Raw genomic sequence first — 144,179 nt, 5'->3', positions numbered from 1 at the left:
GGAAAGCTCTCGACAGTTTGTACAACACGATTCAAACCAGAGCATACCAGACCTATTTTCTCTCCATATCCCCGGATTCCTACCGCAAGCTCTGAACCTTTTCACCTGGACCATCGCAGCTAGCTAGCTGCTATCTGAGTGACTACTCCTGGCTAACGTCTGTCCCGAAGCAAGCACCAATAAGCCTGCAGCTAGCCCATGCTAGGCCCATTCTCCCGACTAGCTGAAGATGCCCATCAGCCACTCCTGGGCTACAATACCCAGACCCCTTCTACTGCCGGTACGGGGCACGGAACCCCGCCGATCCTTCACTACTGGACCACGGAGTAATCTGTTCGAGGGGGTACTCAACTGGCCCCTACATCGCGACGTCCCCTGAATGCCCATCTGCTAGCCTGCTAGCTGTGGCCCGCTAGCTGCTAGAAGGGGCCCGCTAGCTGTCTAGAGCATATTGCACTGTTAGCTGAATAGATCCATGTACCCAAACAATTTGAGCTTCTACTTTTAAAAATCCACCTTTCCAGAAACAAGTCTCTCACAGTTGCCACTTGCTATAGGCCTCCCTCTGCCCCCAACTGTGCCCTGGACACCATATGTGAATTGATTGCCCCCCATCTATCTTCAGAGCTCGTGCAGCTAGGTGACCTAAACTCGGATAATCTAAGCTTGATGCCCTCAATCTCACACAAATTATCAGTAAACCCACCAGGTACAACCCCAACTCCGTAAACACGGGCAACCTCATAGATATCATCCTAACCAACTTGCCCTCCAAATACACCTCTGCTGTTTTCAACAAAGATCTCAGTGATCACTGCCTCATTGCCTGCATCCGTAATGGGTCTGCGGTCAAACGACCACCCCTCATCACTGTCAAACGCTTCCTAAAACACTTCAGCGAGCAGACCTTTCTAATCGACCTGGTCCGGGTATCCTGGAAGGATATTGACCTCATCCCATCAGTAGAGGATACCTGGTTATTCTTTAAAAGTTACTTCCTCACCTTAAATAAGCATGCCCCATTCAAAAAATGTAGAACCAGGAACAGATATAGCCCTTGGTTCTCTCCAGACCTGACTGCCCTTGGCCAGCACAAAAACATCCTGTGGCGTTCTGCATTAGCATCAAATAGCCCCTGTGATATGCAGCTTTTCATGGAAGTTAGGAAGCAATATACACAGGCAGTTAGGAAAGCTAAGGCTAGTGTTTTCAAGCAGAAATTTGCATCCTGTAGCACAAACTCAAAAAACTTCTAGGACACTGTAAAGTCTGTGGAGAATAAGAGCACCTCCTCCCAGCTGCCCACTGCACTGAGGCTAGGAAACACTGTCCCCACCGATAAATCCACTATAATTGAGAATTTCAATAAGCATTTTTCTACAGCTGGCCATGCTTTACACCTGGCTTCCCCTACCCCGATCAACAGCCCTCTACCCCAACAGCAACTCGCCCAAACCTCCCCATTTCTCCTTCACCCAAATCCAGATAGCTGATGTTCTGAAAGAGCTGCAAAATCTAGACCCCTACAAATCAGCCGGGCTAGACAATCTGGACCTTCTCTTTCTAAAATGATCTGCCGAAATTGTTGCAACCCCTATTACTAGCCTGTTCAACCTCTCTTTCGTATCGTCTGAGATTCCCAAAAATTGGAAAGCTGCCGCAGTCCTCCCCCTCTTTAACGGGGGAGACACTCTAGACCCAAACTGCTACAGACCTATATCTATCCTACCCTGCCTTTCTAAGGTTTTCGAAAGCCAAGTTAACAGATTACCGACCATTTCGAATCCCACCGTACCTTCTCCGCTATGCAATCTGGTTTCAAAGCTGGTCATGGGTGCACCTCAGCCACGCTCAAGGTCCTAAACAATATCATAACCGCCATCGATAAGAGACATTACTGTGCAGCCGTATTCATCGACCTGGCCAAGACTTTCGACTCTGTCAATCACCACATTCTTATCGGCAGACTCAACAGCCTTGGTTTCGCAAATGATTGCCTCGCTTGGTTCACCAACTACTTCTCTGATAGAGTTCAGTGTGTCAAATTGGAGGGCCTGTTGTCCGGACCTATGGCAGTCTCTATGGGGGTGCCACAGGGTTCAGTTCTCGGGCCGACTCTCTTCTCTGTATACATCAATGATGTCGCTCTTGCTGCTGGTGATTCTCTGATCCACCTCTATGCAGACGACACCATTCTGTATACCTCTGGCCCTTCTTTGGACACTGTGTTAACTAACCTCCAGACAAGCTTCAATGCCATACAACTTTCCTCCCGTGATCTCCAACTGCTCTTAAATGCAAGTAAAACTAAATGCATGCTTTTCAACTGATCGCTGCCCGCACCTGCCTGCCCGTCCAGCATCACTACTCTGGACGGTTCTGACTTCTGAATATGTGGACAACTACAAATACCTAGGTGTCTGATTAGACTGTAAACTTTCCTTCCAGACTCACATTAAGCATCTCCAATCCAAAATTAAATCTAGAATCGGCTTCACAACAAAGCATCCTTCTCTCATGCTGCCAAACATACCCTTGTAAAACTGACCATCCTACCGATCCTCGCCTTCGGCGATGTCATCTACAGGTTAGCCTCCAACACTCTACTCAACTATTTGGATGCAGTCTATCACAGTGCCATCCGTTTTTGTCACCAAAGTCCCATATACTACCCTTCACTGCGACCTGTACGCTCTCGTTGGCTGGCCCTCGCTTCATACTCGTCGCCAAACCCACTGGCTCCAGGTCATCTACAAGTCTCTGCTAGGTAAAGCGCCGCCTTATCTCAGCTCACTGGTCACAGCAGCACCCACCCGTAGCACGGGCTCCAGCAGGTATATCTCACTGGTCACCCCCAAAGCCAATTCTTCCTTTGGCCGCCTTTCCTTCCAGTTCTCTGCTGCCAATGAATGGAACGAACTGCAAAATTCACTGAACCTGGAAACTCATATTTCCCTCACTAGCTTTAAGCACCAGCTGTCAGAGCAGCTCACAGATCACTGCACCTGTACATAGCCCATCTGTAAATAGGCCATCCAACTACCTCATCCCCATACTGTAGTTATTTATTTATCTTGCTCCTTTGCACCCCGGTATCTCTACTTGCACATTCATCTTCTGCACATCTACCATTCCCGTGTTTAATTCTATATTGTAATTACTTTGCCACCATGGCCTATTTATTGCCTTACCTCTCTTATCCTACCTCATTTGCACTCACTGTATATATATACCTTTTCTACTGTATTATTGACTGTATGTTTGTTTATTCCATGTGTAACTCTGTGTTGTTGTATGTGTCAAACTGCTTTGCTTTATCTTGGCCAGGTCGCAGTTGCAAATGAGAACTTGTTCTCAACTAGCCTTCCTGGTTAAATAAAGGTAAAATAAAAATAGATAAAATGTAAAAATAAAAAATTCAGCGCGTTTGTCTTTGTTTTGTCGAGGGAAGTTGGATTTACTTGACAGTCACAGTGCTCTCCTAGCTACAGCCTACAGAGCCTCTTCAACCACGCCTCTTTACAACTACGTTTGGTTACACCAGCACCTCGTTTGACTCTGCACTTGGTTTCTTTCTTCGCTCACGCTAAAGATTATGGATATGCTGACAAGATACACGTATCTCCGCCCTTACAATGGGAGTCGTTGTCCACAAAGCGGCATGGTGGTCTGTCTAGCTCCCGCCTACTATTTCCTTGGATTAGTGAATACATCTCATTATTTTAATATTTTTTTAAATATTCGATGAGGGTTGTTGTCGTCAAATGCCGGTATTCAATGGAGAAATATGCTATGCCAAGAGCCTCATGCCATGAATATGTATCGCCATCTCGAGACAACGCCGACATAAAGTGTCCTACTTATCAGTACACTCATAAAAACGTAAGTATTATAAAACTTCTATTTCATCAAATTAAACTTACGTAGCAAATAAGTCTTTCTTTTTTTGACACTAATTGTCCTCCATACAAAAAGTCCTTGCTTGGTGGGTGAAACAACGAAAAATGCCACCTGCTAGAGGGAGACAGATTTCCGCCGGGTTGAGTCTCCTCTCTACTCACGCTCCTCTCCGTCAAATCTGACTTTGTATCTGTGTTACCTAGGGATTCCCTCCTCTCCTGCCTGCCTGGTTGCCTGACTGGTTGCCTGCCTGGTTGCCTACCTGGTTGCCTGCCTGAACACACATTTTCAAAAAATGTTTGTGTTAATAAAAGCAGTTAAATAAAGCTGTTTGGTCATCCTTAAAAACTATCTGGAATTATCCAATCTATAGCTAGCTAACAAAACTACTACTAGTCTCGCTAGATAGCTAGCTAACCTATTTAAAGTTAGGTTTATGCAATCATGCAGCCAGCAGCTAACATTAATTTAGACTGTCTGAATAAATGTGTTTGGCACAGGATAAAGAAGATGAAACGATCTGCTACTGCTACCCAAGCCCGAATGATACTGAAGTTCCTGAAAATGTTAGTCAGACAGTTTGTTAGTCAATTAATGTTACTTGGCATATTCTTTTATTTCCACTACTGATTATTCACAAACGTTTGTAGCGCAAATTTCACTGTCTTAAAGCGTTTTTAAAAAAAAAACTACAAATTCCGCCACAGAGCAGTCTACACAGACAATATGAACACATTTGTCCAACCATAACAGATGGATGTCTAATTCAGAAAGAGAGAATTTATGGATTCTAGCACCGCCATAACTTTCACAAATACAGAGACGAGCAGCCACCATGGCTTCAGTCATTTTTGACTAACTCGTGCATAGTGACAGCTACAGATATGAACTGGTAATGCAGGTTCGGTTAGAATAGATTGCAATAAAATGGGGGATATTCAATCATCGACTTCATGAAAATGGGGATGTTATTTTCAATTAAAATGTTGAAAGTAGTTGATTTAATGATTATATATGGATTTGACTATCAATCAGTTCCTACAGTGGGAGCGAGGGAACCAACCTCAGGTGGGCCAGATGGAGACCAGGACGACAGCAAAAGGTTAGTGCTTTTATGACATACACATAATTTTAAAAAACGAGGGCATCGGGCCCGGTACAGGAGATATATGGCTAGAACAGGGAGAGAGTGCTGGCTAGTTGGAGGCTCTCCTACAGTGGTGGATCTTGGGCTGGTGCTGGGTCCGGCAGTGTCATGAGTGCAGGATTCAGCATCAGGCCAGGTGCTGGTTGTGGGTCTGGCTGTGCGGTGTCCTAGGGGGCTAGTAAAGGCAACGGAACCAGGACTGATGCTGGGTCAGCTGATGAGCCAAGGACAGGTACAGGCATCAGGGCACTGAATGTAGTGTCGGCTCAGGCATCAACTGGGGTACTGGCTTTGCCACCGGCGGCTGCAGGTCTGGCCAGGAGTTTGCAGGCTGGGGTTGAACATGCTGGAGCTCTGTCGCTTGCTGGGCTGGCTGCAACTCTGGCTAGCTGGTCTGGCTGTCCCCTTGCCTAGCTGGAGCGCTGGGGAGAGCATGACTGGCTGCAGCACTGGCAATGGCTCATCTTGCTGTACCACTGCTTGCTGTGGCACTGGCTGAGGTGCGGAGTGGAGCTCGGCCGACTGTTTGGGCCTCTCTGACTGTTGCTGGTCTGACTGCACCACTTTCATCGGGTTGGCTGACTGGAACGTTTTGGACGGCAAGACTGGGTGCAGTTCTGGCAACTACTCGGCTGACTCGAGGTCTGGCGACTGGAGCTGTGAAGGCTGGGTTGGTTCCAGCTACGGGGACTGGCTCTGCATGTCTTCTTAGCCTGTGTAGTGCCATGTTCACCCTGAATTGTGCTTTTGAGAGGTAGAATGGATGGAATAGTAAAGGCTACCTATCTAGCCCATTACACTCCTCTCCCAGGAACACAGAATAAATAGCTGAAGCACCAGAACTCAGCTTCTATTTTAGCAGCCATCCCTGTTCTCACCACACAACAAGGTTCTCCCACTATAGCACATTTACTTAAAGTAGAATGTAAACAGCGACATACTGTAATGGTGAATTATTGAATCTACCATTTATTTATTTGACATGGCTGCAGTGGTGCAATGTTGACTTTCCAGCTTGTCTCGCGGAGTCATATATAACTATTATGTATATTAATGGTTCTGGTCTCATAAACATCTCTTTTAACATCTTTTGGGGGGAAGGGGGGGAATTTATGTAAGGATTCTTGGTCAAACTGAAGTCCAAGGCTTTCATGATGGTGATGCTAATGTCACATCTGCTCCTGCTATGATCTCTGGTGTTCATCAGAAGACTTCTTGACCTGCAGTTACTCCCCCTGTACACTCCCTCTCTCCCTCTCCCCTCTCTGTGTGATTGTGTGGTTGAAGACAGGTGTGCTGGAGTCAGAGCAAATCCCTACCAGCTGCAACTCGTTCCATAATCAAGACCTCTACAAATACTCAGTCCTGCCACTTCCACTCTGCCAGATCGTAATCTCTGCTCAGTCAGTTCATTCTTCTAACCATTTATGATTATTCAAGATCGCGTTTCCCTGCCTGACACCGTTTATCCTCTCATTGCAGTTTACCGCTCTGTCTCTGGCTCCTGTCTCCCATTCCACATCTCACCACCTTGCTCTGGACTTTACTCACCACCACTACTTTGGATTCCCTTCAGGACCTGTTTAGCCTGTTCTACTCAGCTAACTCCAACCTCAGTCTCCACATCGTGTTTTTCTGCAACTCATCCGAGCTTCCCCGGATCTGCACTCCATATCTCCCTGTGTAACAAATATTTTGGTTCATTCATCCCTGTTTCCTCATCTGAGTCTGCTCCTGGGTTCCCTGTGTGGCTCCCTTTAACAGCTAATTTGCATAAGAACAGACAAATTAGTTAATATTCATGGCCATTTGTTCCATGTGACGTAACTGCTTATCCGGTATACACACTGAGCATGCTGTCCATTCAGAATAACACTTGGACAGTGAAACAAGAGGTGCAGGCTACAAGGGACAATATGATCTTTATAATTAAACACAGCAGAAAAGTATGCAGGTAATTAAAACATCACAGAGAGAGGGATAGAGTTATGAAACCAATAACCAGTTGGCTAATTAGCATCGCCATTACGAAATCCTTGGACTTTAGTTTTTACCAAGAATCCTTACAAAGAACCCCCCCCCCCCCCCAAAAAAAACCTATCCTTACATCTGATGTTAAAAGAGATGTTTCCAACAGACCCATTAATATGCATAATAGTTATGACTCTCTACAAGACAAAGTCAACATTGCACCACTGCAGCCATGTCAAATAAAGAAATGGATTCAATAATTCACCATTAAAGTATGTTGCTGTTTACATTCTTTAAGTAAATGTGCTGTAGCGGCAGAACCGTGTGTGGTGAGTACAGGGGTGGATGCTGAAAAAAGATGCTGAGTTCTGGTGCTTCAGCTATTTATTGTGTTTCTGGGCGAAGTATAATGGCTAGATAGGTAGCCTTTACTGTTCCATCCATTCTACCTGTGAATACAGAACAGCCTCCAATGACCTCAAAAGCATTCAGCGAGGAATAGACTGCTGTTCAGCACCTGTACGTACACAAGTTATTCAAGTTACACTGCTCTCAGAAAAGAGTTACTAGGGGAATCCCCTTACTAGAGGATTCTCCACACATTGAGAACTGTCCCCACATGTAACGGTAATCATTTGCTTTTCATAGGTTGTCTGTACAGCAATTTCCCCCAAAAAGAAGAGAGTTTTGGGTCTAAGTAAGGCACCCCTGTATTCTCTTTCACCATCACTTCAATTCAAAACACTTTCTTGGCAGGCTCAATTGCCGTTTGCGTTGCCAGAGCATTCATTAATTAATTCTCTCTCAATCTCGCTCTCCCTCCCTCTTCACCCCCACCTCACTCCTTTCTTCTTGTCTCTTTTTATTTATTTCGACCCCCCCCTCTCTGTTTCTCTTCCCCTTTCTGTCTTCTCTCCAGAGGACTATTCTAGCCTCATGAATACATCTGCGTCATTCCATCCACAACTGCGTCACCCCCACTTTTTTGGATCGTCCTCCAAGAGCCAGGAAAACTAGAGCACCCGGGGCATTATTCAGGAAGGAGAGCTGAAGCAGAGAAAAAAAGAAAAGGGGGGTGGGGTGGATGGCAAGAAGGATACTGAGGTTGGGGGGGAGTTAAGAGAGGGAGAAGGTAGGAAGATAGGTTGGGGTAAAAAGAGAAAAAGGGAGAAATGCAAGGGGGAGAAGAGAAATGGGAGTTGGAGAGAGAGAAAGAGAGAGAGAGAATGATAGTGAGAAAAATGGGAGTTGGAGAAGGAGAAAGGGAGAGGTGGAAAAGAGGAAAGCACAAAGGGGATAGGATTGGAGGGGAGAAGGACTGCAGTATTTTGCTTCTCGCTGGAGGACCGCTTCCCCCTGAAGGCCCACCAGCCTGGAGGAAGATGAGGCTGGAGCTGTAGCATTATCAAAGCAGTTCCACTCTTCTTAGCCAGCATTAACCTCCTAAATCTAAGTACAAAATGCAGTTGCAATGACACATTGAGCAGTCACACCGATGCTGGACACACACACATGCTACATATAATAGTGCTACGAATACCTCATCTACAGTAGCTACAATTTTTTGTACTAACTGAACTATTTTCCTTGAGAAGTTGCCTTTCCTTGTGCACCAGCTGGAAGACCTGCCAACCCTGAATTTTTAAAATGTTAAATGTAACCTTGATTTAACTAGGCAAGTCAGTTAAGAACAAATTCTTATTTACAATGACGGCCTACACCGGCCAAACCCGGACAACGCTGGACCAATTGTATGCCGCCCTATCGGACTCCCAATCACGGCCGGTTGTGATACAGCCTGGATTTGTACCAGGGTGTCTGTAGTGGCTCCTCTAGCACTGAGATGCAGTGCCTTAGACCGCTGCGCCACTCAGGAGCCCAAAAGGCCAGCGCTTCACGCTTCTTGGAACTGTAAATGTGTCTAAATGTCCATGTGACTGTATTAATTACAGATTAACCATATCTTGTTCTGACAGAGCTATTGTATCTATAGTGTATCTGAGTGGTGTACTATTCTGAATGTGCCTGCACCTTACACACACACAGAGGAAATTTCCTTACCTGAAAAATGTTACACTCCAACCCTCCCTATTCATCTCCATTTATCCACAGCCTAATGGCATCTCACCATCACCAAGCCTTCGGATACAGATACACCCATTGTGGACCTTTACTCAATGAGCTGCCAAAATGTAATGCAGACAGTACAAATCTTAGCAGAGAATGTGGCCATTAGCAGTCCATCTGGGTTAATAAGCTGCATTTTAGAAGATAGCAGGAGGAAGCCTGGGTTTGTCCCAGATGGCACCCCTTTCCCTATATAGTGCACTACTTTTAGTGTGCACTATATAAATGTAGTGCATTAATATAGGGAATAGGGTGCCATTTGGGATGCAGGCCATCTCTCATTTCAACTGACGGTCGACTGGCCTGTTATTATTATGGCCCCAAGTCTTATCTCTCATTAAATGTTCTCTTATCTTCAAAGGCCATGAGCTCCTAAATATGAATGTGAGGAAAAAGCCTGATAAACTCTGGCCGCTTAGTAGGCAGGCTATTAACCCTTCTGTGGAAAAACGAGAGACTAGCACTTCACTTATGGCTGTTATGATGTGTATAGAGTTGACATACTGTAATGAGGTCATAGGGAGCAGTTGTAACATTGTATGACTGTTCATGAAACTGTTATATTTCAGTTGCCATGATGGGACAATGTTCCAACAAACTGAAAGAGTCAAGATGCGAACATCAAGGAAGCTAAATACAAACCCAAAATATTCTCCTGCCTGTTTTTGCCAGCCAACAAAACAGTGGATATGGGAACTCTCCCAGATGGCAGCGGGGAGGTTTTTCTGAGGTGAATCTGTCTACAAATGTGACCCACAAACAATCTTTTTTTTTTTTACCACTGACAGGAAAATACTATGCTGTGATTTGTGTACTGTATCCTCTCTTCCTCATTCTGTCACTCCATCACACCTTCTCTCTCATTTTGTCTTCATATTATGCTGCTCTTTATTATAAAGCTTTGGCTTTTATGTAGAAAATGCCATCTGTCCCTGGCACAGTGAGTCAGTGTGCTTTTGACAAGCTTCTAAAAATAAAAGCAGGGCATAGTGACTGCAGCATATTAAAATGTGGAGACCCTTATTGGAAAATCACATGAATCACATGTGAAGTGTTCCAAAAAACACTTTTTCGCATGACCTTATGTGAAGTTAATGTGAAAACGTGTTTACATATGAAGTGTTCGTTTTCACATGATTTCACATAAAATGTTACATTTGTAATAGGTTAAGGTTAACTAAACAATGACATTGCACTGTAAGTCAGGTTGACGGTATAATAGAATTGCTCTGTTTAAGTGGGAACATAAATGTTGTTATTATTATTGTTAAGAAGAACAAGATGGATGACGATGATAGTGTAAAAACTACATTGATCAAAAATGTTTTATTATCTTGATGTTACAATCTAAAACCACGCTCCAGTTTGATGAAGAACAACATCCCCAGATGTACCAGGGCATGATCTCTATAACACAAAAAAATGTGTCATTCTTCCATTCCAAGGCTCTCCCTTAGCAAACGTAGCACGGCAGATACAAGCATGAAATTTTGTATCAAACATTCCTCAGGTGATATGAAAACATCCTGGAAGGGGTGCCCATTTCGAACTTAACCAGGAAGCAAGTCATTTTGAAAATTCAAAATGGCTGCCATAATATCTGGCATTTGACCATTAAAAACGTATGTAACTGATAATATCATGACATTTGGTACAAGCATTGCTCAGATGATATGTAAACATCCTAGATGGGATGCCCATTTCGAACTCAACCATTAAGCTGCCTGTCACACCCTGACCATAGTTTGCTTTGTATGTTTCTATGTTTTGTTTGGTCAGGGTGTGATCTGAGTGGGCATTCTATGTTACATGTCTAGTTTGTCTATTTCTATGTTTGGCCTGATATGGTTCTCAATCAGAGGCAGGTGTTAGTCATTGTCTCTGATTGGGAACCATATTTAGGTAGCCTGTTATGTTGGGTTTTGTGGGTGATTGTTCCTGTCTCTGTGTTTGCACCAAGATAGGGCTGTTTTGGTTTTTCCACATTTCTTAGTTTTGTTAGTCTATTCATGTATAGTTTTTTTATTAAAGAACCATGAATAATAACCACGCTGCGTTTTGGTCCGCCTCTCCTTCGACACAAGAAAACCGTTACACTGCCACTGTAGATGGGATAGACATAGGGCCCTTCTTGACATGTGCTAGCTAGCACAATGTCACAATGCAATCAGTTCATGATAATCCATTCTCGCAATGACGCATCCGCGAACAACACTTCCAATGACACGTCCGTGAACAACATCCACACCTCAGAATTTTTCTGCAAGCTTTCGCAGATAAAAGAGTCCAGGAATCAACTGTTTTAGCCAATCCAAATCTGGATGGTTTTCAGACTTGTTGACCAAATGCTTGTTCGGTACTCTCTTCTTTTTGAATGTCGCAACAGTGCAACCTTTGTTGGGGGGATGGTTTCTGTTGAAAATGGTCTCTTGGCAGCTTACTCTGAACATCGTGGAGTTTTTGTGTCTGTTCGGGCAGCAGATTCAGGACAGCTGTGCTCATCCAGGTCTCTCTCGCTCTCTCCCCACTGTCTGTGTATCCCTGTCTGACGAACTTTCCTGAGCCCACTGAGTCCACTTGGACAGTCAGACCCCAGGGGGAGGGAGCTCACATCTACTCTGCTTGTGTGGAGAGTGTCCCTTGTAGTCATGGTGGCACCTTGACTGGGATATTACACACACACACACACACACACACACACACACAGGCGGACGCGCACACACGTATACAGACACATACACACAACTGCAATCTATGTCTGTTAAGAGTAGGTTGTTTAATAAAACATTGCAGGAAGAGTGGAGGGGCGATTCAGCAAGCAAACTGGGTCAAGCATTCAAATGAATAAACTATTCAATACCGTCTAGCACTGCGATTACTGTAATTATAGCAATTTCAGTCCAAATGGATTTGCCTTGGTACATTTTGTAGACAGTAAGAAAACTATGCAACATATACTGAACAAGAATATAAACGCAACATGCAACAATTTCAATGGTTTTACTGAGTTACAGTTCATATAAGGAAATCTAAATTAGGCCCTAATCTATGGATTTCACATGACTAGGCAGGGGTACAGCTATGGGTGAGCCTGGACTGGCCAATCCGAATGAGTTTTCACCCAACCCACAAACAGGCTTTATTACAGACAGAAATACTCCTCCGTTTCATCAGCTGTCCGGGTGGCTGGTCTCAGACGATCCCACAGGTGAAGAAGCCGCATGTGGAGGTTCTGGGCTGACGTGGTTACACGTGGTCTGTGGTTGTGAGGCCGATTGGACATACTGCCAAATTCTCTACAACGACTCCATCAACTTAAAACATCTGTGGTATTGTGTTGCGTGACAAAAATGCACATTTTAGAGTGGCCTTTTATTGTCTCCATCACAAGGTGCACCTGTGTAAGGATCATGCTGTTTAATCAGCTTCTTGATATGCCACACCTGTCAGGTGGATGGATTATCTTGGCAAAGGAGAAATGCTCACTAGCAGGGATGTAAACAAATTTGGGCACAAAATTTGAGAGAAATACACTTTTTGTGCGTACGGAAGATCTTTGGGATCTTTTATTTCAGCCCATGAAACATGGGACCAACACTTTACATGTTGTGTTTTATATTTTTGTTCAGTGTATGTTATCAAATATAACCCCTATAGATTACTTCAAGATGTTTCCATTCTAACATAGGCTGAAAAGATAAATGGTGCTTTAAATAGTCAAACCAATACTGAGAAGTAGGGGAGGAAGTGGCGAGGAGCTGAAAAATGCTTTGAAACCATGTCACACAGGTTGGAACCCAAATGATTTTCCAATTGTTTAGTTCTGAACAGAACCATTTTTAAAATGTTCTATCCCGTTTCACTGTTCCGACCAGCAAAAGAAAGTTATTAACTGATTCGAACAACAACAACAAAAAGTACCGGTTTGTAATGGTTCCTTTTGGTTCATTTTTAAATATAGATTTTTTTTTACATTTAGTTCTACATTAAATTACTTAACCAATCAGTTCAGATACAGCAGCTTGCTGTGGAGCGGATAAGCGATTTAATCTGTGTAGGAAAGTTGTTAAGAGCAAATTTGATCTTGCCGTAACAGCATCATAATGGAAGACAAACACACTGTGCTGCAAGTCAGTGTGGGGCGCGAGATGCAACTGAAATTTTGAGGGTGAAGAGGGAGAGAGAGGATGGAGGAAGCTTGCCTTGAAGCACTGGGCATCTTGTTATGACATGCATTGGGTTGCACATTTTGGGGAATATTCAGAGGTGGAAACTTTCCATGGGAATAAACAGGAATATATGGGAATTAACGGAAATATATGCAAATTAATATTAATACCATTTAAATGTAGATTTTTTTTGCATTGGATATATTTACCAAATCATATGGAGACATAATTGCAAATAATTAAATCCTTAAATCCAATAGAAATAAAAATATATATTTAGCTATGAATTGAACTTTAATTAAATGAGTTGACTCTTCACATGGGATGATTTCACTGAACAACAAAAGAAAGGGAATATTGAATGACCCCCTATGATCCATCGCATCTCCGAAAAATGTTTTCAAAATATTTCTGTAAAATTATAGTCTAGAAACTAAAGATTTGGTTGTCTTCCTCTCAGGCTTCCATGTCTTCTCCCTGGACCTCATCAATATCCATGTCACACCCTGACCATAGTTTGCTTTGTATTTTTTCTATATTTTGTTTGGTCAGGGTGTGATCTGAGTGGGCATTCTATGTTGGATGTCTAGTTTGTCTGTTTCTGTGTTTGAGCCTGATATGGTTCTCAATCAGAGGTAGGTGTTAGTCATTGTCTCTGATTGGGAACCATATTTAGGTAGCCTGTTTTGTGTTGGGTTTTGTGGGTGATTGTCTATGTTAGTTGCTTGTGTCAGCACAGGTCTCAATTATAGCTTCACGGTTGTTATTTGTTTATTGTATAGTTTGTATTCAGTGTTCAGTGCTTTATTTTATTAAATATTCATCATGAACACATACCACGCCGCATTTTGGTCCTCCGATCCTTCTCACCTCTCCTCTTCAGATGAAGAGGAGGACGCCCGTGACAATCCACCTCTTGAACATCAGACTCTGAGGCCTCACCTTCACTGTCACTTTCCAACCTTGTTGAGGATGGCTCGTTGTCAGGCTCAAAAAGTCTCAAATTTGCCCGGATGGCCACCAATTTTTCAACCCTTTAATTGGTCAGCCTGTTGTGTACTTTGGTGTGTGTGTTCCCCAAACAAGGACCAGTTGTGCTCTGAGGCGGCTGATGTTGGTGTGATTTAGAAGATGATGGAGGCAACAGGGGAAAGAGCCTCATATCCACAAAGTCAGGAAGAAGTCTTCACGCTTTTTGATGTATTTCAGAGCTGCATTTTCCTCTGCTTGGAGCAACAGTGAAGTGGGCAGGGCAGTATGGATTTCTTCTCTTACATCTGCAAGCAGAGTCTGAACATCAGACAGCATGGCGTTGTCTCCCTCAATCCATGCAATGACTACTGCTATAGGTTTCAGGAGTGTCAAGATGCTTACCACTCTCTCCCAAAATACATCATCCGGGAGGATCCTCTTGATGGGGCTGTTCATATCAGCAGACTGTGATATGGCCGTTTCTTGGAGAGACTCCTTCTCCTCCAGGAGACTGTCAAACATGATGACAACACCTTGGCTCTCTAGTAGGGTGTATCCATTGTTTTCAATGCCATGATATTCTTGAGGAGCAGATTCAATGCATGAGCAGCACAGCCAAGGGAAGGACTTCTCCACTTTAGACCAAGCAGCCTTCATGTTTGCAACATTGTCTGTCACCAATGCAAATACCTTCTGTGGTCCAAGGTAATTTTTGACTACCTTCAGCTCATCTGCAATGTAGAGACCGGTGTGTCTGTTGTCCCTTGTGTCTGTGCTCTTGTAGAATACTGATTGAGGGGTGGAGATGATGTAGTTCATTATTCCTTGCCCACAAACACTCGACCACCCATCAGAGATGATTGCAATACAGTCTGCTTTCTCTATGATTTGCTTGACCTTTCACTTGAACTCTGTTGAACTCTATGCTGGGCGAAGAACATTCAGAAATCTCTTCCAATACACATTGCCTGTGAGCATCAGAGGTGAACCAGTAAACACAGCTCGAGCAAGACATTAATCAGCATTTCTCTGACTACGTTCCTCCATTTGGTCAAAAAAACGTCTGATTCCTGGAGGACCATGAGCTGTTGCTAACGATAAGGTGTCTGATTAATAATTTTCACCTCGAATATAAGTAGAGGGACTTTTGTCAGAGGTTGCTTGTTGTGAGCGCTGAGGGAACTTTATGCAATTTGCCAGATGATTCTGCATCTTTGTTGCATTCTTCATATATGATTTGGCACAGTATTTGCAAACGTAAACCGCTTTTCCTTCTACATTAGCTGCAGGTAAACGTCTCCACACATCAGATAGTGCCCGTGGCATTTTCCTGTAAAGATTAGAAAGAAATGAGTAAAAAAAACAAATACAATTCCATGTACAGATAAATAGTTAAGCAGTTAGATTAAACAACTCCTTTGCAAGACAAATGTTTTAAAATGAAACATGTATGGAAACAGATGAATTAACACTCCTCAGTTAGCAGGCTCAAGCAAGCTAAAACCCACATGGTAGTAAAAACGAATTAGCAGACATGATTTAAACACAATTTGCTGTAGGCTACTATTTACTAGTTAACAAAAAATCATGTATGTTATATAAAATATATTCACCCCACCCACCAAACTTAACAGAACGCATGTAGTCCTTGGCTCAGACAGTGTAGTAGTGTGTAAAAAAATAACTGGAACGTTATTAACTGCTTCCCATGGTTTTAAAATAACTTTTGTTCTCAAACAGTATAGATCACATTCATTTTTGATTTTGGTTCTGTTCATCAAATCATTTCGTTCTCATCCGGTTTTCGGTTCTGTTCCCCTTGAACACATACTATCTCCCTTCTTCTCGTACAGTCTGTCTTGCTGTCACTCTACATGTGTATGTAAAGATTTATTGAAGACTCCCATCAATCAATAAAGCCTATAGGGAACATCGCCCATGCCTCTATCTGTATTGTTGCCACATGAGACAAATGAGCCAATTTCCTCCAAGATAATCTAGCTGCACATCTGAGTGCTCATAACCCCCTTACACTTGTGGGAACTGGCCTATATGGATAGGGCTAAATTTAAATGTTTGTTACAGAAGAAATATGAAAAGCATAAGCATCACCATGGTAGCAATTGAAATGAAACAGTTTGGAGATTATAGGACAATTATTAGACCAAAGTTGAGGACACAACAGTTCACCCGACACAAGACTGAATCCAAACATTACACTGTTGATTATTACTCTCGATACATTCAGTAACACGTGGGGTAGGTGCAACATAAGACACACAAATGACAAGGGATTGGTCTCCAAGTGGCCACACACCTATCCAAAGTGTGCACAGCTCCTAACCAGTGGCGATTTAGCATGTCTATCTCAGCAGGGAAAACTCAACAACAACAACAAATTTGATGCATGGCAGCAAAGCCACTTCACAACACTAAACAATAAATGTAATACTTTAATTGCACTATAATGGTGACAAATGGTGCCCACAAACTGTAAGGGCCTACATAAAGCTGTCCCAACAGCAGTCCCAACATCTTACCACTGCTACACCTGGCTATCATCAGAGCCTTGCGTGGCAGAGAAACAGTTTATTCAGCCTCATCATTTACTGCCTTTTTAAAAAACATAGCTGATATGGCTGACTTGCTTAAACAAATGTGGTTTCTACTTACAATTGAGATGTACAAACTATAGCATAAGGGGATGATTAGCGGATAAGAAGCAATCCATAATTTCTATTATTAAGACATTAATGAGTGAGCTAGGACGGACGTAGTCAATTGAACTATTTGTTCAGAGCTTTTGAAATGTACAGCGACAGAATTCAGAACATGGCCCATTCTTACAGTATTCTCCCTGTACACCAAGTCAGAACCGTAGGATAAATAAAGGGAGCATATAAGCAGACAATGAAAGCTCTTACAGTATTCAATGATGACATTTCTCGAAAACAGGCTATAGGCTACAAGTGCACCACCAATTCAGAACAGTAGGCTAAGTTATGAGGGTGAAAGGAACCTAATTATTAGGGTGAGGCACATGGGCTACTAACAGATTACTACACAACATACACTTAGTATTACTTTCTTAGCTACAGTATACATATCTCCCTGGTATATTTCATAATTTATGCAGCAGTGTACACTCAGTTGTGCTGTGTTCACTTGAACAGGTAAGTGGCGCAGTGGTCCTTCGTGGGCAAATTTTGTCATAAAACTTTGTCATCAAAGTCTGGCATTCTCTGGATTTATGGTGCTTTCAAGACAACTGGGAACTCTGTAAAAAACAAGGTAAAATCATGACGTCAGTGATCTTCAGGTTGGAGCTTTAGAAAGTGACCCGAGTTCCTGACAATTCTGAGTTGGATGACCGTTTTAAACTGTATTTTCCCAGTCAAAGCTTGTTTTCCGAGTTCCCAGTTGTCTTGAATTCACTGAAGTCTGAGATTTCCCAGTTCCGAGTTTCCAGTTGTTTTGAGCGTGGCATTAGTCGTGCTGGATTGACAGCATGGCCATTGTTGAATGTTTATCCTTTTAAGCTTGGAAAAGAGACCCTTAATCCTAGACATGGACCACACACCCACTCCACTGAATAGCAGGCTAGTGATTGCTTTGCAATGTTTGCAGTTGGCCACTGATTCATTCAAAACCAATCCAGCCCCAAAGCATGATGTTTCCACCCCCATGCTTCACAGTAGGTATGGTGTTCTTTGGATGCAACTCAGCATTCTTTGTCCTCCAAACACGACGAGTTGAGTTTTTACCAAAAAGTTGTATTTTGGGAGAATGTCATATGATCAGATGGAACCAATCTTCTTCTGGATCATCCAAATGCTCTCTAGCAAACTTCAGACAGACCTGGGCATGTACTGGCTTAAGCAGGGGGACACGTCTGGCACTGCTGGATTTGAGTCCCTGGCGGCATAGTGTGTTACTGATGGTAGGCTTTGTTACTTTGGTCCCAGCTCTCTGCAGGTCATTCACTAGGTCCCCCCGTGTGGTTCTGGGATTTTTGCTCACCTTTCATGTGATCATTTTGAACCCACAGGGTGAGATCTTGCGTGGAGCCCCACATCGAGGGAGATTATCAGTGGTCTTGTATGTCTTCCATTTCCTAATAATTGCTCCCACAGTTGATTTCTTCAAACCAAGCTACTTACCTATTGCAGATTCAGTCTTCCCAGCCTGGTGCAGATCTACAATTTTGTTTCTGGTGTCCTTTGACAGCTCTTTGGTCTTGGCCATAGTGGAGTGTGACTGTTTGAGGTTGTGGACAGGTGTCTTTTATACGGATAACAAGTTCAAACAGGTGCCATTAATTACAGGTAACGAGTGGAGGACAGAGGAGCCTCTTAAAGAAGAAGTTACAGGTCTGTGAGAGCCAGAAATCTTGCTTGTTTGTAGGTGACCAAATACTTATTTTCCACCATAATTTGCAAATTAATTAATAAAAATCCTACAATGTGATTTTCTGGATTTTTTTCTTCTAAATTTGTCTGTCATAGTTGAAGTGTACCTATGATGAAAATACAGGCCTCTCTCATCTTTTTAAGTGGGAGAACTTAAACAATTGGTGGCTGACTAAATACCTTTTTGCCCCCCTGTATCTATTATGCGTAGATAGTAAACAGAGAGTAGCAGCAGAGTAAAAGAAGGGGTCTGGGGTAGCTCTTTGATTAGCTGTTTAAGAGTCTTATGACTTGGGGGACATTTTGGACCTAGACTTGGCGCTCTGGTACCACTTGCGGTGCGGTAGCAGAGAGGACAGTCTATGACTAGGGTGGCTGGAGTCTTTGAGAATTGTTAGTGCCTTCCTCAAACACCTCCATATACAGAGGTCTGGGCCATACGCACTACCCTCTGTAATGCCTTGCTGTCAGAGGCCGAGCAGTTGCCATACCAGACAGTGATGCAACCAGCCATGTTGCAGCGGTAGAACCTTTTGCCAAGTCTTTTCAGTCTCCTGAGTGGGAATATGCTTTGACGTGCCTTCTTCACGACTGTTTATGTGTGTTTGGAAGCACAATTGGTTACGGGACCGTAAAACGGCAGCCATCTCCTTCGGCGCCGTTCTCTCTCATTTATAGCATGTTACTTATCAGTGCCGAAATCTGTCATGATTTGTGGCGTACAGCAGGACACCCACCAGGGGGAGACTCGTCGAGGAGTCTACATCACGAGGCGATGGCTCCCTCTGCTGGACGTGCCAGGTCTCGACGGGCTCTCCGGCCAGGACTAATTGGGGATGATTGTGGTTGGGTTGATTGCTCACCAGCTGTACGAGTCCCATAAAGTTGCCAGAAGGGCAGCACACACGGAGAGGGACTGGGGGAAGAAAGGTGACTTCTGTATAGTTGAAGACGGTGCCCAAGCTAAAAGGAGGGAGTTGAGTTTATGTGCCCGACAGGATACAGCAAGATCAGAGGTGAGGTGGGTCAAACCGTGAACTATGTTACCTCCTGTTGGATGCACCACGAATCAACTGCACCCATGGTCCCGGTGAAGGTTGAGACACCCGCTGGGGGCCAACTGAGAGGACAATTCGGGACCTTCCAGTGGGACGATCCGAACTTGAACTCCGCCGCAGCCCAATTGATAGTGGTTGATGGACAGCTACTTCTGGGGTTGAGTGACTGGCAATACCCCCATTTCCAAATCAAGAATAACCTTTTGTATCAGGTGTCACACCAACAGGAGGAACTTCGAGAGGTATTGTTGCTGCCCTGATGGGACATGGGAACCGTTCTTCAGCTGGGCCACACCCACCTGATGAGGGTGCACCTGGGAATGGAGAAGACCTGGGAACGGATCGCCGCCCGGTTCCACTGGCCCGGGATGAGGAGGGCCGTGGAAGACTACTGTCGCAGCTGCCCGGAGTCTCAACTCACTGCCCCAAAAGCACACTTCCGAGACTCACTGGTCCCCCTACCGGGGTGCCCTTTGAACGCATCATTATGGACATAGTGGGACCCCTGGTAAAAACAGCACGAGGACACCGGTACTTTCTGGTGATAGTAGATTATGCCACCGGGTATCCCGAGGCCATTCCCCTACGGGCGGCGGTATCCAAGGGAATCGCCCGGGAGCTGTTCCACCTTTTTAGCTGGGTGGGCATCCCGAATGAGATCCTGACAGACCAAGGTACTGAGTTTATGTCCCGCCTAATGAAAGATTTGTGTGCTCTCCTGCAGATCCGGACCTCCGTCTTTCACCCGCAGATGAGCGCTTCACCCGCAGACGAGCGGCTCGTCGAGCGGTTCAATAAAATGCTCAAACAAATGCTGCGGAAGGTCATCGAACACCTCTACGGGAGGAGGCCGCGCAGTCTACTGGACCTCACCAAGGAGGTGTGGGAAGCCCTACCAACCCCCTTACGCAGCGTGGTAGAGCACGTGGAGATGATGAGGGAGCGGATGTCAGCCATATGGCCAGTGGTAAGGGAACATATGGAGAAGGCCCAACGCGCCTAAGCCCAGGTCTACAATTGAGGAACCCAGCCCCGAGAATTCCAGGTGGGAGACAGGGTGTTGGTATTAATCCCCACGGCCGAAAGTAAGTTCCTGGCAACATGGCACAGACCATATAAGGTGATAGAGAAGCTAGGACCCGTCAATTACCTCATACGGCAGCCGGGGAGACGGAAACCCCAACAGATTTACCACGTGAACCTGTTGAAGAAGTGGCATGAGAGGACAGCCTTGGTCGTGTTATGGTCGGGACCCAGGATGCCAATGGTACCAGTGGTGGTCCCGAGCAATGAGGATCTCAACCCGGCCCAGAAGCAAGAAGCTCGTCCATCGGAACACGGTGGTGTTCTCTGAGAAGCCGGGCTGCCCGGGGAAACAGTACGAAAACAGCCATATCAGATTCCGGAGGCCCGAAGGAAGGCCGTGAATCAGGAAGTGGAGGCTATGCTGAGGATGGGGGTCGTTGAAGAGTCCCACAGTGCATTGTGCAGCCCCATCGTGTTGGTGCCCAAACCGGATGGTAGCCTGCGCTTCTGTAATGATTTCCGGGGTGTGGACGACATCAGCTTGTTCGACGCCTACCCCATGCCGAGGGTGAACGAACTCATCGACCGATTGGGAAAGGCCCGGTACATCAGCACCCTTGACCTGACCAAAGAATATTGACAGGTAGCGTTGACAGCCTTTTCCCGGGAGAAGATGGCATTTTCGACACCAGATGAACTATATCAGTACCGGATGCTCCCATTTGGTCTCCACAGAGCCCCACCCACATTCCAGCGCCTGATGGACAAAGTACTTTGACCCCACCAGCAGAACGCAGCGGTCTATTTGGATGATATCATCATCCACAGCCAAGGTTGGAAAGAGCACCTGACACGCCTCCAGGCGGTGCTGGACGCGCTCAGGCAAGCCGGGTTGACAGTGAACCCCAAGAAATGCAAACTAGCGTTCGAGGAGGTGGACTACCTTGGGTGTTTGATCGGACAGGGGAACGTCAAGCCCCAGGGGAGGAAGGTTCACGCGGTACGTGACTGGCCCGTTCCACGCACCAAGACACAGATCAAGTCCTTCCTGGGACTGGCAAGATACTGTAGCCGGTTTATCCCCAACTTTGCGGCTATAGCTTCCCCCCTCACCGATCTAACCAGGGCCCGCCTCCCAGAAAGAGAGAAATGGATGGACGAGTCAGAAGCGGTGTTCAGGTGCCTGAAGGAAGCACTGTGCTCCCATCCGATTCTCGTAACTCCCGATTTCCAGGTGCCGATGTTGGTCCAGACGAATTGATCCTTTTCTTTTGATTTATTATTTAAATAAACACCCTTGAACCGAGCTAATCCTACTCTGTCCGTGTCTGATCTGTGTAAACGTCTTGACCAAACCCCCTGGTCTGCCACATATTACATTTGTATAACTCATTAAGTATCGCTGATTGAATATGGAGACATGGGGAAAAGGGTCATGTTTATGAGTATGTGACCTTCCAGCTGGACTTTCTCTGTTCTTAGATTGCATCCTAAACGGCACCCTATTCCCTATATAGTGCACTACTTTTGACCAGGGCCCATAGGGCTATTCCGTAGGGAATAGAGTGCCATTTGGGACGTTACCTTAGACTCTGGTCTCAGAACGTTAAAGATTTAAGAACACGGTTAGTTAGAGGTGCAGCCCAGGGTGGCCATTATAATAGTCAGTGAGCTTCGCTCCCGGTCCCAAGGCACTGACCAATCATGGGGCCTGTCGACCGAGCACTGGGCGAGGGATTACTATCGACCCTCTCTCTATCTTTCTGCGGCAGCCTCTGGTAGGTGTTGAGGCGGGAGATCTCGGGGCTTAGTTCCCAAATGATGAATGTAAACAGTCCTCTAAGAATTCAATAGAGGGCTACATTGACATTAGATTAATGAAGTATCCACATCGTTAGTCATTTCATTATCATCTCAATCAGACTTGAGTGGAATGGAAATATATTAACACATGAATGCTAGGTTTCTCAGTTTGATGAATACTAACAAAATACCCAGAATGTACTGTATGTCTGGTAGGTAGTAGCAAATAGGTCAAGATCTGTACACCTGGAAATGTCATGAATTGCACACATCAACTTTTAAATGTGCTTGGTGAAGAAGGAATGTGTCTTACAATGTGTTAGAAGGGTTGAAGCTGTAGATTGTAAGAGATTTGGGCAGGATGTTGTGTAACGGGATTCCTGCTTATCCTCACACATTAATTATTGCACGAGATGCTCGCGTTGATGTAAGACGCATCCAAAAGGATTTTTCCATAAACGGTGACTCAGAATGTGGTGTAAAATCTGTCAGGGAATAATAACTGTATCTTCTCCCTTTGTGTGTGTGTGTGTGTGTGTGTGTACTGTATGTGTGTGCATGCTACAAATCTGCTTACCAATCCTCTCATTAAGCATGTGAAATGCATTCCACGCTATGAATCAAAATATACTTCCAAGGGAACTTGGCATATCTCCTCAGCTGTCAAAACATCTTAGGTTAGAAACAGAGAGGAACAGGGGAGGGGGACATTTTGAAAGAAAGACATTGTGACGATTGATCTGGGTATAGAGTCAACCAGCTGCACTGTTGTTCAATGGGGAAAACTGATGGCTTTCATTGTACTACACAAAGCAGGTTTCTTGTCCTCTTTTTTTGGTGAACTCCTCGCCACTGAGGAAGACAAAAATAGCTCTCTTCTGCTGTAAATGGAAAGAGTGAGAGAGCGAGAGGGAGAGAGATGGGGATGAAAGAGGGAAAAGACAGTTTGGGTAACAGAAGCTTTCCAGGCTAATTGTACAGGGTCCTCATGCATACTGTAGTGTATCAGCACACTGCTCTGCGTCTGTAGATTTTTGTGCCAGCGGAAAGCATCTCCCTTGGGCGGCATAGGGGAAATGATGGGTGGCCAAAACAAGAACTTGAGAGCATTTGATTGTTTCTCTATCACACTTTTTCAAGTTACAGGAAACTGGCTTCAAATGCTTTCTCTACAGTGAGGTGGTTAGCATAGGACAAGAAAATGATCTATTTAGCATAGGGAAGCAAGTGTTTTTGTTTTTAGACCTTGAAGCGTCAGGGTACAGAGGCATCCGAGCAAACGAAACAGCGCCCCTCTTTTAATTTAAATAAATAAATGAGGCCCTAATTTATGGATTTCACATGACTGGGAACGGTCACAGCCACAGTCAATGCGTTCTCAGGCCCACCCACAGGGGAGCCAGGCCCAGCCAATCGGACTGAGCTTTGTCCCACAAAAGGGCTTTATTACAGACAGAAATACTCCGTTTCATCAGCTGTCCGGGTGGCTGGTCTCAGACGATCCTGCAGGTGAAGAAGCTGAATGTGGAAGTCCTGGGCTGGCATGGTTACACGTGGTCGGTCTGTGGTTGTGAGGCCAGTTGGACGTACTGCCAAATTCTCTAAAATGAATTCTCCGCTTCGGCTTATGGTAGAGAAATTAACATTACATTCACTGGCAACGACTCTGGTGGACATTCCAGCAGTCAGCATACTAATTGCACGCTCCCTCAAAACTTGAGCCATCTGTGGCACTGCACATTTTAAAGTGGCCTTTTATTTTCCCCAGCACAAGGTGCACCTGTGTAATGATCATGCTATTTAATCAGCTTCGTGATATGCCACACCTATGCACAACTGTCAGGTGGATGGATTATCCTGGCAAAGGAGAAATGCTCACTAACAGGGATATAAACAAATATGTTCCTAAAATGAGAGAAACAAGCTTTTTTTGTACGTATGGAACATCTTTTATTCCACCTCATGAAACATGGGACCAACATGCTACATGTTGCGTGTATATTTTTGTTCAGTATAGTATGCTAATATTAACTAGCTGGCGTGGCACATCGTTGCCCATGAAAGGAAAATAAGTTAGGCTAGCGAGCAAGCATTTTAGCCAGGTAGCCTAGGACAACAAAAACTAAAAGCCTGTACTGTATGACAGAGTCATAGACAATTTAGGCAACATGAAAGAGGAGGATGGCATTGGTGTTTCTCTACAAGTAGAGTGAGTCAACATGTTTGTCTACTTGCATGCACACACACACACACCACAGACACACACATACACACAAATCAGTACCATGGACAGCCACGTCATAGTTAGCTTACGTTGATTGGACTAAGTCGTTTTTGGTATCTTTTAGTTTTCACTGTATTAGACTAAGCATAGGTGATTAGATGATGTTGAAATGTTGAAGTTGAAATGGTGCTGAAATAGTGGAGGCAGCTCCGGTTTTCTTTGCGACTTGTGGTAACTCTCCATGGTTCTGAATCAATAGTAGTTTAATAGTCCGAAAATGTCAAACATGAACTTGCTTGACCATGCAATATGTTTTGTGGACTTCACTGGACAGATGTTGCTCTCTGGTTTTGTAATGAAACAAATGTGTGGTTGAATTTCTTCTGCCACTGTGTCTTTTCGTCTTGGCCTTTAGGCCTACATATTCACGGTGCCAAGGCATATGAACTAACAGGTTATAGAGCAAACAACTCAATTTTCACAACACATAGGTTGTAATATGACGTCTGGAGGGTGGGGGGGCTTGGCTTCCCTGGTGATTTTACCCATGCATCCCTACTGATGGTAGATCTGTTTGTCTGCATGACCTTAAAATAAAGATTTACCCATTTTGAATATGGTATTGTTTTTCTATATGATGCAAAACTCGTCATACCGGCTGAATTTCTGAACGGTGACAAGCTCAGATAAACATGAAATGACCACGGGAATCAATAGAACATCGCTCAGAGATGCACAAAAAGTACATAACATTCAAAATGGGTGAATTTTTGCTTAAAGCATGTCTGCAGTAATTGGGAGTGTGTTCCCCCTAGATATAACTTCCACAGTATAAGACACATTGAAAAAAAAATATCTTTAATTGGTGGACAGTTTGACGTCATGCCTATCTTTAGTGCTGTCTCATCTGTCAACTGCCACGCTCTCCCCCTACCAGCAACAGCACCTCAACACATGAGCTTGGATATTTGGCAGGTTTGTGTGGTCCTGTATGGCTGTTGGTAGAGCATGGCACTTGTACCGCCAGGATTGTGGGTTTGATTCCCGGGGCACCCAAATGTCAAATGTATGCATGCATGACTGTTAGTTGCTTAAGATAAAAGTGTCTGCTAAACGGCATATATTTTCTCCTTCCCTCTCTCCATATCCTTCGCATAATTCATGCCTTGTTTAAAGTGGGCTAGGCCTCTGTGGACAGAAAAGAGGATTCTGAAGCAGGAATGTAAAGAGTGGACACAGACTATCTTATAGTTTGTGCGTCTGCTGTGCTACAATGTGTGCGTGGTGGATTTAGCCTGTTTGTTTTGGACAATTTGTTTGTCGCTAAAACCTTTTGGGACAAAATTGCCTCCAACCAAGCCAATTTGGATTGGTGCCTCCCCCAGTATGCTCCATCATCACTCTCAACATTATGATCAAAAACACATTTGTCTTCACATGAGATGTAATGTTATTGTGTTATAGACCAATAGACTTGAAAATGTCAGAAATATTGTGTTCATTAAATCTGCACACCCACTGGGTGGTAAATGGTGAGAGGTAAAGGGAAGGGACCACTTTGCATGTTGTGCAAAGGAACTGCTGTGACAAACGTGTCGTAGTCGTACGCTTGGCGGTTTTCCAAAGGTCTCACTGACCATAGACTGCAGGGACTCAAGATAGGATCTGCAACATGACCGTACATGGTCAATACACTCCTGACCCATTTCTTCAGCACACCAGCAGCAATAAATAGACGCTGGGCTAGGGACCTTTAAATGACATTTTCACATCTTCTGTCACCAGAGACATTGTTGGCTTCCTCATTCCCACTTCCTGATGATTTATGCAAATGGAATGGGAGCAAGCGGAATTCTCAAACGGATGTTCTGAAAGAACGCCATGTGACTTAACAGAATGAGTTACAGAATTGGTGTTTCATAATGCATTTGAAATAATTGCGAAAAGGAAGATAACGAGTCAGCCTCAAATTCACCAAGAGCAGCATACTGACATTTCGGGTTCTATCTTTTTATGGTCAATGTGCTCTACTGAATGACAGGCTCCAATTATAAGTTGAATGTACTGTAGGTGAGTTCATGTAATGCATTATATTAAGTTCAGGCTCATCCTCGGTGTTGACATTTTGGCTAAATGTGTCCTTTCTTGGAGTCAAATTCTGCAAAACTAGAGTTAAGCACCTGCAGAAACATCATTAGATGGTTCCATTCAGACTTCACACAGTCAAATGCTAGGCCATTCACAGTGATGGCACAGACTGGATATTCACCTAATTCACTCACAGGTCAGGAAGAGGAGCTCTCTAAAGAATATTTTCATGGATTCATGGATGCCAAGGCTTCCCCAAAATGTTTCCCTATGAAAATGTTTACATTGTAAAGTCATTTCTCTTTCGTCTCGCTCTGTCTGTGTTTTCATAATTGGCCTTCAATTCGTAAGTGGCTGAATCTCACCAGAGAAAGCAACCGAGTGAGGGAAACAGTTAGATCCAAATCGCTGTCTCAGTATCTGTAGCCCATGTATCTGATGCTGTCTGGACAAAAAGAGTATAAGACGTTGCCAGTGTAGCATTTGATTGATTGATGCCAGCAAGCATTTGGCCTCCCTTGAGAAAAAATAATAATAACAATCAGCTCAACTCTGGGTTGCCCTGGTGCAGCAAAAGTCCACCCAAGGGAGGCCAGTTTGGATATGGCTTCACACCAATCAAATGACTTCCTAAGCAAAACGTAATTTTCAGAAAAATGTGTCTGTTTCTGTTGATGTCCTGCAGTAGCTAGCTTGCTAAATCGGCCCTTTCCTAAGCCATGGATGGAGATGGGCATTTGGACGTAATTCTCTGTACAGGCCAATGATTATGACGGCGATTTGGATCTAACCATAAAAGAATATGTTGTGCCACCGGCCTAAGACGATTGAAGTTCAATATGTAGCCTAGTAGGCTCACATTAATGATCTAACTAGCTAACTAGCTAACTTAGCTGGTTCATTGTTGCCATGCAAGGATGCTTTCTAGCCTATGGCAACAAAACTAAAAGTGTACTGTATGACAGAGCCATAGGCCATTTTGCCAACATGAAAGAGAGGATGGCATTGGCGTTCAACTAGTCTACAAGTAGGGTGACTCAAATTTGTTGTTTTACTTGTGCACGCACGCACACACAGACATAAATCAATACCATGGACAGCCACATGATTTTAAGAAACATTGATTGGACTAAATTGTTTTTGATATCTTTTAAGTTTATTTTCAGTGTATTAAACTAAGCATACAGTGCATTCAGAAAGTATTCAGACCCCTTGACTTTTTCCACATTTTGTTACCTTACAACCTTATTATAAAATGTATTAAATATGTGTTTTCCCTCATCAATCTACACACAATATCCCATATTGACAAAGAGAAAACCGTTTTTATTTTTTATTTTGTGGAAATACACAATTTACATAAATATTCAGACTCTGCTATGAGACTCGATATTGAGTTCAGGTGCATCCTGTTTCCCACTGATCATCCTTGAGATGTTTCTACAATTTGATTGGAGTCCACCTGTGTTAAATTGAATTGAGTGGACATGATTTGGAAAGGCACACACCTGTCTATATAAGGTCCAACGGTTGACAGTGCATGTCAGAGCAAAAACTAAGCTATGAGGTCGAAGGAATTGTCTGTAGCGCTACGAGACAGGATTGTGTCGAGGCACAGATCTGGGGAAGGGTACCAAAACATTTCTGCAGCATTGAAGAATGGCACACCTATATAGAGGAAGACACAAATCAATTAGTTGGCCCGGCTGTGTACTAAATGTCTTTACACTGAGTAACTAACCTCTGAGGAGGGTGCTGTCATGGTGTCTTCCTCCGGATGGTCACTGAACTCTCACTTGCCTCCCACCCCAAGATCTCCCCCTTCGGGGCGTGCGCGGGATAGCATGTCTGCATTGCCGTGTGCTCTCCCCGATCAGTGAACCCCCTGGAAATTGAAGGGTTGGAGCAACAGGAACCATCTTGTTATTTGGCTGTTTGTGTCTTGCTTACCCACCATCCACTGGAGGGGGCGCATGATCCGTGACCAGCCGATATCTCCTCCCCAGGAGATAGTACCTCAGGTATTCCAGGGCCCACTTAAATTGCCAGTGCCTGCCTCCCTCTCTATCGTTGCCCACTTCCGCTCCCTGTCGGACAGCTTGTGGCTTCTGCCCTCTGCCCCGTCCACTTGGGACAGAACAACCCCCAAGCCGGTGCTGGATGCGTCGGTGTGTACAGTGAAGGGATGCTGGAAATCTGGTACTCTCAACACTGGCTCCAAGCACAGCGTGTCTTTGAGGTGGAGGAATGCCCCCTCGGCTTTCGATGTCCATACCACCCTCACTGGGTTCCTCTTCTTTGTCATGTTGGTCAGTGGGGTGGCGATGGTGGCATAGCCTGGGATGAACTGCCTGTAGTAACCCATTAGGCTCAGGAACGAGCGGACCCCCTTCTTGTCCCTGTGTCATGGCCACTCCCGTATGACCCGGGTCTTCTCCACCTGAGCTTTGATCAGACCGCTGTCGGTGGTGTAGCTGAGGTATTCAGCCTCGTTCAGTCCCAGGCGGCACTTCTTCGGGTTGGTTGTCAGGCCGGCCACCTCCAGGCTGGCCAGCAAAGAGCGCAGCTGGTGGTCCTCAGTGTATTACCACATCATCAATATAGGCAACGGCAAAGGCCTGGTGAGGACGTAACAGCATGTCCATAAGCCTCTGGAAGGTGGCGGCCGCTCCGTGCAAGCCGAAGGGGAGGCGAACGTACTGAAATAGCTCATCCGGGGTGGCAAAGGCGGTTTTGTGGCGGTCTTCAGGGGCCAGAGGCACCTGCATGTACCCCTTTGTGAGGTTGAGGGTTGATATATAGTGGGCTTTCCCAAGCCACTCAATCAGCTCATCAAGCCTCGGCATGGGGTAGGTGTTTAAGCTGGAGATGGCGTTGAGGGCTCTGAAATCATTGCAGAAGCAAATAGACCCATCGGGTTTTGGTACCAGCATGATAGGGCTAAACCATTTGCTGGTGGACGGCTTAATGACCCCCATCCCCTCTTTCCGTACCATCTGGTACCCTGTAGGGTTGGAGATGGACCTTCTTCCCCGGATCAGTGGCTATGTGATGATGGATCAAGGAAGTCTGTCCCGGGAAGGGAGGAGAAGATCCATTGGTTCTGGCAGATAACCTTTTCACGGTCTCGCATCTGCTGAGCCGTTAGAGTGGTGCCAAAAGGCACCTTTTCTGGAAGACCTTCCTCTCCGTCTGCCTTAAGTCCCATCAGCACCTGTGCCTCTCGTTCCACATATACCACATGAACCTGTTGAAAGCCTATCTCCTGAGGGTGCCGTCATCCAGACTGACTCACCCTGTGTTTGACTGGGGCGACTTGCTCGGTCACCATATATGGGCCCTGCCACTGAGCCAGGAGCCTGTGTTCCAGCGTAGGGATGAGAAACAGTAGCTTATCTCCTGGGCGGAACTGTTCTAGCTGTGCCATTCTATTGTACGCCCGGGCTTGGGTTTCCTGCGATTTGGCCATGTGTTCCCACACCACCGGCCATATCGCTGCCATTTGGTTCTTCGTTAAGGTGACGTGTTCAATGAAGGAACAGTGCTGGCAGGGTTGGTTCCCCCAGGCCAAGTCAAGGTTGCTGCGGCAGGGCCTCCCATAGAGCAGCTCAAAAGGAGCGAAGCCAATGGATGCCTGAGGGACCTCCAATCCCGGTCCACCACCCGGCGTAGCATACTTTTGATGGTTTAATTCAGCCGTTCACACAGCCCATCCGTCTGGGGATGGTACACACTGGTCCTTATTGGTTTGACCCGGTATAACTGACAGAGTTCCTTCATCAGTCTGCACATGACAGGCATGCCCTGGTCGGTCAGGATGGTGTTCGGGAGGCCCACTCGGGTTCCTTTGCCATGGCTTTCGTTGCCATTGACCTCATGGGAATAGCTTCTGGGTACTTCGTTGCATAGTCCACCACCACCAAGATGTACTCATGTCTGTGCACCGAACAAGGAAGGGGTCCCACCAGGTTTATGGCTATGGACTCCAATGGCCCTCTATAATTGGGAGAGGGATAAGAGGGTTACGGTATGTTCGCTTGGGAGCAGTGCGTTAGCAGGTGTCACAAGATTTGAATGCTTAGCAACATCTTGGGTAATCCACGTCCAATAGAAACACCCCAGCAACCATTCTGTTGTCTTCTCCCTGGTGAGGTGGCCCCCTAGTACATGTTTATGGGCCATGTGTAACACCACATCTCTGTATGAACAGGGCACCATTAGCAGTTCCTGTTCTACCCCTCTATTTTTGGCCACCCAGTACAAGAGACCCCACTTGATGGTTAACTCACCTTCCAAGTCGATACTCCTCCAATCTATCCTCTTCGACCGTCCACATCGCCTGGCGAAGGTCGAGGTCCCGGTGTTGGGCAGTTCCGAATTGGGCCATTAGCACTTCTGACAGGGTTAAGTTGTGCGTGTTGGAGCGAGGGAAGGGGCGCTCCTGGTTGGGGTGCTCTCCCTCGATGACTCCTGAAACACCTGGCATATCTGCTCCCTCTGGAGCTCGTTGACTTGACTCAGGATGGGGGTCTGATTAGATCTGGCTACCATGGGTCGCTCTCTAACCCCCTCCAGGTGTTTTCCTCCGTGGTGTCCTGGAACAAGTGCCTCAGACGGTCATCGGGGAGTCTTCTGTCTCTCCCTGGTCTGACAAGGAATCCTGGTTGCCCTGCCACGCCTCCTTAGCTTCATCTTGTTCCTTCCCCTGCAGTGTGCGCCATCGAGTGCGTCTCCGGGTGGGCTCTGAGTGTGCCAGTGCTTGGCAATTAGAGTTGTTCGGACTCCGTGCTCTATCGGGGCCACTCCCTCGCCCCCGACGATCAGGGTGGTCTTCACGACAGGGGTAGGGAATCGAGGCAGGGCGCGTTGACCAGGACCTCCTCCCGTACCAGAGACACCATGCTTCCCGAATCCAGGAAGGCTTCCAAGTCCATCACTCTTACGTGCACTGGCATACTCCGAGCCAGGGCCAGCTCCACATGCCAACATACCTGTGGCGCGGGACATTCCACCTGGTCACGGGGGGTGGCTGATGATTCAGTGGGCATAGGGACGTCTACACTGGGCCAGTGTCTAGCCATATGACCATATGTGTTGCACTTGAAACACTGCATAGGGCTCTGAGCCGTGGCCTTACTTAAAGTCTTGAATATGGGGATAGGTGCTGGCCTTGTCTACCCTCCTGCTAGCCATGGGGCGTACCACTGGAGTTGTCTTCTCGCCCCTACTAATGGCAGCAAGGCTTTTAGTAGACAAGTATAACTCAATGCTCTGGACTTGGTGGTCAACTGTAACTGGATTTGCCTGACTGACTGTCCTCTGCATGGTGATGGGTAATTCCCTCAAACACTTGTCTATGGGACCAGGGTTTCTAACATTTCGGCCATGGTTTTTGTGAGTCATAGCCACCCCTTACCAGACGGATAAGTTGGTAGAGTTGGCCCGTCTGTGACTCCTCTTCGGCGTACTTCTAGTCATGAAACCTTTGAAACCTTAAGGAAATACATCACAGCCACCGGAAAGGTTGTGGTTTTCCCTCAAAGTGCTAGCATTCTCCACCAGTTGAGGACGGCTCAGCTTTTCCGAAGCACCTTAACACAGGTGGGAGGCATAAAATGAACAAATCAGAGGCAGTGGTTGTGGTTCCTTTTCTTTTTTTGTTGTTAACTAAAACGGGTCTTCTTTTGCCTGACAAAATAACTCCAGCACAGGGAACGTCCAATGCTGAAAAACCAGCGTAACCAAACAAATCAACACAAACTAAGCCATTGACCAAAAGGCTGTGGCCAAAAAGGGAAAGCAAACGGCTACTTCCCATCCTCCCCTAGCTCCTTTCCTGGCACACCTTTATAGAGGAAGGCACAAAGCAATTAGTGGGCACAGCTGTGTACTAATTGGCATTACACTGCGTAACTATTCCTTGAAGAGGGTGCTGTCGTGTCGTCTTCCTCCGGCTGGTCACTGAACTCTCACAATATTTACAAACATTTCTAAAAACCTGTTTTTGCTTTGTCCTTATGGGGTATTGTGTGTAGATTGAGGGAGGGGGGGGGGGTTCATCCATTTTTAGAATAAGGCTGTATTGTAACAAAATGTGGAAAAAGTCAAGGGATCTGTAATACTTTCCGAATGCACTGTATGTAGACTTGATTTAATGATGTTTAAATGTTTAAATTGAAATGGTGCTGGATTATCTGAGACAGTGCTCCTGTTGTCTTTGTGCTGACTCTGTGGTTCTAAATCAGTAGTTTAGTAAACTGTAAAAACAATAACTTGCTTGGTCATGCAGTGGGTGATATAGCTGTTTTTTGCATGCAATATTTGCTTTGTGGACTTCACCGGATGAAACATCCAGTGGCAAGAAAAAGTATGTGAACCCTTTGGAATGACCTGGATTTCTGCATAAATTGGTCATAAAATGTGAACAGATCTTCATCTTAGTCACGCCAATAGACTAACAGTCTGCTTAAACTAATAACACACAAACAATTATACTTTTTCATGTCTTTATTGAACACACAGTATAAACATTCACAGTGCAGGGTGGAAAAGTATGTGAACCCTTGGATTTAATAACTGGTTGACCCTCATTTGGCAGCAATAACCTCAATCAAACATTTTCTGTAGTTACGGATCAGACCTGCACAACGGTCAGGTGGAATTTTGGATCATTCATCTTTACAAAACTGTTTCAGTTCAGCCACATTCTTGGGATGTCTGGTGTGAATCATTCTCTTGAGGTCATGCCACAGCATCTCAATCGGGTTGAGGTCAGGACTCTGACTGGGCCACTCCAGAAGGCACATTTTCTTCTGTTGAAGCCATTCTGTTGTTGATTTACTTCTGTGTTTTGGGTCGTTGTCCTGTTGCATCACCCAACTTCTATTGAGCTTCAATTGGCAGACAGATAGCCTTAGATTCTCCTGCAAAATGTCTTGATAATCTTGGGAATTCATTTTTCTGTCGATGATAGCAAGCTGTCCAGGCCCTGAGGCAGCAAAGCAGTACCAAACCATGATGCTCCCTCCACCATACTTTACAGTTGGGATAAAGTTTTGATGTTTGTCTGCTGTGCCTTATTTGCCTCCACACATTGTGTTGTGTGTTCCTTCCAAACAACTCAACTATAGTTAAATCTGTCCACCGAATATTTTGCCAGTATCACTCTGGAACATCCAGGTGCTCTTTTGTGAACTTCAGACGTGCAGCAATGTTTTTTTTTGGACTGCAATGGGTTCTTCCGTGGTGTCCTTCCATGAACATCATTCTTGTTTAGTGTTTTACATATTGTAGACTTGTCATGTTCCAGAAATTTCTGAAGAAAAGTCTTTAGCTGACACTCTAGGATTCTTCTTAACCTCATTGAGCATTCTGCTCTGTGCTCTTGCAGTCATCCTTGCAGGACGGCCACTCCTAGGGAGAGTAGCAACAGTGCTGAACTTTCTCCATTTACAGACAATTTGTCTTACCGTAGACTGATGAACATCAAGGCTTTTAGAGATATTTTTGTCAACCTTTCCAGCTTTATGCAAGTCAACAATTCTTAATCTTCTTAGTCTTCTGGGATCTCTTTTGTTCGAGGCATGGTTCACATCAGGCAATGCTCCTTGTGAATAGCAAACTCACATTTTGTGTGTGTTTTTTATAGGGCAGGGCATCTAACCAACAACTCCAATCTTGTCTCATTGATTGGACTCCAGGTTAGCTGACTCCTGACTCCAATGAACTTTTGGAGAAGTCATTAGACTAGGGGTTCACATACTTTTTCCAGTCTACACTGTGAATGTTTAAATTATGTTTTCAATATAGACAAGAAAAATACAATAAGTTATTAGTTTAAGCACACTGTGTTTGTCCATTGTTGTGACTTAGATCAAGATCAGATCACATTTTATGACAAATGTATGAAGAAATCCAGGTAATTCTAAGGGGTTCACATAATTTTTCTTGCCCCTGTATGTTTAGTTGAATTCATTCCGCCACTGTGTGACTGTTGTCTTTTTGTTATTCCAGCCTTATTGTGTATCACTGTGGCGTACGAACGAATGGGTTATAGAGCAAACATCGCAATTATCACAACACAGGTTGTCATGTGGCTTTTTCACTGGCTTTGGCTTCCTCAGTGATTTTACCCACGCACCTAACGTACTGGTTATGTTAGGGGTGGGCAAACGTCTTGACATCGAGCCAAAAGTATTTTGTTCGACAAGAGATCCAAGCACTCACTTGAGAGCTTTACAACAATGTGCAGATCATCTTTTCTGCTGCTTTTCCCATGCGAGTGACGCTGCGAACTCTAACAGCTGATTGCTTTTACAAGAAGCAAACTTCACACATCCCTTAAGGACGCATAATCCTCTGTATCTGTCAGCCAAATGACAACAACAATGTTTATAAATACTAATAGCTCTAGCCCCCAAAAAGTTACACTTGTTGACAGAGTCCTAATTGGGATGTGACTTTTTGGCAAGCAGACTTGGCAAGTGATCCAGGTCTATAGGCCTTTTATGGCCCACTTTCCACCATATTGTGGATATATTTGTCTGAGTGAAAGTGGGCCAGGCCCTTCCCATGAGCCTCCACACGCAGACAGGAATTAGATTTATTACCCAGCATACCCCCTGGGAGTCCATTGTCCCCTGCCCTGTCATGACAGAATCGATGAGACAAAGGGGGTGAAAAGAGAAGATGGCGGCTATTTTTGAATGCAGGACACCAAGATAAGAGAGAAAGAGGATGGAGGGGTGAGATCATGTAAAAGTGGTTACAGCTTCTCTTAACACTTGACCTTTGGTCAAGTTTGACTACGCCGTAATGACGCTAGTGAGTGACTTTTCTCTGTGTGTCGAAGTGGAGAAGGCAAGTATGTTGACACATGAGTTCATGCATCGGTGCTCTTTGACTCCTTTCCTTGTGTCAGTGTATGCATTAGCATGCAAAGTATGTTTCTATAAATTCCTCACGGGCCTAGTGCATGCATAGCTTTGACACATAACTCACACAATAATCATTGCACACAGACTAAGGATGGAGGTCTCACTATTTCGTTTTTTAACTCAAGAGACCCACATTTAGCACAGAGCAGAATTGTTCATGGATGTGATGTTTGTTATACTGTAGTTAAAAGCCATGAAATGGAAAAGCCACTACATCACAATGAAAGAAGTACAATAAAGTCCTAATGGCAATAAATCACAACACCTTAACTTCTGCACTTAGCACTAATCCAAAGCCTCCACTCTCATTCATCAAGGATTGATAATATATCATAGAAACATGCTCTAAGCCTTAATGTGTGTTTATCATGAAATCATTTCAAATGAGAACAGGTTGAGGGAATGGTTAGTCTCTAGTAAACAGTTTACATTTTATACATGGGGTCTGTCGTTTGTCTTCAAATTGCTCGCAGTCGTCTTGGCAATGCTTCTTCTCTGCAGGTTTCCACCAACCTGCACAGATCTAAAGACGACAACAGAGCCGGTGTGTTTGCACTTGAAGCTCTGAAGGCTTTTCAAACGACAGACAGTGAGACTCCCTGCGAGCCCGTGTTGAGCAGCGCTAACAGATGGTTTGCATGTGTTTGTGTACATACGCCACATATGTAGGTCAGGTGCACCATGGTAGCTGGTTACCATGGGAACTGGGTATCAAATATGTCTGAATGCAATCTCCTGTCAAAATCATCTTTCTCTCTCGCTGGCTGAGGCTCTGGATGCACTCGCTCAACCCCACTCTTAGGATTTAACCCTTTCGGATCATGCCATCCGATGTTGGGATTCCAATCCGATATGAAAATAAACACTGGTACCAGATGACCTTGGGAATACAGAGGAGGAACACAAAGGGATTCTCCCTCAGTCTCTTCCTTACACATACACGCACGAGTGTGCGCAAACACTCACCAGTACACGTATGCACACACACACACACACACACACACACACACACACACACACAAAAACACAAAAACACACACACACTCTACAGGGGAAATCTCACGTGATTGGATGGATGGATGAGCTAATGATGCATGTTGAATGCTGATGAGGTGTGCTTGCTGAGATGTGCTGTAAGGGTAGAGTACAGTCTCTCCCTCATTTATCAATGTCAAATACCAGCGTCATCCCTATGCCTCCCCTGGGTAGACCCTACACACACACACGCACACACACACTTGGAAAAGGCATGCAAAATGCACTTATGTATGAACCACTATACACACACAGTCTTAGTTTGTCTGTGTGAGGCTTCGCTGCGTTATCCTATCACATATCTGTTGTGGTGCAAACCCTTAGAGGTTCCCATCCACTTCACAACACACTCACTACACACTACTCTAGCAAGTTTAATCCATGTTCTCCTCTGGTGGGCACTCAAGCTGCTCTCCTCTGTCCTCAAAATTGCAAATTTCTCCAGTGTGAGCTAATGAGGAGGAAAATTAGGTTGAGGGACACTCGGGGAAAGTCATTGGGGTCATTTGAATGAAAGGGCATACAAACATGCTGGGGGGGGGTGATTTACTGATTTACTGACAGACTTCAGTCAAAATCAATGTTTTTCCCCTTGATAGCTATTCCTATATCAGTTTAACAATATAATTCCCATAGATAATTCATTATGAGTCCAAAGCTTCTGATCAAAGCAGCTTCATGGGTGGAGTTTATGGGGGGGCTGAGTAGGGTTCTGGTCTCGCGTCTGTTGTTTGATCAATGTTTTCTTGTGGTTGGCTAAATACTCCAGGCTGGCGCATATGCTCTACCCACAGGCCAGACTGGTGCAGCTGAAATCTATCTAATGATTAGGGATGGCAATCTTTGTCTTTCTGCCACTAGAGTGAGCCAACGCTCTGTTCAGATCCAAAACACAGTCACACTCACTGTGATCAATTGAGCGACCTGATATCCATCCACTAGACAGAGACCAACAGCATTCCCTGTTTGAGTGGCGATAGGTTGAATGCTGTCCTACTGCAATGCAGATTTGAATGAGACAGAGGACTTTGAGGCTTTTGTGTTCTCTTGCTTTATGGTTTGACAATACTACAAAACCACAGGAAGCCTCTGAGTTAGGATGATAGAACCCTGTGAGTGCAGTCTGAAGGACAAACAAAACTGAAAGACTGAATGGAGGGAGGGAGGGAGGGAGGGAAAGGGAGGAAAGGAAGAAGGAAGGAGAGAGTTATCAGGAAACATACCTTGCAAATTTGTCTTCGCTTGGACGTTTTGAGGAGTGGAAGTTGTTTTGACAGGAAGGAAATTGAGATGCATATGAACCCACATGAACCTCACATGAAAGTCCTAGACTAGAGGAGTTGCAGTTTGCTGTATTACTCTGATGCCCAAACAAATTTGTACAACAAACATTTCTATTGACCTTTTTCCTGTCAACATCAGAGGCTTTCCTACAGATGAGGCACAGAACCTCCTCAAAAACTGGTTGAATCAACACTGTTACCATGCCATTTCCACACAAAAATAAAAATTGGTGATGTTCAGTCTACACTGAACAAAAATATAAATGCAACATGTAAAGTGTTGGTCCCATGTTTCATGAGCTGAAATAAAATATTCCAGAATTTTTCTAAAACTTATTTCTCTCAAATGTATTTCTCTGCACACATTTATTTACATCTTTGTTATTGAGCATTTCTCCTAGATGATCCATCCAACTGACAGGTGTGGCATATCAAAAAGCTGATTAAACAGCATGATCATTACACAGGTGCACCTGGTGCTGGGGACAATAAAAGGCCACTCTAAAATGTTCAGTTTTATCACACAGCACAATGCCACAGATGTTTCAAGTTTTGAGGGAGCATGCAATTGGTATGCTGACTGCAGGAATGTCCCTCAGAGCTGTTGCCAGAGAATTTAATGTTAATTTCTCTGCCGACGTCGTTTCAGAGAATTTGGCATAACGTCCAACCGGCCTTACACCTGCAGACCACGTGTAACCACATGTGGACCTCCACATCCGACTTCTTCACCTGCAGGATCGTCTGAGACCAGCGACCCCGGACAGCTGATGAAACTGAGGTGTATTTCTGTCTGTAATAAAGCCCTTGTGTGAGGAAAACCCCATTCTGATTGGCTAGTCCTGGCTTCCAAGTGGGTGGGCCTGGCCTATGCCCACCCATGGCTGCACTCCTGCCCAGTTATGTGAAATCCATAGATTAGGGCCTAATGAATTTATTTAAATTGACTGGTCAGAGACATGGCCGTGTGGTGCAAGGATGACAACCTCTCCCTCAACATGATCAAGACAAAGGAGATGATTGTGGACTACAGGAAAAGGAGGACCGAGCATGTCCCCATTCTCATCGACGGGCTGTAGTGGAGCAGGTTGAGAGCTTTAAGTTCCTTGGTGTCCACATCACCAACCAACTGTCATGGTCCAAACACACCAAGACAGTCGTGAAGAGGGCACGACAATGCTTATTCCCCCTCAGGAGACTGAAAAGATTTGGCATGGGTTCTCAGATCCTCAAAAAGTTCTACAGCTGCAACATCGAGAGCATGGTTGCATCACTGCCTGGTATGGCAACTGCTCGGCTTCCGACCGCAAGGCACTACAGAGGGTAGTACGTACGGCCCAGTACATCACTGGGGCCAAGTTTCCTGCCTCTATACCATACAGTGTAAGCAACCCTAAAATTGTCAAAAACTCCAGCCAACATGGTCATAGACTGTTCTCTCTGCTACCACACAGAAAGTTGTACCGGAGTACCAAGTCTAGGTCCAAAAGGCTTCTTAACAACTTCTACCCCCAAGACATAAGACTCCTGAACAGCTAATCAAAAGGCTACTGTTATTTTACTGCTGCTCTTTAAATATTTGTTATTTTTCTAAGATTTTTTACATTTTTATATATCATTTTTAACTTATCTATTTTTTTTTTTACTTAACACTTGTTTTTCTAAAAACTGCATTTTTGGTTAAGGGCTTGTAAGCATTTCGCTGTTGCATTCAGCCCATGTGACAAATAACATTTGATTTGATTTGATGTTGCGTTTATATTTTTGCTCAGTACACATGGGAATCTGACCAGATTTACAAAAAGTCATCAGTGTAAGGGAAATGTCTTTTTTTTCACCCAACTGTTGACCTAAATCCAATGACATGGTGACATTTAATTATTTATTTATTTTTGTGTTGAATTCACTTCAGTTGACAACTGAACCAAATATAAATCAACTAGACGTTGAAATTACGTCTGAGCCCAGTGGGAAGTGTCATCATCAACAGAGGATATGAATCACTTCCCTCCCAGGAATCTGTCTGCCCACCACAGGAGACAAGTCTTGCTCATTTTCCTTGCTTGACAGTTTAATTTACCTCTTGGCAGGCCCACAATGGAGTCCCAGTCAATGGGTTTGAGACTTCGGCATTTCCATGTAAAGGACCCACGACGACCAACATGTGAAGTTGATAGGAGCATTTCAAAATGGGTGTCAAATGAAAGCTAAGAGTCTGTATTTTTAGGAAATGAAAGCATTTTTTTTTTTCAAATAATTTCCATCTTATAAAAATGTAATAATTGAAGGCTTTGATTTCTGGTCAAACGGATGGAAAAGGGGTCTAAGAAAACATATCAGAAAAAGTCTTAAGGTATTAGAAATATGTCAAAACACAATGTTGAAGTACAGACCCTTGTCAACTATACTGAACAAAAATATAAACGCAACATGCAACAATTTCAAATACTACTGAGTTACAGTTTATATCAGTCAATTGAAATGAATTCATTAGGTCCTTATTTATGGGTTTCACATGACTAGGAATATATATATATATGCATCTGTTGGTCACAGATACATTTTTAAAAAGGTAGGGTGTGGATCAGAACCAGTCAGTATCTGGTGTGACCAACATTTGTCTCATGCAGAGCGACACATCTCTTTCGCACAGAGTTGATCAGGCTGTTGATTTTGGCCTGTGGAATGTTGACCCACTCATCTTCAATGGCTGTGCGAAGTTGCTGAATATTGGAGGGGACTGTGAAAATGCTGTCATACACGTTGATACAGAGCATCCCAAACATGCTCAACGGGTAACATGCCTCAGTATGCAGGCCATGGAAGAATTGAGACATTTTCAGCTTCCAGGAATCATGTACAGATCCTTGTGACATGGGGCTGTGTATTATCATGCTGAAACATGAGGTGATGGCGGCGATGAATGGCACGACAATGGGCCTCACGATCTCTTCACGGTATCTCTGTGTATTAAAATTGCCATCGATAACATGCAATTGTGTTTGTTGTGAAGAAGCCGGGTGTGGAGGTCCTAGGCTGGTGTGGTTACACATGGTCTGTGTTTGTGAGGCTGGTTGGACGTACTGCCAAATTCTCTAAAATGACTTTGGAGGTGTCTTATGGTTGAAAAATGAACATTCAAGTATCTGGCAACAGCTCTGGTGGACATTCCTGCAGTCAGCATGCCAATTGGACGCTCCCTCAAAACTTGATACATCTGTGGCATTGTGTTGTGTGACAAAAATGCACATTTTAGTGGCCTTTCGTTTTCCGAGCACAAGGTGCACCTGTAGAATGATCATGCTGTTTAGTCAGATTCTTGATATGCCACCCCTGTCAGGTGGATTATCTTGGCAAAGCAGAAATGCTCACTAACATGGATGTAAACCAATTTGTGCACAACATTTGAGAGAAATAAGCTTTTTGTGTGTAAGGAACATTTCTGGGAAATTTTATTCAGCTCATGAAACACGGTACTGCCACTTTATATTTTTGTTCAGTGTAATATCAACACTTATACTTAGTTTTGGAGAAATAATATGCCTTCTAAACATTGCTTAGTGTCTTGTCATTCCGTTACCAAAAACCCACATATCTTTAAGATCTTTTCTAATTTCTCTCCCCAACGAGGAGGGAGGATAATGAAAGTTCACAGTAGTATCTAGTAAAGGTAGACCTAACAATTAGGTGTAGTGCTTGTACTAATATCAATTTCATTTAAATTAAGTGATAAACAAATGTTGTTACCAAATCGGTAACAGAATTACCTACAAATCAGTAACAGAGTTACTGCAATTAAATGGGCTATAATGGTAAATCATAGTAGCTACAAACCAGGGTTGGGTCACCTGCTACTGTCCTCCCTTGCACTGGCATACTGTTTTTCAGCTCATAATTGTTCTCTTTCTCTTTCTGTCTTCTGGTGGTCAAGGCAAGAGTGTGAAAACAATCTGGACAACCTTTTGCTCTCCCTCTCTCTCTACCTTTCTCCCTCCAATTATTGTCACCCTCTTACTGACACCTACCCATGAGCCCCCTCTTTTGATTTACTGTAACCAGCATCCGCATCTTCTGCTCCAAAAAGTGGAGACTTCACTGTTGTTGAGTGTATTGGGGAAAGCAAAGCCAACAAATCACTCAAATGTAACACATGTAAATACCATTGAGAGTGATGACATACATGTTCCACAATTCTACAGAAAGTGATTTGTCTCCATAATTATTATTTTTAAAAGTAGCCTTTATTGAACCAGGCAAGTCAGTTAAGAACACATTCTTATTTACAATGACGTTCTACACCGGACAAACTCAGACGAAGCTGGGCCAATTGTGCACCGCCCTATGGGACCAATCACAGCCTGGTTGTGATACATCCTGGATCATTAACAAGCCCACTGACGCTTACGGCTTCCAACACTGGTAGCAGACAATAAATAACATTTTCATTTTGCAGAGGCCATCCCTGAGGTAAACTACGACCAGAATGAGTGTCTGTGTGTCTGGCCTACATGTATTTTTCGTCTGGAAAATGACTCTGAAAACCTTTTCTTTCTTTTTTTTTTACACCAAAGGGGAAGGCTTTGAAATGAGCCTTTGATATATCAGGCTACAACAGATAATGTTTCAAACCTACCAGGGTTAAGGTGAACACGTATGCCTACAAATGCATATTTAAATGTATGCATAAGATACATGTAATAAGCCACAAAGAGAACATAAGGAATTAACTGGTAATAAAGTATTATAATCCTTTATAAGGCAATACATTTTTCAGTTGCAATTTTTGAACCCAAAGGCTTTCAAAAATAATTGGTATTTCTTTAACACATTACACATGTCCTGAATGCCTTGAGACCATCGGGTCTGTTGTGCTACTGCATCAGGACTGTGCATATAGGGCCATCTTGAGGTTTTAAAATGAAATACAATGTAATGACGTGACAAAAACACTGTCATGCACTGGTTTTCGGTTATTTTATTCTAAACTGCATGAATTGTTCCAGTGAGCTGATTGGTTGTTCCAATTAGAGTAGCTCAGGGGATTCAGGTGATAGTAATCAAAGGCTTAGCCCAGAAACAGAAGTGCATGGAGTATGGGCTCATACTGTGTAAATTGAACAACGTGTTAGAAAGTATTTAGTTTTATTCTTGATTTGAACATAGATTCATACCAAATTTGTTTTAACCCTTTCACACACCAAAGCAGGTTAATTTCTCGATCCTTATAGGTGTACACACAACATATTGCAGATCTATCTGTCTGAAGTGAATTTAACATGTGGTACATATCTTTACACATCTTGGTATTATGGGAGGACAACAAACACTTCTGGTTGTGTTACAGATGTGTTCATTTGAAAAAAAGGGCTATACCACAGTCCAGTCCAAGATTTTTTTATTTTATCGTTATTTTACTAGGCAAGTCAGTTAAGAACAAATTCTTATTTTCAATGACAGCCTAGGAACAGTGGGTTAACTGCCTGTTCAGGGGCAGAATGACAGATTTGTACCTTGTCAGCTCAGGGATTTGAACTTGCAACCTTTTGGTTACTAGTCCAACGCTCTAACGCTCTAACCACTAGGCTACCCTGTCGCCCAGAGATCATTAACCAACAGACCCAGCTTTGTAGGGAACAGCAAGTACTTAACAGTTGATATACCCTTTGTAAATGGACATCTTGCAACCAAATATCCTAGCTCATATTGGAGAAAGGGTACCTTTATAAAATTAGAAATGTGAATGAATCATTTTTGGGTTTGATGTGTACTAAATGGTGAGCTCATTTAAAACCTCAAAGAAGAGGCCATTTGACCACAGATTCCTAATTTCTCTGGAAACTAGATCATATTTCAACAGCAACTGAAGGCAAACAACTTCTCTTAGAAAATGGCCTATGTGGGATCGATATTAGTCAAACGTTTATTCTAGTGTCAAAATGTACTACAAAGTGTAAATAGGATCATGTTGGTCATAAAGTCAGTCTCATCCAAAATTGAGATTTGCAAGATAATTAGGAAAAAAATATGTATTTTGCTGAATGAAGGATACCGTAACAGTTTTGATTTTATCTCAAAACCTGTATAAAAAAAAACTCAAACCTAGCAAAAACCTAAAACTGACCTTGACCTTCACCAAACCCTTAACCTAACTTTAATCCCCCAAAATGATTCTGAAATTAAATATCGGTTTGGGTGTGAGGCATGCCTTTATAACCTTTTCCCATTCAGTTTTATGAAAAATAACCCATTCAATAAATTACACAATGAAAATGGGACAATATTTTCATGTTGCACGTCTTTTAGTTGTCTCAATGTATAGTTGGTTTGAGGTTTTGAGGTCATTGAAATTTGGAGCTATTGACCTTTTAAAAAGTATCCCATGTATATTGTGTAATTTACTGACGGTCCCTAACTAGCCCATAGGGATATCAAATGTCACACCAAATTGACCATGGGTATTATGATCAGAATGCTCATTTGCATCTGTGCACAGAATATATGATTACTTGGGTGCTGCCAGCTGTGGGCATGATGGAAGAATTCCATAAACCCAACCCACGGGAAATCGTACAATACCCTTCATTCTGTGACACCATGTTTTCGTATTATTTTGCAAATATCCATTTTGGACGAGAACGACTTTATGACCAAAATTATCATATTTACACTGTAGTCAATTTTGACAGTAGAATACATGTTTCTTACTCATATCAATGCCACATATTACATTTTCAAAACGAGAAGTTGCTTTAATTAAGGTGCATTGACTCTTGGAAGTCAGCCGTTTTCAAAACCTCAATAGGAAAAATTATTCAGCGCAGATATACGACTAGACGTTGTTGTTTAGACAGTATTATACACCTGTTGTATTCAGTGCATGTGACAAATACAACTGATTTGATTTGAATAAAATAAAGTAACTTTAATGTCCAAACTACAATGTAAAATGGCAGATGTGGAAAGTCAGGGGTAGACTTGGCCCTACATTTAGAGACACTTGTGAATCGTAAAAATATGTGATTCATATTTTTCTTCATGCTCGTTAACCAAGAACATATTAGATGAGGTCACCCAGCTAGGAATAGCCAACTTGTTGGTGCTCCGTGGCCAAGGTGTTTCGCAGTCCTTGTGGATTCTCAGGGTCCTACAGGCCATGTAAATCACGGTGTAGGTCAACATTCCCCTAAAATATTTGAAAATATTTGAAAATACAAATATTTGAAAATTTAAAAAGTCCCACCTTGCCTCCTTTAATAAAAATTTAAACACGCCAAAATCTAATAAAATCACTTTTCTAAACATAAGGCCACTATATCATTTTTTTTGTGTAAAACACAGGCAGACCACAGAGCTGAATTTGAATGGGATGGAATGTTACGCAGCACGAGAAGGATACCCGAGGATCATCCCCCCTCTGAACGCCCACGCACGGGAGAGGGGGGAGAAAGTGCTTTGTCAATGTGGACAGACGACGCTGGGAGCGGCAGAGATTGAAACAAAGTTTACTATTATATCTCTCGGAATAATAAAGCAGATTTGTTTGGATTGGAAACATTGTTTCAATACTCCCTTCGTCGTGGACTGGGACACTGAAATACAGTAAGTCACGTCGCTACTTTGTAACCCTAACCCTGTGTGGCACAGATGAACTCGAATGACAACCGTTTCGTCGCTGAGATAGCGATAGCCGTGACTTGAATATCGTCTTCTATGCAACAAGTAGTGGTCTTGAATGGGGTTTTAACTGAAGATATTCTGTTCCAGTATTTACACTCTATAGCTACAGAGCACGTATAGTAGCAGCCTAGTTAAGCATTTAAAAAATAAATAATTAGCAGGCAACTTTCTTCGTTTTCTATGCGCTATGATGCTCGAGCCAAAATTCACTGTCGTTGTGATTCCCTGGTCTACCGTTTGGTAAGAAACGATCGAAAATTTAATTACGCACATTTTTATTTTAACGTTGTCTACCGAAGATTACAGCTACTATTTGGTTAATTCAAGGTCCAGGAAGCTATACAACATGTTTTTGTCCTAGTACTAGTGAGAAAAAAGAAAATACAAATCACAGTTGAACAATTTTTGCATTAATCCGCAGCCACGGCCTAAATTAATTTGGATGAAATAAATGTATCCTTTAGTCTACGTGTGCTTTCCAAGAAATGCAGGATTTACCCACACTGTAACTCATAAGAGACATACATTCCCGATCAAATTCCTGTTTTTGGCGACTCAATCATCAGATACTACTAGCCTAGAATGCAACATGCATTCTGTCTATATTTGTAAAAACCGATAAACAGTCATGTAGTTTTGAGTTTACCCCTTGTCTGGGTGGTGAAGACCGTTATGATATCATCACATTTCACCTTCTGTGATTTCTAGTCAATATTTGTTGTTTTTGTGCCTCAAAAGTTTCTTCTTAATTTTCTTCATCTTTCAGACTTTCAACCCTTAATGCATTTTAGCACTGACATTTTTGGGGAAGTAGTTAACCATGATGGTAAGACTGACCCTTCGCCTGGTCGCAACATACGCTGTCTGCCTGTCCGTGTGTCTGGTTTCGTCAGTCCGGGGAGATCCCTGCCTCATCATCAGTGAAGTCAACGCAGACAACCCCAAACTGGACACCACTGAGTTTGTTGAGCTCTACCACACCAGTGGCCAGAGGGCCTCACTGGAAGGCTACACCCTGGTATTCTACAATGGAAACGGAAACATAGCCTACAAAGTATTGGACCTGAAGGGCCACACCACAGACGACCGGGGCTTCTTCCTGGTTGGCTCGGTGGACATGCGGCCAAAACCGGCCATCCCCCTCCCACCCAACACCGTCCAGAATGGCCCGGACGCCATCGCGCTCTACCACACGTCTGCGGCACGCTACGGGGAGAAGATGAACGCCACAGCCGTGGGGCTGGTGGATGCCATCGTGTACATGACGCGGCGGTCCGGGGGCGCAGAGGTCCTGGCTGAGACGTTGACACCTGGGGAGTCGGCCTTCGTGGAGGACGAGGGGGCCCATGAGGGGGATGAGTCCATCGAAAGGTGCCTGATCTCTGGGGAAAGCTGGGGCTTCCAGGTGGACCTGCCATCACCTGGCCAACGCAACCGCTGCATCCCCCCTGATCCCAGCACTGCCACCACGCGTATCAGCGAGCTGAAGCTGGGAGGGGGGCAGGTGGATGGGTTTGTGGAGCTAAGCGAGTCCCAGGCTGCAGGGCCTCTGGTGCTGCTGGTGCTGGACGGGCGGACGGACATGGTCAGCGAGAGTGTCGACGTGCACACCTCCAGGGAAGGCCTGATCTCCATCACCATCGACAAGAACAACATGAAAGGTCAGTGAACCTGTACCTGGAGGAGCTCCTACTGGTCTTCAGGGCTGAGAAAAGCTTCATATCTCTTCATTGGGAGGTCTTGCAGAGATTTCTATGAGTCAAGGAGCTGGACCTGTGTATTTTGTGTGTGAAATTATATCTACGCAAATTGTTTCACGTCCTGTGTATGAAAAGTGCCGTGTTTGTTGGTGTGGAAGCTATGTTGAGTGATTAAGTTCTACAATGTTATACATCAGGAGATGAGTCGGGGGCAGTGGCGTTGTACAGTGGCAAGGCCTCGGACTTCCCTGTAGGCAGCCCCCTGAGCCAGACGCAGCCCCTAGACGCCTTTGTGTTCGCTGGACCAGGAAACCAACCCAGCGCCAACCTCACAGAGACCCTTATACCAGGCAGACAGCCCTATCAGCTCAGCGCCAGGTAATCCACCCACCCATACTCATCCAGCCAGCCACCCATCCATCTATCACCCATCCATCCATTTATCTTTCTTAGGCTGAAGTACTAACCTTGCTGGTCTTTCTCAGGTTTGGGGAAGGAGGCCTCTACCTCAGTCGCTGTGGTGTGGCCAGTTGGACCAGAGACCCTGGTGTATTCTGGGAAGCGCCACAAACCCCCGGACAGCCCAACCAGTGCCCATGGCCAAAGATCTGCCCTCACGCCACTGGTGAGTGTTGCATATTTCGCTATCACACTGACACCTTTACATTGGGGATGCTTTCGATTGGTGATACACATTAGTGCTTATAGGCAAATCGATTCGATTCTAATCAATCATAGCCAATTAAATTCAATAAACATTTAGGATAATGAACATACATTGAATAGAGTATAATTGCTATCTAACAATATGTGTTTATAAACATGTGTATAAGAGCAATTTAATGTAAATAGTTACCAAATTGAGGAGACAATATAATGTATCCAAATAGTAGTGAGTTTGAACCTGTTGCTATTTGGTAAATCTCATTTTTCCGCTGTTCAGTGGTCCCTGGAGGTACGGAAGTGCCCCCTCACCTCCCTCCCTGGGGTCGGGGAGACTTTCTAATCAGCGAGGTAAATGCTGACAACCCAGGCTCAGCCGAGGATGGCGAGTTCATCGAGCTGTGGCACCCGTCGGGCCGCCGCGTCTCTCTGCAGGCCGTGTGGCTCCTCCTGTTCAGCGAACACAACAGCAAGCCCTACCGCGAGATCAGCCTCACAGGCCACTTCACCACTGCCCAGGGCTACTTCCTGGTGGGCAGTGATAGGCTGGTCCCAGCCCCCTCGATCCGCCTGCCACCCAACACCATCCAGAACGGACCGGACGCAGTGGCCTTGTACCGCAGCCCCTTCGGCCCACCCTCTGCCTTTCAGACAGGGATCCCCACCCAGGGGTTGCTAGACGCGGTGGTGTACCGGCTGAGGGGCTCGGACAAGGACACCCAGGAGCTGAGCGATGCGTTGACCCCAGGACAGCTCCCCCTGCTGGAGGACTCGGACGTGCAGCCAGGAGACGAGGCCTTGAGCCGCTGTAACGGCCTCCTGCCCGCCGACCAGTCTGCTTTCGTGGTGAGGACCCCTTTCTGTATTACATCAGCAGAGGCTATTTTCCAGAGTGCCTTAGCAATGGTACACTGAACAAAAAGATAAACACAACATGTAAAGTGTTGGGCCCATGTTTCATGAGCTGAAAAAGATCCCAGACATTTTTCAAACGCTCAAAAAAACGTATTCTATCAAATTGTGTGTGCAAATTTGTTAGTGAGCAATTTAATAATTTAATAATCATTTGTTAGCAAATAATCCATCCAGCTGACAGGTGTGGCATATAAAGAAGCTGATTAAACAATATGATCATTACTAGGGTTGCACATTTTGGGGAATATTCAGAGGTGGAAACTTTCTGTGGGAGTACATGGGAATTTATGGGAATATATGCAAATTAATATTAATACCATTTAAATGTAGATGTCATATGGAGACAGAAACATAAACCTTTTACCATATTTTTATTTTTTTAAATGTTTAATTTCACCTTTATTTAACCAGGTAGGCTAGTTGAGAACAAGTTCTCATTTACAACTGCGACCTGGCCAAGATAAAGCATAGCGGTGTGAACAGACAACACAGAGTTACACATGGAGTAAACAATAAACAAGTCAATAACACAGTAGAAAGAAAAAAAAGAGTCTATATACATTGTGTGCAAAAGGCATGAGGAGGTAGGCGAATAATTACAATTTTGCAGATTAACACTGGAGTGATAAATTATCAGATGGTCATGTGCAGGTAGAGATACTGGTCATAAGTAGACCTAATTGCAAATTATTATATCCTTCCAATAGAAATAAAACTATTTAGTTACGAATTGAACTTTAATTAAATGAGTTGACTCTTCACATGGGATGATTTCACTGAACAACAAAAGAAAGGGAATATTGAATGATCCCCAATGATCCATCGCATCTCCCAAAAAACGTTTTCAACGTAAAATTATAGTCTAGAAACTAAAGCTTTGGTTGTCTTCCTCTCAGGCTTCCATGTCTTCTCCCTGTACCTCCTCAATGTCCACCTCTTGAACATCAGACCCTGAGGTCTCATCTTCACTGTCATTTTCCAACCTTGTTGAGGTTAGCTTGTTGTCTAGCTCAATAAACCTCAAATTTGCCCGGATGGCAACCAGTTGTTCAACCCTTGGTGTTCGTGTTCCCAAACAAGGACCAGTTGCGCTCTGAGGCGGCTGATGTTTGTGGGATTTGGAGGATGATAGAGGCAACAGAGGAAAGAGCCTCAGATCCACAAAGTCCATTCCATCAGGTGGCTGATGAGATATGTTGGCGCGACTGCCATATTGCATCTCCATTCCAAAGCCCTTACTTGGAAGTGTACTTCGCCAGACTGCCAAGAACCTTGCCTTCATCCAGGCCAAGGTGGCGAGACATGGTAGTGATGATACCATAGGCCTTGTTGATCTCTGCACCAGACAGGATGCTCTTGCCAGCATACATATATATGTATTTTCTTACATTACAAGCCGAGTCTGAACATCAGACAGGATGGCATTGTCTCCCTCAATCCGTGCAATGGCTACTGCTATAGGTTTCAGGCTGCTTACCACTCTCTCCCAAAATGCATCATCCGGGAGGATCCTCTTGATTGGGCTGGCCGTATCGGCAGACTGTGATATGGCCATTTCTTGGCGAGATTCCTTCCCCTCCAGGAGACTGTCAAACATGATGAAAACACCACCCCAACGGGTGTTGCTGGGCAGCTTCAATGTGGTGCTCTTATTCTTTGCTTGGTGAGGTAGATTGCAGCTATAACTTGATGACCCTTCACATACCTAACAATTTCCTTGGCTCTCTAGTAGGGTGTATCCATTGTTTTCAGTGCCATGATGTTCTTGAGCGGATTCAATGCATGAGCAGCACAGCTAATGGGTGTGATGTGAGGGAAGGACTCCTCCACTTTAGACCAAGCAGCCTTCATGTTTGCAGCATTGTCTGTCACCAGTGCAAATATCTTCTGTTGTCCAAGGTCATTTTTGACTGCCTTCAGCTCATCTTCAGTGTAGAGACCGGTGTGTCTGTTGTCCCTTGTGTCTGTGCTCTTGTAGAATACTGATTGAGGGGTGGAGATGATGTAGTTAATTATTCGTTGCCTACGAACAGTCGACCACCCATCAGTCTACTTTCTCTATGATTTTCTTGACTTTCACTTGAACTCTGCATCCAGCAAATGAGTAGATAAAGCAGGTCTGGTTGGAGGAGTGTATGCTGGGCGAAGAACATTCAGAAATCTCTTCCAATTAGAGGCCGACCGATTATGATTTTTCAACGCCAATACCGATTATTGGAGGACCAAAAAAACAACCCCCGATACCGATTTATCAGCCGATTTAAAATAAAATAAGGAAATGTATTTGTAATAATGACAATTACAACAATACTGAATGAACACCTATTTTAAACTTAATATAATACATCAATAAAATCAATTTAGCCTCAAATAAATAATGAAACATGTTCAATTTGGTTTAAATAATGCAAAAACAAAGTGTTGGAGAAGAAAGTAAAAGTGCAATATGTGTCATGTAAAAAAGCTAATGGTTAAGTTCCTTGCTCAGAACATGAGAACATATGAAAGCTGGTGGTTCCTTTTAACATGAGTCTTCAATATTCCCAGGTAAGAAGTTTTAGGTTGTAGGTATTATAGGACTATTTCTCTCTATACCATTTGTATTTCATATACCTTTGACTATTGGATGTTCTTATAGGCACTTTAGTATTGCCAGTGTAACAGTATAGCTTCCATCCCTCTCCTCGCCCCTACCTGGGCTCGAACCAGGAACACATCGACAACAGCCACCCTCGAAGCATCGTTACCCATTGCTCCACAAAATCTGCGGCCCTTGCAGAGCAAGGTGAACAACTACTCCAAGTCTCAGAGCGAGCCCAAACTGCTGCATATACCCTGACTCTGTTGCAAGAGAAGTGACACAATTTACCTAGTTAAAAGAAATTCATGTTAGCAGGTAATATTAACTAAATATGCTTGTTTAAAAAATATATACTTGTGTATTGATTTTAATGTGTTTATGTTTATGGTTAGGTACACGGAGTAACGACAGTCCTTTTTCTCGAATGCGCACCGCATCGATTATATGCAACGCAGGACAGGCTAGATAAACTAGTAATATCATCAACCATGTGTAGTTAACTAGTGATTATGATTGATTGTTTTTTATAAGATAAGTTTAATGCTAGCTAGCAACTTACCTTTGCTTCTTACTGCATTCACGTAACAGGCAGGCTAATTGTGGAGTCAAATGTAAGGCAGGTGGTTAGAGTGTTGGACTAGTTAACCGGAAGGTTGCAAGATTGAATCCCCGAGCTGACAAGGTAAAAATCTGTCATTCTGCCCCTGAACAAGGCAGTTAACCCACCGTTCCTAGGCCGTCATTGAAAATAAGAATGTGTTCTTAATTAACTGACTTGCCTAGTTAAATAAAGGTGTAAAAAAAAATTGGGGCCAAATCGGTGTCCAAAAATACACATTTCCAATTGTTATGAAACCTTGAAATCGGCCCTAATTAATTGGCCATTCCGATTAATCGGTCGACCTCTACTTCCAATACACATTGCCTGTGAGCATCAGAGGTGAACCAGTTGAATACACAGCTCGAGCAAGACATTCATCAGCATTTCTCTGACTACGTTTATCCATTGAGTCAAAAAACTTTGATTCAGGAGGACCATGAGCTTTTGCTATTGGTAAGGTGTCTTATTCATAATTTTCACCGCAAATAGAGGTAGAAGGACTTTTGTCAGAGGTTGCTTGTTGTGAGCGCTGAGGGAACATTATGCACTTGGCCAGATGATTCTGTATCTTTGTTGCATTCTTCACATATGATTTGGCACAGTATTTGCAAACATAAACAGCTTTTCCTTCTACATTAGCTGCAGGTAAATGTCTCCACACATCAGATAGTGCCCGTGGCATTTTCCTGTAAAGATTAGATTTATTTAAAAAATAAAAAAAATACAATGTACATATAAATAGTTAAACAGTTAGATTAAACAACTCCTTTGTAAGAAATGTTTTAAAATGAAACATGTATGGAAACAGGTGAATGAACACTCCTTAGTTAGCAGGCTTAAGCAAGCTAAAACCCACATGGTAGCAAAAACTAACTAGCAGAAATTGTTAACAAGTTAGAAATGATTTAAACACACAATGCTGTAGGCTACTATTTACTAGTTAACAAAAAAATAATGTATGTCGTATAAAATATATTCACCCCACCCAGTATTATAATCCAAACTTACCAGAAAGCATGTAGTCCTTGGCTCACAGTGTAGTAGTGTGGGCTCAATAATATCTCATTAGTGTGCAAGATCTTGAGATCTTCAGCTGTACATGTGATGGAAGAGTGCACTGTGCATGCAGAGGGTTGCAATTCCATTGAATTGGGGATAGTTTAACCAAAATATGCCACAATACCTAGAATTGCCTTGTGTGTATCCCATAAAAAAGGGTCACTGTTATAAGCTAACTTTTTTGTTGAATTTATGCAAAATTCCCGGGCTTATCTTCCCATGGAAAACTCAGTGAAATTTACCGGAAAGTTTCCGACCCTTTGCAACCCTATTCATTATACAGGTGCACCTTGTGCTGGGGACAATAAAAGGCCCCTCTAAATTGTGCAGTTTTGTCTCACGACACAATGCCACAGATGTCTCAACTTTTGAGGGAGAGTGCAATTCGCATGCTGACTGCAGTAATGTCCACCAATAGAATTGGTAAATTTCTCTACCATATGTCGTTTCGGAGAACTTGGCTGTACTTCCAACCGCAGGCCACGTACGTGTATGGCGTAGTAGGGGCGAGTGGTTTGCTGATGTCAACATTGTGAACAGAGTGCCCCATGGTGGCAGTGGGGTTATGGTATGGGCAGGCATAAGCTATCGATGGCAATTTGAATGCAGAGAGATACCGTGACGAGATCCTGAGGCCCATTGTCGTGCCATTCATCTGACGCCATCACCTCATGTTTCAGCATGATAATGCACAACCCCTTGATGCAAGGATCTCTGCACAATTCATGGAAGCTTAAAATGTCCCTGTTCTTCCATGGCCTGCATAGTCACCAGACATATCACCCATTGAGCATGTTTGGGATTCTCTGGATCGACGTGTACGACCGTGTGTTCCAGTTCCCGCTAATATCTAGCAACTTCGCACAGCCATTTTTATTTTATTTTTACCTTTATTTAACTAGGCAAGTCAGTTAAGAACAAATTCTTATTTTCAATGACGGCATAGGAACAGTGGGTTAACTGCCTGTTCAGGCGCAGAACGACAGATTTGTACCTTGTCAGCTCGGGGGTTTGAACTTGCAACCTTCCGGTTACTAGTCCAACGCTCTAACCACTAGGCTACCCTGCCGCCCCATTGAAGAGGAGTGGGACAACATTCCACAGACCACAATAAACATGCAAAGGAGATGTGTTGCGCTGCGTGAGGCAAACTGTGGTCACACCAGATAGGGGTGTGGCTCACCATCTTTTTTTTATTTTTAGGTACCAACCTATGCATATCTGTATTCCCAGTCGTGAAATCAATAGGTTAGGACCTAAAGAATTAATTTCAATTGTCTGATTTCCTTATATGAACCTTAACTCAGTAAAATATTTGAAGCTGTTGCATTTTATATTTTTGTTCAGTATAATTACATAAATAAGGATGCTAAAACAACCATAATATGCCATGCCCTTTGCCCTCAATGATACTTGCAGTCTTTTCACTATAAAATCTATCTCTCTTCCAATTTTGTTAACTTATTGGAATGGAACCACTCTAAATCAAATTTATTGTTCATATACACATGGTTAGCAGATGTTATTGCGAGTGCAGCGAAATGCTTGTGTCGAGTACTCAGACAAAACAAGTATTGTAACGGATATGGAGAATTTCCCAAATACGAATTTGACACGGGTATTTTTGTAATTATCCGTGATTGGGGAAAAAAATAAATGTTCACTTGCCAACACGCGTCTCTCTCTCCCTCAAACAGTGTGAAGTGCTGTGTGCTCCAAACAACTATTGGCTAGTTCTTCTGTCTGTAAAGAAACGGGGCGGTTGGATTAGAACAAGCCACTCTCATTTTCCCCGAACAGACACTCACACAGTCAGGCGTCTTAGGACACAAGTCTCCCCTTCTCCAGACATTGTGTATAAATCAGAATCCGTAGCTAGTCGTTGTTGTTCAATCTAGTTATTTCCTGTTGACTTCGCTCAGGCTATATGGTGGTTTTAGTCTGTCTACTTGGGGTTGTTTAGTAGGTCTACTTTGTCTGTCCATTGCTGATGTCGTCTGTCGTGATCCAAGCCACTGCATGCATGCTTGCTTGCTATTATTATTTATTCTCACCCAGGCATGTTTACCGAGCGTCAGATCATTAGAAAGTAAAATGACAAATGTAGGTTGTTTTTATTTTAATTGATCAAATGTTGTGGCATAAGAAGTGAAAACAATATATGGGTGAAAAAGTGAAACAATATATGGGGCAAGCAAATTAGCCTAGCTTCATCTCTAAATCCTGGAATAAATGCAGGCAGTAGAAGCCAGCCATGCATTAGGCTATTTATTAGCCGCCTGTTGATAATTGGACTGAGTAAGTAAATCATGTGCATTTTCATATGTCGGGTCGTTTAACAATGTGTGTGAAGGAACATAACGATGTGCTCTGAGATGCACTCTGAGTGATAGTGCAGTAATGTGCACTTGTGGTATCGGCTTTACCGGCATTTAAACCACACTTCTGGGTTTTCCGATCACGAGTAAATCTGATTACGAGTATCAGGTGTGATTTTAAAAATGGATACGATCACGAATACAAGTATGACAACATCGGCACAACCCTGCTCTAACCAGTTGTATTTTGCTCATTGTTTGGCCATTGCTTAACTAGAAAGAACATTTACTTATCTGGCATCTTCCCGTGTACTAGAAAGAAGATATTTCAGACGTGGCCCCAGTCTGTCTATTAGATAACCAGGGCACCTGTTCAATTGGCAAGCTATTGTACCATTGAACACCTATCAATTATATTGTTCTTCAGGTGGCCCCACCCACACCTCTGAGGGAGAACTCTTGTCCCCGCCCACCCCCTCCCCCTGAGGGTGTGGTCATCAGTGAGGTGGGCGGTGCTCGCTGGACCAACCACAGCCGGCAGAGGGGGTTTGTGGAGCTGCTAGGACCACCCCTGACCTCCCTACAGGGCCTGGTCCTGACAGTGTTTGAAGAGAATCGCACCGGTACGACCATGGCCCTACCCCTGACCAGTTTCACCGACCACAACGGCTTCTACCTCATCGGGAACGTCACCGGAGCAGGTGAGAGCAGGGTGATGTTCACTAGGCTTGAATCAAAAATAAATGGTGTGAAACGGGGAGGGACTATTTGCACAACATTTTGAAACGTTTTGTTGCCCTAATAAACAGTAACCTGGAAAGAAATAAACGGAACAAATAGAACAAAAAATGTATATTTCTCTCACACGTTCCCTCCCTCACCTGGTCTATAATCTCTCCGCTATCTCTCTCACAGACCAGGTGTTTCCCGAGGGGGCCACAATTCCGGCCAATGGAGCCGTAGTCCTGTGTTCTGACACAGTCACTGTGTGTAGAGCTGGTACCACCCTAACCAACAGCACTCTCCGAGACACCCTAGTGTTCAGTAATGACCTGAGACTTCTCATTAAACTCTCAGCCACCAGAGGGCAGCAGGTGATGCCTGTACTCAGGTAGGAATGAAATCCACTTGTTTTTACTACTGAGAATAAAACTCTTCATCAAGGTATATAGGTCAAGTGAAGCTAGACAGTCTTTTCTTCGGGCCCGGTTCAGTCCGATCCGCTTTAGCTGACATCCGCATAGCTGATGTTTTTACAGTGTCAGAGGTGGAAATGCGTTAGAAAGCTGTCAAATCCACAAGCGGCTGCCGCAATTACATCTAAACCGGACATTGCCATTGACTGCACCAAGTCGGATTAAGAGAAATAGCATGCAGCCTTGTTTACAAGTTCGAACAATGGAATGTGAGATGTAATCTACACCACAATTAGGCTGATAGAAATTCTTGTTATTTTTTGTTGTTGAATGATTTTCAATTTGAGCATCATTATTTCTATTGGGGCCAAGACGATACCAGTATCGCAATATTCTTTCCATGGCAAAAATGAAAACACGAAGTAGAGAACTCTCTGGTCCTTTATAAACCTGCTGTATGTAAAATATTGTGTGCTATAGTTTGGAAAATAAATTAAAGGTGACTCTGGATGACAACATAATGATGTTTGTTTCCAACGTTAAAGCTGGTTTCCAGTGATACTGGTATCTTCCCGGCCCTATTTCTATATAGGCTACGCTTTCTCGTTTTGAACTTCTAACGCGAGTGGTACAGGTATGGCTTCGTGGCAATGATCACAAGAACAGCTGCTCACCGATTTGACAGCTCAAACGCAGCTCCTCCGACATCTCGAACATCAGCTATGTGGGTGTCTACTATCGCCAGTTAACATCAATCTGATTGAATCTAGGCCTTAGTGTCAATAAATATACCTTGCATGTGTATGCACGCGCATCTCTGTGTACGCTACAGGTCAGTGGAGGAAGGTCCTGTGTCTCTCAGCCGTTGCTCCTGCTGTGAGGCGAGAAGCCCTTCCTCCTGGACCAGCTCCTCCCCCACCCCACGCTTGACCAACATCTGCCCCAGCCCCGCCTTCTCCAGCGTCATCGACCTATGCTTGGCACCCCTCTCCGGTGATTGGCAGGAGCACCCAGGAAGTAAGCCATGTCATCCATAGTTCTTGGAAAATTGGGCTTTTTATGAGTATTTTAAGAAAAGGGAAGTGTAAATGGAAATTGACGCTAGTAGCACACATTTCCGGAATGATTAGAGGAATAATTCTGCTGCATGACTAGACAGTTTGTCTGATATAGCGTATTCGAGGTGTTGCATTTTTAAGTGCGTAATACATAGTATAATGTTCAATCAAGTGGTCTCAAATCATTAGTATCTCTAATGGCTTATGTACCGTCCTTAACCATACTAAAGCTCACTCTTTTCTTCTTTCTCTCTATCTGTTGCTCTCTTTCTGTGTCAGACTGCAGTGGGCTGGTGCAGAGTCACAGTGAGATGGATGTGGCTGGCTACCTGGAAGAAAGATGTCACTGTGGTATCTCTGCCCTCTACCTGCAGGGTGAGACACAACACTCTTGCATTACAGAGACAACAAACACACAGGGTTGCAAACAAGGGCACACCAGTGGAGGCTGGTGACTTGAACATGGCAGACCCACGGTATAGGTGCAGAATGCACAGAGAGGACAAAGTGTTTTTTTTTTTAAACATTGTTTTATTTGAACCTAAAACATTTAATAGACACATTATGGGGAATGAGAGGGCTACTTAGTGTGGGGATGGGATCACAGCAGTGATTGAATGAGGCATGAGTTGAGGTGTTCTGTGGAGGACAGGCTCATCATGGATGGATGGTGTTGGAAAAGAGTTCCAACACTTCCACTGAGGACAGGATTTGACTGGGAAGACTCTACATACATTAATGAGAGAAAATGGACAGGGCTACTCGGTGCTTGGAGAGGAAACATTCATTGCGCCACTGGATGAGACGACAAATGAGACATGGCTTCAGTTCATATCAGGAGGGAATTGACACTGGCAACAGCAGGGGACTTTTTAGGGGGTGGATCACCTTTAATATTGCAGGCAGATTGTATATATATATATATACATACATACATACAGTGGGGCAAAAAAGTATTTAGTCAGCCACCAATTGTGCAAGTTCTCCCACTTAAAAAGATGAGAGGCCTGTAATTTTCATCATAGGTACACTTCAACTATGACAGACAAAATTAGAAAACAAAATCCAGAAAATCACATTGTAGGATTTTTAATGAATTTATTTGCAAATTATGGTGGAAAATAAGTATTTGGTCACCTACAAACAAGCAAGATTTCTGGCTCTCACAGACCTGTCACTTCTTCTTTAAGAGGCTCCTCTGTCCTCCACTCGTTACCTGTATTAATGGCACCTGTTTGAACTTGTTATCACATTGTAGGATTTTTAATGAATTTATTTGCAAATTATGGTTGAAAATAAGTATTTGGTCATCTAGAGATGGACACAGGTAACAAAGAGTCTATATCCACAGTAAAACGAGTCCTATATTGATGTAACCTGAAAGTCCGCTCAGCAAGGAAGAAGCCACTGCTCCAAAACCGCCATAAAAAAGCCTGACTACTGTTTGCAACTGCACATGGGGACAAAGATTGTGCTTTTTGGAGAAATGCCCTCTGGTCTGATGAAACAAAAATGTAACTGTTTGCCCATAATGACCATTGTCATATTTGGAGTAAAAAGGGGGAGGCTTGCAAGCCAAAGAACACCATGCCAACCGTGAATCATGGGGGTGGCAGCATCGTGTTGTGGGGGTGCTTTGCTGCAGGAGGGACTGGTGCACCTCACAAAATAGATGGCATCATGAGGATGGAATATTATGTGGATATATTGAAGCAACATCTCAAGACATTAGTCACGAAGATGAAGCTTGGTCGCAAATGGGTCTTCCAAATGGACAATGACCTCAAGCATACTTCCAAAGTTGTGGCAAAATTGGCTTACAACAAAGTCAAGGTATTGAAGTGGCCATCACAAAGCCCTGACCTCAATCCCATAGAACATTTGTGGGCAGAACTGAAAAAGTGTGTGCGAGCAAGGAGGCCTACAAACCTGACTCAGTTACACCAGCTCTGTCAGGAGGAATGGGCCAAAATTCACCCAATTTATTGTGGGAAGCTTGTGGAAGGCTACCTGAAACATTTGACCCAAGTAAAACAATTTAAAGGCAATCCTACCAAATACTAATTGAGTGTATGCAAACCACTGACCCACTGGGAATGTGATGGAAGAAATAAAAGCTGAGAGAAATATTTCTCTCTACTATTATTCTGACAATTTCACATTCTTAAAATAAAGTGGTGATCCTAACTGACCTAACACAGGGATTTTTTTACTAGGATTAAATGTCAGGAATTGTGAAAAACTGACTTTAAATGTATTTGGCTATGGTGTATGTCAACTTCAACTGTATTTTCCTTTCCGTGGTAGCTAGATCTTGTCTATTTTTGTTGACTTTCTATTCAAATGTAATGTTGTGAGAGAATGTCTTTCTTTCGGGATATCTATACCGAGTATGTCCACATACCCATCTGACCATTTTATTGATAATCTACACGGTAATGTAAAAGTTTTTTTTTTTTTTTGTGATCCAATACTTAATATAGTACACTTATCATAATTTGGTTTTAATCCAGAGATGTTAGAAAAAGTATCTAGATCATATATGAAGCTGTGGAGGGATTCTATTTGTGGATTTAAAAGAAAACAACATTAATCATCAGTTTATAATGACACCTGTGTTTTTAAACCCTGGATTTCTAATCCCTTAATATTATTGTTGGCTCTGATTTAGATGCACTATTGTAAAGTGGCTGTTCCACTGGATGTCATAAGGTGAATGCACCAATTTGTAAGTCGCTCTGGATAAGAGCGTCTGCTAAATGACTTAAATGTAAATGTAAATGTAATTTCGATGGCAATGATGAATAGATATGCCAATGGTGGACAACCTTGTTTTATTCCTCTTGACAGTTTAAATCTTTCTGAAGTGTGGCCATTATTTACTATTTTACACCTAGGGTTACAGTATATAACTTTAACCCATTTTATAAGAGATTCTCCAAAATTGAAGTATTGCAGGCATTTGTATATAAACTCCAGTTGTACTTTATCAAAGGCCTTTTCAAATTCAGCTATGAATACCAGGCCTGGTTTCCCAGATATTTCCTAGTGTTCTATTGTATCCAGTACTTGTCTTATATTATCTCCAATGTATCATCCATGTAAAAACCAGTCTGATTAATAAGGATGATGTAAAAAAATAAATAAAAAAGATTTACTGAGTAGGATGGTCCTCCCCTTCCTCCTCTCATGAGCATCCACTGGGGCACACTCATAATTCATTTCCTAATTGATATACCCGCACATACCATTGTGCAATAGGATGTGGGATTTGGTTTTATGTTTTCTATAATAGTAGAGTAATTTTTGTGTGTGTGTGTGTGTGTGTCAGTGGCCAACTTCTCCTGTGCTGCCGGGTGGCTGCGTGTGCAGGGAAACATCCAGGCCCTGTCGGACCACCAGAGGGCCCTCATCCTCCAGACCTCCCCCACCCAGGGGGACACCTGTAACGGCCCGGCTACTGACCGACGCATGAGCACTGGTGAGCCCCCGCTTGAACAACATTCACTAAACTGGGTTGTGTTAACGAGGCACAAAGCGGAAGAAAACTATCCGAAATGGGGAGGTTCTCTTTCAATTATTTTATTTGATATTTTGCATGTGGGGATTCATTAGGTTCTTTCGAAAGTAGGTGATCCTATCAAAAGTGTCTGTTGGAGAGTAGAGTGGCAAATGAGGTGAGCCACTCCTTCCCATCCTCTGGTTATTCTTGCTTCTCTTCCTTACTATGTCAGCCCCCCTTACTATGTCAGCCCCCCTGACATAGCTCACAATTTTAGCTTTTCTGAAATCTCTGCCGAGCGAGGAGGAATGGAGCCGACCTGATCCTTGCCTCCCACTTTTACATTGCAACCCCATTGGACATCATTCCACCTGCCAATCAACATGGTCTATCGCTGACTGTAGGCTACATCCCTTGTTGCATTGTGTCATTTTATCATTTTGACAAAATGAGTCTACTAAAATGAAAGGGAAAGACGAGTGAGTGTTAGACTTGGGCGGTATACCAGGTGTTTGTCAATACCATTTGAAACTTTCTTTTGAAGTGTTTTAATACACTTTGTATAATTGTAGCTACTTTTTAAGTAAATTACCTGCAGTCAACTTGTGCAATACGTTAGGTGATTAAGAAGATAGCGTTCTTCATTTCACCTGAATGGTGTTGTGTGGGCGAGCGGTTTGCTGATGTCAACATTGTAAACAGAGTGCCCCATGTGGGGTTATGGTATGGGCAGGCATAAGCTATGGACGATGAACACATTTGCATTTTATCAATGTCAATTTGAATGCACATAGATACCATGACGAGATCCTGAGGCCAACTATTGTGCCATTCATCTGCCGCCATCACCTCATGTTTCAGCATAATAATGCACAGCCCCATGTTCCAAAGATCTGTACATATTTCCTGAAAGCCGAATATGTCCCAGTTCTTACATGGCCTGCATACTTACCAGACATGTCACCCATTGAGCATGTTTAGTATGCTCTGGGTTGACGTGTACGACCGCGTGTTCCAGTTACTGACAATATCCAGCAACTTCGCACAGCCATTGAAGAGGACTGGGACAACATTCCACAGGCCACAATCAACAGCTTGATCAATTCTATGCAAAGGAGATGTGTCGTGCTGCGTGAGGCAAATGGTCACACCAAATACTGACTATTTTTCCCGATCCACGCCACTTCCTTTTCTTTTTAGGTATTTGTCACCAACAGATGCATATCTGTATTCCCACTCACGTGAAATCCATAGACTAGTCTCCCAGTCCCTGCCGCTGAAAAACATCCCCACAGCATGATGCTTCCACCAACATGCTTCACCGTAGGGATGGTGCCAGGTTTCCTCCAGACGTGATGCTTGTCATTCAGAACAAAGAGTTCAATCTTCGTTTCGTTTTAGTCTCCCGAGTGGTGCAGCAGTCTAAGGCACTGCATCTCGGTGTTAGAGGCGTCACTACAGACCCTCGTTCGATTCCAGGCTGTATCACAACTGGCTGCGATTGGGAGTTCCATAGGGCGGCGCACAATTGTCCCAGCGTCGTCCAAGTTATGGTTTGGCCGTCATTGTTAATAAGTATTTGTTGTTAACTGACTTGCCTAGTTAAATCACAGACTACAAAAGGAAAACCAGCCACGTCGTGGACACCGACGTCTTGCTTCCGGATAAGCTAAATACATTCACTTGCTTTGAGGATAACACAGTGCCACTGACGTGGCCCGCTACCAAAGACTTTGGGTTCTCTGTGGCAGACGTAAGATGTTTAATCATGTTAATCCTCAAGGCTGCCGGCCCAGAGGGCATCCCTAGCGCATCCTTGGAGCATGCTCAGACCAGCTAGCTGGTGTGTTTACGGACATATTCAATCCATCTGTCTGCTGTCCCCACATCTTTCAAGATGCACCATTGTTCCTGTACCCAAGAAAGCAAAGGTAACTGAATTAAATCAAATCAAATCTAATTTTATTTGTCACATACACATGGTTAGCAGATGTTAGTGCGAGTGTAGTGAAATGCTTGTGCTTCTAGTTCCGACAATGCAGTAATAACCAACAAGTAATCTAGCTAACAATTCCAAAACTACTACCTTATAGACACTAGTGTAAGGGGATAAAGAATATGTACATAAAGATATATGAATGAGTGATGGTACAAAGCGGCATAGGCAAGATACAGTAGATGGTATTGAGTGCAGTATATACATATGAGATGAGTATGTAAACAAAGTGGCATAGTTAAAGTGGCTAGTGATGCATGTATTACATAAGGATGCAGTAGATGATATAGAGTACAGTATATACGTATACATATGAGATGAATAATGTAGGGTATGTAAACATTATATTAGGTAGCATTGTTTAAAGTGGCTAGTGATATATTTTACATCATTTCCCATCAATTCCCATTATTAAAGTGGCTGGAGTTGAGTCAGTGTGTTGGCAGCAGCCACTCAATGTTAGTGGTGGCTGTTTAACAGTCTGATGGCCTTGAGATAGAAGCTGTTTTTCAGTCTCTCGGTCCCAGCTTTGATGCACCTGTACTGACCTCGCCTTCTGGATGATAGCGGGGTGAACAGGCAGTGGCTCGGGTGGTTGCTGTCCTTGATGATCTTTATGGCCTTCCTGTGACATCGGGTGGTGTAGGTGTCCTGGAGGGCAGGTAGTTTGCCCCCGGTGATGCGTTGTGCAGACCTCACTACCCTCTGGAGAGCCTTACGATTGTGGGCTGAGCAGTTGCCGTACCAGGCGGTGATACAGCCCGACAGGATGCTCTCGCTTGTGCATCTGTAGAAGTTTGTGAGTGCTTTTGGTGACAAGCCAAATTTCTTCAGCCTCCTGAGGTTGAAGAGGCGCTGCTGCGCCTTCTTCACGATGCTGTCTGTGTGGGTGGACCAATTCAGTTTGTCTGTGATGTGTACGCCGAGGAACTTAAAACTTACTACCCTCTCCACTACTGTTCCATCGATGTGGATAGAGGGGTGTTCCCTCTGCTGTTTCCTGAAGTCCACAATCATCTCCTTAGTTTTGTTGACGTTGAGTGTGAGGTTATTTTCCTGACACCACACTCCGGTGGAATTACATGACTATAGCCCCATAGTGCTCACTTCTGTCATCATTAAGTGCTTTGAGAGACTAGTCAAGGATCATTTCACCTCCACCTTAACTGTCACCCACTTCAATTTGCTTAATGCCCCAATAGATCCACGCCTATTTAAGAATGCTGTTCATTGACTAAAGCTCAGCATTCAACACCATAGTACTGTCTGAACCCTGCCCTGTGCAACTGGGTCCTGGACTTCCTGACGGGCCACCCACAGGTGGTGAAGGTAGGAAACAACACCCCCACTTCACTGATCCTCAATGCTGGAGCCCCAAAAGGGTGTGTGCTCAGCCCCCTCCTGTACTCCCTATTCACCCATGACTGAGTGGCCAAGCACACCTCCATCTCAATCATCAAATTTGCAGACGACACAACAGTAGTTGGCTTGATTACCAACATTGACGAGACAGCCTACAGGGAGGAGGTGAGGGCTCTGGGAGTGTGGTGCCAGGACAATAACCTCTCATTCAACGTCAACAAAACAAAGGAGATGATTGTTGACTTCAGGAAACAGCAGAGGGAGCACGACCCTATTCACATCGACGGGACCGCAGTGGAGAAGGTGGAAAGCTTCAAGTTCCTCAGCTTACACATCACAGACAAACTGAAATGGCTCACCTACACAGGCAGTGTGGTGAAGAAGGCGAAACAGCGCCTCTTCAACCTCAGGAGGCTAAAGAAATGTGGCTTGGCACCTAAAACCCTCACAAACTTTTACATATGCACAATTGAGAGCATCCTGTAGTGCTGTATCACCGCTTGGTATGGCAACTGCACCACCCGCAACCGCAGGGCTTTCCAGAAGGTAGTGCAGTCTGTCCAACGCATCACTGGGGGCAAACCATCTGCCCTCCAGGACACCTACAACACCTGATGTCACAGGAAGGCCGAAAAGATCATCAAGGACAACAGCCACCCAAGTCACTGCTTGTTCACCCTGCTATCATCCAGAAGGCGACGTCGGTACAGGTGCATCAAAGCTGGGACCGAGAGACTGAAAAACAGCTTCTATCTCAAGGCCATCAGACTGCTAAATAGCCATCACTAGAACATAGAGGCCGCTGCCTATATACAGTTGAAGTCGGAAGTAAACTTTCTTTTTTTTTAATAGGGCTATCTTCTGTATAGGATGGCTACTTTGAAGAATCTCATTAAATAAATGTTCATTTGTTTAACACTTTTTCTGGTTACTACATGATTCCATATGTGTTATTTGATAGTGTTTTCACTATTCTACAATGTAGAAAATAGTGAAAATAAAGAAAAACCCTTGAATGAGTAGGTGTGTCGTAACTTTTGAAGTCGGAAGTTCACATACAATTAGGATGGAGTCATTAACTCGTTTTTCAACCACTCCACAAATTTCTTGCTAAAAAGCTATAGTTTTGGGAAGTCGGTTAGGTAATGAGAGAAAATGGAGAGGGCTACTCGGTGCTTGGAGAGGAAACATTCATTGCGCCACTGGATTAGACGACAAATGAGACATGGCTTCGGTTCATATCAGGAAGGAATTGACACTGGGAACAGGAGGGGACTTTTTAGAGGGTGGATCAGTTAGGACATCTATTTTGTGCATGACACGTGTAATTTGTTTACAGACAGATTATTTCACTTATATTTCACTTATAATTCACTATCACAATTCCAGTGGATCAGAAGTTTACATACACTAAGTTGACTGTGCATTTAAACAGCTTGGAAAATTTGAGAAAATGATGGCATGGCTTTAGAAGCTTCTGATAGGCTTATTGACATCATTTGAGTCAATTGGAGGTGCACCTGTGGATGTATTTCAAGGCCTACCTTCAAGCTCAGTGCCTCTTTGCTTGACATCATGGGAAAATTAAAATAAATCAGCCAAGACCTCAGAAACAAATGGTAGACCTCCACAAGTCTGGTTCATCCTTGGGAGCAATTTCCAAATGCCTGAAGGTACCACGTTCATCTGTACAAACAATAGTATGCAAGTATAAACACCATGGGACTACGCAGCCGTCATACCGCTCAGGAAGGAGCCGCGTTCTGTCTCCTAGAGATGAACGTACTTTGGTGCGCAAAAGTGCAAATCCATCCTAGAACAACAGCAAAGGACCTTGTGAAGATGCTGGAGGAAACAGGTACAAAAGTATCTATATCCACAGTAAAACAAGTCCTATATCGACATAACCTGAAAGGCCGCTCAGCAAGGAAGAAGCCACTGCTCCAAAAGCGGCTTTAAAAAGCCAGACTACGGTTTGCATCAGAACATGGGGACACAGATCATACTTTTTGGAGAAATGTCCTCTGGTCTGAGGAAACAAAAATAAACTGTTTGGCCATAATGACCATCGTTATGTTTGGAGGAGAAAGGGGGAGGCTTGCAAGCCGAAGAACACCATCCCAACCATGAAGCACGATGGTGGCGGCATCATGTTGTGGGGGTGCTTTGCTGCAGGAGGGCTGGTGCACTTCACAAAATAGATGGCATCATGAGGTTGGAAAATTATGTGGATATATTGAAGCAACATCTCAAGACATCAGTCAGGAAGATAAAGCTTGGTCGCAAATGGGTCTTCCAAATGGACAATGACCCCAAGCATACTTTCAAAGTTGTGGCAAACTGGCTTAAGGACAACAAAGTCAAGGTATCACAAAGCCCTGACCTCAATCCCAAAGAACATTTGTGGGCAGAACTGAAAAAGCATGTGCGAGCAAGGAGGCCTTCAAATCTGACTCAGTTACACCAGATCTGTCAGGAGGAATTGGCCAAAATTCACCCAACTTATTGTGGGAAGCTTGTGGAAGGCTACCTGAAATGTTTGACTCAAGTTAAACAATTTAAAGACAATGCTACCAAATACTAATTGAGTGTATGTAAACTTTTGACCCACTGGGAATGTGATGAAAGAAATAAAAGCTGAAAGAAATATTTATCCACTATTATTCTGACTTTTCACATTCTTAAAATAAAGTGATGATCCTAACTGACCCAAGACAGGGAATTTTTACTAGGATTAAATGTCAGGAATTGTGAAAAATGAATTTAAATGTATTTGGCTAAGGTGTATGTCAGCTTCCGACTTCAACTGTCTTGAAATCACTGGCCACTTTGATGGATGGAGGCCACTGTGTTCTTGGGGACCTTCAATGCTGCAAAAATGTTTTGGTATCCTTCCCCAGATCTGTGCTTCGACACAATCTCCTGTCTTGGAGCTCTACGGACAATTCCTTTGACCTCATGGCTTGGTTTTTGCTCTGACATGCATGCCTTTCCAAATCATGTCCAATCATTTTACCACAGGTGGACTCAAATCAAGTTTCAGAAACAAATCAAGGATAATCAAAGGAAACATAATGCACCTGAGTTCAATTTCGAGTCTCATAGCAGCAAAGGGCCGGAATACTTATGTAAATAAGGTATTTCTGTTATTTATTTGTAATTTGCAAAAAACTCTAAAAACCTGTTTTCGCTTTGTCATTATGGGGTGTTGTGTGTAGATTTGGTACTGTATATTCAACTACCTTGAGTATTTGAGAATTGGTATTTTCAAATAAACTACAGGTCTATTGACTATTGTGCTTAAGAGCTGTTCAGTTCCTCTTTGGATTTCATCACATTTTGTTTTATAAAGTGGGATTAAAATGGATTTAGTCTTTTTTTGAAGCGGGATAAATATTATTTATATATATATATATATACACACACACACATAGTGGGGCAAAAAAGTATTTAGTCAGCCACCAATTGTGCATTTGGTCAATAACAAAAGTTTATCTCAATACTTTGTTATATACCCTTTGTTGGCAATGACAGAGGTCAAACGTTTTCTGTAAGTCTTCACAAGGTTTTCACACACTGTTGCTGGTATTTTGGCCCATTCCTCCATGCAGATCTCCTCTAGAGCAGTTTTGGCACTGTTGCTGGGCAACACGGACTTTCAACTCCCTCCAAAGATTTTCTATGGGGTTGAGATCTGGAGACTGGCTAGGCCACTCCAGGACCTTGAAATGCTTCTTACGAAGCCACTCCTTCGTTGCCCGGGTGGTGTGTTTGGGATCATTGTCATGCTGAAAGACCCAGCCACGTTTCATCTTCAATGCCCTTTGGATGCAACTCAGCATTCTTTGTCCTCCAAACACGACGAGTTGAGTTTTTACCAAAGAGTTCTATTTTGGTTTCATCTGACCATATGACATTCTCCCAATCTTCTTCTGGATCATCCAAATGCTCTCTAGCAAACTTCAGACGGGCCTGGACATGTACTGGCTTAAGCAGGGAGACACGTCTGGCACTGCAGGATTTGAGTCCCTGGTGGCGTAGTGTGTTACTAATGGTAGGCTTTGTTACTTTGGTCCCAGCTCTCTGCAGGTCATTCACTAGGTCCACCCATGTGGTTCTGGGATTTTTGCTCACCGTTCTTGTGATCATTTTGACCCCACGGGGTGAGATCTTGCGTGGAGCCCCAGATCGAGGGAGATTATCAGTGGTCTTGTATGTCTTCCATTTCCTAATAATTGCTCCCACAGTTGATTTCTTCAAACCAAGCTGCTTACCTATTGCAGATTCAGTCTTCCCAGCCTGGTGCAGGTCTACAATTTTGTTTCTGGTGTCCTTTGACAGCTCTTTGGTCTTGGCCATAGTGGAGTTTGGAGTGTGACTGTTTGAGGTTGTGGACAGGTGTCTTTTATACTGATAACAAGTTCAAACAGGTGCCATTAATACAGGTAACGAGTGGAGGACAGAGGAGCCTCTTAAAGAAGAAGTGACAGGTCTGTGAGAGCCAGAAATCTTGCTTGTTTGTAGGTGACCAAATACTTATTTTCCACCATAATTTGCAAATAAATTCATTAAAAATCCTACAATGTGATTTTCTGGATTTTGTTTTCTAATTTTGTCTGTCATAGTTGAAGTGTACCTATGATGAAAATTACAGGCCTCTCATCTTTTTAAGTGGGAGAACTTGCACAATTGGTGGCTGACTAAATACTTTTTTGCCCCACTGTATATATATATATAATCAAATTTATCAACCCATGGAGGTCTGGATTTGGAGTCACACTCAAAATTAAAGTGGAAAACCACACTACAGGCTGATCCCACTTTGATGTAATGTCCTTAAAACAAGTCAAAATTAGGCTCAGTAGTGTGTGTGGCCTCCACGTGCCTGTATGACCTCCCTACAACGCCTGGGCATGCTCCTGATGAGGTGGCGGATGGTCTCCTGAGGGATCCCCTCCCAGACCTGGACTAAAGCATCCGCCAACTCCTGGACAGTCTGTGGTTGGTGGATGGAGCGAGACATGATGTCCCAGATGTGCTCAATTGGATTCAGGTCTGGGGAACGGGCGGGCCAGTCCATAGCATCAATGCCTTCCTCTTGCAGGAAGTGCTGACACTCCAGCCACATGAGGTCTAGCATTGTCTTGCATTAGGAGGAACCCAGGGCCAACCGCACCAGCATATGGTCTCACAAGGGGTCTGAAGATCGCATCTCGGTACCTAATGGCAGTCAGGCTACCTCTGGCGAGCACATGGAGGGCTGTGCACCCCCCCCCCCCCCAAATAAATGCCACCCCACACCATGACTGACCCACCGCCAAACCGGTCATGCTGGAGGATGTTGCAGGCAGCAGAACGTTCTCCACGGCGTCTCCTGACTGTCACGTCTGTCACGTGCTCAGTGTGAACCTGCTTTCATCTGTGAAGAGCACAGGGCGCCAGTGGCGAATATGCCAATCTTGGTGTTCTCTGGTAAATGCCAAACGTCCTGCACGGTGTTTGGCTGTAAAGCACAACCCCCACCTGTGGACATCAGGCCCTCATACCACCCTCATGGAGTCTGTTTCTGACCATTTGAGCAGACACATGCACATTTGTGGCCTGCTGGAGGTCATTTTGCAGGGCTCTGGCAGTGCTCCTCCTGCTCCTCCTTGCACAAAGGCGGAGGTAGCAGTCCTGCTGCTGGGTTGTTGCCCTCCTACGGCCTCCTCCACGTCTCCTGGTGTACTGGCCTGTCTCCTGGTAGCGCCTCCATGCTCTGGACACTACGCTGACAGTCACAGCAAATCTTCTTGCCGCAGCTCGCATTGATGTACCATCCTGGATGAGCTGCACTACCTGAGCCACTTGTGTGGCTACTAGAGTGAAAGCACCGCCAGCATTCAAAAGTGACCAAAACATCAGCCAGGAAGCATAGGAACTGAGAAGTGGTCTGTGGTCACCACCTGCAGAACCACTCCTTTATTGGGGGTGTCTTGCTAATTGCCTATAATTTCCACCTGTTGTCTATTCCATTTGCACAACAGCATGTGAAATGTATTGTCAATCAGTGTTGCTTCCTAAGTGGACAGTTTGATTTCACAGAAGTGTGATTGACTTGGAGTTACATTGTATTGTTTAAGTGTTCCCTTTATTTGTTTGAGCAGTGTATATATATATAAAACACTACTATACCTTGATTATATAAGTATTCACTCCCTGAGTCAATACATGTTAGAAACACCTTTGGCAGCGATTACAGCTGTGAATCTTCTTGGGCAAGTCTAAGAGCTTTGCACACCTGTATTGTGTAATATTTGCCCATTATTATTTTCAGGCACTGTCAAGGTGTTGGGGACAACAATTTTCAAGTCTTACCATAGATTTTCATGCAGATTTAAGTCAAAACTTTAACTTGGCCACTACTGGTAAGCAACTCCAGTGTAGATTTTACTTTGTGTTGTAGGTTATTGTCCTGCTGAAAAGTGAATTTCTCTCCCAGTGTCTGGTGTAAAGCAGACAGATTGTTCCTGTTTAACTCCATTTTGGGGTTTTTTTCATCCTGAAAAACTCCCGTCTTTGCCGATGTCAGGCATACCCATACCATGAAGCAGCAATCACCATGCTTGAAAATAAGCAGGCAGTTACTCAATGTTTTTGGATTTGCCCCAAACATAAGGCTTTGCATTTAGGCCAAAAAGTGTATTCCTTTGCTGTTTCTTTGCAGTATTACTTTAGTGCCTTGTTGCATGTTCTGGAATATTTGTATTCTTTTCACTCTGTCATTTAGGTCATTATTGTGGAGTAACTACAATGTTGTTGATCCATCCTCAGTTTTCTCCCATCACAGCCATTGAACCAGGGGTGAAAGTAGATTACATTTCATCCCAGTACAGGACCACCTATGTGTGCACGCACACGCACTCAAAAAAATGTATCTGCCTAACCGGCCCGGCCCTGGAAGTTCTGCCGCCCTAGGCGAGACACAAAATGTCCACCACCTCCTATCCCTGCTAATCTAAAATAATGTACAGTGGGGGTTGGCAATGGGTTTGGCCTCAGGCCAATTTGTTTCTCAGCTAATAGTCGGCAGAACATAATAGCAGCCCAATTCAAAGGCCTATGATACGTTCAAAATTGTATCTGGTTACTAGGCTATATAATTAGTTTAACGTCAATAACATATCCTCATATTTTCATTCTGATTACACTGACAAATTCACCAATGTCTCTTTTGAAATTAGTTTTCTATATTTCTTTGAGCATAGATTGGGGAAGAACTGCTTGCAATCAAGAAAATGTCACTCTGAAAGTCTCAAAAGAAAGGTGGATAATCAAAATAGATGTTTCAGGGAAGACTGGACAGAGGAATAGGCACTGTATTTCTCCATTGTCAAACCAGAGTGTCTTGTTTGCAATGAAACGGTTGCTGTTTGCAAATAATGAAATATTAGACATCATTATGAATCTAAGCATTGCACTTTCAAAATGTACCTTTCCACACAGACAGAGGCTCGACCGGTGCAGAAAACTGCTGGCTACTCGGCTGTCGCTTAACCCAACGACAGAACTGCATCCTTAAAAGCTGCCTTGGTTTTTAACATTTTCAGAAAGTGAAAAGCTCAATTAATAGGGACAAAATAGGAAAGTATATATATTTTTTTGTCTCCAATTTTGAAGGCCACGGCTCAGTTTCAGAATGTCATCGAGACTAATCAATATATCCCCATGTGCATCAGTCACGTCTTTTGTGGGCATTGTAAAGCTTGTTTCTAGCATAAGGTATCATGGACATAAGCATTGTTATAGAACACTTTTATATTATCTGGTACCACACCAAAACCCAGACACGGAGGCATTTAAAGAGTGCATGGTGACCGATATTTAAGGATTTGGTTATACCGACAAATCTATGGATTCGCATAATTGCGTCCGTCAAACAGGTAGGCCTACCTCTTTTTTCTTTTTTTTTTTTTTTCTTTTTAAAGGAAGAATTATGCTCCAACAAAGCCCTCCTTGTTTTTAGTTAAGTTTAATTCAAATTAAGACGTTTGTTGAAATGAATTGCTTTCTGAACTGCTGAACTTTTACCCATAGACTGAATTGCTTTCTGGTCTCCAGTCTATGGGTTACAGAAAAACCACAGGGTACAACTCTTTCTACCGTAGGCTACATAATTTATGTTAAATACATTTGGTGGAGTGCTGCATCTCTCTGGCAACAGCTCTGGTGGACATTCCTGCAGTCAGCATGCCAATTGTACACTCCCTCAAAACTTGAGACATCTGTGGCATTGTGTTGACAAAACTGCACATTTTAGTGTGGCCTTTTGTCCCCAGCTCGAGGTGAACCTGTGTAATGATAATGTTGTTTAATTAATCAGCATATTGATATACCACACTTGTCAGTTGGATGGATTATCTTGGCAAAGGAGAAATGCTTAACAACTTTGTGCTTAACATTTGAGAGAAATAAGCTTCTTGTGCGTATGGAGAATTTCTGGGATCTTTTATTTCAGCTCATAAAACATGGGACCAACCCTTTACCTGTTGCCTTTTAATATTTTTGTTAAGTATATTTTCTGCCCCTGCCTTTGGTAAAGTGGGCACTGCTTATGGTGCGGCATCAGCGTTCACCTAAATAGCCCTCATGCCACTGGGCGGGAGAAGTTACCATTGTTGTTGGGCAGACTAATGTGAGGTGTTATGTGTTGTTCAAATCAAATCAAATCAAATTTTATTTGTCACATACACATGGTTAGCAGATGTTAATGCGAGTGTAGCGAAATGCTTGTGCTTCTAGTTCCGACAATGCAGTGATAACCAACAAGTAATCTAACTAACAATTCTAAAACTACTGTCTTATACACAGTGTAAGGGGATAAAGAATATGTACATAAGGATATATGAGTGAGTGATGGTACAGAGCAGCATACAGTAGATGGTATCGAGTACAGTATATACATATGAGATGAGTATGTAGACAAAGTAAACAAAGTGGCATAGTTAAAGTGGCTAGTGATACATGTATTACATAAGGATGCAGTCGATGATGTAGAGTACAGTATATACGTATGCATATGAGATGAATAATGTAGGGTAAGTAACATTATATAAGGTAGCATTGTTTAAAGTGGCTAGTGATATATTTACATCATTTCCCATCAATTCCCATTATTAAAGTGGCTGGAGTTGGGTCAGTGTCAATGACAGTGTGTTGGCAGCAGCCACTCAATGGTGGCTGTTTAACAGTCTGATAGCCTTGAGATAGAAGCTGTTTTTCAGTCTCTCAGTCCCAGCTTTGATGCACCTGTACTGACCTCGCCTTCTGGATGATAGCGGGGTGAACAGGCAGTGGTTCGGGTGGTTGATGTCCTTGATGATCTTTATGGCCTTCCTGTAACATCGGGTGGTGTAGGTGTCCTGGAGGGCAGGTAGTTTGCCCCCGGTGATGCGTTGTGCGGACCTCACTACCCTCTGGAGAGCCTTACGGTTGAGGGCGGAGCAGTTGCCGTACCAGGCGGTGATACAGCCCGCCAGGATGCTCTCGATTGTGCATCTGTAGAAGTTCGTGAGTGCTTTTGGTGACAAGCCGAATTTCTTCAGCCTCCTGAGGTTGAAGAGGCGCTGCTGCGCCTTCTTCACGACGCTGTCAGTGTGAGTGGACCAATTCAGTTTGTCTGTGATGTGTATGCCGAAGAACTTAAAACTTGCTACCCTCTCCACTACTGTTCCATCGATGTGGATAGGGGGGTGTTCCCTCTGCTGTTTCCTGAAGTCCACAATCATCTCCTTAGTTTTGTTGACGTTGAGTGTGAGGTTATTTTCCTGACACCACACTCCGAGGGCCCTCACCTCCTCCCTGTAGGCCGTCTCGTCGTTGTTGGTAATCAAGCCTACCACTGTTGTGTCGTCCGCAAACTTGATGATTGAGTTGGAGGCGTGCGTGGCCACGCAGTCGTGGGTGAACAGGGAGTACAGGAGAGGGCTCAGAACGCACCCTTGTGGGGCCCCGTGTTGAGGATCAGCGGGGAGGAGATGTTGTTGCCTACCCTCACCACCTGGGGGCGGCCCGTCAGGAAGTCCAGTACCCAGTTGCACAGGCGGGGTCGAGACCCAGGGTCTCGAGCTTGATGACGAGCTTGGAGGGTACTATGGTGTTGAATGCCGAGCTGTAGTCGATGAACAGCATTCTCACATAGGTATTCCTCTTGTCCAGGTGGGTTAGGGCAGTGTGCAGTGTGGTTGAGATTGCATCGTCTGTGGACCTATTTGGGCGGTAAGCAAATTGGAGTGGGTCTAGGGTGTCAGGTAGGGTGGAGGTGATATGGTCCTTGACTAGTCTCTCAAAGCACTTCATGATGACGGAAGTGAGTGCTACGGGCGGTAGTCGTTTAGCTCAGTTACCTTAGCTTTCTTGGGAACAGGAACAATGGTGGCCCTCTTGAAGCATGTGGGAACAGCAGACTGGTATAGGGATTGATTGAATATGTCCGTAAACACACCGGCCAGCTGGTCTGCGCATGCTCTGAGGGCGCGGCTGGGGATGCCGTCTGGGCCTGCAGCCTTGCGAGGGTTAACACGTTTAAATGTCTTACTCACCTCGGCTGCAGTGAAGGAGAGACCGCATGTTTTCGTTGCAGGCCGTGTCAGTGGCACTGTATTGTCCTCAAAGCGGGCAAAAAAGTAATTTAGTCTGCCTGGGAGCAAGACATCCTGGTCCGTGACTGGGCTGGGTTTCTTCTTGTAGTCCGTGATTGACTGTAGACCCTGCCACATGCCTCTTGTGTCTGAGCCATTGAATTGAGATTCCACTTTGTCCCTGTACTGACGCTTAGCTTGTTTAATAGCCTTGCGGAGGGAATAGCTGCATTGTTTATATTCGGACATGTTGGAGGTGCATCTTGGTAAGTTCAGCTCAGAAAATGCTGCATTCGTTTAGGCGGCTGCCAGCTGCTATATGGGCAGGCCGGCAGGCTGTTGGGCCTTATCATATAATTATATTTAGAATCCCTATAAATTCAAAAGCATCTCTGTGAGTCATAAAGATGTATCATTTAACTTTTGTATTTATTACCTTTTTGTTGTGGCATAAACACAACCAGTCATGATGTTTTCATCTAATTGTCAAAACACTTCAAAGGGATCCTTTACTAGGCTACCTGCGCACGCTCATCCACTCGCAGCATATTTCCAGCCTCCAAACAGTGGTGAATGGAAAGAGACATCTGTTACACAAAACACCCAAAAGTATAATGACATTTGGCAATTGTCATTAGGCCCGAATTTATGCATCCACTGCTGTCTGTGTCGGCCACTCATATCTGCCCTGGCAAAATGTAAGTGTTCTCATCAAACCACATGGCATTTTATAGCATAGGCTATATGCCTACCACACGTTTTCAGTCCATTCGCTAATATTTCATGCCTCTGACAAATGGTAATGATAAATCATGGTGTAATAGCCTACAGTTTTCTTGACATATTGTTTTCACTATTGTGATGGGCTCATGTTTTACCGGTACGGCATACCCCCACTATTTATTTTGCCAGGACACCGTACTAGACCATACTGGCCTCATGGTGACCTCCCTAAGCAGTTTCCTTCCCCTCCAGCAGCTCAGAAAGACAACTTTATCTTTCTAGTGTCTGGGTGGTTTAATACATCATCCACAGAATAATTATTAACTTGACCAAGCTTAAATATGTATTCAATGTCTGTTTTGTTATTGTTACCCATCTACCAATCACTTCTCTTTTTTTATGAGGCTTTCAAAAAGTTCCCTGGGCTTTTGAATACTTGACTGACGGACCTTTACTAATGTATGTTTTTGTCTGGATTCCTTCTGTGTTTTATAGGGCCCTAGAATACTTACGCAACCAGTGCTTGACTTGGGATGAAAGAGTTGCAGGAACTGTCTTTTCTCCAGTTGGTCCATTTAGACTATGTTCACAGAAATTCCCAAATTACATTCTGCTATAGAGACCTTTTTGATTATTCACTGTTAAGGGTTTATACACATTTTGGCAGATGGAATTTCATGACTTTTAACCAAATCTCCTTGACCAATAATTGGTGGCGTCTATGTAGCCTACATGAAAGTCTGAATAATCTGGTATTGACATTAGAAGGCCGCTGGTCTCTAATCCCATGTTTGCCTACTATCTCCTGACGTTGTGCCCTTGATCAAGGCACCAAACCCACCAAAAAGTAGAATAACTGCACTGGTAGGCTACTGTATAAAACACATGGTCAACCATCCATCTGGAAGCTACTGGGTGTGCAGGCTTTAGATCTAGCCCTAACACACACCCAAGTCTGCTTATCAAGGCCCTGTTGAGCAGCTGATGTTTAGGCTACAATGAGGTGCGTTAGAGCGGGGCTTGAACAAAAGCCTGCACATCCAGTAGCTCTCCTGGAGGATGTTTGACCGCCCTTGATATAAAATATTACAAAATTGCAACCAAATAATTGTCTTTATACAATTAGAAATGATTACATTTGTGTTAATTTGTAGAATTTTCTTTTCATTTTGACATTATGGAGTATTTTAGATCAATGACAAAATTACAATAACATCTATTTCCATCCCACGTTGGAACGCAACTCTATAGGCACTGTATTAGCCGCTGAAAAGACTGGAGAATTAATATTCGTCCATCTTTGGTTTTACTACTGCCCTTAACCTCCCTATGTGACTGCCCTTAACCTCCCTATGGGACTGCCCTTAACCTCCCTATGTGACTGCCCTTAACGTCCCTATGTGACTGCCCTTAACCTCCCTATGTGACTGCCCTTAACCTCCCTATGTGACTGCCCTTAGCCTCCCTATGTGACTGCCCTTAACCTCCCTATGTGACTGCCCTTAGCCTCCCTATGTGACTGCCCTTAGCCTCCCTATGTGACTGCCCTTAACCTCCCTATGTGACTGCCCTTAACCTCCCTATGTGACTGCCCTTAGCCTCCCTATGTGACTGCCCTTAACCTCCCTATGTGACTGCCCTTAGCCTCCTATGTGACTGCCCTTAGCCTCCCTATGTGACTGCCCTTAGCCTCCCTATGTGACTGCCCTTAGCCTCCCTATGTGACTGCCCTTAACCTCCCTATGTGACTGCCTTTAGCCTCCCTATGTGACTGCCCTTAACCTCCCTATGTGACTGCCTTTAGCCTCCCTATGTGACTGCCCTTAACCTCCCTATGTGACTGCCCTTAGCCTCCCTATGTGACTGCCCTTAACCTCCCTATGTGACTGCCTTTAGCCTCCCTATGTGACTGCCCTTAACCTCCCTATGTGACTGCCTTTAGCCTCCCTATGTGACTGTCCTTAACCTCCCTATGTGACTGACCTTAACCTCCCTATGTGACTGCCCTTAGCCTCCCTATGTGACTGCCCTTAACCTCCCTATGTGACTGCCTTTAGCCTCCCTATGTGACTGCCCTTAACCTCCCTATGTGACTGCCCTTAGCCTCCCTATGTGACTGCCCTTAACCTCCCTATGTGACTGCCTTTAGCCTCCCTATGTGACTGCCCTTAGCCTCCCTATGTGACTGCCCTTAGCCTCCCTATGTGACTGCCCTTAACCTCCCTATGTGACTGCCCTTAACCTCCCTATGTGACTGCCTTTAGCCTCCCTATGTGACTGCCCTTAACCTCCCTATGTGACTGCCCTTAACCTCCCTATGTGACTGCCCTTAGCCTCCCTATGTGACTGCCCTTAGCCTCCCTATGTGACTGCCTTTAGCCTCCCTATGTGACTGCCCTTAACCTCCCTATGTGACTGCCCTTAGCCTCCCTATGTGACTGCCTTTAGCCTCCCTATGTGACTGCTCTACCAGCCGCTGTTTGCACCCACAGTCTGCCCAGGGTCTTTTTATTTATTTTCTTCGGGTTAATGTACCTAAGTTTTCATTTTTGGCTGCACAGCGTCCTGAAATGTTTTGCTACAGTTTTCCCTATTGAACACAACCCTGGTCTTAACCCGGCATACACAAACGGCCTGAACACACCACACTTATAAAGCTCTCTTGATATGTGTGAGCAAACATTGGTTGGAGGAAATATCTCATTGCCTTAACATGGGTATATTCACTAGTAAGCAAACATAACTAAACGGACAGAAACAGGGAGGGACCTTCCTGAATTTGTCCAATAGATAATGTAGTTTTCGGAGCAAAATTGTTTCCATTTGGAGTAAAGCTTTTTGCTACGGTGCAAAATGTTTTGCTACACTCATCGACTAAGGAAAATACCCCCGGAGAACACACCACACACTGACCACTAGTGTTGAGTTGTAGAAGGCCTAAGTACAAATGAACTAACAACAAATGAAGACTAAGGATATTGGTGAAGAGCCAATCAAAGACAAGGATATTGGATGGAATGAAAACAAACCAACCCACAGGACAGTGCTGGAGGCATTTAGTTTAGTCCTCCTGCATTACACTGTATTTTTACAGATCATCTGTACCCTTTACTTAGTCCAGTGGGATAGATTATCTGTAGTTGCTATGTCAAGATTGAGTATTTCAGTTATTAACTGTGGAAATATGTGCAAAGGTTTTCCCATGAAGGACAGATTCTTAACTCACATTTGAACATTATTGTCCAGAAGGTGGCGATCTTTGTACAGATTTAGACATAGCCAATGGTCATACCAGATATTGGAGACTTCAGATATGAGTTCATGGACCCTAGCATGCACAGAGCTCTCCTGGTGTTTTTTTTATTTTTAAGATAAGCATGGCTGACAATGTGAGTCGAATATGCTCATTTTGGGAGCATAGTTCAGTGCGCAGGTTTATTTCCTATGGGCTGGTTTCCTAGGCACAGACTAAGCCTTCTCTGTAAGCTTCGAGAATCTCCATTTAAATGGCGCTTTAGGCTTAGCTGACTGATGGTTTTGGTTCTTTTCAGAGTCTGCCCTGGGCCTTCATATTGGCCTGGTGCTTGGAGCTCTACTGCTACTGGGACTGGGGGCAGCCCTCTTTACCTACCTCTACAAAAAGAGGTGAGACCATACACAAACACACATTCAAGCCACACACGCACAGTCTCGAATGTGCGTACATACTCAGACGTGCTTATGTACGCACACATCCTGCCTCAGTGGTTAAGTGAAGAGGCCTCATTTCACTGTATGCAGCTGTACATAATAGTTACACAGATGGCCCTTTTACCCCAATGTGAATAGAAACATGATTCGCTATCATTATCTTGCCTCAACCCTTCTGAGAAAACAATATACTTCAGTTTATTCACTTAATAATTGTGCCGTTGTAGCAGTTGTCAAAAGCTGTGTATGCTTTTTGTCCTTAGGCGACCACTGGACTATTACTCCATGGAGTTGAATGAGCATGGAGAGGGACTTTCTGAACTTTAAGTGTGTGTGTGTGCGTGTGTGTGTGTGTGCGTGCATGTGAAGGAGCATTCTTTAACGCTGGTGAGTGAAGGGAAGTTGTCCTGCCTGTTTTTTTCAGACATTGTGTTCTTTTGTCTGTGTTTTTGAATGGGGATCTCCCACTAGATAAGGGACCAGCACCATTTTTGTAAATGTGTTACGAATTGCCATGCTTTTACATTCCCTACATCATAATTCCCAGTAAATGTTGCACTAGTTTTACTACTATGTCATAATCATGGTTTCACTGTCTCGTGCCTACATTTTTTTCTCCTTCATATTCTCTTTTTATTAAATCTATCTGAAAGTGTATGAAGTAACAAGACTACAAATCTAAAAAGCAATCATGAGTTACCGGTACTGAAAGTTCTGTTGATTTGTTTGGTTAAAATGTGAATGCTTGTGATGAACCAGTGATTACAGTCTGTAACCATCTTTTGTTTTTTAATATCTTTTTTTTTTAAACATTTGGCAGAATATATGTTATTTACATTCTATTAGTTGAGGAATAGAAAAGGAATATGAAAGACCATATGGAGTCTCTCCTCTCCTGGAGCTATGGAGTACTTTATAAGCACAAAGCTATTTTATGATACCACCCCCCACAAAACTGTTAGAAATTATGATTTAATAAGAATAGTATTTTCATTATTGGAAAAATTGGTCTGTATTAATTTGAAACCGTTTGTATTCTAGCTGGCTTGCAAACTGCTATTGTGCCTTTTTACTTTTATATGAGGTCAAAAAGGCCTGATCTGATGAGTATTTTGTAGAGAAGAACTATAGCAATGTCTGTGAGAGCCTTGTGTGTAAATTTGTTTTAAATGTTCTCAGGGGGAACTGAACTGTAGAAGCAACCATAAATACAACCAATCATATTAAAAAGGGTATTTACTGTTAAAGACACAATTGGAAGTAAATATAGGTTTGCCGAAATGTTCATGATCAAATTCAGAGCAAAAACCGGGCTGTCCCTTTTTGTATTCAATTCTATTATTTTCAATCTGCTGGAAGCGCATTAACTTTGATCAGCTCCTTGCCATGGAATAGCGTAAGACGGTGGTTTTCAACGATTTTCAAGGACTGCCCTATACAACACAATCACTCGTTCTTTAAAGTTTAGTGGTCATAGCACAGCCTTGTTTTTGCCCTGGATTTGCTCTTTATAAAATAATAGAACGGTTTGTGGCTTTGCTATCAAAATAATTGTTAAACTGCTTTGAAATGTCTCGTTGTTTTTGTTTTTATGGCCAAATGAATCTAGATCAATACTTCATGTAAAGGGAATTTGAAGAATGTCATTTTTTTGTCATTTTATTGCTCTTTTTAAACCTCGTAATCGTGTTAGTACATTTCAATTGAATGCACTTTGGTAGATATATTTTTTCATGCCATGTAGCTAAGTTTGTATTCAAATAAATTGATATTTCTTTAGATGTATTGAACATCTTGTCTGTATTTCCTTTTCTATTCGTATTCTACTATCGGTCAACAAACCCATCTCCCCACTTTCCTCTCCCTCCGCTTCCCTCCTTTCATGTTCCTGTTAAAGGGGTTGGAGTGGATTCGAGCGTATTTTGAACTTTTACTGTTGAAAAGCGAAACCCCAAGTATAAACAGTGAAGTACACACCCGAAAGGGTAAAAAAATGTTTTTAGCAAGATAGTGTCTTTTAGACACAAGTGCAAACTCTAAGGAGAAGGGCAATCGAGGACGGAATGCTTGAGGAGCAATGGAGAACAAAAGAGGAAAGGCCACCCTGCTATGTCATGACATACATGGACCACTGAGATGTGCCTTTTTATTAAGTAAATCAGGTGTTAAATTAGGTGAAAAGGAGACTGGAGTGCCACTTTTAAGGAACAAAATGAATGGGTCTGTATAATCAAAGTGGTGCCTCACCTTCTGCACTCATACCTGCAGCTGTAATTTCTCCTAAATGGACCTCCTACTGTTTCTTAGGCCTCAAAGAGCACTTAACAAGACCTGACAATTATGTGATTGATATAATGTTGAAAGCCAGTGTGAGGGTCTGCACTCGGGCTTCAATGGATTGTAGCCGGTGCCACCATAAAGAATAACAAAAAAATAATAGTGCAAAGTGCTAAACCCACTAGTATTTTGTAGCACATTGCACTAGTACATTTTGTTATTAACTCAAGCATGAATTAAATAGTGTGTGTGATTTTATATATATATATATGCCCTTGTTTTTGAAAGAAATGCACACTTTTTGTCCATTAAAAGAACATAAAATTGAGCATAAATACAGTGTAGACATTAATGTTGTAAATGACTATTGTAGCTGGAAACGGCTGATTTTTAATGGAATATCTACATAGGTGTACAGAGGCCCATTATCAGCAACCATCATTCCTGTGTTCCAATGGCACATTGTGTTAGCTAATCCAAGTTTCTCAGCAGAGTTGCAAAGAAAAAGCCATATCATAGACTGGCCAATAAAAATAAAACATTAAGATGGGCAAAAGAACAGACACTGGACAGAGGAACTCTGCTTAGAAGGCCAACATCCCAGAGTCGCCTCTTCACTGTTGACGTTGAGACTTGTGTTTTGCGGGTACTATTTAATGAAGCTGCCAGTTGAGGACTTGTGAGGCGTCTGTTTCTCAAAGTAGACACTAATGTTCTTGTCCTCTTGTTCAGTTGTGCACCGGGGCCTCCCACTCCTCTTTCTATTCTGGTTAAAGCCAGTTTACGCTGTTCTGTGAAGGGAGTAGTATATAGCGTCATATATAGCGATGTCTACACTTTCTGATCAATTTGATGTCATTTTAATTGACAAAAAATGTTGCTTTTCTTTCAAAAGCAAGGGCATTTCTAAGTGACCCCAAACTTTTGAACGGGTGTGTGTGTCTATATGTATGCATGTACATGTGTACGTACACACTTACAAAGTACCAGTCAAAAGTTTGGACACATCTACAAATTCAAGGGTTTTTTCTTTAGTTTTACTACTTTCTACATAGTTTTTATTGTACAATGAAATAAAAGTGTTAAACAAATCTAAATATATTTTATATGAGATTCTTCAAAGTAGCCACCCTTTGCCTTGACAGCTTTGCACACTCTTGGATTTCTCTTAACCAGCTTCACCTGGAATGGTTTTCCAACAGTCTTGATGGAGTTCCCACATATGATGAGCACTTGTTGGCTGCTTTTCCTTCACTCTGTGGTCCAACTCATCCCAAACCATATATATTGGGTTGATGTCGGTGATTGTAGAGGCCAGGTCATCTGATGCGGCACTCCATCACCCTGCTTCTTGGTCAAATAGCCTAGAGGCTGAGTTGGCCTACATACGACCCCAGCTTCATCCCTGCAACTCAGGACAGCAGGTTTAAACAATGGACGCAGAAAGGCATCACATCATTCAGTACAATTATAAGGAATGGGAAACTAGATAACTTCCAGGACCTAAGTAAAAAACATGGCTTGGATAAACAAGATTTTTACAGATACATACAAGTTCGACACTATTTCTTATGGGAGATAAAAGTGACTGACCCTTGAGCACCTCCAAAATTAATCCAAGTATTCACTAACGCATACAACTTGGGGAGTAACAAAAAAAACTATTTCAAATCTCTACTCAGGTTTTCAATCCTCAACGAAACATTCTACAAACTATATTGAAAAGAAATGGGAGGAGGAACTTAACATTGAAATAACTGATGAAACATGGTTGAACATATTAGAGAGTCAACAAAGCTCCTCCAACTCAAGGTCATGGAGAGAATTCTGTTGGAAGAATGTTATACGTTTCTTCATAACACCTAAACTGAAATCAAAACAGACTGGCTCACTACACCCTTGATGGAGAGAATGCGGTCTACTGAGGGCAGATCACTCTCATATCTTTTGGACTTGCCCCACAATCGAAACTTACTGGGGAGAAATAAGATCTAACAGTATAGTATAAAGTATTTTAAAAAATGTAAAAGTATATACAGTGGGGCAAAAAAGTATTTAGTCAGCCACCAATTGTGCAAGTTCTCCCACTTAAAAATATGAGAGAGGCCTGTAATTTTCATCATAAGTACACTTAAAATAGGACAGACAAAATGAGGAAACAAAATCCAGAAAATCACATTGTAGGATTTTTTATGAATTTATTTCAAATTATGGTGGAAAATAAATAACAGTCTATATGATTTTAGAATGAGATGTTCAACGAGCAGGTGTCTACTTACTTTTGGTCATGTAGTGTAGATAGTTTATGTGTGATATCAAACAAAGTTGTTCAAGTGGTAAATTCATTGGACTCTGGAGCAGTGAAAACGCGTTCTCTGGAGTGATGAATCATGCTTCACCATCTCGCAGTCCGAGGGACGGATCTGGGTTTGGCGGATGCCAGGAAAACGCTACCTGCCCGAATGCATAGTGCCACCTGTAAAGTTTGGTGGAAGAGGATTAATGGTCTGGGGCTGTTTTTTATGGTTCGGGCTAGGCCCCTTAGTTCCAGTGAAGGGAAATCTAAACGCTACAACATACAATGACATTCTAGACGATTCTGTACTTCCAACTTTGTGGCAACAGTTTGGGGAAGGCCTTTTCTTGTTTCAGCATAACAATGCCCTGTGCACAAAGCGAGATCCATACAGAAATTGTTTGTCGAGATCGTTGTGGAAGAACTTGACTGGCCTGCATGGAGCCCTGACCTCAACCCCATCAACCCCACCTTTGGGATTAATTGGAACTCCGACTGCGAGCCAGGCCTAATCGTCCAACATCAGTGCCCAACCTCACTAATGCTCTTAGTAAGCAAAAACCCAGCAGAAATGTTCCAACATCTAGTGGAAAGCCTTCCCAGAATGCTGTTATAGCAGCAACGGGGGGGACCAACTCCAGGTGTCTATATGATTTTGGAATGAGATGTTCGACGAGCAGGTGTCTACTTACTTTTGGTCATGTAGTGTAGATAGTTTATGTGTGATGGATATAAGTGGTAAATCCATTGCAGTTTTTTTTCTTTTTCTCAACAACAAAGAACGAAAAAAAGAAAAAAAAGTACAATAATTACAAAACATTAAAAAGGAAGAAAAAAAGTTGACACATATTTGCCCAACTTTCTGCTCAGATACATACCACATTCTACCATGCAATAAGCTTACATATTGGCATAAACAGTACTGTATCCCCTTACTCTGAGTTAAGGTGGCTCTTTCCAGAGCCAAGCGTCTGCATCTCTTCCCCTATTAACAGGTCAAACTAAATGTCCAGGCAAATGGTCCAGCATCGGCTGCCTTAATCTCCTGATACCACTGTGTAATCATTGGTGGCTTGTCCTTAATCCAATTAAATAGGATGCATTTTCTTGCTAATAAGAGTAACAATCTAGAACGGTTTAAAACCTTGTTTCTCACTGATAAGCTTAATAGAAACAGACCTAGATCTACTTTTATCTAACAATGAAAGACTGAATTGATTTAATTGAGATTAGTGACCTGAATCTGGTGATAGAGGGGCAAATTACTAGTACTTTTAACAAAGCCATAGGTGCACAGCCCCATGCCTCTGGAGACTCTGTCCCACCCCTGATATAGCTCTGCATGCATTCTGAAATGATGCAGGCAAGGCATGCCCAATTGTAGTACCATATATTGGGCAGAGCTAGCACTCCTCTCTCTTTGGGTGGTTGTAGAGTCCTCATTTTAAGTCTAGCTCTTTTACCATTAAAAAAAATGCATTTAGAGAAGTCCATCTCAACACTTGACACATTTTCAAGTGAGCCACAGTGGCATCATTTGCATTGGGTAGAGCAAACTAGGGAGGATATTCATCATAATAAGGCTCACCCTGACAATCCAATGAGATGGGAAACCACCTTTTGAGATCAATTCTGACTTTCTTGAGCACTGCAACGATGTTGAGTTTGAAAAGATCTTTAAGTTTAGGTGAGACAAATATACCCAGAAAATGTGGTATAGCTGTCAGGTCTCCAAACTGCCCAGCCACTGACTTTTCAAAATTCACTTTATATCTGGAGACATGGCCAAAGGATTCAATAACTGATGCTATTCATTATATTTTTACATCTTGGCCTCCTTGGTTTTGCCTTTTCATGGTTTGAGTGCAAGTACCTACGTAATTCTACATTGATGTAGTGTTTACATAGTGTGTGTCTCCCTTTCACAACCTCTCCATCTCTCCCTTTCAGTAACTTGTTTTTTCTTCTCTAGTTTGTTTTCTCTACACAGTATGAGATGATTCTGTTCCATCCTCTTTCTGTCAGCCACTCTATGCCTGCCCTGACACCTTCATGCCCTTTTTCATTTAACCTTTATTTAACTAGGCAAGTCAGTTAAGGACAAATTCTTATTTACAATGACGGTCTAGGAACAGTGGGTTAACTGCTTTGTTCAGGTTCAGAATGACAGATGTTTACCTTGTCAGCATAGGGATTCGACCTAGCAACCTCTCAGTTACTGGCCCAACACTCTAACCACGAGGCTACCTGCCTGTCTTTTGATTATTGTCAATTCTAAATGATCCTAATCATATCAATGTAAGTTTTACATTTCATTTTGGCATTAGATTAGATTTCAGGATGATTGATAACGTCTTCTAGCTCCCTAGCTTAAATCATTTTTGGGGAGATGTTTTGGTGTGTGTATGTGCACAAGGAGTAATTCAAAAATAGAGTTCATGCAACGCAAAGCATCATATGCCTAACTGAAATCTCCTTGCCTCGATACAGGAAGTCAGATAGTGACACAGGAAGAGGTGCAACGTCAAACAGCTCAGCGAGAGCAGAGTCCCCCCTTTACTGAGCGACAAGTTACTTTTTACGATTATTTACTTTGTTAGTAAAATTTCTTGTCACAAGTAGCACCTTCAGTGCTGACACAGAATTAAGCCGTCTAGTCAGAAAAAGTGTCTCCAGAGGATAGCTATTTTTGGGGGGTTTGTCTGAGAGTTCCTTTCAGGTCAGCTGCAGACAGCGAGAGCAAGATCCACTAAACCAAAGCAGCTGTTCCATTTCTATCCCAACCCACAATATGAGGTAGAGGACTTGGGTTCAGGGTAATTAATGCTCACACCTGTTGAAACGCGACCCACAGCTGCACCAGTCGCCCAAGGTGAGTTATCTTCGTACCTGATCATACATTTATTTATCTTAAACTCGCTTCAATTTCAGTTGTTTTTTCCCCCCATGTGGAGGTCCACATGGGTTAAGATATTGCATTTGTGGCTACTTGAGCTTTTGACACCCCTTCCAACTTCTTTACTCTCGCTCTCATTTCCTTTCAACATTGGCACCAGCCACTCCGACTTCAGACTTCAAAACCATTGTTTAAACTCAGCCGCAACTACCAGACGTGTGAGAGCAGTCAAGCGACGCCCAACAGGCCACCTAGACAGGAAGTTTTACAATAAACTACATTGACTGCAAATTATTGACACTAAGTTTCACTCTAGCTCACTTAATGCTCACTTAATGCTCACTCTAGCTCACTCTAGCTCACTTAATGCTCACTTAATGCTTTTTTTTTTGATGAGACTGGATGTCAATGCTGGTGCTCTTGAAAGTTTAGAAGAATGACGGTTACTATAGTTACTCAAGGATCTCCAACTATAGTTACTCAAGTATCTCCAAAGAGTAGCTCGGTCCTGTACTCCTGTTACTATAGTCACGTCAGTTTGTCTCACTGTTGGTGTCTGAGGTGTAATGTGAAGATTGCAGCCAGGCTGTGGTAGGTTATGTGGTTTTTAGCTTTGTGACTCTGTCTCAGACTGAACCGGAAGCTGACAACCTGCCTGCAACACCTCAAGAGCTACTTTTATGGTGTTTGGTTTGGGTGATGAGTTGAGTCAACTTCCACCATGCGCATACCTGGTATGGTAAAGACAGAATGACTTTACAGGAAAGCGTGCTTTGCTCTGTCTGTCTTGTTACAATGAAAGCCCTGTATAAGCCCGTTGTATACTATGCTACTGTAGCACATCAAGATCTTGGCGGTAAGGTGACCTTATATTCTTCTGCTGATTTGATATTTGATGTCAATTAGGGTGACTGGGGAGGGAGATTTTATAATGGATGTTTTTTGAAACACACAAGCTCACAGAACGGAGCTGCCACGTGCTGCAAAAAAGAATGTTGTAATCATTTTGATTACTTAATAACATATGTTTCTTTCATCGTGTCTGTAATGCATCACTACCTTGACTTTGGCCTCTAATTATATCCTTTTAATGGAAAAATAAAGAAACCACTTAATGCTGACTACTGAAAAGGTGTATGCCTTGTGAATTATATGGGCCGTGCATTTGATTAAAAAAGAAAAAGAACAGCACTTATTTTGTAAAAAAAAAACATAATAATTACGAACAGCACATTAGGCTGCAGTGCACAGTTTATTTTCAACTGACTTGGAAAAACGAGAACACTAATGAGAGGGAAATTGCTTGTTTACTTGAGGATCTCACACAGATGCACCATTCATAACTGCACAAAGGGGGGGTTTCAAGACCCCCCAGTGCAAAAATGCAGTTTAGAGCATGATTTCCTTTTACACAAATGTTATTATTATGCTTCAAAGAAGCCCAACACAGATTGGCTTATAAGACACTATATTTCACTGTAGCAAAAAACAATTATCATATCATTTTATTAAACTAGGTTACTCTTATGTAATCATATCAAGTACAGTGAAATAAAGTGCTGCTTTTTCTTGATCTCTCCTAAATCAAATACAGTACATAGCCACTCTTATTCATCTATGGCATTTAATCTACCTACTTGAATTGCCAAAGGCAGTATCCTGGTTCTCAAATCTGCACACAAGGACCTTTGATTTTCTTGTATCCCTCTGACCCCAAATGGAGTGGGAAACAATCTGGTCTTCAGCTCATTTACCTGTACACAGGCAATTGGAGCACTAGGGAAAGGTGATACCTAGTCAGTTGTACAACTGAATGCATCTTCTGCATTTAACCCAAAGGGCTTAAAGGGCTGCCTTAATCGACACCCGCGTCTTCGGCTGCCTTTGCTCAGAACAGCATATGTAGGTTTGCGTTCTTGTAGTCTGGCTCTAATCACAGTGGATACTGTGTAAATGTGATGTACAAGCAAACCTGACGTTTCCAAAGTCAGACTGTTTAAGATCCCAGAATATAACTTGTAGGCTGTGCTTATAAGGCTGATGCCTCTGTAATTTAGTGGGACCCGTGGATCATTTGTTGATGACTTTGGGATTGGTTTGATGAGAAATGTGTACTAAATTGATGGGATTTCAAAACACATTTGGGAATAGACACATTTTATGTCCAAATTTGGAAGCTTCGCTATTCATGTTGCCTTTTTCCCCCTGTTGCTTTTTAGCTTTCCTCAACAGCCTTCCAAACTTCCTCCACAGACAATTTTGCATCCAGGAATTGATTTGAGGTGAACCCAGCCCTATTAATTTAAGAAGTCATCATCAAACACAGATGGGATATTGCCACCTAAAAATAGGTTAGCAAAGTCATTCTCCCAGTTCTATGATACACAATTCCTCTTATGCTCAACTTCCCCATTTTCCAGTATGATTTCCATAGGGATTTTCATAAATGTTTTTTTTCTTTTTCCGGAACCATCTTATTGATTTCATTCCAAAACTACTGATGGATGTTTCTTTGCAGTTGTTCCTGCTGCAGTGCTTGGCCCCTTCTGAATCTCCTCTTATAGAGCCTTAGTTTGTTGCCATATGTTGACAGACAAGCTTTAAACTCTTCTCTTAAACCTCTTCTCATTTATTGGTCTTTACATTCTCAGCAACGTCATTTCGGCAACCATCACTACTGACCATACATTATGCAACTCCTGATTGCAACACGGCGAATTGAATTCACCCCGTTGCAATTTTGAATTCAACACATTGAATGGTCACTACCCCCTGCTTACACAAGGAAAGGACCTGGTGCCTTATTAATAAACCATGTGGGCATACAAAACATACTCCCAAAAAAGTTGGCATTTATAAAAGTATACCTTGTCATGAGAATGTGCTCATCTTCCCACAAACTTTAGACCTAGTGATTGAAATATTGTATTGCAACCTGGCAATTGTTTTGTGCAAATGGGGGTTATGATAAAAGCTTACTCATAAAAAATGTAAACTGGAAAATGTATTAACAGAAATGCAGCCGTTAGTATGTTTTAGTATCTAAAAACCGTGAATCTTTAGCGTATCGATTTTATTTTCAGAACCATTGCAGAAAAAATTCATCACCTTCTCTGGCCGTGGTGGGTTCATGTTTCCGAAGTAGCCGTACATCAAATTACCATGCATATCTCTCATTTAATTGGACCTAGTAGTAGTAAATAGATAGGCTATATGTACTTCAAGTTTTGCAATGCCATAGGCAGCACGGTTTATAATATACAGTCAAATTTAACAGGTGAATGAACAGTTGATATTGTCCTTTCAAGTTGGCTTACAGTGTTTATACATGCTACTGTAAGTACTAGTGATGGGGGGGGGGGGGGGTGCTCTCCTCGTCTTTCTGCTGCAGATACATGGTGAGCAATATGTTTGGAACATCGAATTGCAATAAAATCACAGTATTGAATCGCAATACATACAGAATCTTGAGAGTCGTAATGCATATCTTATTGCAACGTGGTCTCAGAGCATTTCGTGTTCTTCTGTATGTAAATCGGAGACATTCCATTTAGTATGATATGTTATGTTTCGTATGGTATGTATTCATTTGTCGATGCCCATGTCCATTTCATATATGTTACGAATTACAATTCATCTGATGTACTACAAATGACAATTCGTATGATATGTTATGAATTTGCAATCCATACAATGTTACGAATTGGTGAAACGTATATGTTACGATTTCCAATTTGTTGTGGCTAACGTTGGCTAACGTTAGCTAACACTAGGGGTTAAGTTTTTTTTTTCACCTTTATTTAACCAGGTAGGCTAGTTGAGAACAAGTTCTCATTTACAACTGCGACCTGGCCAAGATAAAGCATAGCAGTGTGAACAGACAACACAGAGTTACACATGGGGTAAACAATAAACAAGTCTATAACACAGTAGAAAAAAAGGGGGAAAAAAGAGTCTATATGCATTGTGTGCAAAAGGCATGAGGAGGTAGGCGAATAATTACAATTTTGCAGATTAACACTGGAGTGATAAATGATCAGATGGTCATGTGCAGGTAGAGATACTGGTGTGCAAAAGAGCAGAAAAGTAAATAATAAAAACAGAATGGGGATGAGGTAGGTAAATTGGGTGGGCTATTTACCGATGGACTATGTACAGCTGCAGCGATCGGTTAGCAGATGTTTAAAGTTGGTGAGGGAGATAAAAGTCTCCAACTTCAGCGATTTTTGCAATTCGTTCCAGTCACAGGCAGCAGAGAACTGGCAGGAAAGGCAGCCAAATGAGGTGTTGGCTTTAGGGATGATCAGTGAGATACACCTGCTGGAGCGCGTGCTACGCGTGCTAGGGGTTAAGGTTAGGAGTTAGGTTAAAGGGTTAATATTAGGGGAAGGGTTAGCTATAAGGGTTAAGGTTAGGTTTAAGGGTTAGGGGAAGTTAGCTAAAAGGGTTAAGAAGGCTCATAGACTAGACATTACATATGTTGCGATACAACGCATAATAAATGTAAATCCGGGACACTCAAATTAGTGTAATATGTTATGTGTTGGATGGTTACTTAACCTCAAAGGGGGGTGGGGGTTTCTACCAAGCTAACATACAAAATTGTTTTAAGATGGTCATATCATGGATCATTAAGCTATTTGGTTTTTCATTTTAGGACCCTTGTATGTATCCCCCAAAAATGACTTGATAAAATATTTAATTTGGCCTTTCCTACTATAGCTCTTAATACATTCATAAATGGCCAAAAAGACAGTCCAAAAATAAATCATAAGGAATAAGTGTCTGTCCTTTATCTTGGAAGGCTATATATAAGAAGGCTCAGGAAATATTTTCGTTTTTTGAACACATATTTAACCCCTTTAACCCCTGTGGGTTTGAATCTAACGTTAGCAACAACAAATTGGAATTCGTAACATATCATACATATTGCAAATTCGTAACATATTGTACATTTTTCAGATTCATAACGTATTGTATGAATTGCAAATCGTAAACATATACGAAATGAATGATGGACATCCACAAATTAATACATACCATTTGAAACGTAACATAGCGTTGGAGTGTCTTGGATTTAATTACAGAATATTACGAAATGCTCTGAGACCAGGTTGCGCACCTAAATTCCCAGCCCCAGAAAGTGCTGTAATACATTTTAAAATTCAGTAGCCTGCCCTCTACAATATTTCAGAATTTCACGTGCAGTCCATCAAACACTGAACAAAAATATTAACAACATGTAAAGTGTTGGTCCCATGTTTCATGAGTTAAAATAAAAGAACCCAGAAATCTTCCATATGCACAAAAAGCATATTTCTCTCATCCACCTGAAAAAGCTGATTAAAAAGCATGATCATTACACAGGTGCACCTTGTGCTGTGGACAATAAAACACCACTCTAAAATGTTGAGTTTTGTCACACAACACAATACCACAGATGTCTGTTTTGAGGGAGAGTGCGATTGGCATGCTGACTGCAGGAATGTCCACCAGAGCTGTTGTCAGATAATTCAATGTTAATTTCTCTACCATAAGCCGCCTCCAACGTCCTTTTAGAGAATTTGGCAGTAGGTCCAACTGGCCTCACAACCGCAGACCACTTGTAATCACGCCAGCCCAGGACCTCCACATCCGGCTTCTTCACCTGCGGGATCATCTGAGACCAGCCACCCGGACAGCTGATGAAACTGTGGTTTTGCACAGCGGAATAATTTCTGCACAAACTGTCAGAAACCGTCTCAGGGAAGCTCAGCTGCGTGCTCATCATCCTCACCAGGGTCTCACTGCAGTTCAGTGTTGTAACCAACTTCAGTGGGCAAATGCTCACCGTCGATGGCCACTGACACACTGGAGAAGTGTGCTCTTCACAGATGAATCCCGGTTTCAACTGTACCGGGCAGATGGCAGACAGCGTGTATGGCGTTGTGTGGTGAGCAGTTTGCTGATGTCAATGTGAACTGAGTGCCCCATGGTGGTGGTGGGGTTATGCTATGGGCAGGCAGGCATAAGCTACGGACAACAAAACACAATTGCATTTTATCAATGGCAATTTGAATGCACAGAGATTCCTGTGACGAGATCCTGAGGCCCATTATCATGTAATTCATCTGCCACCATCACCTCATGCTTCAGCATGATAATGCACGGCACCATGTTGCAAGGATCTGTACATAATTCCTGGAAGCTAAAAATGCCCTAGTTCTTCCTTGGCCTACATACTCACCAGACATGTCACCCATTGAGCATGGTTGATGCTCTGGATCTTCGTGTATGACAGCGGGTTCCAGTTCCCACCAATATCCAGCAACTTCGTACAGCCATTGAAGAGGAGTGGGACAACACTCCATGGGCCACAATCAACAGCCTGATCAACTCTATGCGAAGGAGATGTCGCGCTGCATGAGGCAAATGGTGGTCCACACCAGATAGTGACTGGTTTTCTAATCCAGGCCCCTACTGTTTTTTAAAGGTATCTGTAACCAACAGATGCATATCTGTATTCCCAGTCACGTTAAATCCATAGATTAGGGCCTAATGAATTCATTTCAATTGACTGATTTGTTTATATGAACTGTAACTCAATAAAATCTTTGAAATTGTTGCATGTTGCATTCATATTTTTATTCAGCGTATTTAGGTTGGGGAAACGGTAGATGCAAAACAGGTCCAAAACAATTTGCCATGGTTCTCTCTTTCAGAAACGGACACAGCCCTTTGCCGGATACATCATACATTTACTGTAAAAGACTCAAACAATCTGCCATCACAGTAAATGAAGCTTACATTAAACTATTTGACAGAATGGGTAGGCTACTGTACAGCCCAACTGGTCTCATGATGGCGATATTATACCTTTACATCATTTGTCTTCTTTACGTCCGACTTAAAATTTCCTCAACTTGCAACACGCTCGTGTCCCCCATCGACGGTTCGTACATAAAACATCCTTCATTCAGGCTGCAAAGGCATACATTTCCTCCTTTACTCAATTTAATGGCTCGTCTGTGGAAAAAAAAAAGGGGGAAAATATGTGTACCGTCTTAATAAAACCCAATTTGAGTATTTTCAGACTTGTGGATGCTACACACCACGTGAATCTGTTGTTTATATAGAACAACAACTCGTCTTTTGAATAGAAGTGTGGGCTGCAGCATAGTCTACTTTTTCAATCGTTTTGAATAGTCTTGCAGAATGCACGGTCAGGCACTCGCTGCAGCATGCATGTTTAGTTTGAAAAAGCAAAAACCTGATTTAGTTATTCAAACATTCGGCCCACACCTCTAAAGGAAATGTGACTTAATTCCAAATAGTTCCAAATTATGCAGCAAATAAAGTGCATTATTGTCACCATGAAAGGTGAGTGGAGGGGGTTTCCAGCCGGAGTTTTAATGCTCGTTCACATGCACACGGTTTTACCACATGTTTGATTTATAACTAGAAACATGCGTGTATATGGCGTGTGCCAAGTTGATACATTTCAATATTTTCGTGCAGACTTTTCAGAAATGGTGCACACAGAAATGTTGTGTGAAATTGACACAACTGTTATAAAGGAGGCCCCTGATGATTGGCACAATTATCATACACGGTTCGTATGAGCCCTTGGACACTCCAATCAGGTGAGGGCAAAGTCAGTGATAGGCAAGGGTGTTACTGTACTGACAATGAAGAAGGCTTCAATCACAACATGTCACGTTTCTGTGCCCTGAGGTGAGACATGCTTTTCCTTTTTGTGTTCAAGAGTAATCGGAGATGGAGAAAGGTGGACAGGCATATCTTTAGGCAGGAACAAGCAACAGCTCCATGGAAAGAAACACCCATTACAATCCTATTCTGGACAGAAACAAGCGTATCGCATGGCAAGAGGACTGCTATGTTGACCTCCAGTCTACCCCCACCTCAACTTCCACCAAGGGAGAGATGGAAGGTAAAAGCTATTGCTGTTGTTGCCATTATGAGCTGCACTTAATGTCCTTCATTGATCATTTCCTCAATCGATGAAAGAGCTGTACATGAAAGCAGGTTTGGACAAGTTGCCAACAACTGGATGCATCCGGTTTTCAGGGATACAACTAATTCAACCTAGCTTCCTTTACTACTGAAAACCGGATGTATGAACTCTGTTCTGGAGTCTTTTTACGCATGCTACGTTAGGTTAAGTTGTATCAGACACCTGACATAAAAAAATTGTTTTTGTTGCCTATCAGCAACGCTAGACCAAATTCTAACTGACGATATGTACACATAACTTAAAAAGAATTCACACCAATCAACATTAACTTAAATCCATGATTTACTGAAAGTCAAAAGTGCACATTGCACATAGAGCGTTCTAATCAGAGTTCAGAGCTCTGAATATGTTGGTCTCTGTCTCTTGTGGCCTAGATGTGGGCTGGATTCAGAAACATCAGGGGCATCTGCAGCGCTTCATTACCACTCCCCTCCTGGAGGGGGCGCTGTCCCACATGAGGAAGCTGGAACTTCTGAGCCAGGGTGAGGAGGCCCAGGTACAAGCTGGGGGGCAGCTGCAGGAGCGGGTGGGCACCCTTACCTCCATCCTGGCCAGCATGGACCCCCAGGGCTCCAACGCTCTCCAGGCCTTCCTTGAGAACTCTGACTCCCAGATGTACAGGCTCATCACGATGCACGGTGAGGAGGAGGAGCCTATTGGTTGGCATCTAGTTTATAGGCTAGAGTGTGTTGTGTGTAGGATTGTCAACTGCCTTCTGCAAGTTGTTCAGATCCAGATAGCTTTATCACTATCTATTGTTGGTAATTGTATTGGTATACACCCCTCTCTGAAACTACTATAAGCTATCATTGTCTGTGATTTGATTCTCCTCTCACTGCAGATCCCATGGTTCAGGAGCACAAGGAGGCTCTTCTGTTGCAGTATCCCACACCAAGTGACAGCCTCTCCCCTGGCCCCTGTAGCCCAGAATTCTCCTCCTCCAGAATCTTGCTCCTGGTCGACGGCCTATCGGACCTCCAGCAGAAGGAGCATGACCTCATGCAGGTGGAGGCCACCCGTGGGGCGCGGATACACCACGTCAGACAGCTGGCCCTGGCCAAACTCCTGGAGCCCCTCACACGGGTCAGCCTGCCCCCCAGGGTCTCACTCACTGTGGGAGTGGCCGGCATCGGCAAGAGCACCCTTGTGGGACATTTTGTACGCCTTTGGAGCAGAGGTGAGATCTGCACAGACTTGAGTTTTGTCTTGCCCTTTGCCTTCTGGGAGCTGAACACTGGGGAGAAGCTGTCGGCCGAAAGACTGGTGAAGCTGGCCTTCCCTCACATGACGGACCCCAGCCTGGTGCTGAGTGGTACATGTCGGACATTGCTGATCTTCGACGGTCTGGACGAGTTCCGTTGTCCTCTGGACTTCTCGGAGACTGTGCCTTGCACAGACCCCAAGAAGGAGGTGTCGGTGGACGACTTGGTCACCAACATCATCCGGGGCAACCTGCTCCCCGAAGCAGCGGTGTGGGTGACCTCCAGGCCGGCGGTGGCCTCGTTGATTCCTGGGGGACTAGTGGACAGGTTGACCGAGATCCCCGGATTCAGCCCGAAGGAAATTCGGCTGTTCCTGAGCCACAACTTCCCTAAGGGAGATACTGCCAGTCAGATATGGACTCACTTGGAGTCCAACAAGATCTTCATGGTGATGTCTTACATGCCTTGCATTTGCTGGATAGTGGCGGTTACCTTTGGGTACCTGTTGGAGAGTGGCTGGCAGGAGGGCCTTCCCAGGACCTGCACTGAGCTCTACTCCCACTTCTGTGCTATGCGAGCCGAAGCAGGTGAGCCCAGAGGCAGAGAGCCTATCAAGATGGACCAGCTTAACGGGAACAACCGCAAGCTGCTGGGAAGTCTGGGCCGACTGGCCTTCTACGGACTTCTGAAGCACAAATACACCTTCAGTGAGCAGGACATGAGGGCCTATGGAGTAGACCTTCCATCCACCCAGGGTGGCCTCGGAACTGGAGTACTGATCCGCGAGGAATCCCCGAGTTGTGTGGCCTACCGCTTCACCCACCTGACTGTGCAGGAGTTCTTAGCAGCCACGTACTACCACATCTGCTCCAAACGTGCCATCTTTGACCTGTTCAGCGAGAGCGCCATGTCCTGGCCCAAGATCGGCTTCCAGAACCACTTCAGGAGCGCCCTGCAGCGATCCCAGCAGGCAGAGGATGGTCACCTGGATGTGTTTGTGCGATTCCTGGCGGGGTTGCTGTGTCCAGCGGCAGTGCGGCCGCTGGCAGGCCTGCTGGCCCAGGGGAAGGACGATGGGGGCCAAAGGGTTTGGGCGGCTGGGCTGCTGCAGGACCTCCTGGGCAGCGGTGGTGCTGTGGTGTCACTACGCTCAGTGAACGTGGCCTACTGCCTGCAGGAGCTGCAGCACACAGAGGTGCTACGCAGCGTGGAGGAGGACCTGCGCTGTGGCGGCCTGGGATGGAAGCTGACACGGACACACTGCACAGCGCTGGCCTACCTGCTACAGGTGTCTCCAGAGTGCAGCGAGGAGACCAACCTGTCGGCATGTCTGGACTACTCCACTGTCAAAAGCCTGCTGCCTCAGCTGCTCTACTGCAGCCATCTCAGGTTAGTTAGAGCAGACACTATCTCAGCTCCCTGTGTAATGGTGTCGCCTCGTCATCTCAAACAAACCCTTCCACATTTTAGGTAAACTCCTCCACATCTCATATAAGCTCCTTCCCATCTCAGATAGCCACCCTCCTCATCTCAACAATCCCTGAAAGTATCCTCCTTTACTCCAAAGTGCCAACCATTTCAGATAAGGGGAATAAAAGGGGGGTAAGATGTGGGGACATAGGAAAATAATTCAGGTCAGAGGCAGAACCTGCCATATGTTGTGACATTTATGGCCAAACTTGAAATATAATTTCCAACTCCCTATGACAGTGTTTTGACGTTCATACTAAGGATGCTGTATCTTAACATTTTGCAGATTGGAAAATAACAATTTTAAAGATGATGTCATGGAACTGCTGGGAAGCTTACTGAGTGCAAAGGACTGCCACCTTCAGAAGATAAGGTCAGGAGCCATTCATTTCTTTGCGACAGGGATTCTATAAAATTACTAGAACCCCCTCACTATGTGTGGGGGGAAAAAATAGCCAAAAACTAGGCAGCCTACAATCCTATAAGTAGCCTCTCTTAACCAGTTTAGACCCCTGGGACCTCAGGTCCTTCACATATTCTGGTAATGCTTCATTTCAAGGAGATGACCATGTTTACACAACCATTAAATCATGCCGTCAGACATTTAGCATTGAGGATATTTCAGCTCTCATGCAGGTTCATTGCCATCTTTTTATTGCGATTGAAAATGTTCTTTACAGTTACATAATACTGTTCATTATATTCACTGAGGTCATACATGCAAATTGGTATGCCCAGTATTGTATAATGATGTATTATGATGGTCTTTCTTATGTAACTTCTCTTATATTCAGTCTGGCAGAGAACGCTATCAGCAACAAAGGGGCCAAGGCCCTGAGTCGAGCACTACTGGTTAACCGGACGCTAATTACACTTGAGTGAGTGAGACCAATGTGTCCGATTACATCCAAATGAATGGCAGATGTTTATTTGTTCATGACAATGTCATTTAACAGTAATCTGAGAACATCTTCTAATGAGTGAGAAAAAAAAACCCACCTGTTGCTTATATAATAAGTATGAAAGTGGTAACTAAAGATTGTGAAATTAAACTAAGTTCTCCTTTGGTTAAGCATAAGTTGTTTGTGGCTTAGTCTCCGTAGCAACAACATTGGATCTAAAGGAGCCAAGTTTCTAGCAGAAGCCCTCAAAATGAATCAGGTCCTGGTGTCCATCAAGTGAGTAACTACAATTTTATTTGACCTTTATTTAACTAGGCAAGTCAGTTAAGAACAAATTTTTATTTTCGATGACGGCCTAGGAACAGTGGGTTAACTGCCTTGTTCAGGGGCAAAACGACATTTTTACCTTGTCGTTTACCTTGTCGTTTGGGGGATTCGATCTTGCAACCTTTTGGTTACCAGTCCAACACTCTAACCACGAGGCTACTTGCTGCCCCACAATGCCTAGTGAAAGTCTTTACACCCCTTGCACAGTTGGTGCCTTAAATTTAAATCTAAAAAGGATTAAATTAAAAATAAATTCCTACAGATCTACATAAACTACTTCAGAGTTTTCAAAATGTAAGACAAATTACAGAAATTTGCAGGAAAAAAAAAATAAAAATGAATAAGGATTCTTCTCACCACTTGCTGTGGCACATCTTAACAATGAGTTAAGAACAACTTCCCATCTCTGTAAGGTCCCTCAGTTGGATAGTGAATTTCAAACAATGATTCAACCTCAGAGCTGAAAAACATGTCAGTGATACATTTTCAGACAGGCACATATCAGGGTAGGTTACAAAATCATTCCAAGACACTGAATATCCTTTTGAGTCTGGTCAAGTAGGTTATACATTGTGGATGGTGTATCACATCACCCTGGTACTGTGAGGATCTGGCTGTCCTTCCTAAGAGAATTGAAACTGCTCATGGATATCACTAAAAAAGCCAAAGATTTTCAAAACAGCCACAAAGTTCATTGGCTAAGCTGAGAGAAAACTGTGCATAGATCAACAGCACTGAATTCACTCCACATTACTGGCCTATATGACAGAGTGAAAAGAAGGAAACCTGTGCTAAAATAAAATCCATTCCAAATCATCCCTCTTGTTTGCAACAAGGCTATTAAGTAATACTTCAAGACAACATGGATAAGAATTGGATGTAAGGTTTGGGGCAAATCCAACACATCATAGAGTAAACCCTCTACATTTTAAAGAATTGTGGTGTCAATGCCGTGGTATGTGTATGCTTGTCCTGGCAGGGACTGCAGAGTTTGATTAGGACCAAAATAAATACAAAATTGGCAAATGCCCAGGTAAAAACGTGGAGGAAAACCTGCCTCAGTCTTTTAAGACCCAACACTGGGATTGTTTTATTTTTCAGTGGGAACATTAAACACATTTTAAGACTAAAGACACACCAGAATGGGTTTCCAAGAGGTGTTGAGTGGCCTAGTCTTGGTGCTGACATGAATCTGTAAAATAGAATCTGAGATCATCAAGTCTTGAATATTGCTGGCCATCAATGATCCCCAACTAAATTGGCTGAGCTTGAGCAGTTTTTCCAAAACAATGGATATATGTTCTTATTCAACATGATTCACAGCTGTAATTGCTGCCAAAATGTGCTTCAAATAAGTATTAAACTGTTAGACATCTTTGTTTTTAGAATATTTCTATATTTTTTTCTTGCACTTTGGAAAATGTGTAGTAGGTTGTGTAAATCAGTAGGAAAGAAATCAAATGTAATCCCTTTTCAGATTTAAATATACGGAGGCAAAAATGTGCAACAGGTGTGAAGACTTTCATTAGACACTGAATATGACTTTCGACTCTGACATTTGCTCTCAGTAGTTATTGCCATTCCATGATTTTTTACCAATGCCAGTGAAATATGAAATGTCATTTTGGTTTGCGTTTTCATTTTCTCCCGGTTCTGCAGTTTCCAAAATAATCTCATTGAGGAGGAGGGCGCTCGGGCCCTGGCTGAGGTGCTGCTGTCCAACCGCAAACTTGTCTCGCTGAAGTGAGTCCTACAGACCATCCGTGTGTGTGTGTTTCTAAGTGACCAGTCAACTTATCGAGGTCAGCAAGTGAGCATGTGTCGTGTGTGTGTGTGTGTGTGTGTACGCTGAAACATGTCAACATTGTGCTCCCAGTGTACAGAAGAATTGTATTGGAGCAGATGGAGCCAAGAGGATTGCAGAAGCGCTAAAGACAAACCGGACACTTACAGAACTGATGTAAGAACTTGATCATTATCAGTGGTTTATACTACAAGATGTCGATCTCAACATTCTATTAAATATACGTCACCAAAATGTGTTGACAGATTCATTGCCTGACTGTCTAGGAGCATAAAGGCAATCAATGTCATGTTCCATCAAACAGTAGACTATTGACTGCTATAGAACTGTTGTATATGTCAGAAATCGACTGATAAATACACATGACGTGCTCTCAATGGTGCAAGAATACACATAAGTAAAATTTTTATTTAATTTTTTTGCTTAGTTACCACTGACTTCCAGTATTGACAGTATAAGGCCCGGAATAATGCACCCTTGCGGCTTTCTGAAATGTGTTTTCTGTTTCTTTATGGGTCTGCAGTCTGAGCAGTAACCAGCTGGGGGACAAAGGCACTGCAGCCCTGGCCCAGGCCCTGACCGTCAACCACAGCCTCCACTCGCTGCAGTCAGTGTCCTGCCCTCACTACATGACATTACCTGACATGCAATGAGGCTCCTCCACTTGACATAAACTTTCAAAATGTTTCCTATTCCCCTTACACTCGAATACAAATACACTCACGAGCACTCATTTGACCTCGATGACATAAGCCATCTGTTTATCTGACATGGTTAGAAACAGTGGCAGTTGTCATAGCGACATTGTTTTCTGACACATTTTCCTTATGCTGGTTATATAGTGATTACTTTACTGCAGGCCCGGCGCCAAGTTAAAGTGACTAAGGGGGCATTTGAAATAGATTTTTTTTAATGATGATATAGGCAACAAGATAGGCTGCTTATAATAGGTGAATTACCTATGTGCCATGCACAGCTGTCATGACAAATAGATTGACCTATAGGCCCGATTCAAACATGGAAAATCAATAGGCTCATGAGTTCAACAACACATTGTGATATGGCACAATACACTTCTGTGGGTCAAATTCGACCCACGTAATCAGTTAAGAAATGCCAGCCTGCCATAAAAACGTTTCCAATACGTACAGTTCCATTTACAACCACAAAAAGCACTAGGCTACCAAGAACACCATAGAAATAGAACAAAATAGAAGAACCGATCGGTAGGTTCTAAAGGGTCAATTAATTATTCTATGTCCATTTTCAGCCTGCAGAGTAACTCCATCAGTAACAAAGGGATGACTGCGTTAACCAAGGCTCTGCGGTTGAACCGTGGACTCATCTGTCTGAAGTGAGTACTGGAGCAAATGGAAATTCTGCTCACTTCAATTAAGCCATAATGAGTATAATGACTGAGGAAACATTCATCAGTTCCATTGTATGTCATTATGGCTTACTTCAACTATGATTGCTCAGGTTATCATGTCTCTCCCTAAACACCAGTGTTGCTGCTGTACATCTGTCTCCCAGGCACTTTGCAATGGGTCAATTTTCATCACTGATTGCCCAGAGGATGCACTGCACACATTTAGCCAAATTTGAATCAGTCGCTGATTAAAATGGATATGTTCATTTAAACCCGAAATCCGTAAAGGGGGAAACGTCGCCACTGTTTGCCCCCCCCCAAAGCGCCTTTATTTTTTGTGGTTTTGTTGATTAAACAGAGTAGAGGAGCATTGTGGTAAAAAAAAAAAAAGTTGCAGTACATCTTCTGCTGTTCTACTGCGTGTGCAATGATGTCAAAGAAAGAAAAGAAAAACCTGTTCATTGTTTGAAGTAACTTTTTGTTGCTGTAATATCGCAAACGTACGTGGCAGTTTCACCAACTACAGATTTCAGCTTTTACAACCCGTCTAGTTTGGTTTGTGACTCAATCTCAGCCTGTCTGAGTGTTGTAAAAAAGAAACCTCCTAGTTTTCCCCCTTTAGTATTCAACGTTTTATACCATCGCTCTGAACAAAAGCTATGCAGAGACTGCCATAACATCTTTAGGATGACACTAGCTGTTCCAGGGCTCGGTCTTTGTAATAACTCTTGTTCCATTCCCCTCTCCCTGCTAGCCTGCGCGAGAACTCAATCGGGGTGGAGGGGGCGAAGGATATGGCCAGGGCACTGCAGGAGAACAGCTCTCTCCGGCACCTGGAGTGAGTCGCACCACCACCTGTCAGTAAAGGCCACTCTCCTCTGCCATACGGTGGCACAGAAATAGCTAGCTGTCGGGAAATGTCTCTAACCCAGGGCGTGCCGCAGTGAGGCATCTGGGTTCAGTATTGACAGTAGGAGCACTGACAAGTTGGCTATTTAGAGGAGTCATTCAGAATTGATGAAGGTTTCTCTGGCTTCCTTCCTCTGTTTTTATTTTCTTTCTCACCGATGCTCTTGCATTGAATACCTGTGTGTGTGTCTTAGTCTTACAGCCAACCTGCTGCACGATGAGGGGGTGAAAGCCATAGCTGGAGCTGTGAAGGTCAACAGAGCGCTTACTACTTTACGGTAAGTCAGTCAGATCTGCGCACGCACACACACACACACACACACACACACACACAGTTTCAAAGTGAAGGGAATGCCTGCTGAGATGGAACAACCCTAATTGCCGGCTGCAGCAGCAACCCACACCAAGCCACATTTGTTGGAGAATGCGGGCAACATACACACATTTCAATTCACCTAAATATCCCTCTCTGTCTACCAGTCTCCAGTGGAATTTCATCAAGTGCACAGCCACGAAATCCTTGGCCCACGCCCTACTCACCAACTCTACCATGCAGCTACTAGAGTAAGCAATGAAGCCCTCCACACTTCATTCTACCTATGGCTCTTTATTTAGACGAAACTGTACCATTCACAAGTCTAGAAATCAAAGAACAGTTAAATGTCATTGATTGACTGTGGAGACTGATTTTGCTCTGGCTCTGTGTGTGTGTGTGTGTGTGTGTGTGTGTGTGTGTGTGTGTGTGTGTGTGTGTGTGTGTGTGTGTAGTCTACAGGAAAATGCCATTGGGGATGAAGGAGTGGTAGCTCTGGCAGGAGCCCTGAAGACCAATACGTCTCTCTGTACATTGTGGTTAGTGCCCCATATCGCTATTTAATACTGAGCTAATAGCTTTGTTGCCTTTATTTCTGTCACATTGTAAATGCTACTGATGGAGGAGAATGAGTGTCTGTGTGTTCGCACGTGTATGTACGGTCACGTGTGTGTACGGTCACGTGTGTGTGTGTGTGTGTACAGTCACGTGTGTGTGTGTGTACAGTCACGTGCGTGTGTGTACAGTCACGTGTGTGTGTGTGTACAGTCACGTGTGTGTGTGTGTACAGTCACGTGTGTGTTCTCTCTACAGTCTCCAGGGTGTATCAGCAGGCAGGAGTGGAGCCATCTCAATGGCCGAGGCTCTAATGGTCAACAAAACCCTGCACACTCTGGAGTGAGTTTTATTTCCTTGAATCGCTCTCATTCCCTCTTTATTTCTGTGTCCTAGCGGCATAATACCTACAAATTGACTCTCATTCTCTTGACCCGCTGCGTTTGCTAGAAATTGTTCAGTCGGTCACACCTTCCCTCCCACTTTCTCGCTCTTTGTGGTCTGTTCTTGACAGCCACTGTTGGCACATTCATCTAGATCTCTTCTTCACAGATTTTTGTCCCAACACAGTCCACTATAAGCTCATAGTAATGGTTGAAATGGAATGAAATGGTATTAAAACACATTTAAACCCTACATTTACCATTCCATGTATTCCATTCCAGCCATTACCATGAGCCTGCCCTCTGATTTCACCAGCCTCCCTTATGGTCCATTTGGAGACGTAGTGTTCCTTGTATCCCTTTCTGTCAAACTCTTGTTTGTGTTCCAGCCTACGAGGGAACTCCATAGGAATGGAGGGAGCCAAGGCTTTGGCTAATGCACTGAAGACAAACAGAACACTCAAATCATTAAAGTGAGTCCTTTTGATCCAGTGAGCCCTTGTAATGTATAAACATTAGCAATTGTGTTCCCACTTGCACATTTCTACAATAACATTTATCTTTCCACAAAATATTGCGTTATTAACTACGTGACAAGCCAAATTATTTTCTTTAGGACTGTAACCAAGGCATTTCTGTTTTGCGTTATTTTTCCATCAGACGTTTGGCCACAAGCACAGAGGAAACCACAGGGGTTAACGACTCCACTCCTCCCCAAGGGCTGTATTGTCATTAGCAACCATAGATCTGGCACAAAACATTAGTGGCTTTAAACATGAACTAAAGTGGGCTAATGTTACCATGGCAATCTGTTTTGCAAAGTAACATGTATTGCACAATGGATACAACAGCAATTTCCTACCTCAGTGCCTTCAGGAAGTATTCATACCCCTTGAAATATTCAACATTCAAATGGATTTCTCTCTCATCCATCGACACACAATACCCCATAATGACAAAGTGAAAACATGCTTGTATACATTTTTCCTAATTGATTGAAAATCAAATACAGAAATATCATTTACATAAGTATTCAGCTATTACAGAGTCTTTCTGGGTCAGTCTCTAAGAGCTTTGCACACTTGGATTGTACAATATTTACATTAAAAAATATATATATATGTTTCAAGCTCTTTCAAGTTGGTTGGTGATCATTGCTAGACAGCCATTTGAGTCTTGCCATATAGTTTCAAGACGATTTAATTCCAAACTAACTCGGCCGCTCAGGAACATTTAATATCGTCTTGGTAAGCAACTCCAGTGTATATTTGGCCTTGTGTTTTAGGTTATTGTCCTGCTGAAAGGTCAATGTGTCTCCCAATGTCTGGTAGAAAGCAGACTGAACCAGGTTTTGCTCTAGGATTTTGCATGTGCTTACCTCTATTCCGTTAAATCATCATCTTTGTCTTTGCCGATGACAAGCATACCAATAACATGATGAAGCCACCATGAAAATATGAAGAGTGGTACTCAGTGATGTGTTGGATCCCCCCCCAAAAAAATAACTCTTTGTATTCAGGAAATAAAGTTTTTATTTTGTATATTTAACCAGGCAAGTCAGTTAAGAATAAATTCTTATTTACAATGATGGCCTACTGGGGAACAGTGGGTTAACTGCCTTGTTCAGGGGCAGAATGACCGATTTGTACCTTGTCAGCTTGGGGATTTGATCCAGTAACCTTTCGGCTACTGGCCCAACCCTCTAACCACTAGGCTACCTGCCGCCCCAAAACTGCAAACAGGATGCATGTTTTGGAATATCTGTATTATTTTTATTCTGTACAGTCATGTAGGTCAGTATTGTGGAGTAACTACAATGTTGTTGATCCACCCTCAGCTTTCTCCTATCGCAGCCATTAAACTCTAACTGTTTTAAAGTCGCCATTGGCCTCATGGTGAAATCCCTGAGCGGTTTGCTTCCTCTCCATCAACTGAGTTAGGAAGGATGCCTGGATCTTTGTAGTGACTGGGTGACTTTGTAGTGAATACACCATCCAATGTGTAATCAATAACTTCACCATGCTCAAAGGGATATTCAATGTCTGCTTTTTTTTACCCATCTACCAATAAGTACCATTCTTTGCGAGGCCTTGGAAAACCTCCTTGGTCTTTGTGGTTGAATCTGTGTTTGAAATTCACTGCTCGACTGAGGGACCTTACAGATAATTGTATGTGTGGGCTACAGAGATGAGGTGTTCATTAAAACATCATGTTAAACACTATTATTGCAACATATTATGTGACTTGTGAATCACATTTTTACTCCCGAACTTATTTAGGCTTGCCTTAATTAGCGGCAGGTACCCTAGTGGTTAGAGGGTTGGACTATTAACCGGAAGGTTGCTAGATCGAATCCCCGAGCTGACAAGGTAAAAATCTGTTGTTCTGCCCCTGAACAAGTCAGTTAACCAACTGTTCCTCGGCCGTCATTATAAACAAGAATTTGTTCTTAACCTTTATTTAACTAGGCAAGTCGGTTATATAAGATAAATAACCAAAGGGTTAAATACTTATTGACTCAAGACATTTCAGCTTTTCATTTGTAATACATTTCAAAGCATTTCGAACGTTAGAATTCACCTTTGACATTATGGGGTATTGTGTGTATGCCAGTGACAAAATCTCAATTGAATCCATTTTAAATTCAGGCTGTAACACAACAAAATGTGAATACTGTCTGAAGGCACTGTATTTATGTACCTGTCTTTGATTGTGCTGGTTGTAATTCCACACATTTATCGAGCTTAGGTCATCTGAACTGTTTCAGTAAGGGATATTAGTCATACTTCCTCTCTCTGGCTTCCAGTGGACTCCATAATGATGTTTCATGCTGATATGCACCCTCATATGTATTTATTTGGAAAGTGAAGCTAAAACATTCCATTTGGCTCCAAGCTTGATGTTGTCATTGCTTGTTAAGAATATGGGACCAAATACTAAATGTTTGACAAATAAAAGGTGAGTTTCTGTACTGTCGCCTCATACTAAACAAATGAATCCATTAATCCAAATTGCTGGAGGATAGAGTCCAAATTAAACGTTTTATCTCGACTGTCCAGATAAATACGTAGGGGAGTGTATATAGTAATTATGCGTGGTATAATTTCGTTGTGCTTAGCTCATCCGAGCACTGAGTCAGAGAGAGAGAAACATCACATGAAAGGCTCGAGTCGAAAGCATTTGATACAGACATTCAAAGACAGACAACCACACACACACATGTAGATTCAGTTCCCTCAGTGATAGAAATTTCAGAGTGCTGCCACAATACATTACTTCCAAATGGACTTGCGGTCTTGTTTTTGAGTGTTTTTGTCTGGTTGGGCCTTAGACCTCATGTTGGATTCTACATGAGCCTTTTGATGCATGTAATGTGTGTGCAGTCTGCAGGAGAACTCTCTGGGAATGGATGGAGCCATATTCATCGCCACAGCCCTGAAAGGAAACCACCAGCTAACTTATATAAAGTGAGTGTATCCTGCTGACTTTTCATACACGGTTTGGTGTGCACTGTATATTGTATATAAAAAGGTATGTGTAAGACTGTGTGTGTGTGCGTGCTTGAGTGTGTACTCACTCAGGCTTTAATGCATGTTCCTCCACTCCTCCAGCTTGCAGGGGAACAGCATCGGAGAGTCGGGAGCAAAGGTAATCTCCGATGCCATCAGAACCAACTCTCCAGACTGTGTGGTGGAGATCTGACCTCAAGGGACGCCAGAGGTCAAAGGCCATCGGTCCCCAGGGGCTTATTCAGGAGGGTTAAACATTACAGTACATTGATATATAACATGCGTTGTATAGAACCATCATTCTCGTGCCCGCTCAATACTTTGCAATGTTCTGAACACATTTCACCCTTCTGAACACATCCATTGCCCATGGAGAAGTATTGGTCTTTGCAATGGACATGTAGAGGAAGAATTGCAGAGGCTACCCATCAGCCTGGCTCATTGGACCTAGCTTCTGACGGAAAGCCACAAAGACAAACCGCAGGGATATTTGTTGTAGGTCTTATTTTAAGATCTTTTACATTGGTACGGTCGTTGGAATAGTGTATATTAATACCGACTGACATTTAAATATTATTTATGTACATTTATTTTCCTAATAAACATGTCTTAAAGCAGCTACATATACATGGCCTTTATATGAATTGAAAATGTGTGTGACATGACATATACAGTTCATAGAGGATGTATGATGTGTGCACCATACATACTGGAAGATACAGTACTGTAGTGTGCAGTGACCCAGCTGGTAAAGATCTCACGAGATACAGGAAGTCACATATATTTAGCCTACAGTATATAGTACTGTACTTGAATTGATATTGAGAGAAAGCTGATCACAACCCCCAGAAGATTGGTTCTATTACAGGCACAATGGGATATATAACATCTATATTTTATACTCCAGCAAGCTTTAGTATTTCATGAAAAGATGAAGGCCCGGATTCAATTCGATTGAGCGTTAAGCTGCATAGCAGATGTTTTGATGACGTTGGAGGTGTAACTGCGTTATGAGCTGACACGTCGGTGAGCGGTGGCACGCGTGTCACAAACCCACTCCCTTGTGATCCCTTCTACGTTTGAAGTTCAAAACAGCACTAGAAAGTATATCTTCTATCCATGTTAGAAATAATGACTCAAATGTCAAACCATTGATGTTGGGCTGATATAAATGTCTGTGTTAATTTGGATGTGGAGGGGATTTAAGCCGATCAGTCTAATTCTGTGTTTGAAGTTGCATGGGATTTGTCGATTTATAGTCAGGTGTGGACGTGTGTTTTCGTTGCATCCAATGGCAGTGTCTGTGATAAGGTCACGCAATGAGCCTCTTGTGGATTTGATAGCTCGCCGTTCCCGACCCCGCCAAAACAATACTATGCGGATGTCAATCTGAATCGTAAGGCCGGAATTCAATCCAATCTTGCCTTGTCAGCTATGGACCTTTTAAAGGCAATGTTTCCACGTTCATAGAGACCAACAATGGAAATACCTGCCCTCAAAGATGGAAATGGAAGCACTGTACTGTCTTTGATAGAAGGCAGGCGGGAGGAGTCTTTGACAAGGTGGGACCATTCTAGCCAATGAGAGTGCAGATACGCGTGTCCACCAGGCACCACTCTGATATAAAGTTTTTTTGTTTGTTGCCAAAATGCCACATGCATCCACTCATGTCAGTGTAGTCGTAATAACCTAACCATTATGAAACGTCAATTCAAATACAAATAAGCCTCATGTATCAAAATAATAAACACTTTTGTTGACCAAATTGACCTGGTCTTCTTTTCACTGATCGGATTGAATCCAGGTTTTAATATTCAACAGGACTGTAATTTGTGCTAGTATATGCTTGAAACGTGGCACGTCAGGCTCTAGCTCAGGGCTGTCCAACCCTATTCCACCCACATGGGGCAGAGGACAGAGTGAAGAGGGCCGAATCAGCAGAGTGAAGGTGATTTGTCAAAATGAGTGGCTGTGGCTCCGGCTGCTGGCCAGCAGGAAGTCTCCAACGTTACGGCCCCGTGTGAGGAGAACTGAGGAGTGCTACTGTAGCTAGCTCTCCTCCTACCTGGCTCTACTGGCACTCATGCTGTTAAGATGATTCAGTCATTTACTACTGAGTGGTGGACCGCGGAGCTAGAAAACACCCACAAACAGGAAGCTCAGATTGGACAGAGTGTTTATTATATGATTACATTATTAGGTTATATGGAATAAAGTGTTTTGTTTGTCCTCAGTGCTCACGAGCTGTAATACAGTGTGGGTGGATGTGTGTGTGTGTCAGCTTAAAAGTCGTTATCGCTCTCCTCTAATAGCTGGGGCCTCAAGGGTCCCCTGGAGAGACGGGATGGCTTGGGCGCCGGGACATCTAGACTGTCGTTGTCGTCCTCCAGGTCCTCATTCTCTTCCTCACCTTCCTCATCGTCATCATCATCCTCGTCCACGTCTATTTCGCTGTCCTCTGTCTGAAAGAGCAGACAGAGTTAGCTAACAAGGTTCGTGCCTTAACACAACTACAAGCCAAAGTCTGATGGGTTCTAGGAGGTTCGGGAAATTCTACACACATACAGGGTACATGGGGTAACGCTCAGCTCGTGCTAATACGACCACCTAGGGAAACATTTCCCTGTGCAGTGCAACCAAACTCTAAACTACTACCAATCAGATGTTGCCATCTAATGAACTAGCCAATCAGATCTACTCATGTGATCTGCTCAGTTCACATCCATCATGGCTAGGGGCAGATGCCACAGACTAGATCCCATGGTCCCACACCAACCTTTCCTGTCCTCCGTGTGGGGGCGCGAGGAAGTGAGTTAGACGCAACCGCTTTGGGCTTTTGAAATACGAATGGTGGAGAGAAAAGGAGGGAAATTAAGTGAAAAGGGGATAAAACAAGAGAAATATGAGATGATGAGGAACAGGATAAATAGAAAGAACAGATGAGAGAGAGAGAGAGAGTGATGGAGAAAGAAGAGGGCTCTGTGCATCTAGCCAGAGAAGTCTCCATACACAAATTCATGGGAGACAAACCGATCTCTAGACACGGGAGACAAATTACAAAGCACTTTTGCCTCCCAGTCTCATTTCTATTGGACGTGCTGTCCTTTGGGGTGGCGTTACCTGGGAAGTGCTCTCGTCCTACTCTTCGTTTGCCTACGGTAAAGCGGTCTCAGGCTGGCATTATCCTCTATTGACTGTAGTCATACCTCACTGGTAGGTATCACTTAATATGGAGTGAATGAGTTGAGTTTCTAAAAAGGAGTGAATATATATTTTATTTTTTTGGTGCTCGTCATCGTCATGGTTACCCCTTTACTGACCTCCTCGCTGTCTCCACCCTGCATGTTGCCGACGAGCCGCGCTCCGCCTCTCCCTGTTAGGATAGAGGTTTAAAGGTCAAGTGTGATATGAGGCAGCTGGGTCCCTGTGGGGACACGGGTGGGCGACTCTGGAACTGGAAGGTTTTTCTCTCCAGCCGAACTGCAGTCTAACACACCCGAATCAAACGCTGTAGTTTAAATCAGGTGTGTTGGAGCAGGGCTGGAACGAAAGCCGCCATAGCACACGGTGGCCCTCCTGGCTGGACATTGCCTCAGGAAAAGGGGTAAACGCTAGAGTAGAGAGTTAGTACCTGTCATAGGGCCATTTCTGGTGGGACGGGGTTTAGAGGGTCTGCGATCCTCCATATCACTGTCTGAACCCTCGTCCTCAGGGATGTCCATATCGGAGTCCTCGTCTTTAGCTATGAAGATATACAACTAGAGTATTACGGCCAAGGGCAGTATTTATTGATTAAAGCATGGCATTCAAAGAATATTACACGTGCAATGCAAGCATAATGAGTTTTACCTCTTGAATAGGAATTGATTACTTTTCAAATTATTGCGTGAGACTGTGTATGAGCATCAATTCGTGTGTGTATCATCAAGCGCGTGATGTTGATTGTGGTTTATTGAGTGTGTCATACAAGTGTGTGTTACTGAGCGCGTGTCACCTCCACTCCTCATCAGCCTCCTCTCCTCCTCCCTCAGTTTGTGCTGCATCATCCTAAGGGTGTTCTCAGTCTCCTGAGATAGAACAAAGAAATAGAAGTCGATATAGCCTTCTGTACATCTGTCAATCACAATATATCAGCCAAGACCATGTTTTGAGGTAACAGCCAGTAGAATTCAGACCAGGGGTGTGTTCAGTGAGGTGAAATGTTCAATGTTGCAGATAGAAACTGTATTTTTATTAAGCTTCTACACAGCTGTGGTTCCTGAGTTAATTCAGTAATTAACATCCCATCATGCTTAGGGTCATGTATAAAAATGCTAGGCAGGCCATTATTTTAACTACCATGGCTAATACACCCATTGGATGACAATGCCCCCATCCACAGGGCACGATTGGTCATTGAATGGTTTGATGAGCATGAAAACGATGTAAAACCATATGCCATGTCAGTCTCAGTCACCAGATCTCAACCCACTTGAACACTTTTGGGAGATTCTGGAGCAACGCCCGAGACAGCGTTTTCCACCACCATCAACAAAAACCAAATTATGTAATTTCATGTGGAAGAATGGTTTCGCATCCCTCCAATAGAGTTTCAGACACTTGTAGAATCTATGTCAAGGTGTATTAAAACTGTTCTGGCGGCTCGTGGTGGCCCAACACGCTATTAAAACACTTTATGTTGGCGTTTCCTTTATTCTGGCAGTTACCTGTATATTTGTGAACATTCCCGTAACATCGCACTCTCTTGAACAGGCCCCCTGACATCTATGACTGAGGAGGACGCTCGCTCACCTCAAACCTATCCTGCTCCAGTCTATGGTAGTCCTCCAGCTGCTGCTCCAGGAAGCTCAGGTTACGGAACTTCTCCACGTAGGTCTCGTACTGCTTCTGTAGGTCCTCCTCAATCTTTTCATACTCATCCATGAATGCTGGCCTGGGAGAGGAACAGGGGTGTGAGTGTGAGAAAACTAGTGTTAAGCTGAAATGTTTGTGAGCTATTAATAAAGACATTGTCTTAGAAAAATAAATGTAATAGAACAAATATTTAAAAAATCTGCAACTATTTCAAGAGTGTTGGGACTCTCACTTCTATATTATGGGATTTTTGTTTCTTGGCTTCTAGACTAGCACCCTGCTAGAATGTATTGATGTGCAAGAGAAAAGAGTTAGGCATGTAGATAAAAATGTGCTTACTGCTTAACTCATGAGCAAAGTTGATTCAATAATCTTTAAAGCATTGTACATGGAGTTCATTTCTAATAAAAATTGAAAAAAATAATAATAATTATACCGCTTCCCAGGTATTTATGAACAAATATTGAGATACAGCATCAGGACAGTCTTGGGGCAAAAGTTAGCCTCTAGATGATAGTAACTTTAGTGCTGTACTGTAAGGGAAATCATGACTCTTCAAATTGCGTTCAGCTCTGACCATTTTGTCTGACTTCTCTTTCCAGGCAGTATGGATATGGATGGAAAGTTCGTTATTCTGGACAGGAAGGTGGCCAACCTGCACTCTGCTGAGCATGACTTACTCTATGACGCAGAGGCAGAGAATCCATGCCAGATGAGAATCCTCCATCACCTATTGGGGGGGGTTCTTTCTCTCCCGATCATCCAGCACCCCACTGTTCCAGGTGCCTCACTAACTGAGCTTCTAATAGACCTACAACAGAGGCAAGGAGGAATACCAGTACCCGAGGAATCCTGATGGCACTTCCCCACTACCCTCAAGACATTCAAATCCTGGGTAGTTTTCGAAACAAGCTGGGTCTGAGTGGAACTGGGTTGTTGTGGAGAGCCGGTGTGGAGGCCGGCGGGTTGCTTCTCAGGTTTTCAACCAATGAGGGGAGAGGGTGGAGGATGGAGGCCGGTGCACAGACCAATGGAGGATCTCGGACTATGACTCAAAGACGACCTCCGACTGTTGGTGCTGTACACAGTCCCAGTCTCGAAAAAGGCCCAGGACTGCAGGGAGGACGAGGAGGGGGCAGAGAGGGCCCAGCAGAGGAAGAGGAAAGCTTCCAAGGGCAGCTATGAGGACTCCGCCTCCTCCAGGAAGCACCCAATGTAATTGTAAAGAGCAAAGTGGGTGTGGTCAAATAGGCAAGCAAGCACTTGGCCTACCTGTTTAAAGATATTCTCCGGTACTTGTATATTTTTTTTGCCTGTAGTTCTGAAATTAGCACCCACGAGCCAAAAGTGGTCCCCAAAAAGTGTGTACTACGTCACCACGTGATTTCTCTCTCGATGCTGTGTGTGTGTCTTGCTAGCTGCCACTCAAATGGTGAGGGGCTGAAGCTCGTTGGCTGAAACTCAAATTGCTAGGTGGCTGGCCTACATGGGGGTAAATCTAGGGAAAATGGCGTCGCTCAGTCTCCAGAAAACAGTCACTTTCAAACTAAGGATTTCGAGGCTAATTGAGGTAAAGCAGTAATTTGCTCATGGATTAAGCATGTATGAACTACACATTGACACATCCAGCCCAAACCGGGAGGTTTAAAAAAATACTTCCTGGTCGCCAAAGTACCGGAGCATGTCTTTAAGATGCACTACAACAGCATCCAGGGATTCTCCAGTTAAACCGCTCCTCTGATGTATATTACCTTACGTAAAACAACTGAAATGTATTTGTTGCAACTTTGCCAAATGTGTGCTGTCCTTTTTTACTCAATTATTAGACTGTTTCTTGGGTTCTACAACCCTGCTATAATTGTTTTGTTTTTGATTGTGAGAACAGAGTTGAGCACATTCCATCTATATCTATGATGTTTTGGTCACATCAAATGTCAGAGCATAAAAAAACAAACCCACCTTAATTAATGTGCTATCATACTTCTTGCTGTCTGGATTTGCCTCCTACAATGTCTTTAAAACACCCACAACAGTAGAAATCAAATTTTTCGAGTTGAAAGATGATGGCAAGAGCTTACCCATGATTTAAGTCAATAAGTAATAGTTTTAGCCCAAGTATGATATATTTGGCCTTTGAAGTGACAAATCCGAACTGCCCACTTCATGCAAATCCGTGTGAATGATATGACACACACATACTTTTCGGGCTTACATTTTGTTTAAGGGCTGGGTTTTATTTGAATGTTACCACCCACCAGTATGGCATTGTTTATTAAATCAGAAACAGCTGCAAATGAGATGAGACAAATAGCCTTGTGGCCACCTGAGCCGTGGGGCAAATTAAAATATTATTTTGCACCTCCACAAGTGTCTATCCAGATAATGAAAAAGCACCCGCGAAATACAATTTAAGGAACTTATAGTTAGTTACATGTCATTTGTGGTGTGCATGATCATGAGCAAAGTCAATGTAGCCTATCATTTCAAATGTAGCCTATCATTTCACTTCCCCTGCGAGAACCATGAGCACTGGCTGACTTGGCTTTGCTGTACTGCAACCTGCCAGCAGCCTATCTACCAAAAGTTGCATCGTGTTTATTATAAAATGTAGGGGGAAAAAACGTATAGCAGCTATCTTTCAATAGTTATCCATGTTACCGGAGCGTCATCTTATTTGTTCTAACTATTTACAAAAAACCTTTGGAGATAACCAGGGATTTTTCTGGATCAAAATGGGACTTAAGTGGTGCGGGCGCCGACTGAAATTTTAGAGGCCTTCCTTGTTGGCCGCAGTGACAAAATGTTGCTGCAATTCTACACATCTTGCCATGGAGCTGAGAGAAAAATGTGCCGTTTTAAAGCAAATTTCAAGCAATTCTACACATTTGCCATGGTTTATGCGATCTTAGCAGTGTTTCCGCTGCAGTCATTTATCTGTGGCGCTGCGCAACAGCAAAGATATTGTCGCCATTTCCCCAAAAATATCGAACATGAAAAAATAATTCTGCCGAGGAGCACTTTGAAGATGCTCGAACAGTCCACATTTAATTTCCCGCTGCAAACAAAACATGTAATGAATAGAAAAATCTGACAACCCCATAGTAGAATGGTTTATCTATTTACCTATTTGGCTTGTTGTTGTGTGTTCTATACAAGATAAATATTTATATCAATACGCATTCAAGTTACAATTGCCTTAGGGAGGGAAACATGCATTCGTATAAGCAGTCAAAGCACAACAATTCTTGCAATCGCGAAAACAGCCGTTTTAATGATCTTTGTTTTTAAAAAAGGGGGGAGGTCCCAGTTTTCCCATTCTTACTTGATTTATTTCTCTTCCTAAATATGCGCGAACTGCACCATTTTAAACCCGGAGTTTTTAGCAGCAGCATGGTTAAGCACATTGCTTTAGCTGCCATTTGTTGTGAGTGCATAGGGGAGAGTGGGGCTAAATTGACGACATTTTTGGGGACATAACATTTATCAAATAGATGCTAACTAGTTCAAATATCATATGTCTCGCAAATGATTAGCCCAATAGGGACGCATGCTTGGGATGTAACGATTCACCGATACTCATCGGTCCCCGACTCAAATGTTTACGTGTATCAGTCCGCTGACCCAAACTGATACAAATGTAGCATGCGTCGGTCAGAAAATCGATTCAAAACATCACAGTGACAACTGATGCGCCTTCTCCTTTAGTGTCAAACTGCATGTAACCGTGTTGATTCATTGATCTACAAGTCATTTTGCTTGCCGAATCACCCCAGGCAATATCAATAGCCCAGTCAAACCGCGCACTATTCTCAGCTTCACGAGGTAGGCAACCTGTTCCTGATCTTGCGCGGCACCTTCAGCATTCAAACGCTAAAATGGCTTACTTGATATTAGGCTTCATTGGTTGAGTGACAACCTATGTAATTTCTAGGTTATTGTTATCTATGCGCAGTTGAAAATGGTGTTTTACAAGAATGAAAGTAAACTACCGGAGACATCTGGCTATACATTATTTTTAATTGTTTAGGTTCACCATCCGCAATAGTTTTGGTAGTTCTGCTTTAAATAATCAGTGTACTGTATATGGTCATTTTTAGATATACAGGGTAAAGTTGATCATCTTATAATGAGGACATAAAATCACTTTGCGAGGTGCAATGCAAGGCCGAAGATAGTAAAAACCTCAAAACGGTATAAACCATTTGATTTTGAGATGGGGGTGAAATTCAAAATTGTGCTATATATTCATTGCCCATGTCATAGCTAATTTGTAAACGATAAATATTGATACATTACCAGCGCAAACAAAAAAGATGGTAGTGGGGGTGGTAAGATGCCTAGTTTCCCTTATGGCTCTGTCAAGTGCCTACATAGGGCTCCCAAGTGGCGCAGCGGTCTAAGGCACTGGTGTCACTACAGAGACCCTGGTTCGAATCCAGGCTGTATCACACCCGGCCGTGATTGGGGTCCCATAGGGCGGTGCACAATTGGCCCAGCATCGTCCGGGTTTGGCCGGTCTAGGCCGCCATTGCAGAAAATAATTTGTTCTTCACTGACTTGCCTAGTTAAATAAAGGTTAAATAAATAAAATAGTACATACACCATAAACACAAACACATCATCTCAGATCCAGCTCATGAGCTCCATCATCAGCAGATTTTTTATTTAGTTTAGAAAATGCATGTTTATGCAACAAATCTTAGTGCATCGAATCATATCAAACTTTTCTCGAATCAAACCGAATCATTTCAAACTAAAACGTATCCTTCCTGTATCGTATCGGAGCCCATGTATCTAGATACGTATCAAATCATCTTGAAAGGGAAAGATGCACATCCCTAGTAAATTAACATAGGCAACACAATGTTTCAGCCTATTTATTTATAGCCACTATGCTGCGTCAGTTGGGCTACAGGTTATAGTGTTGGGCTACAGGTTATAGTGCTAATAGCATACCTGATCATAGGGACCATGCATATAGCCTATGTTAAAATATGTTAAATTAATTTCATGGTCCAATATGTTAAAATAATTTGACCAATATGTTTGGGCTCATAATTGTATTTTCATTCATTTTGGAGTACAATGTCCTGCCACAGAAGTTTCTCCTAACTCACCGTACACTCTGTAGAGTCTGGAGTCTCTTCTGATTCCTCTCCAGCTCCTGTTTCTTCTTCTCCATTTTGGATTCCAGGCTGGTCTCATCTGAGGACACGTTGTTCAGCATGTCTTTGGTTTTATCCACGCTTTCCTGGACCAGAGCAAGACATTAGCTAGAGTGCTTGCTATTGAGAGTGAATGCTGGTGGAACAGACATATGAGCCGTGTCTGTATCTCAAGACAACACACACCAAAACTTCCTTGATGGCTGCTCTGAGGGCCTTCTCTGTCTCATTGATCTCCAAGGGTCTGGAGATGGCAGCAGTTCTCATCTCCTATAATGAAAAAAGAGACAGGATTAACATGATAAGGTTCAACTCTCAAAGACAACATGTCATTATAATCTCTCACATAGATTCTGGTGAGGAATTGCTTAGACATTCTTCCCCAAGGTTTGTGGGGTTCATACTTCTAAGTAACCAGTGTGTGCCTGTCTGCAGCGTTCCAATGTCTTCTCAAATCAAGCGCCGTGTCAAATATTTTAAATGATACAGATGTCTTTGGTAACATCTCCACATATTAGGGGGGCTGTCAAACCGTCACCCACAGTCCCAGACATGCAGTCAAAATGTCTGATTGCTTTCCCCAGCCGTGGTGTGTTTCTGAGCCTGTGTGTGTGTGTGTGTGTATTTGTTTCCTTCACCCTCAGGTCCACCTCCTTCCCCAGCAGGTCGTAAAGCGACGCTCCTTTAGACGTGATCTCCGAGGCCAGCTGTCTCGCTGCCTTCAGGTCTGCAATCTGGATCACAGACAAGAGAAGGAGAATTCAGAGGGAAAAGCCTGGAAAAGTACATTTGAAAACACTAACACGTAATACAGAAAATAACATTGCTTGACGATAAGAGTTGTTTTCCTTTCCTTTTCTGTGTGCAATTTTCATGGTGGTGTCACCAGCCACATCATCAATAACTAAATATATTGTAATAGTGGGGAAAAACACCAGGGCCCAGATTCACAAAACACTTCTTTATGCAAAAAACATAAGTAAAAGGAAAAAAAGTTCATAAGATAGTTCGTAAGTGTAATTCATCAACAATATCTTAAGATTTAATGATTTTCTTATGAACTTTTCAAACATCTTCTTACGAATGTTTGTTGCAAGGCAACCATTTTAGCTATCTAGCTAGCAATCATGTTAGCATATTTCGTACTGAAATTACTGTTCTAAAACACGTTCTTGGGTTTAAAATAATCAATAATGAAACTTTCAGATGAAGTCTGAGTGAATTAAACATTGCTTTCATGAGCTTTTTCTCTCACTGCCCTGAGTTTAAGACACGGGTTCAGCAATCTTAGAATTAACAACATTTCCATTAACTTTATTTTCAATAATCAAATTTCTTCTTAACTTTTTGCTTCAGGAGAACATAAGCAGCGCAATAACATGTCCAATAATCTTTTTGAGGAATAGCAACTTAGCTTAACATTCTTCTTAAGTCTATAGTTAAGGGAAAAAATGGCAGTTGAGACATTTTTTCTCAAGAAGGTTTTGTGAATCTGGGCCCAGTACTTAAGGGCTGTTGACTGTGACTGCTAGTTTTGAGTTGTCACCAGTAGTTATAGATTTGTTCAAGTACTGATTACAGCCTGAATGTTATGGAGGACTGCATCTGTGTGCCTCATGCAATGTATCGTTCTGCAACATAAGCATAAAGCGCCAAGTAAGTGTGGGGATATCCAACCCTTGTCATATGATGAAGCTGTAAAGTCTCAAAGTAACACTTTGCTTGTTTGCAATGTATGCTGTTTAAACATAGTGCCAAACATTGGGATGCCGGACACAAGCAGGGATGATGAGTGCAATCTAGATGAGATAGTTGATGTGTCAGCAGTGGGCACAGAAAATGACATGTTTGACTGTTTCAATCGGAGAGGACTTCACTTTATTCATGTCAACACGCGGAGCCTGCTGCCGAAATTAGAGGAATTAAAGCTCCTCGCTTCTAACACCTGGGCTGCAGTAGTTGCTGTGACTGAGACATGGCTCGACGGGTCAATTGAGGACAATGAGGTTGAGCTACCTGGTTATAGCATTCATAGAATTGACTGAAATGGTGGCGGCATGTGCGTTTTAATGATGTGCATTTTAATCCTCATTCAGATCTGAAAATGGATGGATTGAGGTTGCACCAGTAGATATACTTCTTCCTAAATGTCGTAATATAGTTGTTGGTGTGTGCTATTGGACTCCTAAGCAGAATAATTTCTATGATTACTTGAATCAAATTGCTGTGATCACAATGTATTTGCTGATAGAGAATATATTCTGCTTGGTGATTGTAATACAAATGTGCAGTTATCACCCAAGAAATGTACACTAGTAAATGCCCTGTATAACTGAAACAACTGATTGTTGAGCCAACCCGGGTGTGTAGAAAGTAAGTCAACTTTGGATTTGATTATTGTATCATCAGACCAAGAGAATGTCTGTCAGTCAGGAGTCTTAAATATTGTTTTTAGTGATCATATGGTAACCTACTGTACCCGTAAGAAATCCAAAATACTACTTGAGCCAGGTAATAACTACATGAAGGTACGGTCTATGAAACAATACTCAAAGGAACGTTTGTAGAAGTACTTGGAAAGTTGGATTGGTCTCATGTACAAAACTGTGATGTTGGATAAGGTCAAATCCAAACATAACATAGACACTATTAATTACAACTTACTCGTAAAGACTCGTAAACTGTGGAAAATTTTAAAGGACATTGTCTCAAACACTCTCCATAAGGTCAAATCCTGTAGTGTTGGCCTGGATATTGATGATGCTTTATGCGATGACCAGACAAAGGCTGCAAATATATATATATTTTTACCACTATAGCCTCATCTCTGGTTAAGTTGTTACCGACCTGCTCTGGACACGATGGCCAGTCTTTCATTAACAACTTGAACCATAGCAAAGGTATCACAAATTATTTGTTTGAGCTGTGCATGGTAACAGAGGACAAAGTACCCACAAAAACACCAGTCTCAACGTCAACAGTGAAGAGGCGACTCCGGGATGCTGGCTTCTAGTGTCTGTGTTATTTTGCCAATCTTAATCTTTCCTTTTTATTGGCCAGTCTGAGATATGGCTTGCTTTTTGCAACTCTGCCTAGAAGGCCAGCATCCCGGAGTCGCCTCTTCACTGTTGACGTTGAGACTGGTGTTTTGAGGGTACTATTTAATGAAGCTGATAGTTTGAGGACTTGTGAGGTGTCTGTTTCTCAAACTAGACACAAATGTACTTGTCCTCTTGTGCAGTTGTGCACCGGGGCCTCCCACTCCTCTTTCTATTCTGGTTAAAGCCAGTTTGCGCTGTGCTGTGAAAGGAGTAGTACACAGCATTGTACGAGATCTTCAGTTTCTTGGCAATTTCTCGCATGGAATAACCTTCATTTCTCAGAACAAGAATAGACTGATGAATTTCAGAAGAAAGGTCTTTGTTTATTGCCATTTTGAGCCTGTAATCAAACCCACAAATGCTGATGCTCCAGATATTCAATTGCTTCTTTAATAAGCACAACAGTTTTCAGCTGTGCTAACATAATTGTAAAAGGGTTTTCTAATGAACAATAAGCCTTTTAAAATGATAAACTTGGATCAGCTAACACAACGTGCCATTGGAACACAGGAGTGCAGTGGTATCAGTGGTTGCTGATAAATGGGCCTCTGTACGCCTATGGAGACATTCCATCAAAAAATCTGCCGTTTCCAGCTACAATAGTCATTAACAATATTAACAATAGCTACACTGTATTTCTGATCAATTTGATGTTATTTTAAATGGACAAAAATATTTGCTTTTCTTTCAAAAACAAGGACATTTCTAAGTGACCCTAAACTTTGAACGGTAGTGTATATATTCTTATTCCTTTACTTTTGTGTGTATTAGATAGTTGTTGTGGCAGGAAAGTGAGAAGGGGAGCTATACAGGTAGGATCATGTTAGACCTGCTGAAAGATTTTGACACTGGACCATGATATCTTCCTGATGAAACTGAAATGCATGGGTCTAAATGATGTAGCAGTGAATTGGTTTTGGTCTTATCTGACCAACAGAACCCAAGTACGTAATGTTGGTGATGTTCTGTCAGAGGCCAAAGAAATATCCTGTGGAGCACCGCGGGGATCAATTTTAGGGCCTCTCTTATTTCTTATATATGTTAATGATATGCCAGATACAGTAAAGTGCAAACTCCTGCTTTATGCTGATGACTCAGCCATACTGATATCAGTCAAGGATACAGTTTACATAGAGGAATTGCATTTTGCTAGAGATTGGTTGACTGAACAAAATATCGCTACATTTGGGAAAAACTGAATAAGTTTTTTTTTTTAACAAAACAGATTGTTTTGGGCTGACAAAATAAAAGGTAAACTGTGCAGGCAAGGAGAATGAATCTAAAACAAGTGTAACTTATTTTGGTGTGTCCCTAGATCAATCCCTTTCTGGAGACCGGATTGCTGCTAAAACTATTTCTAAAATGGCAAACAAATTGAAATGGTTTATATCGTAAAACTAGATATTTTAACAGCAAAGTTAAGAAACTGCTTGTCTCAAACTTGATTCAGTGTAATTTTGATTTTGCTTGCTCTGCATGGTATAGTGGGCTATGAAAAAAGCTGAAAAAGAGAATACAGGTCATGCAAAAGAATGTTATCAGGTATATGCTTACAATGTCCCCCTAGGACCTATATAGGGGTACAGGAGTTTCTGGAGATGGGCTTGTTGCTTTTGGAGTCCAGAATGATGACAGAAGTGAGCGCTATGGGGCGATAGTCATTTAGTTCAGTTACCTTTGCTTTCTTCGTTACAGAAACAATGGTGGCCATCTCTGGGATAGATTGAATATGTCCGTAAACACACCAGCTAGCTGGTATGCGCATGCTCCGAGGACACGCTAGGGATGCTGTCTGGGCCGGCAACCTTGCAAGGGTGAACACGATTAAATGTCTTACATCGGCCAAGGAGAACCCACAATCTTTGGTCAGTGGCACTGTGTTATCCTCAAAGCGAGCGAAGGTGTTTAGCTTACCCGGAAGCAAGACGTCAGTGTCTACGACGTGGCTGGTTTTCCTAACCTGGACAATGCTGGGACAATTGTGAGCTGCCCTATGGGACTCCCAATCATGGCCGGTTGTGATACAGCCTGGATTCGAACCAGGGTGTCTGTAGTGACGCCTCTAGCACTGAGATGCAGTGCCTTAGACCGCTGCGCCACTAATATCAACAAAATTGTTATGGCATACTTTGTCATAATTAACTGTGATAATTGTCTAGTAAAATATATAATTTTGTCATTTCTTCTAAGATTCTGATCTACAACAGTGTGTACAGAGATGCCCAAAGTGGTCAAACTGCAAATCCCAAACAATTTAGGAGGGTCGAACCTAGGGGTGTGCGAGCGTGTGTTCAGTCTTCGGTCTGTTGCGTGTAAAATATCCTAGCCTATTAATTGATGATAAAGCCCTGCATTACTCAAGTTGCGAGACATTGAAAGATAAGAAATTGCAAAATACAGCATTCCAGCACGCCCTTCCTGTCTCTCTCCATCCCTTGCTAGCTCGCTATGAAAGATCAGAGTGTTTGATTCCTAGCGGACGATTCCTACCACAAAAAAGCAATGTCCTTCCCTGACTTTTCCTAAATGGTTGTATTTTACATTGCTCATGTCAGAATTTTTCAACTCACAAACAGAAAAGTATTTAGAGCCTTTTTACCCCACAACTATTCACAACTTAACCCGCAAGACAATGAGCTGTAGGATGTTTGTACCCAGCCAGGCACTAGGCATGTGTCTTTGTCTGTCTCTCTCTCTCTCTCTCTCTCTCTCTCCGCACTGAAGCATATCACATTGCATCCTTGCCTCTGAAGCTAAGCAGGGTTGGTCCTGGATGAGAGACCAAAAGGATTAGGAGGCACTTTCCTCTGGTCTAAAAAAATATTAGCCCGATGCCCCAGGGCAGTGATTTGGAACATTACCCTGTATAGGGTGCCGTCTTTCGGATGGGAAGTGTCCTGATTCGCTGTGGTCACTAAAGATCCCATGGCACTTATCGTAAAAGTAGGGGTGTTAACACCCCTAATCATGCCACCTAATCATCCCAAGCTTCCAATTGGCTTATTCATCCCCCCTCCTCTCCCCTGTAACTATTCCCCTGGTTGTTGCCGTTAATGAGAATGTGTTGTTAGTCAACTTACCTGGTAAAATAAGGTTATAGATAAGAATGAATGGGTGATAATTGTGCACGTTACTTCACAATTAAACTAGGCCTAACTGAATGACAAGGATGGTGAAGAGGTTGATTTAATTTATAAAAACAATAGTGTGATGACGAGTTCGTGTTATGCCTACCCATCAGCATTGGCGCTCATGATTTTAGCAAATCATTTGAAGGCGCGGCTTGCGGGTTAATACTGTATCATTCTCTTTTACTTTGTCAAAAGAAGCTGTTACAGGACTGTTTAATTTGCTATAACTATTACTAAATGTATTGTAAGGGGAAATTAAAACATTATACGTGTTGCACTGGACTTTTAGAATACTGAAAAACATATCCTTGACGCTATCCGAGTTGATGAGCGAGGGGAAGCAAACGATGATAGTCGGCCTGCGCATCAAAACGACACCTAAACTATACCTAAACTAATTTCACAAACAATAAGAGCTGGCCTAAATACAAGATTCAATTGACAATAGTTGATGGGTGACAATATTATGGGTCATAAAATTATACATGAAGAGATGGGCACAAAATGGAATTGACAGATGCAGGGAAGGGAGCATCACTTTATCAAATCCTCCAAGTAAAACGTTTTACAAAGAGCATTTTCTGCAGTTTCTATGGCACCTACCTTTGTCAAATAACTCAAAATTCAAGAGGTGCAGCTCTATTTCCAAATATCACTTTACCAAGAATAACCGCATGGCCATGCGTTCAGAACATTACCACTCACGCGGCAGCATTGCTCTGGCGAGTAACATAAAACTTGAAATATGCTATTCTGTTTTTTTTAAATACCTTTTCTTATTTCCACAATGTTTCTTTAGACCTGCCCAAATGAAATAATAGATTTCTGTGTGATGGATTTAACTCTTTAACTAGTGGTTTTTCATTTTTACTTTTAGCTAGAAGTAACAAACTAATGAAAATATTATTATGTTCTTTGAATTATTATTATTATTTTTTTTAATTCGGTATTTATTCTAATACCTTCATAAACAACCAAATTATTATTCTTCCGATAGAATATATGAAATGTATTTATTAGACTGTTACGGATGTTGATGTGTCATTGGCTGTGTTGAAAATAGGAAAACAAATATACACTACCGTTCAAAAGTTTGGGGCCACTTAGAAATGTCCTTGTTTTGAAAGAAAAGCAAATGTTTTGTCCTTTAAAATATCAAATTGATCAGAAATACAGTGTAGACATTATTAATGTTGTAAATGACAATTGTAGCTGGAAATGTCTGATTTTGAATGGAATATCTACATGGGCGTACAGAGGCCCATTATCAGCAACCATCACTACAGAGTTCCAATGGCACGTTGTGCCAATTTAAGTTTTCAATTTTAAAAAGGCTAATTGATCATTAGAAAACCCTTTTGTAATTATGTCAGCACAGCTGAAAACGGTTGTGCTGATTTAAATAACCAATAAAACTGGCCTTCTTTAGACTAGTTGAGTATCTGGAGCATCAGCATTTGTGGGTTTGATTACAGGCTCAAACTGCCCAGAAATAAAGCAATTTCTTCTGAAACTCAGTCTATTCTTGTTCTGTGAAATGAAGGCTATTCCATGCGAAAAATTGCCAAGAAACTGAAGATCTCGTACAACGCTGTGTACTACTCCCTTTACAGAACAGCGCAAACTGGCCCTAACCAAAAAATAAAGGGAAGTGGGAGGCCCCGGTGCACAACTGAGCAAGAGGACAAGTACATTCGAGTGTCTAGTTTGAGAAACAGACACCTCACAAGTCCTCAACTGTCAGCTTCATTAAATAGTACCCACAAAACACCAGTCTCAACGTCAACAGTGAAGAGGCGACACTGGGATGCTGGCCTTTTGAATGGTAGTGTATATTTGTTTTCATATTTTCAACACTTATAGCCAATGACATTCATATTCTAACAGTCTAATAAATACATTTCATATGTGCTATTGGGAAGAATAATATTTTGGTTGTTTATGAAGGTCTTAGGTAACAGAATACTAAAAGAACAATTAATTCAAAGAACATAATTGAACAGTAGTATACAAGTACCAACTCTTGTTAAATAGTGCGTAAACAATTGTAAAGGATGAATTGTATGAAGAAATATTATTGGAAATAAATCCATGTAGAAATGTATCCACAATAGTGTAATTCTACAAAGTCCAGGCCAATGTTTTTCACTAGGACTTTGTAGATTTACACTATTGTGGCTAAATTTCTACATGGATTTATTTCCAATAATATTTCTTCATGCAATTCATCCTTTACGCACTATTTAACAAGAGTTGGTGCTTATGTTTGTACACATTGTGGGTGGATATGCATCTGATGCATATGCTAAAGGTGACGCCCGGCAACGTTCTCTAGCGGGTACTTATAAGCTGAAAGCCAGGCGGTTTAGTGTTAAAAAGCCAGTGTACCCTTACAGACAAACAAAAACGCCGTAACCGAGGCACTTTCAAGGGTATATGACTGCGGTAGATATACTTTAACTTCAATGCCCGGCCCTAGCGGTCATAATAAGACCATTATTTTGCATTGTGAATTGACGTGGAATTTTATGACTTTATCTTACCGTTTTAAACAAAAAACCTGTTTAAACCTTAAGCAAAATTGTTCATTTGTCACATCTGTGGTCGAACCCCCAACAGGTCTGAACTGTCTTCACAGACAGGGCTGGGATTATCTCCTTGTCTGTGGGGCTGAATATATTACAATACCAATAACCCTGTAACACCAACAGAGAAACCCCATGCAGTCTTTGCTATGTCAGGGGTCCCCTGCTAATATTAACCTAGTCATATCTATGGGCTAAACAGAATCTTTCAGCAGAACCTTAGAAACCTACAGTACCGGTCAACCATTTTGGACCTCCTCTCCATTTCTTCCTAAAAATAACAATTTCTTGCAGATCTTTTCTCATTTGGTAGATTTTTTTTGTTTCATAGAAGGTACATGGAGCTAGCATATTTGGAGGTAGGCCTACATGGAGTTGGCAACATGTACATGTTACAGTGTCATTCTCACCTTGGAACCCAAGTCAAACTTGAATTTGCTATTGTCCTCCTCCACTTTGTCCCCTGAGGCCATCTCCTTGGTCTTCATGGCACTGTACAGCACTGAGGTGATCTTCAACATCTCTTTCACAGCGTAGCCATCAGCCTGGTACAGACGCTTTGTGTTCACCTTGATGTGAGCCTTTGTTGCCTGGAATCAGGTGAAAACACGTTTTGAGTTCCCCTCTTAAAAACCTGTTCGCCTCGTAAACTACACATTCCCTTATTTTCTAAAGACGATATCGCTTAAAATTAAAGTGGCCTTGTAGAACAGTTACTACAAAATAATAAGATATACGATAGACAAATATGGGAGGTCTCAAAATAAGCAAAATATTGACAAACAGACAAATAAATTAAACAAAAGGAGTGGCTGTGAATCCAACTTCTCTGGAACCCTCTTCCCGACAGCTAAAGGTCCCTAAGCTTCGGTGCATGTACTTGACACACGGTCTCTGCTCTACTGTACCCTGGCGAATGGTGCCCAATTAACAAAGTAAGACCAAGGCTGACAGGACTTTAGCTATGGGGAAAAGGGATCCAGGGAGGCGAGATGCGGGCGCAGCCTCTGCCTTAAACAAATAACAATGCATCTTTACCATAAATTGGGCCACTGCCTTTATGAAGAAAATCCTGTCTGTCTCCGTGTCCACGTCACTCGGTATGTCCATTTGCGGTTCATATCTGTTGGAACGACAGAAACGTACGATACAATAACAATCATTGCAGCAGTGTGCTGAATCGTGTGCATTTGTCAGAAGACCAGCCACTGCATTTGTCAGACTTCACCTATTTATCACCTTTTCACAAGCCAAATGAGAATTTCTGCCACCAGGGTAAAGTTGGGGGTCCTGAAGTTCTCCATGGATATCAAGCGAGGATAGCCCAGAGCCCGCATCATTTCTGTGAAATCTGTCAAGAGACGGTTATTTGCATTATAATGAGATCCACTAACTACTTTCTGCTGGCTGATACACAATAAGTTGGAAACCAGTAGAAAAAGGTAACTAGTGTCATGATGCCTGGACCAATATATTTTTTTTTTACCTATCTGCTACCATAAATAGCAAGAAAGCTAGATTACTTTGGCAGATAGCCACCCTGTATTGCAAACCTTAGGAGAAACATCTTGTTTTCATCACGTAGCTAACGTTACCTAATGTTAGAGTATCACAGTATGAGTCATAATACCCATAAAACCTAGTGTTCAAACACGAAATGGTTCCAATAGTTCCCCCCCATAAAATGTTTCCCTTAGGGGATTTCACAACCACTTCAAATAAGGTCTGTGTTGTGTAGGCTTACCCTAATGTGACATTTTGATAACCATGTAAATCTTTCTCTGACAAGGTGAATTTTATCAAAACATTTGCCTCAATATACCCCATTTAAAAAAAAGCTAATTAGCCGCTAATGTGGCTAGTCTATACATTCCTGTCGCAAACGTCATGTCACAAATATGGGCCATGACGATCTTGACAAGACTGCAAATGTAAGAATCTCTGGATTAACCATCTCGTGTTACTGAAATCGGTTTAAAATGGACAATTCTGTGATCTGTGTTAGGTAGTTTAAGTTTACACAATAATTGTTATCTAGCTAGCTCATGGTTGCTAGCTAGATAGCAACATTAACCTGGCTAGATGGCTACACTAGATATTAGTCATTAAAACAAGTTGATCATTCTTTGGCTTTCATAAACCGTCAGTCTAGCTTGCTAGTTAACGAACTAGCTAACTTAGATGGTAAAGAGGTATTCCTGATAATGTTTGTTTGTGTCTATGGGGGAGTACTTCAGGTACTACTTGACCTGTATTTGGCATAATTGGTCAAGCTCATTACATTTGGTTGGGAATCATTGATGGACAGCAATATTCAAACCTCGTCTCTGATTTTCAAACAAATTTAAGTCTCGACCACTCAGGAACACTCAACACTTCTTGGAAAGCCATGCTGGTGTGTCTTTGGCATTCAAATTTGTGTAATTCTTGTGTGAAAAATAAAACTATCCCAGGGCTAGGTTTTCAGAAGACTGAAGGGTTTCCTCTAACTTTTTACCTGGGCTTTGCTCCTTTCATATTTATTTTGATCCTGACAAACTCCCCAGTCCCTACTGATGACAAGCATACCCATAACATGATTCTGCCAACACAATTCTTGAAAAAAAGAGAAGGTTTGATCTGATTGGATTTGACCCAACCCTGTAGTTTTTAAATTTAGGCCAGAAAGTATATTTATTTGCTGTGTTGTCTTGCAGTATTACTTAACAGCCTTGTTGTAAACAGAATGGATGATTTAGGGTGGATTTTCTAAAAACAGCCTTCTTTCTTTTCACTTTGTGAAAAAAAAAAGTTAAAGGGTGCAGACTTTAGGCACACTTGTGTTCAGATTACTTGTAATTTTGCTAAATTTGTACCTTGTAAACTGTACACACGCCAACGTTTGCCCAGCGTCCACTCGAAGCTTGTTCCACTGTAATCAATAGTGAGCGTAAATTCAATCACTCACATCGATATTGTATGGAAATCGATGGAGCTGGGACAAGTCGCTGTCGCTACATGTGCCTTGTGCTCTTCTAAAAGACAAACCTCAAAGAACTAAGGTATGATACAAATACGGTGCATCGAAAAGTATTCAGACCCCTTGACTTCTTCCACATTTTGTTAGGTTACAGCCTTACTGCAAAATGTTTTAAATTTATTGTGTTCCTCATCAATCTACACACAATACTCCACAATGACAAAGTGAAAATTGTTTTCTAATTTCTTTTGCAAATGTATTAAATTTAAAACAGATAACTTATTTAAATAAGTTAAGTATTCAGACCCTGTGCTATGAGACTCAAAATTGAGCTCAGGTGAATCGTGTTTCCATTGATCATCCCTAAGATGTATATCCAACTTGATTGGAATCCACCTGTGATAAATTCAATTGATTGGACATGATTTGGAAAGGCACATAACAGTCTATATAAAAGATCCAACAGTTGACAGTGCATGTCCGAGAAAGAAAAAGGTTCAAGGAATTGTCCGTAGAGCGCCGAGACAGGATTGTGTCGAGGCACAGATCTGGGGAAGGGTACCAAAAAAAGGTCTCCAAGAAAACAGTGGCCTCCAACATTCTTAAATGGAAGAAGTTTGGAACCACCAAGACTTTTCCTAGAGCTGGCCGCCCAGCCAAACTGAGCCATTGGGGAGAAGGGCCTTGGCCAGGGAGGTGACCAAGAAGCTGATGGTCACTCTTGACAGAGCTCCAGAGTTCCTCTGTGAAGATGGAAAAACCTTCCAGAAGGACAACCATCTCTGCAGCACTCCACTAATCAGGTCTGTATGGTAGAGTGGCCAGACGGAAGCCACTCCTCAGTAAGACACATGACAGCCAGCTTGGAGCTTGCCAAAAGGCACCTAAAGGACTCAGACCATGAAAAACAATATTCTCTGGTCTGATGAAACAAAAATTGAACTCTTTCGCATAAATGCCAAGTGTCACATCTGGAAGAAACCTGGCACCATCCCTACGGTCTAGAATGGTGGTGGCAGCATCATGCTGTGGGGATGTTTTGCAGCAGCACGGGACTGGGAGACTAGTCAGGATCGAGGGAAAGAGGAGCAGAGCAAAGTACAGAGAGATCCTTGATGAAAACCTGCTCCAGAGCGCTAAGGACCTCAGATTGGGACAAAGGTTCACATTCCAACAGGACAACAACCCTAAGCACACAGCCAAGAAAACACAGGAGTAGCTTCTGGAAAAGTCGCAAAAACCATCAAGCGCTTTGATGAAACTGGCTCTCGTGAGGACCGCCACAGGAAAGGAAGACCCAGAGGTAACTCTGTTGTAGAGGATCAATTCATTAGAGTTAAATCAACTTCAGATTGCAGCCCAAATAAACTCAGCAAAAAAAAGAAATGTCCCTTTTTCAGGACCCTGTCTTTGAAAGACAATTCGAAAAATCCATATAACTTCACACATCTTCATTGTAAAGGATTTAAACACCGTTTCCCATGCTTGTTCAATGAACCATAAACAATTAATGAACATGCATCTATGGTACGGTCACAGACGGTTGACAATTAAGGTCACAGTTATGAAAACTTAGGACACTAAAGACACCTTGCTACTGACTCTGAAAAACACCAAAAGAAAGATGCCCAGGGTCCCTGCTAATCTGCGTGAACGTGCCTTAGACATGCTGCAAGGAGGCATGAGGACTGTAGATGTGGCCAGGGCAAAATATTGCAATGTCCGTACTGTGAGACACCTAAGACAGCGCTACAGGGAGACAGGACGGACAGCTGATCGTCCTCGTTACACGTAGTCTGCCACTGCAACATCTGCGCAGGATCGGTACATCCGAACATCACACCTGTGGGACAGGTATTGGATGGCAACAACAACTACCCAAATTACACCAGGAATACACAATCCCTCCATCAGTGCTCAGACTGTCCGCAATAGGCTGGACTGAGGGTTTGTAGGCAGGCCCTCACCAGACATCACCGGCAACAACGTCACCTATGGGCACAAACCCACCGTCACTGGACCAGACAGGACTGGCAAAAAGTGCTCTTCACTGGGGTAATGGTCGGATTCGCGTTTATTGTTGAAGGAATGAGCGTTACACCGAGGCCTGTACTCTGGAGCGGGATGGATTTGGAGGTGGAGGGTCCGTCATAGTCTGGGGCAGTGTGTCACAGCATCATCGGACTGAGCGTGTTGTCATTGCAGGCAATCTCAACGCTGTGCGTTACAGGGAAGACATCCTCCTCCCTCATGTGGTACCCTTCCTGCAGGCTCATCCTGACATGACCCTTCAGCATGACAATGCCACCAACCATACTGCGCGTTCTGTGCGTGATTTCCTGCGAGACAGGAATGTCAGTGTTCTGCAATGGAAAGCGAAGAGCCCAGAACTCAATCCCATTGAGCACGTCTGGGACCTGTTGGATCGGAGGGTGAGGGCTAGGGCCAATCCCCCAAGAAATGTCCGGGAACTTGCAGTTGCCTTGGTGGAAGAGTGGGGTAACATCTCACAGCAAGAACTGTCAAATCTGGTGCAGTCCATGAGGAGGAGATGCAATGCAGTAGTTAATTCTACCTGGTGGCCACACCAGATACTGACTTACTTTTGATTTTGACCACCCTTTGTTCAGGGACACATTATTCCATGTCTGTTAGTCACATGTCTGAGGAATTTGTTCAGTTTCTGTCTCAGTTGTTGAGTCTTGATATGTTCATACAAATATTTACACATGTTAAGTTTGCAGAAAATAAACGCAGTTGACAGTGAGAGGACGTTTCTTTTTTTGCTGAGTTTACATGATTGCATATCTGTTATTTCATAGTATTGATGTATTCACTATTATTCTATAATGTAGAACATTGTCAAAATAAAGAAAAACCCTTGAATGAGTAGGTGTGTCCAAACTTTCGACTGGTACTGTATATATATATTTTTTTTTTAAGAAACTCAGTTTGGCTTTCAACTTACTCTTGAAAGTTGTAATAGTACAATGCACAAGGTGCACTTTTAAAATCGGGTAATGCATATTCAGTTTCTCTCGTCATGTCAGTCATTGCATACCTTTATTTCTAACACTCTAATGAATACACATTAGACCTGGCAAAATGCAGAGAATTGCAAGAAAATTTGCTTTAAAATAGGAACATTTTCTCTGCCCCCCATAACAAAATGTGTAGAATTGTAGGAAACAAGCTTTGAACCTGCAGAATGTTCGCTCAGCCAACAAGAGGGGTGTGAACAGTTTGTGTCATGAACAGTGCTTGTGCCAATAGAAATAGACATGTCAAGGGCGCAAGATGTTCCCCAATGCTGGAAGGGGGCTTGAATGAAAAAGTTTGGGAACCCCTGTTCTATAGAGCTCGCCAGCTTGTCGTCTTAAAAAACAGAAATTAGCAGTGGTGTAAAGTACTTAAGTAAAAATACTTTAAAGTAGTACTTAAGTAGTTTTTTGGAGTCTCTTTACTATTAACATTTTTGACAACTTTTACTTTTCTTTAGGAATTAAGTAAAAGTATGTACTTTTTATTCCAGACATTTTCCCTGACACCCAAATGTACTCGTTACCTTTTGAATTTATTTATTTAAAAAAAAAAAAAAAAATGTATTTCACCTTTATTTAACCAGGTTAACCAGTTGAGAACAAGTTCTCATTTACAACTGCAACTTGGCCAACTGCAACTTTGCAACACTGCAAAGCAGTGCGACAAAAACAGTAACACAGAGTTACACATAAACAAACGTACAGTCAATAACACAATAGAAACATCTATGTACAGTGTGGGCAAATGTAGAAGAGTAGGGAGGTAAGGCAATAAAGAGGCCATGGAGGCGAAATAATTACAATTTAGCATTAACACTGGAGTGATAAATGTGCAGATGATGATATGCAAGTAGAGATACTGGGGTGCAAAAGAGCCAGAGGATAAGTAACAATATGAATGCTTAGCAGAACAGGAAAATTATCTAATTCACACACTTATCAAGAGATCATTCCAGGTCATCCCTACGGCCTCTGATCTGGTGGACTCACTAAACCAGTAGTGGGCAAACTTTTTGGCTCAGGGGCCAAAATCGGGATTTTGAAATTCAATTGAGGGCCACATTTTTTGGATGACCAATTGTTAGTTAAAATCAATTTGCTGGGGCCTTCCGAGTGGTGCAGCGGTCTAAGGTCACTACAGACCCGAGTTCGATTCCAGGCTGTGTCACAGCTGGCTGTGACTGGGAGAGCCATGAGACGGCGCACAATTGGCCCAGCGTCATCTGGGGTAAGAGAGGGTTTGGCAGGCTGAGATTTCCTTGTCCCATCGCGCTCTAGTGACTCCTGCGGCGGGCCGGGTGCATGCACGCTGACACGGCCGCCAGGTGTACGGTGTTTCCTCCGACACATTGGTGCGACTGGCTTCCGGGTTAAGCGTGCCTTGTGTCAAGAAGCAGTGCAGCTTGGCTGGGCCGTGTTTTGGAAGACGCAAGGCTCTCAACTAGATGTTGACCGATTAATTAGGGCCGATTTCAAGTTTTCATAACAATCGCAAATCGGTATTTTTGGGCGCCAATATTGCAGATTTTTAAAATATTTTTTATTTTGTTTTTTACACCTTTATTTAATCTTTATTTAACTAGGCAAGTCAGTTAAGAACACATTCTTATTTTAACTGACGGCCTAAGAACGAGGCAGAACGACAGATTTTTTACCTTGTTGGCTCGGGGGATCCAATCTTGCAAACGTACAGTTAACTAGTCCAACGCTCTAACCACCTGCCTCACGAGGAGCCTGCCTGTTACGCGAATGCAGTAAGCCAAGATAAGTTGCAAACTAGCATTAAACTTATCTTATAAAAAACAATCAATCAACGACTGTCGTTGCTCCAATGTGTACTTAACCATAAACATCAATGCCTTTCTTAAAATCAATACACAAGTATATGTTTTTAAACCTGCATATTTAGCTAAAAGAAATCCAGGTTAGCAGGCAATATTAACCAGGTGAAATTGTGTCACTTCTCTTGCGTTCATTGCACACAGAGTCAGGGTATATGCAACAGTTTGGGCCGCCTGGCTCTTTGCGAACTAATTTTCCAGAATTTTATGTAATTATGACATACATAACATTGAAGGTTGTGCAATGTAACAGGAATATTTAGACTCATGGATGCCACCCGTTAGATAAAATACAGAACGGAATAAACGTTTTGTTTTCGAGGTGATAGTTTCCGGATTTGACCTAAGGCTCATATTTCTGTGTGTTTAATATAGTTAAGCCTATGATTTGATATTTGATAGAGCAGTCTGACTGAGGGGTGGTAGACAGCAGCAGGCTCGTAATAGTCAAAGGTATATGGTTTAGAGAGAAATAGTCGACGCGTTATAATTCCTGTAATAACTTGCGGCTGAACTTGAAAGGGGTTCCTTCGTTATTTTACCGTTCATGTCTTCCATAGAGAATGTCTTGATCTACTTCAAATAAGGTCTGTGTTTCGTGCTTAAACCGCCTCTGCGTTTTGATACCCGTGTAAATCTCACTAGGATAAGGTAACGTTTGTCAAAATATTTTCATAAATCCACTCCACAAAAAAAAATTATCTTCACTTATATTTTGCCAATATTGATCAGAGTTACCTTGTCCTATGGATATCTACACAGTTACAAAATCGGCAATGCGGTTTTTAATTTAATTTTAAATCGGCCGATTAATCGGTATCGGCTTCTTTTTTTTGGTCCTCCAATAATCGGTATCGGCGTTGAAAAATCATAATCGGTCGACCTCTACTCTCAACCTTCATCTCTCCAGAGTCTGTACGGGAGTTGCAGCGATGGGACAATTGTAACTACCAATTGGATACCGAGAAACTGGGGAGAAGAAAATGTGTAAAAAAAAAAACGAAGTAAAACATTTTTATGTCATGCGGCCCGGATTGAAGTGCCCAGCGGGCCGGATACGGCTCGCGGGCCTTACTTTGCCTCCCCCTTGCATTAAACACATGCTTAGTGGATGTCCAAACACAAATTATCAATGAACCTACCAGGTACAACCCCAAATCTGTAAACACGGGCACCCTCATAGATATCATACTGACCAACCTGCCCTCTAAATACACCTCTGCTGTCTTCAACCATGATCTCAGCAATCACTGCTTCATTGCCTGCGTCCGTAATGGGTCTGCGGTCAAACGACCACCACCCCCCTAAAACACTTCAGCGAGCAGGCCTTTCTAATCGACCTGGCCCGGGTATCCTGGGAGGATACTGACCTCATTCTGTCAGTAGAGGACGCCTGGTTATGTTTTTAAAAGTGCTTTCCTCACCATCTTAAATAAGCATGCCCCATTCAAAAAATGTAGAACCAGGAACAGATTTAGCCTTTGGTTCACTCCAGACCTGACCACCCTTGGCCAGCACAAAAATAACCTGTGGCGTTCTGCATTAGCATCAAATAGCCCCCGCGATATGCAACTTTTCAGGGAAGTTAGAAACCAATATACACAGACAGTTAGGAAAGCAAAGGCTAGCTTTTTCAAACAGAAATTTGCATCCTGTAGCACAAACTCCAAAATGTTCTAGGACACTGTAAAGTCCATGGAGAATAAGAGCACCTCCTCCCAGCTGCCCACTGCACTGAGGCTAGGAAACACTGTCACCACCGATAAATCCGCGATAATTGAGAATTTCAATAAGCATTTTTCGACGGCTGGCCATGCTTTCCACCTGGCTACCCCTACCCCGATCAAATCGGAAGGCCTGTTGTCCTGACCTCTGGCAGTCTCTATGGGGGTGCCCACAGGGTTCAATTCTCGGGCCGACTCTCTTCTCTGTATACATCAATGATGTCGCTCTTGCTGCTGGTGATTCTCTGATCAACCTCTACGCAGACAACACCATGCTGTATACATCTGGCCGTTCTTTGGACACTGTTAACTAACCTCCAGACGGCCTTCAATGCCATACAACTCTCCTTCCGTGGCCTCCAACTGCTCTTAAATGCAAGTAAAACTAAATGCATGATCTTCAACTGATCGCTGCCCGCACCTGCCCAACTGTCCAGCATCACTACTCAGGACGGTTCTGACTTAGAATGTGTGGACAATTACAAATACCTAGGTGTCTGGTTAGACTCTAAACTCTCCTTCCAGACTCACATTAAGCATCTCCAATCCAAAATTAAATCTAGAATCGGCTTACTATTTCACAACAAAGCATCCTTCACTCATGCTCCCAAACATACCCTCGTAAAACTGACTATCCTACCGATCCTTGACTTTGGCAATGTCATTTACAAAATAGCCTCCAACACTCTACTCAGCAAATTGGATGCAGTCTATCACAGTGCCATCCGTTTTGTCACCAAAGCCCCATATACTACCCACCACTGCGACCTGTATGCTCTCGTTGGCTGGCCCTCGCTTCATGTTCGTCGCCAAACCCACTGGCTCCAAGTCTTTGCTAGGTAAAGCCCCACCTTATCTCAGCTCACTGGTCACCATAGCACAACCCACCCGTAGCAAACGCTCCAGTAGGTATATTTCACTGGTCACCCCAAAGCCTATTCCTCCTTTGGCCACCCTTCCTTACAGTTCTCTACTGCCAATGACTGGTACGAATTCAAAAATCACTGAAGCTGGTTTCATATCTCCCTCAATAACTTTAAGAATCAGCTTTCAGAGCAGCTCACATATCACTGCACCTATACATAGCCCATCTGTAAATAGCCCATCCAACTACTTTTTTTGCTCCTTTGCACCCCAGTTTCTCTACTTGCACATTCATCTTCTGCACATCTATCACTCCAGTGTTTAATTGCTCAATTGTAATTACATCGCCACTACGGCCTATTTATTGCCTTACCTCCCTAATCTTACCTCATTTGCACACACTGTATATAGATTTTTTCCTATTGTGTTATTGACTGTACGTTTGTTTATTCCATATGTAACTCTGTGTTGTTTGTGTCGCACTGCTTTGCTTTATCTTGGCCAGTTCGCAGTTGTAAATGAGAACTTGTTCTCAACTGGCCCACCTGGTTAAATAAAAGGTGAAATATATATATATATATACACACACATACAAATAAAAATATATTTTTAAAGTTTATAAATTATGTCTGAGAGTTGGAGCGTGCCTGGCACAAAAAACTGCTTTGCCTAATATAAGTACATGTTAGCGAGTACTCAAGTAGTTATATTCAGGCTAGGGTCATTTTTTCTCAATTTCCACCTGACTGACGTGCCCAAAGTAAACTGCCTGTCACTCAGGCCCAGAAGCCAGGATGTGCATATAATTGGTACCAATGGATAAAATAAGGTCTAAGGTTAACACAGGTTTAAGGCTCGCGCATTCTTCGGTTCGGCTGACAGCTAGCCGAACGAGTGCGCATGCATACTTCCTTATTAAAGACCTTCACCTGGAAAACGAGGGGGGGAAAGCAACAATAGTACTGTTTGTCCATCTTGATACACCGTTCCTCAAAATAGTCAGACTTAATCAAAGATAATTTATGAAATCTGTAATTCAATTTGACGTTTTTGCCGTCGAGATCTTAGTCGCGCAATTTTACATCTAATTAAGATGTTTGATGCAGTTTTTTTTCATAGTATTTCTCAAGTGGAAAAAAAATACATGAAAACAACTCGAAGTTGTCATAATTGAATGACAAACATTCAATTGAAGAATCCCTAATGTTGACCAATGACCGACGAAGGGGCGTAGACTTCGACTTGCTTCTAGAAAATATGTGCTTTGTTTCCATTAACGTAGCTACACAAAAGCTTCAAAATTCACAAGAGTGACTTTAGATGATGACGATTATGTATTAGAACTAAACGTATAAGATTTCTTAAGCCTTTGTTTACCAGACCTTATGTTCGGCTTTAATCTCATACCCCCATTAAATTCCCTATGGCATTAACTAACGAGCCACGGCGGGTATCCGCGTTATTAGTGCCTACAAAAAGCCATTACTATTACAGACATTAATAGCGAAGATATTTATAACTCCTCTTCTGCCTGTGGTAATAGCTAGCTAACGTTACTTACTTCGTAAGTCTCTAAAGGACATCGTTTGTTCGTGTTGTGGCACTCAATCACACAAGGAAGTCTTCTGGATCCTGAGAGATTTAAGAAAAATCAGATACGGCCTTATGCTACCAAAGTCAACGATTCAACTGTGGTGGCATCATCACTAACGTTACTTTAGCTAGCAACAATCAGAAACACGACAGCCCGTAATGTAACTATTTACATTAACTATACACTTCGAGCAATACACCTAGTTGATATCATATTTGCTGCATAATGTTCTTAAAAGTTGCACACTATAACACAATACCTTAGCAAGGAAGTTTAAACACGATGTACCTTATCTTGGGTGTTAGATTGGTTAGCTTCTTCTATGAGGTATAGCTTGTTAGCTATCTGGCAACAACAAAAAATATGCTTGCCCGTCTCTATGGAATCCAATACTACGGAATCATAGAGGAGACAAACCTGGCGGTTTTAATGGAACGCATTCTCATGATTTAGCTAAAATAAGTTTGTAGCTGGAAAAATGATAATTTCGTTATTATTATAATAATAACGTTTATAGTCGATATAGTTTAATTGTCATCACGTCAGCTTTGTATAGCCAAATAGCCTACATAGGTTAATTATATAGTTGGTTGAAATAAAGTCAATTCTATGATTAGATTATAGGGGTTTTGAATTGACATTGCACGCATTATAATAATTGGCCTCAATCCCTAGAATATTATATTTCAACCGGGTATCAACTGTCGGTATTGGTGCACTCATGGTACGTACGCAGTTTTCTGTATGTATAATGCTGCCACTGGACTGCTACAGGTGCACTGCATCTCAGCGCCAGTCTTTCGACAAGAGGCAGCATCTCTACTTGAAGGTACAGTATCTTTATCTACTCTATATATTGTACTCTATTTTATGTACCATGTTTGTTTAGCTATGTATTAAACTGTTCTTACTTTATAGTTGATGTTGTAAAGGTAGGTTACTGAGGGCAAACTTTAATGTGACGTGCATATAATCAATGTTCTTCAATATAAGAACATTGTGGGCACTTGTAAAAAATATATATATATAATAATGGATGGTGGACTATAGCAATTAAGAATGGATCTGTTGTTGATTAAATTATATACCGGCATAAATACCCTTCATTGCAATGAAAATATGATCATTCATTTTTATTTGCGAGGGCAGAAATATACCTATTTGCTTGTGAAAATGTAATGTATTTGCGAGGGCAGAAATATAATCAATTCTACTGTATATAGAATAAATTATATTTCTGTGCATTTGCTCTATTCTGTTTACCTTTTGTTGGTATCCCACTTGATGGTATGTACAATTTCACAAAGTTTATGGTATAGTTGCAATCACAATTTGTTTGATTTACTGCAACCTACTGAAATGTAAGACTACTGAACTACAGCAGCACCTGCTTTTTATCAACAAATTATCTCATTGTAAATGTGAACCTGAACTCCATAGGTGTTCTTTTTCTTTACCTGTTGTAATGCCATTATTAAGGGTTTGAAGTTGTGATTACCACTTATTATAATCTTTTGAGTTGAAAAACAATATCTTAAAGAAGTTACAGTCATGTGAAATACAGTAGAATAGCCCCCGAATACAATGTAACTTTATTGTTCATTGGTACTTTGTTTTCTCAGGGTAGGTGTAAAAATGATTGACCCCCCTGTTTTCAATACCTTTTCCATACCTCACCTTGCAAGTATAATGGCAATAAGCCTTTATCTAAAATGTTTTATGAGTTGGAGACAATTCCTCTGCACAGAATCTTTCCAGATCCTTGATATGTGCTTGGAGTTATTGTCTTGCTAGAATATCCAATGTTTTGGGCCAAAAAAAATCCTGGTACTGGGTAAAGTTCATGATGTCGTTGACCTTAACAGGGACACTAGGACCAGTGGAAGCAAAATAGCATCATAATATATTTTCTGCATTCTCATTTCAACATCAAACCCACCACTGGCGTGCATAGCCAAAGAGCTCTATTTTCACTACCCTCAACGAGGTAGGTAGAAACAGCAAGCATCCAGTTTTCAGGGGCAAAGCAGAGAAGAGGAAAAGCCTGAAAACCAGATGCTTCCAGTTTATTGCGTCCCCACTCAGGTGTTTCTATATTATACTGAACAACAATATAAACGCAACATGTAAAGTGTTGGTCCCGTGTTTCATGAGCTGAAATAAAAGAGCCCAGAAATTGTCTATATGCTCAAAAAGCTTATTTCTTTCAAATGTTGCACAAATTTGTTTACTCCCTGTTAGTGAGCATTTTTTCATTGCCAAGATAATCCATCCACCTGACAGGTGTTGCAAATCAAGAAGCTGATTAAACAGCATGATCATTACACAGGTGCACCTCTGGCACTTTAAAATGTGCATTTTTTATCACACAACACAATGCCACAGATGTTTTGAGACTGCAGAAAGGTGTGGCTCAGTGAGGCTCAGTTGGTAAAACATGGCACTTGCAACACCAGGGTTGTGGTTTTGATTCCCAAATGCATGCACTCACTACTGTAAGTCGCTCTGGATAAGAGTGTCTGCTAAATTACTCAAATGTAAATGTAAGCTGTTACAAGAGAATTTCTCTGCCATAAGCCACCTCCAACGTCATTTTAGATCATTTGGCAGTACATCCAGCCGGCCTCACAACCGCAGACCACATGTAACCACATCAGCCCAGGACCTCCACATTCGGCTTCTTGACTTGCAGGATCGTCTGAGACCAGCCACCTGGACAGCTGATGAAACTGTGGAACAGAAGAATTTGTTTGCACAAACTGTCAGAAACCGTCTCAGGGAAGCTTATCTTCGTGCTCATCATCCTCACCAGGGTCTTGACCTGACTCCAGTTCGGGGTTGTAAGACTTCAGTGGGCAAATGCTCACCTTTGATGGTCATTGGCACGCTGGAGAAGTGTGCTCTTCACCGATGATTCCCGATTTCAACTGTACCCGGCAGATGGCAGACAATGGCGTGTATGGCGACGTGTGGGCAAGTGATTCGCTGATGTCACAGTTGTGAACAGAGTGCCCCATGACGGCGGTGGGGTTATGTTATGGGCAGGCATAAGCTACGGACAACAAACACGATTGTATTTTATCAATGTTCAGTTGAATGCACAGAGATACCGTGTCGAGATCCTGAGGCCCATTGTTGTGCCATTCATCCGCCGGCATCACCTCATGTTTCAGAATGATCAAATCTAATTTTATTGGCCATATACACATATTTAGCAGATGTTATTGCGGGTGTAGCGAAATGCTTGTGTTCTTAGCTCCAACAGTGCAGTAGTATCTAACAATTCACAACAATACACACATCTAAAAGTAAAAGAATGGAATTAAGAAATATATAAATATTAGGATGAGCAATGTCGGAGTGGCATTGACTTAAATACAGTAGAATAGAGTACAGTATATACATATGAAATGAGTAAAACAGAATGTAAACATTACTAAAGTGACTAGTGTTCAATTATTAAAGTGACCAGTGATTTCATGTCTATGTATATGTGGCAGCAGCCTCTAAGGTGCAGGGTTGAGTAACCGGGTGGAAGCCGGGCTAGTGATGGCTATTTAACAGTCTGATGGCCTTGAGATAGAAGCTGTTTTTCAATCTCTCGGTCCCAGCTTTGATGCATGTGTACTGACCTCGCCTTCTGGGTGATAGTGGGGTGAACAGGCCGTGGCTCGAGTGGTTGATGTCCTTGATGATTTTCTTTGGCCTTCCTGTGATATTGGGTGCTGTAGGTGTCCTGCAGGGCAGGCAGTGCCTTCTTCACCACATTGCCACCACACCACACTGTTGCGCCTTCTTCACCACACCGTCTGTTTGGGTGGACCATTTCAGATAGTCAGTGATGTGTACGCCCGAGGAACTTGAAGTTTTTCAACTTCTCCACTGTGGTCCCGTCGATTTGGATAGGGGCGTGCTCCCTCTGCTGTTTCCTGAAATCCACGATCAGCTCCTTCGTTTTGTTGACATTGAGTGAGAGGTTATTTTCCTGACAACCACTCTGCCAGGGCCCTCACCTCCTCCCTGTAGGCTGTCTCGTTATTGTTCGTAATCAGGCCTACTACTGTTGTGTCGTCTGCAAACTTGATGATTGAGTTGGAGGTGTGCGTGGCCACGCTGTCATTGGTGAACAGGGAGTACAGGAGGGGGCTGAGCACACACCCTTGTGGGGCCCCTGTGTTGAGGATCAGCGAAGTGGAGGTGTTGTTTCCTACCTTCACCACCTGGGGGCGGCCCATTAGGAAGTCCAGGACCCAGTTGCACAGGGCGGGGTTCAGGCCCAGGGCCATCAACCTTAATGATGAGCTTGGAGGGTACTACGATGTTGAAGGCTGAACTTTAGTCAATGAACAGCATTCTTACATAGTCCTCTTGTCCAGATGGGTTAGGGCAGTGTGCAGTGCGATGGTGATTGCATCATCTGTGGATCTATTGGGGCGGTATACAAATTGAAGTGGGTCTAGGGTGTCAGGTAAGGTAGAGGTCATATGATCCTCAAAGCACTTCATGAAGACAGCAGTGAGTGCTACGGGATGATACTCATTTAGTTCAGTTACCTTTGCTTTCTTGGGTGCAGGAACGATGGTGGACATCTTGAAGCAAATGGGGACAGCAGACTGGCATAGGAAGAGATTGAATATGTCAGTAAACACTCCAGCCAGCTGGTCTGCCCATGCTCTGAGGACACGACAAGGGATGCTGTCTGGGCGGTAGCCTTGCGAGGGTTAACACACTTAAATGCCTTACTCACGTCGGCCACAGAGAATGGGACCCACAGTCCTTGGGAGCGGGCCGCTTCAATGGCACTGTGTAATCATCAAAGCAGGCGAATAAGGTATTTAGGCCTTCAGAGTGGCGCAGCAGTCTAGAGGCGTCACTACAGATCCGGGTTCGAATCCAGGCTGTGTCGCAGCCGGCCGCTACTGGGAGACCCATGAGACTGCGCACAATTGGCCCAGCGTTGTCCGGGTTAGGGGAGGGTTTGGCCAGCCGGGATGTTGCGCTTTCAATTTTGCGCAAATGCTGCCATCTATCCACGTTTTTTGGTTTGGGTATATTTTAATAGTCACACTGGGAACAACATCCTCTACACACTTCCTGATTAACTCAGTCACCATGTCAATGTTATTCTCAGAGGCTGCCCAGAACATATCCCAGTACGCGTGATTAAAACAATTTTGAAGCATCGATTTCCAATTGGTCAGAACAGTCTTAAATAGACCTTAGCACAGGCACTTAAAAAAAAAATCTGCCTATAGGAAGGGAGGAGCAAAATGGAGTAGAAAATCTGATTTGCCGAAGGGAGGTCTGGGGAGGGCCTTGTAGCCATCCTGGAAGGGGGAGTAACAT

General features: G+C 42.9%; 3 protein-coding genes across 7 annotated transcripts; 2 read left to right on the top strand and 1 right to left on the bottom strand.

Annotated features, from left to right (window-relative positions):
* The first annotated feature begins 45,574 nt into the window (after nt 1-45,574).
* On the top strand, nt 45,575-81,538 carry si:ch211-183d21.1 (uncharacterized). The gene is made up of 12 exons (XM_029629445.2): nt 45,575-45,747; nt 46,592-47,486; nt 47,723-47,903; nt 48,011-48,150; nt 48,469-49,034; nt 56,090-56,363; nt 56,578-56,773; nt 57,631-57,815; nt 58,136-58,231; nt 61,188-61,337; nt 79,610-79,703; nt 80,012-81,538. Exons 2-12 carry the CDS (start codon nt 46,646-46,648, stop codon nt 80,073-80,075), a joined length of 2,787 nt encoding a protein of 928 aa, XP_029485305.1. The 5' UTR covers nt 45,575-45,747; nt 46,592-46,645; the 3' UTR covers nt 80,076-81,538.
* A 5,296-nt stretch (nt 81,539-86,834) lies between these two features.
* Nucleotides 86,835-108,597, top strand: nlrc3 (NLR family, CARD domain containing 3). 3 transcript variants are annotated; one of them, XR_010460673.1, is made up of 19 exons: nt 86,835-87,193; nt 94,962-95,147; nt 95,606-95,869; nt 96,073-97,822; nt 98,190-98,276; nt 98,698-98,781; nt 98,998-99,081; nt 100,792-100,875; nt 101,009-101,092; nt 101,460-101,543; nt 102,207-102,290; nt 103,060-103,143; nt 103,409-103,492; nt 103,695-103,778; nt 103,983-104,066; nt 104,341-104,424; nt 104,855-104,938; nt 105,126-107,932; nt 108,077-108,091. XR_010460673.1 is itself a non-coding variant. In XM_029629437.2 (19 exons), the coding sequence occupies exons 2-19, from the start codon at nt 95,024-95,026 to the stop codon at nt 108,165-108,167; spliced, it is 3,408 nt and encodes a 1,135-aa protein (XP_029485297.2). In that variant the 5' UTR covers nt 86,835-87,193; nt 94,962-95,023; the 3' UTR covers nt 108,168-108,597. The 3 variants fall into 3 exon arrangements, 2 of the variants coding, with proteins under 2 accessions (XP_029485297.2, XP_029485298.2); XM_029629437.2 differs by having other exon boundaries at nt 107,849-107,932; nt 108,077-108,597; XM_029629438.2 differs by lacking the exon at nt 86,835-87,193 and adding an exon at nt 87,699-88,073 and having other exon boundaries at nt 107,849-107,932; nt 108,077-108,597.
* Nucleotides 108,598-110,133: 1,536 nt separating this feature from the next.
* On the bottom strand, nt 110,134-139,218 carry cluap1 (clusterin associated protein 1). 3 transcript variants are annotated; one of them, XM_029629443.2, is made up of 13 exons: nt 139,093-139,218; nt 138,801-138,871; nt 128,050-128,161; nt 127,849-127,933; nt 127,221-127,400; nt 118,632-118,727; nt 118,180-118,263; nt 117,946-118,079; nt 112,766-112,907; nt 111,942-112,041; nt 111,606-111,716; nt 111,295-111,347; nt 110,134-110,436 (listed from the first exon to the last, which is right to left on the bottom strand). In XM_029629443.2, the coding sequence occupies exons 2-13, from the start codon at nt 138,820-138,822 to the stop codon at nt 110,257-110,259; spliced, it is 1,299 nt and encodes a 432-aa protein (XP_029485303.2). In that variant the 5' UTR covers nt 138,823-138,871; nt 139,093-139,218; the 3' UTR covers nt 110,134-110,256. The 3 variants fall into 3 exon arrangements, with proteins under 3 accessions (XP_029485303.2, XP_029485301.2, XP_029485304.2); XM_029629441.2 differs by having other exon boundaries at nt 139,122-139,218; XM_029629444.2 differs by having other exon boundaries at nt 111,969-112,041; nt 139,122-139,218.
* Between the last annotated feature and the right edge of the window lie 4,961 nt (nt 139,219-144,179).

The sequence above is a fragment of the Oncorhynchus nerka genome, linkage group LG23 (genome assembly GCF_034236695.1).
Source record: "Oncorhynchus nerka isolate Pitt River linkage group LG23, Oner_Uvic_2.0, whole genome shotgun sequence".
In the NCBI taxonomy this organism is placed as follows: Eukaryota; Metazoa; Chordata; class Actinopteri; order Salmoniformes; family Salmonidae; genus Oncorhynchus; species Oncorhynchus nerka.
This window is presented reverse-complemented; position numbering and strand designations above follow the sequence as displayed.

What these genes read in the sequence shown, in the direction of transcription:
- si:ch211-183d21.1 (XM_029629445.2), top strand. Translation starts at nt 46,646, where the DNA reads ATGATGGTAAGACTGACCCTTCGCCTGGTCGCAACATACGCTGTCTGC. An exon ending in CCGACCAGTCTGCTTTCGTG is followed by an intron (nt 49,035 to 56,089) that starts GTGAGGACCCCT and finishes ATTGTTCTTCAG; the next exon opens with GTGGCCCCACCCACACCTCT. An exon ending in CTCTGCCCTCTACCTGCAGG is followed by an intron (nt 58,232 to 61,187) that starts GTGAGACACAAC and finishes TGTGTGTGTCAG; the next exon opens with TGGCCAACTTCTCCTGTGCT.
- nlrc3 (XM_029629437.2), top strand. Translation starts at nt 95,024, where the DNA reads ATGGAAAGAAACACCCATTACAATCCTATTCTGGACAGAAACAAGCGT. An exon ending in CGCAAACTTGTCTCGCTGAA is followed by an intron (nt 100,876 to 101,008) that starts GTGAGTCCTACA and finishes TTGTGCTCCCAG; the next exon opens with TGTACAGAAGAATTGTATTG. An exon ending in AGCTCTCTCCGGCACCTGGA is followed by an intron (nt 103,144 to 103,408) that starts GTGAGTCGCACC and finishes TGTGTGTCTTAG; the next exon opens with TCTTACAGCCAACCTGCTGC.
- cluap1 (XM_029629443.2), bottom strand. Translation starts at nt 138,822, where the DNA reads ATGTCCTTTAGAGACTTACGAA. An exon ending in GTCCTTTAGAGACTTACGAA is followed by an intron (nt 128,162 to 138,800) that starts GTAAGTAACGTT and finishes GTCTCTTGACAG; the next exon opens with ATTTCACAGAAATGATGCGG. An exon ending in CAGACTCTACAGAGTGTACG is followed by an intron (nt 112,908 to 117,945) that starts GTGAGTTAGGAG and finishes TTCCTCTCCCAG; the next exon opens with GCCAGCATTCATGGATGAGT.